Raw genomic sequence first — 144,179 nt, forward strand, 5'->3', positions numbered from 1 at the left:
ATTGGAAAAATAGAGAAGGGACAACAACAGCAATAGCAAAATTACAACACTATTCAGGGACAATTTGATGGATTCAAACTATATTGAACGATGATTTCATATTCAATGATGATGGCATATGTTTTTTCTAGCCATTCCATTTGTAAAACATGTGAATAAGATATATAATAGATAATAGAATTTCTTTGTTTGGTGTAAACTAGACTATCTAGTAATATTTATCAAAAACAAAGATGCTTAATAGGCATATCAATTGCCATATTATCATCGGACTATATTATACTATTTGATATTCCTCACTTTAATATTAAGTATTAAGACTTACACCTATTGAAAACATACACCAAGCTTAAACGACAATTTATCGAAAGCTAAATGACAAAAATAATTCTTCCTTCCACCACTAATAGATGGCGCACAATTAAATCGTAAATTATTCGCTGTGCGCTGCCCCGCGGCTTCTGGACTATTTATGTCGTCGTTAAGCTGCCTTAGATTTACATCTTTCTTGCTTTACTTACCTGCTACAATAACATGAATTATAGGATTATATAGATAAGCTGGTGGGTAGTTTTTTTGCCTTGGGTCAAGATTTTATAATTATAACTAGCTGTCCCCGCGAACTTCGTTTCTCCTTAGTGTGATTCTACTTTGCCGATCTTTCTACATACCAACATGGAACATTTTGCTATGCTACCCTAGAGTCTTTTCGGTTTTCTAGAATGAAAACTTTTTATGTTTTTCTGTGAATTTTTCTCTATATAACCCTCAGAGTTCAATCTTCAAGTCGTAAGATTTTAATTAACATATAAAAAATAGGGGTTGATCATAGAGGGGTGAAAATTAAGGGATGTATGTATTTTTGTATGCTGTATCATAAAAAAAAATATCTAAAAAATTCAAATTTAAACTTAGTGGTGGACTACCCTTAACATTTAGGGGGATGAAATGATGTTGTCCGATTCTCAGACATACCCAATGTGCACACAAAATTTCATGAGAATCTGTCAAGCAGTTTCGGAGGAGTTTAACTACAAACACCGCGACACGAGAATTTTATATATTAGATTATTAATCTTAAAATCTCTATTTAAATTATAATAGTTTAAAATATTCCTGGTGGGTTGTGAAGAATAGTCAATTCTCTCAAATGACATACATATATATATATGGTAAGATTTGTTTTTTAGCGTTCATAAGAGAAGTTTAAGTGGGTTAAAAACATTTAATTAATAAAGTAAAACAAGTTACAGACGTCATATAATTACTATATGTAAATTTTTTAAATTACGTATATATTATCAAAATATCCAGTCAAAACATGTAGTTGTAATTGCTACTTTAGTATAATTCTTCCTCATTTGTAAAAAAACTTCAATTTTTACTCGATAATTTGTTTCACATGCCATACCTACGGCTCGGTTATCTGCTACTTTTAATGGTCCAGTGAATAGGCTATCTTGCTATTACAACATGATTACTAACATTGATGAAAATATTGATATATTTTACTTACCGTAATTTTGGGTATCACGCTCTCAATGAGGTTTAAGTTTTCATTTAGTTTTAGTTATTATTACTTTTTTAGTTATTATTTTATTTCTTTATTTTGTGGTTGCTTGTTTAATTTTTTCCCTTGCTAGCTTGCTTATGTTCTAATATGTATGACGGCGCCTGTACCGCCGTACGCGCCTATAGCAAACAACACCTGCATCGGGCACGTCACAGCCGGTTCTTCAAGTCTCCCCACTCTCCCCACTACTGAGTCTGTCGTTATAAATCGCGGAGCGGGCCTTACGCAGGCAGTCTCGGCTCTGGCGTGGCTTGGTGCACTAGTTGTATCTTGCGAGCTTATCCCTGACTCATATTACTCTAATTACTCTGTGTAAATTAGGAGTGATTAAATAGAATTATTATTTGAAAATTAAGTGGCATTTTATTTATTAAAATGTCCTACCCAAATCCTACATCAGAAGTGGGATATAACCACACGACCCACATGGCGGTGACAGCAACGAAAAATGACAGCGATTGTTAGAAGCTCAGAAACAGAATTTCATGGCGTTATTGGAGACCATGAAAACCCCTCAACTTAACGAAGCGATGCATTTACCCGATTTTAATCCGCACATGGATTACCACAGCGAGCATCTCTTGATATCGCCCTGAGCAAAGCTCTGAAAGGTCAAGCATCGGCGTGCCTTTCACGAGTGGCTTTTCCTGGAATGGTGGACCGAATTTAAGGCGCTTTTTTATCTTAAGGTACGACTGTCAGGATACCGCCGCCCCATTTCTATTAAATTTAAATAACGCCAAACCTAAAGATGGCGAATAATGGCAAGATGAAGAAATGTGACTACCGAGGAAATAGTCGTTTCCAGTGTTCTCGCACATCTTTCACAATGTGAAACGCATGTTTAACATTTGGCGTTTACAACTGAAATTGCGTCACGTGGATCTGTGCAAAGTTGCAGCACCCCTAGGAAGGTTGAGTCACTCGGGTGAGCAGTATTCATTTTGTTACGATTAGGGTTCAGAATGAAAGAAACGATTTCTTGGAAATTTAGAGGCAGGCGGTCACACGAGACCGTGTCTTTGACTGGTATAGGATACCCTAGGGTAAATAGTACTGTGCAGATTCTCGTGTGTTGACTCGACCAAGGTTAGGGTGACATAGTGTTTAAAAAAAAAAACGAAGAGCTTAACCAGACAAAACTTGACTCTAAGTACAAAGGGCCGTTCAAAGTATCTGAAATCTTTGATGGTGATCGCTATCTTATTAAAGCTTTAGACTCTAAACGGACGTTCAAGTACGCCCATGATCGTTTTCGAGAAATGTCTGAAGGTCAAGTTGTGATAGATGATTGTGATGTAACGAAGTAGATGTTGAGGCTGTTGGGCCTAGTGGTAGTCAACACAATGCTTAATAGTGCTCGATGGAGGCACCAGTATAATTCTTGATGGAGGCATTTTTGTGGGGATGCTCGAGGGAGGCGTGCCCCGAAGTGGTGGCTTGTGCTCGATAGAGGTACATTGCCATGGCGTTTGGTGACGCCAGTGTGTGTTGAAATTAAGCAAGGTGTTGATTCTGTTGATTTTGATTGATTCTGTTAAGATCGTGAAAATGACCATAATAGACCTTCAGCATTTTCGCATCGATTATTTTTATTCGCTGTTATGTGTAAAGAACAGATAGTGTAAACGTGGATATAACGTCACGTTTTTAAGGTCAGTGCTCGCGTGCGGTATTGTTCGATCGAGCTAATCTATCGAGTGAAACCATGGCATAGGCTTTCGTCCACACATTGAGCATTGATCTATCGAGTGAGGCGCGCCGTTCTGTATCACCGAACCGTTCGAGCCAAAAGATGTCTGTGCAATAAAGGAGCGTTCGAGCCAAAAGATGTCTGTGCAACAAAGGATACGGTGGCTGTATTTAGCAAGTCTCACAGTGCTTTATAAGAAAATTAAAAGAAAAAAAAAACGTAAAAAGAGGTACTGGGTTAGACATTGGTTAGATCGCCGTTCTGATTACAGCCACGTAAACTTGATTGAAGAGCTACGTGTATGTCCTGGAGATTATAACAATTATTTAAGGATGCCTCCAGAGCTATATTAAGAATTACAATAAACAATACCAGACTGACGCTCGTCTCGCGCCACTCGCAGTCACGTACACACGTTCGAGTCCGGTACCGTGTGTAGGTACTGACCTTTAGTGATTGATGATTTGTGTCATTAACATTTCTAATGATTCGTTTTATTTGGTCAGAATGACCGAGTCTGAGAATTGATGACCTGTGGATTTTCTTTTCGAGAGCACACGAGGACGTGTGATGCGGCAGGGTGACCGTGACGGCGAGGTTACGTTTATGCAATCATAGATGTCGTTATTAGCTGTCTCTTTAAGAGATGGCGTTTGAGTCAGGTCTGCGTACGGTTCGAGAGTGGGTGGAGAGATGGTGGCCGACCACCGCAAACTGTCTCTTTTCTCCACTGGCATGGAAGCCATTTTTAAGAAAATTGCAGATAGTTTAAATTCTCAACTGTGGATTCATCAATACCTATCAAGTTGGTGCCATTTGACCCGGATGAAACCGATTCAGACATAACCAATTGGTGCACTTTAAATGACATAATTATACAAGAAGAATTAAGAAGGCGTTGATTTGATTATTGCTGGTATTCACTGTTTTAAAGGTCGCGCCGCGACATGCCTCACAATTATACAGCCTAATCAAATGACCTGGCAGAGCATTCGGGAAATATTAATTTCGAACTTTGCAAAATCAATGACTGAAGTAGAACGGAAAAAGTTCCGTCCTTTTAGAGGCGCTTGTTATGTTTATGGAAAAAAAAAGTTACCAGTCCAACATTGTTGAAGGGCTTAGGCCAGTCCAATGATGTTGCAGGGCACATGTTAAAAATAGGTTGCTAGTCCAGCATTGTTGAAGGGCTTCTTATTAAGGCCGGTCCAATAATGTTGCAGGGCACAAGTAAAAAAAAAAAAAGAAAAAGAAGAGGTTGCCAGCCCAACATTATTGAAGGGCTTAAGGCCGGTCCAATAGTGTTGCAGGGCACATGATAAAAAAAAAGGGGTTGCCAGTCCAATATTATTGAAGGGCTAATGCCGGTCCAATAGTGTTGCAGGGCACATGATAAAAAAAGGGGTTGCCAGTCCAATATTATTGAAGGGCTAATGCCGGTCAAATAGTGTTGCAGGGCACAAGTAAAAAAAAAAAAAGAAAAAGAAGTGGTTGCCAGCCCAACATTATTGAAGGGCTTAAGGCCGGTCCAATAGTGTTGCAGGGCACATGATAAAAAAAAGGGGTTGCCAGTCCAATATTATTGAAGGGCTAATGCCGGTCCAATGTTGCAGGGCACATGTTAAAAAAAAAATACGGATTGTTTTATTTTTGCAGGGCTTTGAGCCAGACCAAAATTATGCGCCTTAATTTATGTAACTGATGTAACAGAGATATGGGATGAGGCGCGTGCGAGGACGCACGCATGTCAGTATGGCCGTGACGGCGCCTGTACCGCCGTACGCGCCTATAGCAAACAACACCTGCATCGGGCACGTCACAGCCGGTTCTTCAAGTCTCCCCACTCTCCCCACTACTGAGTCTGTCGTTATAAATGGCGGAGCGGGCCTTACGCAGGCAGTCTCGGCTCTGGCGTGGCTTGGTGCACTAGTTGTATCTTGCGAGCTTATCCCTGACTCATATTACTCTAATTACTCTGTGTAAATTAGGAGTGATTAAATAGAATTATTATTTGAAAATTAAGTGGCATTTTATTTATTAAAATGTCCTACCCAAATCCTACATGTACGTGTACGTGTATTATTGTAAATATTGTGATGTCATATTCTCTTGTATAATTTCATGCATACACGTTGTTTTAGAACTTATAAATAAATAAATTAGGTGCATAAAGTCACATATAAATAAAAAAAAAAAAAAAAAAAAGCCTTTTTATTTTTTGCAAAAGAACAGAGTTAACTTAATACTATTTTTACAAATATATTTTAAGAAAGTAAATTAGACAATTATTATTATTATTATTTTTTCCTAATATTTGTATATATTTCTCAATTATTATTTTGCAAGAACCCTTCCGCAGGTGTAGGCCTCCTCCAGGGATCTCCATGTTTCTCGATTTTGGGTGAGCTGCATCCAGCTCGGGCCAGCCGTTTGAGCAATGTCGTCCGCCCATCTCGTGAGCGGTCTTCCTCTGTTTCGTTTCCCAATAGGGCCACCCCACCTGGTCACCCTTATGGTCCATCGATCGTCAGAGAGTCTTGCTACATGACCTGCCCATCTCCATTTAAGCTTTAGAGCATAGTTTAGGGCATCAGTAGCTTTAGTAACGCTTCTTATTTTTGAGTGTCTTATTTTATTAATTTTTCTAATGTTAAGCATGCTCCGTTCTAGGCCCCTTTGACAAGTTCTGATTTTTCTTTTTATCTTCTCTGTATATTTCCAAGTCTGGCAAGCATATGTTAGACATGGCAAGAGACAGCTCGACATGGCTTTGGTTTTAAGTGATACTGGCATATTGCTTTTAAAAATTTCCTTTAGACTCCAGAACTTGTTCCAAGTGTGTTGAATTCGCCTTTCAATTTCTAAATAGTTGTTGTCCTTTTCAAAGCTGATTTGTTTTCCTAGGTAAACATAATTGTTTGTATATTTCAGAATTTCTCTATCGACCGATACTGTCATTTCTATACTGTTTGTCATTAACATTGTCTTTGTGAGGTTCATCTCTAGACCTACCTTCTTGCTAGCCGCATTTAATGATTGAATCATGACTTGTAATTGTGAGCTTGATTCGGATACAAGCACTAAGTCATCAGCAAAGCGCAGGTGACTCAGGTATTTTCCGTTAATATTTAGGCCGCTTGTGCCCCAGTCTAGATTTCTTATTATCGACTCGAGGATGGCAATAAACAGCATAGGTGATGTCGGGTCGCCTTGTCTCACACCTCTTTTTATGGGAAAGCTTGGGCCGACTTTCTCTAGTTTGACTCTGCCCGTGTTGTTACTATATATACTCTTTAATATTTGTATATACTCCGTCGCTACCCCTTGCTCCGTTAGTGCTTTCCAGATGCTTGCATGTGAGACGGTGTCGAATGCTTTTTTGTAGTCAATGTAAGCGATATAAAGTGCTCGGTGTCTCTCTTGGTATTTTTCAATGAGAAGTTCCAGAGTGTGGATGTGGTCAACAGTTGAGAAACTCTTTCTGAATCCCGCTTGCTCCATTGGTTGTTCTGCATCTAGTATGATACTTATTCTTCGGTTTATAAGAGATGAGAATAGTTTGTATAAGCACGGTAGTAAGCTTATTGGTCTATAATTAGCAACATCACATGGGTCGCCCTTTTTATAAATCAGTATTATATCTGACTCTTTTTTGGTGGTGGTGGTGACTGGATTTTGGTGCCCTGCATATTCATGTTTAGTAGTGCTACTCTGTCAGAAATTCCAGTGAAGCTTTCAATGTTTTTTCTCTGGTGTAGGTTTATTAAAAAGCCGACTCCATATTGACCTTGCGTGAATCCTGCACAACAGAGTATACAATTATTATATTCTTCAATTTTTGTTCCTAGACGTCGAGTTTCCGATAAACCAATTATATCGTAATTTATATTTTTGAGTGCCTCTGTTAATTCTAAGAGTCGCCCATAAGATGACAGGGTTCTGACATTGTATGTCAGTATGTAGAGGTTGTTTGTTGCTCTTACAATATAGTTACGTTTTTGAACACTTTTGCTTGCATTGTGCGTACAGATAATTTGAGAGTGGAGTGGAGGGTTGTGGTCTGGCTCTCCCGCGGGGACCAGCCGTGGTGGGAGAGGTGGAGGGGGCGCTGGTAGTTGTTATTTAGCGATGTTTGTAGATGTTGTAGCTTCATCTAAAGCGGGGCGTTTTGAATTTATTGCTTTTGTCAGGTAGTTATCGATATGGTTGTTTTTATTTATTATTTTCGTGACTTTTCGAAGTTTATTGGTGTCGCGGTTGGCTTCTATCGGCTTTGGTGACGACGACTGGTTTCTCTTCTTTTTTTCTGGTCTTGACCTTTCAGTGTCAGTACTTTTATTCTTTAAGAAAATAATTTTATCGTACTTTAGAATCGCTAGTCTTCCTTTTTCTCGTTCAGTATTAACAACTATTTGCAATTCCTTGCGTTTGTTAAGAATTTCTAAAGGAAAATCTTCTTTAACATAGTACGGTGTTGATTCAAATTTTTTCTTTTGTTTAAGGATGTTTATTTTTAACCCCATCGTTGCTAGTGTGATAACTATGGGTCTGGTATTCTCTCCCTTTTTTCCTAGTCTTCTCATGTATTCAATGCTGTTTTTGTCGAATTTTATACCTAAACATTTATCGAAAATGTCCACAACGCTTTTTTCTAAGTCCCAGTAGCTTTGTTCATTTTCCTCTACTCCAAAAATAAGCAGGTTTTTTCGACGCGAGTTTCTCTCTAGTGTGTTTATTTTACTTGTTTGGAATTCGAGTTTTTCTTCTAATATTTTGTTTTGGTTTTCCAGCTCTCTAAACTTTTCATTTATGCTTCTATTAATTGTCTCTTTAATATCTTCCTTCATATCCTGCATGTCGCGTTTTTGTTGGTTTATTGCCTCCTGCATTGATTTTAATATACTTTTAATTTCTTCCATTGTACCCGTTCTTTTACTCAGAATGGAATAGAATATAAAACAAAATAAAAAAATAAAAAATAATATAAAATAAAAGATACACTATAAATTGAACAAGAATAAGTAACTAGATTTGATCTTTGATCCGTTGATAAAGCGTCGTCGTCGTACTGAGGCGGCCAGCTACAGGTTTGACGAAGTGGTTGAATTTCTTCTATATATATTTTGGTTTGGTAGTGACATTTAATGTGATAACTAATAATTATAAATGTTATCAGTCACGTATGCACTTTCACTGTGAAATATATTAATTAACGTTCCACTCCACAATAGATAGTAGCTTTTGACTCCTTTTTTTTTCCACTTCCAACATCACATGTCATTAAAAATGTTAATATTTGCAGGTCGGTCCGTGCTGAGTCACTTTTTCAATGCGTCGCAGATAATTTTGTTATTTCAAGCATTTGTTCGAAGTTTCTGCATTGAACAATTTTTTAAATCTTTAGTTTGTATCGAATTTGTGACTTTTGAAGTATATTTGCACTATATTTTTCACTGGATATATTTTTAATAACAACGGCAAGACGGAGCTTGTGTTTACAGTAGGTGCACGCACTACCCTACCTACTAAAGTCACATATAATGGGTAACAAAACTATGTTATTTATTTTTAAACATTTTACCTAACATTTGGTACACCTCTACGTGCAGAGCTACTTTGATGATGGAGCTCAGTCGACGGAAGTTACTTAAGATATTAAATTTAATATCTATCATATCATAATAAATGTATAATATTATATATTTATTATTATGTATTTGGAAAAGGTATATTTCATATAGGTACTTAATAAAAAAATATAAAAAATCAGTGGCGCTACAACCTCTTTAGTTCTGGGCCTCAGATTTTTGTATCTGTTTCATGATCATTTTTTAATCTAATAGGCAAGTAGATGATCAGCCTCCTGTGCTTGACAGACGCCGTCGAATTTTTGGGTCATGTTATGTCAAGGCATGTCGGTTTCCTCCCGATGTTTTGCTTCCCGTTCGAGCGAAATGTTAAATGCGCACATAGAAAGAAAGTCTATTGGTGCACAGCCGGGGATCGAACCTACGACCTCAGGGATGAGAGTTGCATGCTGAAGCCACTAGGGCAACACTTCATATAATAAATAACTCTTATTTCGCACATTTTAAACAAGAAATCATATCATAATCATGCTTAAGCCTAGGTTTGTTAAGGCTGTGCGTTCGACTCTTGGTAGTAAAACAATCGTTATTTTCATGTGGTGTACAAACGTCGTAAATTAGATCTAAAACTCGACGACGTGGGTCAGGCAGAGAAGACTCACCTACTCGCCTATAATGTAAAACTATCAACAGATAATTATGATTAATTTAAGTGATTGTGAGTTGTGAAGTGAGATTGTCATGGTATAGCGTATAAACAAGGAAACTTATTTAATATTCTGAAACCTCATAAAATCTTCTAAATTAGAAAGTTTACCTATAGTAATTGGTTTGAAATCATAAGTTTACTTACCGATATGATAACATTCACAAATCACCAAAAACAACACAAATACAATTTCTAGAAATTCCGAGTTGCGTCATCAATTTTTTTACCATAGATTGATAACCTGATTAAGGAGCAACACCTTTGTGTAGCGAAAATCAAGAAAAACCGAAGTGACCGAACAAGAAGAAAATCGACGGTAGCATTGAGCCCAAGCCGCTATTTATAATGTTTTAGATCTGGTCTTTTCTAGATTATAAAAAACTAGGCAATAACATCCTCTATAAAAAATAGTATATGGTATCATCCTTACTAATGTAATGAATTAATTATCATAATTATCTTTTCCTTATACAAGGATATCTTATAATTTATAACCTACTTTGTAAGGCGACGTTTTTTATTTAAAGGAATTTCCATAGTGTGATTTATAACACCTTTAAGATATAGTTTCTTGTATATAGACTTCATAATTTATAGTCTCATATATTATAACAAGAACCATTGTAGCTAGAACTGCGTACATCAAACCGCATTAATTTATTATTGAGTTAACTGTTGAGCTCGTCAAACGGTTTACCATTTTCCTTCGGGAATTTGAAATTGTAACCGAAATTCGTTCACCCAACATTTTGTATCGTTTGCATTAATTTGTATAGTGCGAAGAAAGATTACATATAAAGTCGTCGTCGACGTCGTCGTACGGTCGTATAAAGTCACCTAGAAGTACTCCTACTATTGGATAACTTTGTTGTTGTTGTGCTCATTTGAAGTAAACAACATTGGCAATTTCGTAACTCTTACTCAAGAATATAAGGTATGTGTTTAAACACGAATAGAAAAACATTAGTATAGATTCTATTCTCATTTTAATCCTAGTTCAAAGATATTTTTACGCCGCTTGTTCATTTGATGTTAGTTTTCTTACACTACAACATTAAGAGACATCACTGCACCGCAGGGCGATTACCCAATATTTATGCAACGACAGATTTACGAACCAACGCAGCAATTTTTCACGAATTGCTGTGATATGAGGTTTATAGATATACAATACGGGGAAAATGTGAATTTATAACAGAAGGTTAAATACAGCTAAATGAAGGACATTTCACTATGTTTATCAAGCGTAGAAGTTAAGTTAAATAACATCCTAACCCAACAATTTAAAGATTCGTAATTTTACTTATTACTAATTAGAAATATGTAATTTGATTATTTTAAAAAGCTTAACTTGAAGAGTTCTGGTGTACGCATAATAGTAATGAAAAATCATGTCTTAAATATTTCCTAGCTTTACACTGCTGGTTTTTTTTTAACATTTTGGAAATAAATATATCCAGTGTTACTCAGAGATAGGCAGAATGTAACGGTGAAAGAATTTTTGAAGAAATATTTTCTCTATAATATTAGTATAGATTAAGACGTTTAGAATACTAAAATTTGATACTTAGGTGATGAAGAACGCTTTTAAAGATCGTTATAACCTGTGTTATGTCCAGAATGTTAGTGATAATATGAAAAGGTGTGATATGGAGGTCGTGGGGAGGAAGAAAAGCTTATGGAAGGGGACGGGGGTGCAAATGTGCATCTCACGAGATGAGCCGCTCAATGTATTCCCCGTTAAAACCGCGGGTACAGATACTTTGGAGAGGGCATATTAAATAAAATATCTTAATAAGTCCCAATCCGAAAAATGATATCAAAGCTGCACGAATCGTTTTTATTGGAATTTTATATTTAACGATGAACTATATAGGTTTCCTAGCACGTGAGCGATTTCGTGCATGTAAGTTTGTCCACATGTTCATCTTGTCTCGTATATTCCAACTTGGGGAATAGTCCAAGTTAATAATAATAACTTATTTGCAAGAATATTATACAAAAATGTTATGGTGGTACAATTAGAAGTTCACATATTCTGCCACACATAATGGCGTGCAAGTTTGCCTTAAAATGAATTTTACATTCCTATATTATTTGTAGTGATACAATATCACATTATTAAAATAAATTATTATGTTATCAAATTAATATTAATTATAATGTTTCACGCATACAATTAATCATTAATAGAATAATAAGTTGTATCACGTATCTCTGGAGGGAGAATATTATGTTTTTTTATATTAAAATGATTTAATTGTTTTTGTCTGAGACTCAGTCTGTAAAGAATAATCGGCAACATAGACAACAAACTACGCCGATAACTTGATGCTGACGATTTGGAAGCAATTTTGATATAGTATATTTAATTTAATAAGAAACTATATCTTAATGGTGTAATAGATAACAAAAGCACGCCTGTTGTTGTGTATTCCTTTAAATAAAAAACTTTGCCTTACAATGAAGTTATAAATTAACCCGTGTAGGTCAGTATCCGTGCGTGTTGCATAGGAAAATGAACATTATGATAATTCATTAATTAACATAAGATAAAACCATATATAATTTTTTTGTAGAGCAATCGCTTAGTTGCTAGAAAATCCCAGATCCTATTGCATTGTTATTATTAAAATAATTTCATCAACAAGGTGTTTTTGAAAACTGTATTTTTTTTTCTTTACACCGAATGTGTGCTGAACATAAGTTATTTTTTTTATAGAATAGGGGGAAAACGGATAAGAGGCACACCTGATGATACGCTCCTCCAATTGTTTACAAAAAGGTAAAAACTCCTCCCTCAAAGGCCGGCTCAGTCGCTTGGGAACACGCTTAACATTGAAAGTACAAAGGTTCTTAATGTTTATTTATTATTAACGAACTAACCTATCTTAAGTTATTTAATTACATTGTCAGTTACGAGTCTATTAGTGTTGGTTCGTGTGTCTATGGTAATAATTCTCTCCATGGTAAATTCTTTGTGTTCAGTGGAGTTGTTCAGATTAATAAACTCAGCTGCAGGCAGCTGAGTTTCATCATCGGTCGTCGAGGCAGAATACGAAATTCCACCCGTATCACCTCGACGTCCGCCGTTCCACTACTGAGCATTTTTCAAGGCAATTTTTTCCGCGCACCACTACTATGTGGAACCAGCTGCCCACTGAAGTATTTCCGAACCAATTCGACTTAGGGTCCTTCAAGAAAAGAGCGTACCAATTCTTAAAAGGCCGGCAATTCACTCGCGAGCCCTCTAGCATTGAGAGTGTCCATGGGCAACGGTATCACTTAACATAAGCCTCCTGCCCGTTTGCGCCCAGTTCTATAAAAAAAAATTATAATAATATTCATTTTTGTCTTATCGTGAATTTAGTACATCAAGTTAGAGCAAAGATCTCACTTTTTTCAATCTTCGCCGAATAAGCAACCGTTTACTATTAATGAACGACTTTGTAAAGCTACAATGTAAACGTAAAAACATACATACATACCAATAGCACTAAAACCTTTTAGGTCTGGGCCTCAGATTTCTATATTTGTTTCATAATCGTTTCTAATAGGCAAGTAAGTTCAACCTTCTGTGCCTGACACACAATGTCGACTTTTTAGGTCTAAGGCATGCAGGTTTCCTCACGATACCGTACAAGCGAGTGTTACATGCGTACATAAACAGATATTCAATTACACAGTCGGGGATGAAACCTGCGACCCCAGGGATGAGCTAAGCCGCTAGGCCAACACTGCTCCTTCTGAAAGGACAAAACACCTTTAGATCAAATAACTAATTAAGTGGTTAGCAAATACTTGACACTATTTGTAGTGTAAAACTAGTAGAAGTATCCCTCATACAGTTCGTTCATTAGAAGCGTCCACGAGCCGTTAATTTCCCGCGCGGCTAATAAATTACCCCTTGCCAACCCTCCCGCAGAATATTACCAACAGTGACTTACTAAATGAACAGAGCAACAAATGAGTCGGCAGCATGCATACAAAGAGAAAATATGTTTCAAGAATATTTCTATTCTATGCAATAATGGTTTTCTATCTCTATTTCTCCCTAAAATATGGGGAGGGGGCCGATGTCTGTCCATGCGTCATACTCGTGAACGGGTGCTACTTGTGGTGACTGGTCGTACTTGAATTCCTGTATGCGGTGATGTTAGTTGTTTCGACTATGTATTTGCGTGTTGTTCCGACGAGAATGTAAGTGCGTGCTCCTATTTTACCATGCCTCCTGCTGATAGGGAACAAATCTTTGTTTAAAATTATTTATAACTTAAGATGTCATATTGTGGAACATGCTGTAATGGTTGCAGCTCCTTACAAACGTTGTGTAAAACAAAAAAACTTGGCCATTAAAAAGAGTGGCGGAGAGTTTATTAAAATATGTTTATTAGCTATAATAAACAATATGGTTATTGCCAGTTCTTCTCTTCCATTCTACGTCCTTGATTTGAGAACTGGCAGTAAATGTAAAATTAGAAGCATTTACCTACATGAATAAATGATTTTTGTTTGTTTGTTTGTTTGTATCACATTTAAATCTTTTTCAATTACAGTAAGTAAAGTAAGTTCTGTCATCATAAGACTGACTCCATTCTGAATTGATTATCTCTTTATAAGAAGTTTTTGATAATTTGAAGTCAAAAGTTCAACTGCTTTTAATTTGTCTGTACCCAAAAAGCTCTCGTACATAACTCGCGCCGAACTCACCGCGGAACAGCTGTTTACTTTGGGACAATGTGTGATATTATAATTCTAATTTATACAGGGTAAAGATCATGACAATTTAACGACTTATATTTAGCAGCTTTATTTAAAGCACTTATTAACATAATAACATAAAATGTAGGTTGTATGACGGTTGTTATAAAAATAATCTTAATTTCTTAAATTAAACAAACATAGCTATATGGTTATTATTGTGTTAGTTAAATTATTGTTCTAAATATAATATAAGTAGATTAGTTTATAGGTATATACACTCATAAAAATTAAATAACTGCCCCCGCGCACATTATCGCAATAAAACCACACACCGTTTTACCGTGCATCAGCCTAACATGCAATCCATGCAATGACCCATGTAAGGACAATCTGGCCTTCCCGCTCTTACCGCCAGCATGCTGTTAGGGAGAGCCCAAACATCCGCTCATAATATTAGAACTATACCGTCTATATAACAGCCAACATGCTTGCTGAGCTCCTCAATCAGCCCATTTATGTACAGACTACATGTCTCACTACATATTCTAATCAATATGGGTTGGACTGCCCAATTCGCGCAGTCTGTTTGATTTCCATTCCAATACTTAAATAAATTTACGACTCCATCACGTATATGAGATGCTATCATCTTTTTATCAAAGTGAAATAAAAGATACAAGATCAAATACCTTAGAAATGTCAAGAAAGCAGGAGAAAAATATCTGTTTAAGTGTTTTTTTATATAACAGGGACAAACGGGCAGGAGGCTCGTTAGTGCGTTGCGGCCTTTTATGAATTGGTACGATCTTTTCTTGAAGGATCCTAAGTCGAATTGGTTCGTTATTTACTTGTTACTGGATTGTTATATTAAGTTAGTATATTGGAGGTGTAGGCCTGCCATTTCTGTACTGTAAAGCGATTTATTAATAATAACTATGTAAAAATCATAGTTCAGGTTCCATATTACCCTTATAGCTTTTATGAGACATTGAGTTGCTTTTAAATAAACTTGTTGTGACAAAAGTTGCGTATTTTAAGTTACTATAAAATATTATAAATCACTTTATAAAAAAAACATCTGTTGACGTTCAAGTGTACTTGGTTACCTATATGAATAAAGTTATGTTGAGTTTGAACAAGGCCTCAAAGCTTGAACCATGAGTTAAGTTAACAATGACTTAATCTACTTACAAAAGAGCAAATGTATTCGTGAAAAAATTGATACACCTATTGCTTAGTAAAGTAAAATGATTTTATTTCAAGACGTCGTTACTAAGGGTACCTACGTAACCTAGGGTTGTCTATGCGTTAGGAACTATTTTCAAATAAAATAAAAATTATTTGATTACAAACTTGAAAAATATAATCGCAACGATAAAAAACTGTTTATTTAGTTACATTAGGTATGCACTGCATTTCATTATAAATAACAATTAAAGTAAAAAGCGTGCTCAAATAGTTAAATAACAATACGATAACTAGTAAATTATATCAGTTAAAATTCGTAAGAAAAGCCTAGTTCAAATTCATAATACTGTCCGTTGAAAACGTATTTATCACTTGTGACCAGGAAACTTGAAGAATACTTCAAGTCGTGCGAGTCAGATCACAAGCCAAACATTATTGCTTTTGGGCTAACTCTCCGCGGAGACTGGCGGATTCTGCAGCCCTAAGCAAACGGGCAAATGTAATGTCTCGGCACTAAAAGTCAATACTTAGGATATATTTGCCGTTGGCTCCAAGCCTTCGCGACCCGGCCCGCACCTGTCCAGCCTTCAAAGATATTACTTTTCAATATTTAATGCGAACGTGACGGCCCCTACGACCCATTTACCTGACAAAGCAGTCTTGTTTTGGTTTTTCTGTTTATATATAAGAAGTTTTAACTTACTTAAAGAAAATAAAAAAAAATACTAATATAGTTTATCTGACTGTCACTGTCTGATTTACATGAAGCAGCTACCTAAACCAATAAAGATTTCAATTATTTAGTTAATAATATATACATTGATATTTATTTCCAACACACAATTAACCTACATAGTAATAATAATCATTAAAAATTGATAAATAGAAAATAAAACAAATTTAAAGAGTTTGGTCCCAGCGGCACTTTTTCCTCGCTGTATTGCGATCCTTGTTCGTTGAGTGAGGAAAGCACTAAGGTCACCAATCCTATCTACCAGGCGCCTACATAATTTTTTATTAGCGCCTGTGCACTTGAACTCCACGGCTCAAGAGTTTCTACTTCGACTCTTATATTTAAGCCTTTTTTTTATTTTTAGTCAATAATTAGTTATTAATGACAGGAATTTCTTAATGTCTTGAAACGACGCAATCCAATTTAAAGGTAGTTTTGTCTGTATGTATATCGTTGGTGTCGTAAAGTTTAAAATCAAGTGTATCGGAATTGCAACCACTGCTGACTAGACCTGACTGTCTTATTATGCCTGCTAATGAGACGCGAGATACACACTTTATCTCCAGCCTTGCGATTCTGTAACTCACTTTTCGAACTTACACAGCGGTTTTCGCAGCGGCTGTCGCGCTCAAATGAGTCGTCAAGCAGTCATTTTACGATTTAGCATTCTGATAAACTACAAGCTCCCTCCTAATCAGAATGCCAAATCATAAATCAGAACCTTTCACTATATCTCCTGTGAACATGGCTAGTCCTAATAGAGATGACGTGACAAGGGTGAAAATTTGCATTTTTTCGGAATATTAATTACTGGTAAACATAGACTTTTCTTAGTTTATAATAAAGGTAAAATAAAGTAAGAAAATTTCTCCAAAAGCGAAATGGAATGTCATAAAGTATTAATTAAATTTCAATGGACAGAGGAAAAGTAGAGTTCCTTTAAAAATGTAACTCTGAACACTCCGTTAATTAATTCTCATCCTCTTATTAATTATGCTAATTACATTCGAGATCACGGTATAATGCACTTTGTGCTTCCTTTACAGGCTTTCGCATTTTTATTCCCTCTCGTTTGGTTTCTTCAAATGTTAAGGAAATTTTTTGCAGTTTATTGTAAGGCTTTCCTTTACTTTGTCTTTCGTAATGTAGTTAACATTCATTTGTTATTTGATGTCGTTTAAAATGTTATCAAGAAATGGGAACTAAAAATACGATTACCCAATGACATACAATTTTTATACGATTATACACATCTATAACAGATTTTAGATAACAATTAACAAGGAGTCATTTCGGAGACTAATGGCCAGCCTTTTTAATAATATTATTTAGTTAATTCCAACTTTAAATAACGTTTTTGTAATTAAAGTTAGGAAGTTTTAGTGCGATGTACCCTAACACATAAATAGTGAATATATAAATAAGTATGGGATGTCTGCGCCAAAAGTGATTAAGGCCTTGTAGCCTCCGTCACTTTTAGAGGAAGCGTGAAATGATTAAGATCAATATTCAAATCTGATTTATTGTTATAAAACAGCTTCAATCCAACTTACACGTAATATATAATAATTATATACGTGAGCTGTAGGTATATCGCGAAGCTTATTATTTATTAGCAAATTAAAATTTCGAACAACCACATAAGCGGTGTTCAAGTGAATTCTGAACAACTCGCGTTATCAGAGTGCTTGCCTAATGGCTTCATCGTGCGGATCTTAAGCCTCATCTCTCCATCCAATCACAGCTTTGAACCAATGGATATTACCATTTCCCGTGACATGTCTCAAACTCAACAACATTACGATAGGCATAGAACTCCTTTCCTGTCAAACATTATATTCGCGTTAGTATCCTTGCATAGGCCGTCCAGTCAGTCTCCTTTCCTTACTATTCGTAAGTTAAGTGGGCCACTTAAGGATGGTTAGGAAATGTTCCTTTTCATAAAGAAATAAATTTAAATATTTTTTTAATTTGGTTGTGATAGATAAAGATTTGAATAAGGTTTCCATAGATACAATCGTATTAAAGATATTTTATATGCCCTATTATATCAGTAGGTAAGTAATTAGTGGGGCATCAAATTTAAAAGCTGAGGTGCAGAGATTATTAAATATATAATTATCTATGGCAGAATTATAATTATTGAGAGAATTGTTAGCTCCGATTTCAGCTGTAACAGTCACAAATAAAACGATCAAAATAATATAAAAATGTTTTATTCATTAAATAATTGAACTGACGTACAATGGTATTCATATTAACAAAAAATTACAAAAGAAAAACTTAATCTACCCTTACTGCATCACAGTATAGTCGAAATTCCGTTGTAAATAATTTTATACGTTATATACAAATAATAACTAAATAATTCAAATGCTTAATAGAAAATGTTTAGTTAAAATTCATACTTATAAAAATCAACTTACAACTACGTAGTTTGAGAAGGAAATCAATATTGTTAAGGTACAACAGTACCTGAACTTACAGAGCAGTTAAAAAATCTTCGTTGGTCTAGAACTTAAACCGCTGATAAACTAGCAAATAATAAACTTATAAATACAAGTTATATAATTCCCTATCTACTTATAAAGCTGAGTATCACTGCCAACACCATTCAATATACTAACTACAGGACGCGTCGTTGTATATTCATTTATTATTAACGATATTGAATCAAAGTTTATTTTTTAACTCGGTCACATCTGCGCACGATCTGATAATAAATGATTTTTACTGTAATAGCTCGATGCGAAGATATTACCACCGAGTTAGAGTTTTGATATGTGTATAACATGCCTTAGCAACGAGCAAAACATAATTTACTAATTAGCTTATTCAAAACTGAATTATTATAAAAAAAATACCACCGTCTCATCCGGGCTAAGCACTGTTCGAGATAAGTTTTAAGATAACTCAAGAACAATACCTAACATTAAAAGATTCATTTTAACAAATTAAAATACAAATAATTAATAGGAATAAAAACTCGTCTCATGAATCATGCTTTAAGTGCGTCAGAGCAATACTAGGTAATTAATGATAATGGTAATTAATAATAATTGTGTTGAAACAACAAAAAATAATTTAAATAAAGTAATGAAAACGTCAGAAGTACGTCAATGCTCATTATTTTTTTAATTATATTATCAAAAAAGATTGTCTACTATATTATAATTCTTCATTTCGATAATAACTTCGTCATGTTAACAGGTGTAAAATGTATAGGCCGATTTTATTTCGAGAGCTCTGGCAGTTGCCGAGAGTTTTACGCTAATGATGCTAAAATCAGCTTATTGCTTGTTCCCATTTTCACAACAATAGCCACACATTTCCCGTATTTGTCCCATAGCTTTAATCGCAATAAGCTTAATCTTTTCCCGTTTTGGAAACATTCAAAATTTTCATTGCAGATCCGTTCCTATAAGTGATGTTATAGCCTACGTATAAAGACTATATTTAAACTCGACAGGTACGAAATGCAAGGGAGTCCAAAAAAAGTTCATTAAAATCATAATCAATAAAATACAGATAAAATAATTTCGTGACTTCTTATCTAATTTTTTTTAACTCACGCTATTATTACAATTTTCAATCGAAATTATTTTGTGAATATATTAGTTGCAATTCTAAAAGCCGATTCGGAAACCATATGTGATATTTGTATAAAGCACTGTTAAATTGAAAAAAGATAAAATTCGCGTGTCCCACACCTAACAACTATATAACAACCTCTATATTTGGCAAATAATTGTCAAAATTGAGCATTGTAAGACGCGCATATCATTATTTTTTTACTTTAAGGAACATAATGTTAAATATTAAATGCTCACGATACTAAAATTCGCTTATGCATAACTTTTAGACCGAGAAGTTCAATGTTTGTCGTAGGTAAAATAAGCGTACGCCAAATATAATATTTATTACAAATTCATAATTAGTTAGTTATCTAGAAAATCTATAAATAGATACATTAGCTTGCAATTAATTAATCAAAATAAAAGTTGACCAATTAAAATTATTATGGTTTAAGAATATAAATTCTTATCTAGAGCCTCTAAAGATCAGTAGAAAACAAAGAGATATCAAAATCGTAAAACCCATATTAAAACGAATTCGGTCTAATTTGCCCGTCACCAGTAGACGTCAAACACTTTAGTGTTTGTTAAAAGAGACATTGTATGAAGCATCACCCGTCGTTCGCATTCGATATTTTACGAAATCACAATTCAAAGCAAAATTATTAAGTTTTCGGCAACTCCACGATTACAATCTTTCAGTTGAAACGTATTCGTATAAAATTTATCCTTATAGACATTATTGGACGCCATGTTGCTTCGCGAAATAAACAATTTTAGGTCGAAGTGCCCAAATATTAAGTTCAATATTATCGAAATTAAAAAAAAACTTAATAAATATCACAGCATCGAGGTTCTCTTCGAAATAACGATTTAAAATATCTCGAGTGCTATCAGCTTTACAAAATCCTAAGTAATATGTGCCCTAAATTTAACCTTTACCTAAATATCAATAACAATTATCATTTAATAGCACGATCAATGATTGTTCTGCGTATACGCACGTATACGTACCTTCGTCGACTCGTACACTCGTACGCGCGAGTACCCTCGCATTAATACTTACCCTTATAAAGACTGAGCCTCAAAGTTCAACATTACGAGCTAATTCAATGTTAAGTTAAATAATAGTTAGCCGAGAGACGTTTACGAGTGATTACAAGATATTCGTCGCCATCTAGACCGGCTCCATGTAAGATAGCACCACAAATGGCATCAGTTCAGACTGTCACCAACTACAAGCATTTCTTATAACTTAGACATTCCTGGAATGATTGAGGCTGGAAGGATAACGGGAACATTGAAGGTGTGCCGAAGAAGTTTCTGGAGACATCTCTGGAGGCAACGGGCAATTTTAGGAAGCGACCGTCGATCCTTCCGACCCCATTTATTCCGTGCTCATAATAAGTATACCTCGTGGACGTACAATTTGGCACAATTTTAAATGTTAATAAAATTCAAAACATCAACAAAAGTCTTTGAAGTATTTTTACAACCTCAGTTCATTTAGTTACAGTCACAGTTAAATTTACGATTGTGCGTCAATCGATATTATTGAGAGTGCTACAAGTAAACATTAATTTTTCAATTTAATAACAATTTAATCGTACTCACAGACATCGATGCAATTTAATCAGTCATTAAAATATCATAAGCGATAACCGAGTACGACAAAAGAACAAAGCGGGAGGCGTTAGATTCCAATTTGTTTAACATTAATCAAACAGAACAGACCATTTCGTCCCACTCTTAATTCTAACGAGCGGTGATGTTTATAGGTAAACCGCTATATACAGGCGTCAGGACAAAAAACATATCGACGAGATGACCCATTATTGTCTCAACTTCAGCCGAGTCCTCTTCGTGTGGTCGCAGTGTTCCCGAAATGACAAGAGCGGTCGCCGGGCTCCGGAGACGCTCACGGTCAGGGCTGCTTGGGCGCCAGCCTCGCCAGGCAGTAGGTCTCGGGCTGGAAGGTGGGCGGACACTGCAGGTGAGGGTATTGGCCCGCGGCCCGACCCCGCTCGGCGCCCTGGGGCAAGGGACGCACGACATTTAGCCCCGACTCAATCGTAAAGTTAAGCGACGAGTTAAGTACGTACCTGCCGTCCCCCGAACATTAGCCTCAGACGCGACACGCCGGCCCCGCCTCCACCTCCTCCGCTTCCTCCACTTCCACCACCACCACCACCTGCACCACCACTGGAACGGGACCATTTAACTTTTCAATAATGAAGTCTCGACCCTGAATCTTACAACTGACGTGTTTTAAACCTATATTTTAGTTTTAGTTACTTTACCGACATACGAATTGATAAAAAGTATTCCGTTTTGGCCCCAACGCTTTATTAATGAAGATGAAAAACTAACAAAATTTTGCCAAACAATGTATGTATGTATGAAAACTTTTTGGTGAATTAAATATATTATACCTCTCGGCCGCGGGCTGCGCTTGCGGGGAGCTGGAAGCCGACCCTTGGACCTAGAAGTAGACCGTCTTTTACTGCGTGAGACCGAAGATGATATGATAATTATATAGAAATTAATTGCTATTAATTTAATAAAACTCGTGAATGGCTGGACCGATTTGGCTAATTTTGATATTGGAATATTTGTGGAAGTTTAGGGAATGTTTAAACGGAAAACTTCAATAATAAAGTAAAGAAAATTACTTAAAACGACAATTGAATTTTCCAATAAAAATGTCAGTCGGTTGTCATATATTTATAGATTAAAATTTATAACTACATTAAAAAGACACGGAAACTTGTATGTTTCATAGAAATTATAAACTGTGTAGATTTTAAGGTTTAAAACACAGATGACAGAAGTCCAAAATGAATTCGTAAGACACAAAACTTGGCGATTAAAAAAAGCGGCGGAAATTTTCTTGCCAGTTCTTCTTGCCCACTCTACGCCCTTGACTTGCGAAGTAAATATGTATATGTAAATTTTGAATCAATTTAACATCTTTTCTGTTGACGTTCATAAGTGTACTTGGTTATCTATATGAATAAAGTTATTTTGAGTTTGAGTTTGAGATGCGTTTAGAAATTTGCGTTTCATAGCTGCAGGGTGGGATCTCTGTGATCTGTTTTAAAAATTTGCATAAAGTTTTGACACAAATATATATGAGTGATACGAAGTCACCGGCTCACGTAGTTTACTCATAGATCCGACTCCAAATGCCCAACTTAAACTTAAAAAGCAAAGCATTAACTTAAAACTTAATTTAATTAATATTAGCAATACTATTACTATACATAACCGACCTTGTCTTTCTTCCTGAAGGAGTCCTGGCGGTCGTCCGGGCGTTCGTCCGGGAACTCTATCTTCTCGTAGCTGCAATGCGTCAGAACGGGATTATTCACTTCAGCCTGTCTCACCCGGATTCATGCGTGAGACGCAACGACACTTACCCGTGACGCGGCACCCGCCCGTAGACCACGTCGGGCACCACCCGGTCCAGCCTGGTCTGCAGGTCGCGGTCTGCGACGCCCAGCAGCACCCGCTCGGAGTACAGCTGGCGCCGCTCCTCGGCCTGCGCGCGCAGCATGAACTCCTCCAGCGTCACCAGGCCGACCAGCTTGTCCTGCGGCCGGGGCTTGACGGCGAGCGCCGGGCGGGGCGAGAAGGGCTCGCTCCTCTCGAAGTCCAGCAGGTTGGGGTTCGAGGCGTGGATGTAGTTGATCGGGCTCGGCTTGGGGCGCGGGGGCGAGCGGGGCGAGTGCGGGGGCGGCTGGGGCGGCGCCCGGCGGTAGCTGCGGTACTGCTCCGTGGGCACCGGGGCCGGCTGCTGCTTGGTCTGCGGACGAGGCCCCGTTTCTACAACTGGCCGGACGACGACTCTACTTCTACGCGATTTAAGGTTACGATGAAAATAACTTAAGCTCTGGGAATTTCCTTGTCGTAAGGAACGTGTGCCAACTGCTGCTCACATCTCTCTGACGAGATCGGTGACGTAGCGTAAGCGCGACCGGAGCAGTCGGTAGGCATTAGAGTGAGATAGACTATATAGGCGTTTCAGTCTGAGTCTGGTAGATTGAATTAATATCAATGAAAAAATACTGCATAAATAAATAATAATAATTGCATAAGTTGATACAAAATGCTATGCAATAGCTTTACCGCGGCAGTCCCCGAGTGCCACACATTTTTATTTTATTTTGAATTGTTGACTACGCTTACCAACTTTAGGGTGTCTTTTCTGTGACGGTGTGCGGGTGTCGGTTTTTTGTGACGGTTTACGCGTGCATTTTAGATTATTGAAGTTATTCAAAATTATTTAAAAAATTCAAAATAATAATATGTACTCATCAAAGACGACAATATTAGCTCGCCAAAGTTACAGATATGCGTTAGTATGGAATTAAAGTGGCTTTATTATTATTAAAAAGTGTTCGTCGAGTCACGGTGCGCGCCCGGCCTATAGAATTACCTTGCCCTTGGAGTCGTCCTTGCCCTTGGTGCGCGAGAAGAACCTCAGGTACTTGCGGTCGAGGCTGGTGCTGGCGGCCGCCTGGTGCACGTTCTCGTGCGAGTCCCCTCGGCCCCGCTGCGCCAGCTTCTTCAGGGATCCGAACTTGGACTTGTCCTTCTCCTTGTCTCTGTCTCGCTCTCTCTTCTCGGGGCTCTCCGTGTCCGACTCCGTCTCGGAGTAGTCCGTCTCCGAGAACTGTTTGATTTCGACCTGCGACAGAGGACCGGGGGCATCGGGTGAGTTTCTCGCCCGCTCACTCCCGCTCTATAAAAGAGGAGAAGGGCGAGGGGCAGACCTGCGAGTCCAGCCGACGGGGCGGGGCCAGAGTGGCCCGGTGGATGAGCTGGGTCCAGGCGGCCAGGGCGTCGGCGGAGGCGGCCGCGAAGTAGAAGGCGCGGCCCGTGTGGTACACCTTGAAGGCGTGGGCGCGGGACTTCACCTCTCCCGCCGCACTCACCGTGCAGCCCTCCAGGTAGATCATGCAGTCGGCGCGGGTGCTCTGCGCAGACGCAACACATGTACGGGTGCAAGCGATTAATCATTTATCTCGGTCAAAAAGCTACCTCCGGCGACCGATAGGCGTACAGCAAGTTGTGGGCGAGCAGCAGGTAGCGATGCGCCCAGCGCGGCTGCTGCTGGGCGGCTCTCACCCGCTGGCTCACCCAACCCGCCGCCCCCACCGAGGACAGCGCCCGGGCGGGCACCGCGCGACGCTCTGGGGGAGTTCACATTATTTTGAAAATTTATTTATTTATTAGTTAAATAAACTAATCGTCAAAGAATAGAAACCCACTGGCTAATATGGAGTTCTTCTTCTTGAGGCTCCTGGATTTGGCGGAGGGGAATATCCCCCTCACGACGCTCCCGGTCGGGGAGACCGCCCCCTTGGGGGAATGGGGGGAATCCAGAGACTGGTCGCTCGCGGCCCCGATCACGATGTCCCCGTCGCGGCGCTGGGGCTCCCCGTTTATGGGGGGCATCTCCCGACGCTCGTTCGACACCAGCTTTATGTCGTGCTTCGTCAGGTGACGGAGGGGCACCGAGATCTGGAATTATTTATTCTGTATGTCCGGGTGGTAGATACCCGTTTCGTTGCTTCTAACCGACTTCAAAAGAGATCAGTTTGACCCGTATGATCTATTTAGGCTTTCAGACTCAGGTGTGGAACGTCGTGTGTGAATTATTCACAAATTTCAGTTATTAGAGTCAAAATTTTATCAAAACCGGTTCAGTAGTTAAGAAGACGTGTTCTACTCATTAAAGTTCGTTTGAGCACAACGCATACCTGTGCGGTGTCCCCGGGACGCAGCGGCTTCAGCGGCGAGGCGGAGGGTTCGGCGGGTCGCGGGATCATCCTCAGCACGGGGTACTGCGGGGCTGTGCACTCCCGCAGAGGGGAGACGGGCTGCCCCATGGAGATCGGCTCCCAGGTCTCGTCGCTCGGGGATCGGCCGTCTCTCTCGAAGACGTGCTGGATCTCCCGACAGGGGGACAGTATTTTCAAATCGCTGAGGGATCCGATCGGTTCGCGATTCGACTTCTCCCTTCGGAACTCTTCTTTGTTGAATTTCTCCTCTAAGGACTCGTTGCGCGCGAGGGGGGCTCTCTCGTGAGGGGGAATCTCTCGCCTCTCTCTGGAGGGCATAGGGGGGTCTCTGGGGAGCGGGTGAGGGGGCAAGTACTCTCGCGGGGGAGGAGGCAAGCGGGTGGACGGGCGCGGGGGAGGCTCCGGAGGGACGTCGGACACCTTCGAGCGTTCCGTTACACGCGGTTTTGGGTACCTGAAAAGTATTCATTACATATTTGATATTACGTACTATACAGGGTTGTCGATTATTCGACGAATTCCCGTTAGGGGGTGATAGGGGTCTTTTGAGATAATTTAATATCCTTAAATAAATCATCAAAAATTTCTGATTTATAAAAATGATGAAACGCTGGTTATTTCATTTCATCATATAAAAACAAAAAAAATCGGTCCAAATTTCCATAAAAAGCGAGTTTAACCGTTTTTACCTCCAACGATGCATGATAACTGGGAACCTTTGTCAAACTATAAATAAAATGATACAATTACTAGTTGCCCTGTACAAATTACAACAAATTCGTAAACCTTTAAAAAAAAACATTTTCACACTATATGTATTGATTAAAATATATATTAAAACAACCAATTTAAATTATATAAAACACTAGCTGTGCTTATGAATTTTTCAATCGGTCCACTAAATTAGGAGCACCTACGATGCAAACAGACAATCGAACCTTCCTTTTTAACAATACCAGGGCAGACCTAGCAGTTTTTAAAAGATCAGGAAAGTGACAGCCACAAATAAAATATATTTAAGAATATACGCTGACTTCGTCACTCGCTCCGAGGCCTCTCGATGCTCCTCCTCTTTGCTCTCTCGTTCCTCGATCAGCACCGAGTTCAGACTCTCCAGAACCGGCACCGGAGTGTCGTCCGACGACTTCATATCTTCGGATGAGGCGTATTTATCTTCGGAATTATCCAGAGACTTGTCTTCGTCGTCGACTTCGAGCTTCGGGAGCGGGTCGGTTTTGTCCGCGCCGGGCACGGGGGGCGTCGTCGGGGATTCCGGGATGGGGTTGTCGGCGAGGGGGACGAGGGCGGCCGGGGGTTCCAGCTCGTAGGCCGGAGTCGAGTGGCTCTTGTCGAGCTTCCCCCTGGGGGCGGGCGGGGTCTCGGGGCAGACGGGGGCGATCGCGGTTCGCGAGGCCCGGGGCACCCCGAGACAGGTTCTCGGTCGCGGGGAAAGCTGCAAACCCGTGCTGCACGATACGGCCTGAAACATATATATATATATATTTCTTTAATTGCGTTTCTAATACTCCTGGCACTTATCTCCAAAGACGCGAGACGTACCTTGTCCCGCCTGTAGAGAGCGTCTTCGGGTTCAGGTCCCTCGCCGTTGTCCCATCTCTGCTGCTGCAGCTCTTGCCAGAACTGGAACACGATAATATCTTATTAAAATATTATATAACAAAAATGTATATATTGAAACAAAATCCATTTCGGTCTAGACATAAATAATAACAGTAATGGAAAATAATGAAAAAGCTCTGAACTATCTTCATATAAATACCTGTTCGATGCTGAGATGCGGTCTCTTGGAGACGGGACTTCCGCAGCTGATCGTGTGCCGACGCTGCACCACGGTTTGGGGCTTGGGGGGGTACATGCTGGAACATATTTTCATTCACAAATATGACTAAATTAAGTTTATTAATTAAATCATATCCTTCCTGAATCTTGAGTCGAGAAATGGATGGTAAGGGAGCGTTTAGTATTACGTTTACCCCCCAACGAATTGGGGAGGGAGGAGTCCTTTTGTAAAAGTTACGATGCGGGGCGGGGATTGACTTACGCGTAATTGTTAATGTTATTTTCGAATTTCCGGTTTTTACACCACAAAATTATCCGTTAATAACTTAAAAATATTATAAAAATTTAACCGATCCTCATATTTACTTCAAATTGAACATTTATTATTTTTATAGGTTAAATGGTATATAAAACTTTATTTGCACCCTGAATGGGTTAAATAAATTGGAGTCCAGACACAACTATTGAACTACAATATGCTTCTAACGAGGCTGGTAAAGATGTTATTCTGGAGAAAAAACCAGAGAGCCTAAAATCATTCAATTCAGTCCGCACCATATGTAAACTCTGTTTAGTTGCTCCTGCAGAAAATCAATGTTGATATCCTGTTGAATATGTCGGTATAATTGAAATGATCAGCGTACATTTTATAATTGCACTTTATGTATATTATATACTAAGTCATTTACAAAAATGATAAAGAATAAAGGCCCTAATTGCGATCCTTGTGGTACACCCATAGGTATAGGCCGACCGTTAGACACGTGCCCTCGGATCTTTACCAGTTACGTCCTGTTTTTTAAGTACGAGTCACACCACCTAAACAATGACCCATGAATGCCCATGGAAAAGATTTTCTGCAGATGTAAATCGTGGCAGATGAGGTCAAAAGCTTTACTGAGGGTCGGTGTATATTGCAGGGATTTCTTGTCCGTTGTAGATTCCCTTCGCTGTGTCCCCAGTGAAACCAAGCAAATTTGTAGTGGCATGAAAAACCATGTAGCTCTGGGTGTATATTTTATTTTACATGCAAAAAAATTATCTGCTGAATAAGAGACTCAAACACTTTTCCATGTGCTGGTAATTTTGAAACTGGTCCCTATAAACCTATAGTCCTCTCTATTCTCATTTTCTGTCCCTGACGCACCTAGGTCTTCTTTCACGGAGACAGGTGAATATATTATACGCCGCCTTCCACTTGCTCCTCGATCTACTTCTAAATAAATGAACCCAAACAACATACCGGGCCCTGTCGAGGTGCAGGTGCGTGGGCGAGGCGGGGGGAGAGAGGGCCTCGCTCTCGTCCGAGGAGCATTCGGGGGAGCAGGCGGGGGAGTGAGGGGGAGGCTCCTCCTTCTCCTCCACCGGGGAGCGGCGCAGGACCGGCGGATTTGCCACTATCGGGAAATCCAGCTCGTATCTGGAAATGTTTTATAAATCCGAATGAAAAGGAGAAAAAATAAGAGTCAACGAGAATAATAAATGAGTATGGTGAAGAGATAAAAACTAAAATCTTTAATATATATTAGAGACGGAACCGGAAATTTCACAAAATTCTTTTTATCAAGTAACAAAATATTAGTGATATTATTTAAACCAGCGTCAACAACGAATTTTGCAGTTTTTGAAGTGTTTTGACTTCTTTAGGGGCATGAGTGTAAAATTTTTATTCATTAGTTCCTAAGATATATTACCTGTGCAACATTCGATGGTCCGACAGCGGGGGCAGCCTCAGGCGATGGGCCCGGGGCCGAGGGGCCCGCGTGTGGAGGGGGGGCGTCGGGAGGGCGCGGGCCCCTCGCCGGCGCAGGCGCAGCACCAACTCGCCCGAGGCCCGACCGGCGACGGCCGCGCAGGCGCGCTCCACGGCCTCTCCGCTCCAGCCTAGCACGCATACGTCGCCTACCTATACCGATTCCATTAATCAATTTTATTTCATTTTTTTCGAGCTACAAGAGAATGTAGATAAGAAAATTTTAGGAAAGCTTAGAACAAATAAATTACCTTGTTATTAAAGGTCCCGGTTTTATAACAGTGAATATATATTTAATTGAAAAAAAATCGCCATCTCTTGACAAGTTGTAACTAACATAATTAAAACTTTATTTAGTTTTCATAAAGTCCTCGGTAGATGGCGTTTTTTTTTTTACTTTTTTTTAAATATAACCTTAAGTATTTATCTACATAGTCGTTTTCTTCCTGAAGGGATATTCAGAGACCAAGGATCTGCACCTGCTGCGGTCCTGACATACCTCTCTCGCTTCATCTTTTGTATCTTATTTGGTATCGGTATGTCCTTATAAGGTACTGAATATTGTAATGAAACGAGGCTCTTTAGGACACGATGCATTTATATTAATCATGTAGGCACACTATCTATCTATCGAGAATGGTAATTTTGATCTGTTTCTTCTCCAATACGTCCTGAATTAGATACGGGACACCTTCCACGGTTGCCTCGTTAAGCCGCTTCTATTATTGTACAAATTTGTCCCAAAGCTAGAAGAACTTCCCGAATTGTGAAAGAAGTACCTGGACGATCTCGTCTCCCTCGTGCACGTGCCCCGAAGCGTGGGCGGGGGATCCGAAGCGAATGTGGTCTATCTGATGATGGCCACAGAAGGAGGGCAGCACGTGGAAGCCCAGGGGCTTGCCGGCCTGGCGCAGGGTCACGGTGTCCACCCACGAGGGCTGCAGGATCAAGGGGTCCGACACGTCCTGTAATCGAATATTTCTATGAGCAGATGCGCTTCGAGTGAATCTACACTGATATTATAAGGAGAAGAATAATTTACTAATGAAAGCATTGAATATCATAAGAAAGTGAAAAAATAAAAAATCATGTGTCCAATTCACACGTGGTAGAAGTGAAACCTTCAAAAACAAAGGTTTTATAATCAAAATATGTAAATTAGACTTTTTCTCTATCTAAATGTAGGATCTTTTCTTTAAAAAAAACATTGTTAAATGTTAAATTTTAATTAATAACTTTAATATCAATCTTTAATTTGGTAAAAACTAAAATAATAAAAGTTTGAAATAAATTCACAAGTCCAACGTGGGAGAAAATGAGATAGGAAGCATTATACAGTGTATAAACTTTAAATTAAGTAAACTTTAAATTAAGAAAATTTTAAATTAAGAAGTTTTCACTTCAAAAAGTTTCTGTAATTAATGATATTATGTAAATAAAATTGATAAATTTCATCTAATTTTATAATTGAACTACTTACTTGACTTACGTATTTAATTTTTTGCACATCTGTTTTTTTTATTTCAGAAAATGATCAAATACACACTAATTTAAAGTTTATACACTGTATAATGTCTCCTATCTCACTCTCTCCCACGCCAAATCCTATTAATTTATGTGTCTGTCTCTTTTTACTGTCGCTTTTTCCGTTGCATCCGGTTTGAAATCACAACGATTCTAAAGAAGTTTCACTTCAAAAAGCCCTTCAAATGGTTTCCCTTTCGACCTTCTCATTGGGCCACACAGGAAAAAAATACTCTTTAATGGTGGAGCGTATTCAGAATCAACTTACGGGATACATTTACATGGGGTCGTATCGAGTGTACCCAGTTTACCCAGTTACGTATCCCACTTTGTTTGTCTTGGGTATGGAAGGGTACAATAATATGTCTTTTTAAGGTCCTTAGAGGTACAATATATTATAATGCGGAAATATTGGAGATCGCGTGTGCCAAATAACTACCCACACTAGGCGTGGTAATCGGTCGCAATTGCTTGCAGGGAAGCACTATTTACGCGTATCTTGCGCACCCTGAATAATATTGCACGTGAGACGCATATATTTAGTTGCATTCACAAGAAGTGCATTTATAATTAATTCTTGTTTCGTTTATGTCTTTAATTTATTTATATTAATAAGATTTCTATTGTATTAGTATTAAGTTACTGTAAAAATAGGAAATAAATAGACTTAAATAGCCCCAACAATCTCGGGATGGTGGAGTCTCTTTGTAATTGGAGGTGGTCATCACGAATACACCGGGGAGCATTGACCGTTCCCCCGAGTACCTTATTTGTAAATCGTTTGGTTCAGAATTCATTTGAACATTGACCAATTGCTGACACAGCTCATGTAGCTGTTACACATTTTAAGAGCTGTATTTATGTATGTGTGATATATACTGTTTGATACACAATAAATCAAAGAAAATTGCTTTGTCTTATTTATTTTTCACTTACTTCCACATACTCGTTCTTATTAATATATTTATATATTCACAATTTATGTGTTAGGGTATTACTATCTTAGGTCTAGCTTTTAGGCAAGCGTGAGGTTGTTAGGTTCTTACTTCTAAGCCTTTCGTATATTATATAGTTACCGGCATACCGGCCTTTACAGATGGATTATATACAAATCTGTACAAGTATTCGGACAAATTAACTCAAACTTTAACTTCTAAAGATATTCACTAATCATCTAAAACACATACAGGAAATAATAACAGTGTCATAATCTTAAATGGACACAAATAAATAGATAGATTCATCTCCTTGGCAGAAAAGAACTCTCTTTTAAGATTTATACCTGAATAATATAATCAGCGACAGCGGCGGCTGCGGCGGCCGCAGCGGCGACGGCCCGAGCCGGTTGTTCTGCAAACCTGTCCCTCTGCGCACAAGTGGCGGCCTCCAGGGATAACTTCAGTAAGGCCGCTTTCCTCTCCGCTAAAGGAGCCCCCGAGCAGAGGGGCCATCTGGAATATTTGTGTTGAAATATGAAAGACGAGTTCCATCTATATATTATAAAAAACCAACAATTATACTAAAAATAAAAAAAAGTGCTTGCGTACAAAGTACACATGTCAGAATTGAAACTTCTTTGGCAAACTAATTTTTAAGTCATATTTATACAAATCTTAAATTAAAATTGTCATTAAAATATTAAAAGTGTCGAAAATTAATACAAATTATATATTTTTTTTAAATTTATTTCTTCGATAATAAAACACGTGGCATTTTAATTTACAATTCGTCATTTGAGATTTCAATAAATTATTTTGCATAAAATATAAAATACTAATATTTCATAAATTCTTTTTACGAAATTTTAATTTTAAAAATAGAATTTCTATAAGGTAATTCGCCCTTCTCACTCTCTCTCAATCGGTCTCAAAAAACGCTGCACATCTTCGTGACGTTGTCGTCAAAATTTACCGTCGTGCAACTAAAGAAGTTTCACTTCAAAAATGGTTGCATTTGTAAATGTATAAATATATTGATTATTTAGTCCGCAAACAACGTTATATTGTAAGGCTTTAATGTTCCACAGGAAAATCTAGCTTTGTTTAAAAAATGAAATAGTAGAACATATATAAATATCTCTCTTACAAAGCGTCCAACAGAGACATAATAAAGAACTTCTACTCTAAATCACTAACTAGATATAGCATGTTAGCATGCTATGTAAATGATGCATTTATAAAACAAAATAATATGTTCACACCTGTCGAGCCAGCATACCAAAGGCTTAACCGCATGCACAGTCCTGGCAACATCTGCAAGTGAATGTGTCTCCAAACGAGTGTCAGCGTGATGGCGCAACGCTCGTGCCAAAGATGCAGCGGCAGCTGATACACGAAGAGCTAGTTGCTGGACACACTCCCGAGATATCTCATAGTGCTGGAATTTTAGATTATAAATTAATAATTTACAGGTTATAAATCATATTTCTTGTTTTTAATGTACAAAGGGAGCATATAAATCAATTTTTATTGAAAAACCAGTCTTATTAAGGGTGTAGAATAAAAGATTATTTTCATAATGGTAGATCAATGGTAAGATAATATTTTAAAATAAGACACTTTGAATGAAATGTTGAAGTTCCAATTAAATTTCATTTATTGTCACAATCTCCTAGAAATAACAGGATCAAATTTAACTTGTAATGGCATGCAAAAAGGCAAATATTGGTTATATTGCAAATGCTGTTCTCAGTTAAGTCATCCAATATGTAGTGACAACCCTACCAAATATATTAATCATGTCAACTTTAACAATAGAAATGAGCAAATTTTAGTTAGCTTATTTGTTTGCTGATTAATAATTGCTTACTTAAACATTTACATACACCCAATTGTGCTTATAGAGAATTCAAGAGGAAACTATGAACTAACTCAGATTGTATAATGTACCAGAGTTAACCTGAGAAACCACCATAATAAGCGAGTGATAAACCAGCTTGAAAACATACACCAACATATAAGTTGTAGCTAATACTTGTAATAGCAGTCATTATTCATATATACATACTAAGGTAGATGGTTATTTAATAGAAAAAAATACACAGTACATACTGCATTGTAACATCTAATGTTACTTCCATACTTATATAACTTTTTTTACATGTTTGCCTTACATCATGATACTGGTATTTCCTGTATTGAATCTATTTCTTTGGATAGTATTTACAAAGAGAACTCATATAATAGACAATGTAGATACAAAAAAATATATAAAATAAACATTTACAGGCCAAAACAAGTTGCAGTGGCTTCTGCTACTTAGGCCACTTTCAAATCTTGTAGTTTTTTGAGCAACTATTAATATAGTTAGTAGTCACAACAAAGTGCAAATTTGATTAATCAAAATAAAAAACATGGTGTCAACATAATTATGTTGACTCTCCTAATAAACTTTTGTCCCAAAAACATTGTCATAGTTAAAACAAGTGTGAAATCACAAAAAAAATCACACAAAACACGGATATTCAGAAAATTATCTATTTTTACAAATTATAGTAGCCCTTGTTCATTTCATATATGCTATTATTAAAAAGGCGTCATAAAAACTCACAAAGTTTCTCAAATGCTCCACAGCTTCTAACAAAAGCTCCTGGTGACCAATTACTTGAATTCCAAGGTACTCTAAGTCGTCACACCGCAGAGTCAGCAGTTTAGCCCCATTGACACCTTTCTTGATAAACTCCGGAGAATACTGAGAGACCATCGGCCCCAGACCTGAAGCAACAGATCCTACATTTATCACAACTTTGGTGACTCACCAAGCAGACATTAAGTTACACATACCCAACATCCATTCCGACACTTGGTCTGGCGACCATTCAGCTATATTAAGCGGATTCATGGCACTGTCACGTATTTTTTTTGACTGCAAAATATCTGATACACATTTTTTTGAAAAATTATTAACGATATATTATTTTTATTTATCGCTTCAATGTCTCGCGTCTACTTGCGTAGAAAACGTCTGTTTGATTATGTTAATTGTCAAAGGTCATAGATGTGAATTGTCAGCTGATACTGTATTAGATTTTTAATGATATATATTAAATATATTTTATTCAAAATAATTAATAAATTACATTTCAAATCAATTACAAAAAAAATATTAATGGGAAAATAAAATTTACTTACCAGTTACCACCACGATCACAAGGGCAGACAAATGCTGCGTCTACATTGTATGCTAAAGTTCGCTATTCGCTACAAGATGGCAGGCTAAGTTATGAAACAGAATAGATTCAACAAAGAAAATTTAATATATTTTGCATTTTTATCTAGCCTAAAGTCGACTTTTCATTTCTGTACATCGGCTACAGATATACATTTCAATCTAACATACATTTTAGTATTTTTAAGAAATAATAATATATATTTAATAAGCTTTCATTGAAAGGAAGTACATAGTTAAGGAGAACCTTACCCGAATATTTTTATATAATACTTAATTATGCCTTATTGACGATGAGGATAGAGAGAAGAGTAAGAGGTTTTACCACACTTCACTGTTTACTTTTCAAATACCCGCGTGTAATGTCGTTTTAACATTGATATTACAAGCGTAGAGTAACTTGTACTTATGTTACTATGTGGTCAGTATTTCTTCCCAACTTAAGATATGCTGTGGTATTTTATATTTAATATTAATCAATGCTTATCAGAGGTTTAGCCTCACTACAAGCCTACCTAGAGAGTATCACCAATAGTCCAATAAGGAAATAAATCTTAAAGAGTAAGTAGAAAAACGTATGTACTATGTATATTTTATACAGCATATAAAATTACTTATTAGAAAAACGAAGGTTGAACTAACAAGTTCGTTATTTTCAACGTTTATCTACGTCTTACTTTATATATATTTCAATATTACATTGGAAGATACTCTATGATCAGCAGAGTCTGTAAATTATGAAATCGGATACAGGATGGATATTTCGCCTAAACAAACTAAAAGCCTTTTAATCTTTATAAAGGTACCTATATTATTAAAGCAGGCATCTACTTATTTCTTTAATTAGATTGTAGGTATTAGGTACATAAAATATCACTGTATATTTACTTGTCTTAAGCGGGCCATAGACGGACCGCATGTTGCAGTCAAGACCGACTGCATTATGCAGTCGCCGCACGGCGATCTGCAGTTTCCATACTAAATTCATATTCGCAATACACGGACCGCTCGAGCAGTTCCTTAGCAAACCGCATATTGCAGTCGGTCTTGACTGCAATATGCGGTCCGTCTATGGACCGCTTTATAAGACAATTTTAGACACGAATCGTTATTTTTTAGTGTTATTATTTGTGAAAATTCCGTTTGTGCGTGAGCTCATGACAGTTTTCGGTAATCGCCATTGTTAATTCTATTCTATTTTATTGATTTTTTTACCAACACAACTAAAGTCCCAAACGCTCCCAAATATACCCCTATATAATATATAATAGATGTTTGCTTTATGGTAAAACATGTTAAATTACCTTTTTTAAAAATCATTAAAACTCAGATTTAGGTCGTGTAATAATAATAACCAAGTTGTTTAAAGGATGTATGGATATAATTTTTAAATAACTATTTTATAACTGTAAAGATATAATGTGTGGAAAGGAAATAAATTATCTAATTTATTTCTTCCTTTCCGTTCCTTTTTTATTTTAACGATCATACAGATAAAAACCATAGTAGGTAGTTAATCGTGGAAATTGTATCGTTTATCCTGAGTAGTCAACCATTTATGATAGGTCCTACCACGTCCTAGCTGCTGTAACCGAAGCATTTGATTGAAAAAGTCTATAATAAATCTGCGAGGTGACTTTCGTCCCATCAGTACTTGGCTGTTGTGGAGTCATACAGTTGTTTATTAATATGGATAAGCTATGGCCAAATAGGTAAGTAGAGCCTTTGGATACCAAACGGTATATAAATAAAAATAAATTTGTAGAATATAGATTAATTGATTTATTGTTAACTTATTCTGTTTTAATTGTAGTAATGTATTATTTATGTACATAATTACGATTGGAGTTATAAGTTATTAACACTGCTAATAAAATTATCATTCCTATAGTAATGAATAATCTAGTTTTTGTAAGCCTCCTAGATATTAATCTGATAATAATATATATTTAGGCAGAAAAGTAAATATGTTAATTTTTTGTACAGTTAGGTACCTACCTACGAATAAAAAAAAATATTAGTGTAGGTTTATACTTTTGAGCCTCTGAAGTTTAGTTAATTATTTAACGAAAAACCACCAATAAAGATTAAAATCACAATCATCTTCCGTTGACGATACATTTAGTAGAGGCAAATGTCCAATTATTATCTGTCATCAAACTCCGTCCGATAGCGCGGCAAAAAGCTGCGATATTATCGCGAGGGGAGCGGCTTAGGGTCGAGGGGGGTCGGAGGCGTGTTCCAGAGATGGGCGGGGCCGGCCAATGCGCGCGATTGAAAGCCGTCGTCAGTAACGCGCGGCGCGCCGCTTTGAACGCATTCTTTGCGTCGTATGCTCCGTGCTTAGCGATCCGATTCTGCGCGAAGTGACCCCTGACCGGTGACCCAGTGAAGTGATTGTGACAGTGAAGTGACCTATGACTAAGTGATTTACTTGACTTTTAAGGTAACGGATTGTTTATTAAGTGTGGATTTTAATTTTAAGGTACGGCAACCGCCTGTATGATGCTAATTAGCAATGGCATCGGAAATACTCTTCTATGCTAAGTAGTAGGATTTACTTCCGCAATTAACGGATGTTAATAGGAGTTAAACAGAGGTTTATACTTCCTTTTACTTGTTAAATAGGCTGCTTATTTACCTAATTGGTTGTTATTCTTTTTATATATTAGTTATATGAAAAGGAATTAAGTTTGTCGTATGTCAGATTAATTCGATTCATAACGGTTAATTAAAATAATTAGAATTACAGTTTGTTGTCTGGTTCAAATACAGCTCTGTCATATCATTAACTTAACAAATTTTACAACTTATGATTAAAGAACAGTTTTGTTTTTTGTATGCTTTCTTTACTTAGATAATTTTTAAATTAAGTATTCTTACTTCTCTTCTTCAGATTTAGGTCCTAATTGTGTAAGTTATCAAAGTTATTATCTAATTCAAAAAGTTCCTAATATTTAAGTAACTAACACAGAGAAACTTATAAACATTAGCGAAACATCGAAGATTCTATCGCAATGAATGATAACTTGCCGAATACATAAATCAACTCCTATCGGATTCTTATCGGAATTATATGAGCAGGTATCGACTTAACGACTTTGAGCTAAACGAATAAAATAAAAGGGTCATTTAAAGAACTTAAAACGGCCAACTTAAAAAGCTTAGACCGTTAAACTACCTAAATACAAAGTTCTTATCGATTTTGAATTAAAACCGGACTTCTATGACTTCTCGAAATTCTTTTCGTGACTTGAAATCAAAGGTTTTAGCAGGGATACATCAATTGATTACTTTCGTAAATAGTATCTAAAATAAAATGACCGTATTTGTAACGGCAGCATAAAAACGTTTCGTTTCAATAACTTGTAAATAATACAAGTCGCCGGCTCCGGAGAATAAAATGATAAATGCAAAATCACAACTTTACAGGAAAATTAAAAAACCGTTTTAGTAAGATTACTTCTTTTGGGTCCTAGGTAGGAACTTGGGAGTTAGTTTAAATGATAGCTAATTTTTAGTGTTATCTCTATACTCAGTTGAAATTTTAAAATATTCCACTGAACTTGAGATATTTAGGAAATAAAACATTAGACTAAATTTAATAATAACATGTGTTGCTAACATGCACTTATAATTTTTTCTCAATTAAACTTCATTCATACGAATATTGTAATATAGTCCTGTCATGCTATTCTACGATATACGAACTCTCCAGAAATATCGATAATCTAATATTATCTTCTTATTCGCGTTATTATTCACATAATGAATTTACGATATGAGTAAATTAGACGTATTTAAATTAAACTACTTAATTATAATCAACTGTTATTTATTTTGGGACCAACATTTAAAGCCAACAAAGATGATGACAAAAATAATACTTTTCAAGAAAACAAAACATAACCAAACAAACATAACATAAAGTCACTCTCAAATAAATCAGTCTATAATCAATCTATCTATCTCCATACTCAAATCTTCATAATTCAGTGGCATCTTCGAGTAAACATTCAAAATCACAAAACTAATTAATTTCTATCCAAAAGTATATTATAATTTAAAAAAAGTCTTATTATTAGTTGCTCAATATTTTAAAAAAATTAGTCTTCATCAGCACAGTTATCAGTTGGTGCTTCTGCCTCATCATTAAATTTAAGAGATTCATAGGAACCATGATAGTAGCTTGGTATGTCATTTGTTTTACAAAGACTTATGAGATCAGAATGTAGGGCTTTACGTATTGGCAGAGTCTCCGTGTATACAATTTTTAATTCAGGACTGTCATTAAATATTGGGTGTATTGGAAGCATGTCTGTGTCACTCCGTTTGGATCTACGTTGGCGTTCCACGTTGAGCTTAGAATACTCAGCGTCAAAATCATATTTAAACCGCAAGATGAATGGTTCTCAACTGGTTACATTGATTTCCATTATTTTAGACCACTTTATTTTCTTACCTTCATCATCTTTACCCCAGTGTTTGTCCTCGAGTAATTCTTTTAATAATCTAATCTTAAGAAACTATTCTTACTAACTCACTAATCAATCAATGGACTGTATTTGTCTGATGAATAAAATTATTATTATTATGTCGTAGAAATCACTTTGTAACATTTCTTTAATAATGTATTTCTCGCCATTTACTTTGGCACAGGGTAATTATTGCGTACATTTGATCTGGAGTATACACAACTTGGTTTTTCAGCTTACGTTCTACGTATAGTAGAATGCATCGAATCGCCCTCACTCTGGCCATGACCAGTCGGTGCCGTATGAACTGTCTGATTTGATATACACAAAGTGCTTGCAAAAAAGGCCCTACATACTTCAACTTTCTGTTTCTGTAAATCAAAATAGTATTTGACTGTTTGGGTGCGATTATTCTTTCGATCTAACTTGATTCTTTTGACCTTCTCAACTGTTGCCATTGCCGCTCATGATCTCCTAATTTATAATACTGCTGCATAATGTCTTCTCTCTGGCTCAATGTAAATTTTTCTTCACATTTTCTTCACATAAGTGCGTTTGTCATAGACGCGGTAGGTATTATTTACTAGAATAATAAGATAAAAGCCGATATTGTGCGTAATTATGAAAAATATTTTGCTAAGGCAATGTTATCGTATATTGTTACATCCAAAAAAATCGTTGAATAAAATAATATCTTTTTCTAACTTTTTAAATAAACAAAAGAAAAATCTGAAAAAAAATGGTAAGATGTATTAGCACCTCAGGATCTCAATTTTGCAATAATAATAAAACTATGATAATAGCGGCTATCATTTTGTTCTCCGGAGCCGTCGAAGTTGTACGGATAGTTATGGTCGAGCTGTCAAAAATAAAATCACCGTTTTGACATATTTTTTTATGAAAGTTCATAGTTTAAAAGAAATATGACTGACTAGATATACTGTATCTAATCTAATACGTTCTTGACCTACGGTAGTCACACTTAGCGCTAAAGGGAAATAGTCTTAGCACGAACTATGTCTAAATTCATCACATACGATCATATTTGTAAGCATTCAGAAACGCTGGAAGTAAAATTGGGCTTAATTTCGCCTTGTGAAGGAAATTGGCGACTCATACACATTACATTATTTATTATGATTACGTTAAAAATTAGTTTATTGGTTTATAACCAAAAAAACTACTTTTGAAGTTGCAACTATTTTCTCCGTAGTTATACACTTTCAAATTCAGCATGGAGTTTCAGCATATGTTTTTGCAATGCATTATTATTATCTGGATTTCATCATCATCATCAGCCTCTTTATTTGATCCATTTCTGGACATAGGCCTCCTCCATTTTCTTCCAGTACGCCATGCACTGGCTCTGTATCCACTGGGAATCAACCTCCTTGTCGATATCGTCAGTTCACCTGGTCGGCCAGATTAGTAAAAAAGATTAGTCTGTAATCAAGAAACCAAAAACAATAGAAACCAGTTTGCAAAGTTTGACAAGAACAATGTTTAATAATATATATGATTAACGAAACTTGGCTTGGCAACTTGGTCTCTGAATCTCAACCTGATTCTCCGAATATCACCTTACGAAAACAGACAATGAATCTCTTTGTCTATGTGAAAATTAAAGTAGTTTTTGGCTGGTAAAAAGTGTGACGGCACTGTTATTTGCAATTGGTTTAGCCCTAAAAGCAACATTTCTTGTAAAGGATAGCAAACTTTGATTTCAATTTAAAAAAAATATATTTTCTTAAATACATGCTATTATTTATATATGATGTTTTTATTCATAACTTACAGTATAGGTAGGTATTTGTCACAAACATCTAATGATTAAAGCATAAATATAAATAAAGACTAATGACTAAAGTTATGCTTTTTCTGTAAATTGTAAATTAAAAATAAAATAAATCAGTGGCGCTAAAACCTTTTTAGGGCTGGGCCTCAGATTTATGTACCTGTGTCATGATCATCAAACTAATAGGCAAGTAGGTGATCAGCTTGACACGCCGTCGACGTTTGGGTCTAAGACAAGCCGGTTTCCTCACGATGTTTTCCTTCACCGTTCGAGCGAATGTTAAATGCGCACATAGAAATAAAAGTCCATTAGTACACAGCCTGGGATTGAACCTACGACCTCAGGGATGAGAGAGGCACGCTTATGCAACTAGGCCAACGCTGCTAAATTGTAAATTAAACGTGAAAGAACATTATAAAAGTGTTTAAACGTAAAAATACAAACACAATTATCAAAAATAGTTTTAATATCTACACTTACTCAATACTTTCTGATAATTTAGAACAGATAAAGTCGATAGTGAAGTCTAACCATGCCTGGCCTTCCGACGGCAGGTATTGATTAATGTAAAACTATCAGACTTTTATAATAAAGTGATTAGACCTCTAATCTAAAACGTAAATCATACTTAAAATTTGTCTCAAGGACTGTTAAAACTTGTTTTCTTAATGAAACATGCTTATGACTGGATTTTTATTTAAGTCTAAGTGAAAAAGGACCTAATATTAGGTCCTTACATATGAAATTGCCGTTTGTATGGGAGGAACAAAAACTAGATTTTTTAAAATGGAATATATTTAATTAATCAAACTATGTACCGTTGCTATGCACTTTTGCCATCTAATAGATAGTTCATTGAGCCCTTTACTAAAAAAACCATTTGGACGCAAATCAAAAAATCTTTGAAGGCAGTTTCAACTGCCCCATCAGAGTTGAATGTTTTACCTTGCAAGAAGTAATCCAAATTTCGAAAAATTGGTTATCCATTGGGTTCGGGGATGTCTAATACATTCCAATTGAAGCTCCTCTAACTTGGTAGCAGTCGGTTGTGCAGTGTGTCGTCTAACGTTGTCGTGAAGCAGCTTTTCCATGGTTTGCAGCTGCTGACAATAGACATCGGCCGTAATCTCTAAAATCTAATCGTAATCTAAAAAAAAACTCCCTTTGTCGCTACTCCCCTCTTTGAAGACACTCTCCTTAAAGCCTCAGCTAGCATCGGAATACTGGGCGTTGACATATCGAATAACGTTCAGTTTCGCGGTCATCTGGAAGGAAAGGCTAAATTAGCCTCCAAAAAGCTTGGTGTGCTCAGCAAGGCGAGACGGTACTTCACTCCGGGCCACCGCTTGCAACTATATAAAGCTCAAATTCGGCCCCATATGGAGTACTGCTCTCACCTCTGGGCGGGAGCTCCCCAGTACCAGCTCCTTCCACTTGACCGTATTCAACGAAGAGCGGTTCGAATCGTCGACGACCAGTCACTTTCAGTGCGGCTTGATCCCTTGGCGTTGCGTAGAGATGTGGGATCTCTCTGCATCTTCTACCGCATTTACCATGGAGAGTGTTCAGAGGAGTTGTTCGGTCTAATACCTGCAGCTGAGTTTCATCATCGGACGTCAAGGCAAAATACAAAATACCATCCGTATCACCTCGACGTCCATCGTTCCACAACAGAGCGTTTTCTAAGGCAGTTTTTGCCGCGCACCACCACTATGTGGAACCAGCTGCCCACAGAAGTATTTCCGAACCAATTCGACTTAGGGTCCTTCAAGAAAAGAGCGTACCAATTCCTGAAAGGCCGGCAACGCACTTGCGAGCCTTCTGGCATTGTGAGTGTCCATGGGCGGCGGTATCACTTAACATCAGGTGAGCCTCCTGCCCGTTTGCCTCCTATTACATAAAAAAAAAAAAAAAAAAAAATCTTTAGGCCAGATTTAAGAAAGTTATAGAGAACGATCCCGATGAAAATGAAATGAATCATGGTTTCGAAAAACATGTTGTGTACAAACTTACTGTGGTAAACTGTTGTGCTAGCTAACGGATCTCAGATACAGTTACAAAGAAAAAAGTTTAATTTATACAATTAATGAATAATTAGTTAAATGTACGTAGATGTTAAAACACTCAGCGTATCACAGATTAATTAGCAGTTTAATAAACTTAACAATATATTTTCTTATTTTTTGTGGGCAGGAGACTCACCAGGTGTTAAGTGACACTGCCGCCTATACACATACTGTCAGATAGCTGGCTCCATTCCTAGCCTTTTAGGAATCCGTATCTCTTTTCCAGAAGGGTCCTAAATTGTGTAGGGTTCTCAGAACCTCGCAAAGGCCCCACAGAGTAGTTCAGGTGATGAATGATAACATCAAGTTGGTACTGGAATTTTGTATTTCATCAACGTCTGGTGATGGAATTCTTTGCAACAACAACCTCTTGAATTTTGTGAAAAAGTATGAATGTTTATGTTTTAAAAGACAGTGTAGTGTAACGAATTGCTAGATTCCGATGCTAGCCTATTATTGGGCTAGTGGCTTCAGCGGGCGACTCTCATTACTGAGTTCATAGGTTCGATCCCCGTCTGTGCACCAATGGACTTTTGTTCTATGTGCGCATTTGCTCGTTCGGAAAACATCGTGAGGAAACCGGCTTGCCTTAGACCCAAGAAGTCGACGGCGTGTGTCAGGTACAGGAGGCTGATCACCTACTTGCCTATTAGATTGATAAATGATCATGAAACAAATTCAGAAATATGAGGCCCAGACCTAAAAAGGATTGTAGTGCCTCTGATTCTTTTTAATACCTCTGTGTGCTAAATTCAATACGTTTTTTACGCTTAGTTGTAAGCCGCCCTTGACCGCAACGCTCATTACATAAACATCACTACAAATCCCGAAACATCACAATAAAATATATCTTAGACAATGCATTAAACCAAAACAATTGAGAAGTACCAAACAAAAGTTAATTATTTACCCTTTTCTCAGTTTTTTAATTTCTCCCAAGTCGTTTGCCGTACAAGTATAACCATATGTCAACTTGTTCGACCAGTTAAGTAAACTGCTTTAACTGTCCATTAGTTTTTAGGGTTCAGGAACCGAGAATTCTCTTAATCCTTCGTTTAAGACGATTTTAGATTTCATTATTCTATGTTGAGTCTTTTTAAATAAATAGTATTTGAAATGTAATAATTGTAGGTTGTACAATATCGCATATATCAAACTACCTTTTCTGTGTCACCTATACATCACCTTAGGAAGTATCTGAAAAATTGCTTCTAATTATTTAATTGTTTATAAGTTCTAAAACATTGTGTAGGTACCTACGTATAAAATTATACAATAAAATAAATTATGACATTATAAATTTTACACACATACACATCAATTATATTGGAACATAAGCGAGCTAGCAATGGAAAAAATAAAACAAGTAAACGCAAAATAAAAAAAATAACTAAACCAAAATAAATAAAATAATAACAAAAACTAAATGAAAACTTAACCCTCATTCAAAGCTTCTAAAAGCTTTACAACACATACAATTCAATTTTTATTATAGGTTTAATTATTATCACGAACAATAATTAAAGACGTCGATTTAATATATTTATTTTTGACTATAGCTTTATTAATGCTCGTACATACAACCTTGCGGCACTACTTCCATATATTACACAGTTAAAAGTAGCTAATTATATAAATAGTTAAAGGCAGAACCCTCACTGGCTGTGCAATACTGGTTATTCTTATTCGACTTTTTAAGGTCGTCCAGAAACCAGTTATTTTATAGAAAACATCGCAAAACGGAGCGTTTACTTGTAATTAATCTTAATAATTAAATCTAATTCTAAGTCTGCATCGTAAATCTTGGGTAGGACTTTACAAAAGTGCATTCGTTATGTAATTCGTAAATACAAAGTATTGTAGGATAAACTGTTCGCTAAAACTGAGCAAATAAATATGCTGTTTTGTTGGTTAATTGCTTAAACAAAAGACGATAAACAAATGAATGTTTGTGAATGTGACTTGTCAATTCGCTTCTGGTAAGTGCTTCCTAAAATAAATATTAATTTGTGTTATGTACTCTTTGATATATTTAAGTTAGCCGCCATTTTACAAATTCTAAATTGTAGTCATTGATTTGAATACAAGAGCGTATTTATTATGGTATTTACTCCCTTCCACACTTCTACTCTTCAGACTGTCATATCAAGTTTACTAAGTGGTAATTAAAGTATTCCTTAATAGGAAAAATGGTGGACCATTTTTATTTGCGTACGCACACATAACCGGTTATAGTAGATTAAGAAAAACAATAACTATAATATATAATAATAGACTTGTGAGAAGTCATATAGAGCATAATTCAGCGATTTGGGCTATATATGAAATTAAGTATAAGGTGATGTTGGAGCAGGTACAAATCAAATTTTTGAGGCACATCTATCTTAGGATGTACGGCGTGTACCCTTTTTACCCACTCATGTAACCGACCTTAATTATTCTTGGTTCTGTGGACTACAACGAGCTAAGACTACGCCGATAATTCGCGCTTGTGATGTACTTCATAAAATTGTTACATGGCAAGGACAGTAATTCGGCAGTACTTCAGTACCTTAGCTTCAATGTACCTGATGGGTATGTCAGAAAGCGACATCGTCCGCCGTTACTTCATGTGCCCACAGCTAGGACTAACCTTCTGAAAAGGGCACATATGATTCGGTGTATTAATTTAGTTAACGAATTACAAAGGTTAACGGCTCTTTTTCATTTTCCTAATTAATTTCGTATGTTTGCTTTTTTTTTGTTTCGTCTGTAAATTTTATTCACTTATTGTACACTCTTTTCAATTTAGGGTCGTCTGTTAGGGCAGGAGTGTTTTTATAAATAATTTAATATATATTTTGTATTTCTGATATAAGGCTATAAATAATTAAATAAATATTAAAATATTGCCATTTTTGTACATCACATAAAATGTTCTGTGTAATATTTGACAATTCCATCTGAATTATACTTTTTCTCTCTCTTTCTATTTTTATTTCTTTAAGTTATTTATAATGGTTGTGAAAAGTTAAGGTCTAAATACTCTCCCTCATTAAAAAATCTACGTCAAACGTAAACGTAAAATCTACGTCTACGACCGGTAGGTCGGTAAATCGGTAGATTTCTTCACGATTTGTTTTCCACCGTACGAGCGAATATTATAGAGAAAAGTGTTTTGGACGACTTCAAGTATGAGAGACTACACCAACATTGCTCTCACTATTATTTTCCATGGCAGCTTTTTTATGGGTAACATGTTTGTTATGTGATACTATCTCGGTAAACGTTTATATTAAAGAGAAAGTTTTCGATGATCGTTCAATTACATTTCCACAAAATCAGAATGGAGGCGCTGTTGCAACATATGAAAACTTTGTTAAGTGTAAAAAAACATTCACTTACGAAAATAACAAATAGCATGTCACAGGCACATAATATTTATCTACAATCGATGTTCATTCGTAGATAATTTTTTAAATTGCATTTTGCGTTTGAGCACTTTGTTGATTGCTTTAAATTGGCAATCTCAATTCAATTTTTTCGCCCCATTTATGATATAGGACTTACTTGACTTTTCCATTTTGTTTTATTATTTCTGTTTATTTATACTTTTTCCTTAATAGGAAAAATGGTGGACCATTTTTATTTGCGTACGCACACATAACCGGTTATAGTAGATTAAGAAAAACAATAACTATAATATATAATAATAGACTTGTGAGAAGTCATATAGAGCATAATTCAGCGATTTGGGCTATATATGAAATTAAGTATAAGGTGATGTTGGAGCAGGTACAAATCAAATTTTTGAGGCACATCTATCTTAGGATGTACGGCGTGTACCCTTTTTACCCACTCATGTAACCGACCTTAATTATTCTTGGTTCTGTGGACTACAACGAGCTAAGACTACGCCGATAATTCGCGCTTGTGATGTACTTCATAAAATTGTTACATGGCAAGGACAGTAATTCGGCAGTACTTCAGTACCTTAGCTTCAATGTACCTGATGGGTATGTCAGAAAGCGACATCGTCCGCCGTTACTTCATGTGCCCACAGCTAGGACTAACCTTCTGAAAAGGGCACATATGATTCGGTGTATTAATTTAGTTAACGAATTACAAAGGTTAACGGCTCTTTTTCATTTTCCTAATTAATTTCGTATGTTTGCTTTTTTTTTGTTTCGTCTGTAAATTTTATTCACTTATTGTACACTCTTTTCAATTTAGGGTCGTCTGTTAGGGCAGGAGTGTTTTTATAAATAATTTAATATATATTTTGTATTTCTGATATAAGGCTATAAATAATTAAATAAATATTAAAATATTGCCATTTTTGTACATCACATAAAATGTTCTGTGTAATATTTGACAATTCCATCTGAATTATACTTTTTCTCTCTCTTTCTATTTTTATTTCTTTAAGTTATTTATAATGGTTGTGAAAAGTTAAGGTCTAAATACTCTCCCTCATTAAAAAATCTACGTCAAACGTAAACGTAAAATCTACGTCTACGACCGGTAGGTCGGTAAATCGGTAGATTTCTTCACGATTTGTTTTCCACCGTACGAGCGAATATTATAGAGAAAAGTGTTTTGGACGACTTCAAGTATGAGAGACTACACCAACATTGCTCTCACTATTATTTTCCATGGCAGCTTTTTTATGGGTAACATGTTTGTTATGTGATACTATCTCGGTAAACGTTTATATTAAAGAGAAAGTTTTCGATGATCGTTCAATTACATTTCCACAAAATCAGAATGGAGGCGCTGTTGCAACATATGAAAACTTTGTTAAGTGTAAAAAAACATTCACTTACGAAAATAACAAATAGCATGTCACAGGCACATAATATTTATCTACAATCGATGTTCATTCGTAGATAATTTTTTAAATTGCATTTTGCGTTTGAGCACTTTGTTGATTGCTTTAAATTGGCAATCTCAATTCAATTTTTTCGCCCCATTTATGATATAGGACTTACTTGACTTTTCCATTTTGTTTTATTATTTCTGTTTATTTATACTTTTTCCTTAATAGGAAAAATGGTGGACCATTTTTATTTGCGTACGCACACATAACCGGTTATAGTAGATTAAGAAAAACAATAACTATAATATATAATAATAGACTTGTGAGAAGTCATATAGAGCATAATTCAGCGATTTGGGCTATATATGAAATTAAGTATAAGGTGATGTTGGAGCAGGTACAAATCAAATTTTTGAGGCACATCTATCTTAGGATGTACGGCGTGTACCCTTTTTACCCACTCATGTAACCGACCTTAATTATTCTTGGTTCTGTGGACTACAACGAGCTAAGACTACGCCGATAATTCGCGCTTGTGATGTACTTCATAAAATTGTTACATGGCAAGGACAGTAATTCGGCAGTACTTCAGTACCTTAGCTTCAATGTACCTGATGGGTATGTCAGAAAGCGACATCGTCCGCCGTTACTTCATGTGCCCACAGCTAGGACTAACCTTCTGAAAAGGGCACATATGATTCGGTGTATTAATTTAGTTAACGAATTACAAAGGTTAACGGCTCTTTTTCATTTTCCTAATTAATTTCGTATGTTTGCTTTTTTTTTGTTTCGTCTGTAAATTTTATTCACTTATTGTACACTCTTTTCAATTTAGGGTCGTCTGTTAGGGCAGGAGTGTTTTTATAAATAATTTAATATATATTTTGTATTTCTGATATAAGGCTATAAATAATTAAATAAATATTAAAATATTGCCATTTTTGTACATCACATAAAATGTTCTGTGTAATATTTGACAATTCCATCTGAATTATACTTTTTCTCTCTCTTTCTATTTTTATTTCTTTAAGTTATTTATAATGGTTGTGAAAAGTTAAGGTCTAAATACTCTCCCTCATTAAAAAATCTACGTCAAACGTAAACGTAAAATCTACGTCTACGACCGGTAGGTCGGTAAATCGGTAGATTTCTTCACGATTTGTTTTCCACCGTACGAGCGAATATTATAGAGAAAAGTGTTTTGGACGACTTCAAGTATGAGAGACTACACCAACATTGCTCTCACTATTATTTTCCATGGCAGCTTTTTTATGGGTAACATGTTTGTTATGTGATACTATCTCGGTAAACGTTTATATTAAAGAGAAAGTTTTCGATGATCGTTCAATTACATTTCCACAAAATCAGAATGGAGGCGCTGTTGCAACATATGAAAACTTTGTTAAGTGTAAAAAAACATTCACTTACGAAAATAACAAATAGCATGTCACAGGCACATAATATTTATCTACAATCGATGTTCATTCGTAGATAATTTTTTAAATTGCATTTTGCGTTTGAGCACTTTGTTGATTGCTTTAAATTGGCAATCTCAATTCAATTTTTTCGCCCCATTTATGATATAGGACTTACTTGACTTTTCCATTTTGTTTTATTATTTCTGTTTATTTATACTTTTTCCTTAATAGGAAAAATGGTGGACCATTTTTATTTGCGTACGCACACATAACCGGTTATAGTAGATTAAGAAAAACAATAACTATAATATATAATAATAGACTTGTGAGAAGTCATATAGAGCATAATTCAGCGATTTGGGCTATATATGAAATTAAGTATAAGGTGATGTTGGAGCAGGTACAAATCAAATTTTTGAGGCACATCTATCTTAGGATGTACGGCGTGTACCCTTTTTACCCACTCATGTAACCGACCTTAATTATTCTTGGTTCTGTGGACTACAACGAGCTAAGACTACGCCGATAATTCGCGCTTGTGATGTACTTCATAAAATTGTTACATGGCAAGGACAGTAATTCGGCAGTACTTCAGTACCTTAGCTTCAATGTACCTGATGGGTATGTCAGAAAGCGACATCGTCCGCCGTTACTTCATGTGCCCACAGCTAGGACTAACCTTCTGAAAAGGGCACATATGATTCGGTGTATTAATTTAGTTAACGAATTACAAAGGTTAACGGCTCTTTTTCATTTTCCTAATTAATTTCGTATGTTTGCTTTTTTTTTGTTTCGTCTGTAAATTTTATTCACTTATTGTACACTCTTTTCAATTTAGGGTCGTCTGTTAGGGCAGGAGTGTTTTTATAAATAATTTAATATATATTTTGTATTTCTGATATAAGGCTATAAATAATTAAATAAATATTAAAATATTGCCATTTTTGTACATCACATAAAATGTTCTGTGTAATATTTGACAATTCCATCTGAATTATACTTTTTCTCTCTCTTTCTATTTTTATTTCTTTAAGTTATTTATAATGGTTGTGAAAAGTTAAGGTCTAAATACTCTCCCTCATTAAAAAATCTACGTCAAACGTAAACGTAAAATCTACGTCTACGACCGGTAGGTCGGTAAATCGGTAGATTTCTTCACGATTTGTTTTCCACCGTACGAGCGAATATTATAGAGAAAAGTGTTTTGGACGACTTCAAGTATGAGAGACTACACCAACATTGCTCTCACTATTATTTTCCATGGCAGCTTTTTTATGGGTAACATGTTTGTTATGTGATACTATCTCGGTAAACGTTTATATTAAAGAGAAAGTTTTCGATGATCGTTCAATTACATTTCCACAAAATCAGAATGGAGGCGCTGTTGCAACATATGAAAACTTTGTTAAGTGTAAAAAAACATTCACTTACGAAAATAACAAATAGCATGTCACAGGCACATAATATTTATCTACAATCGATGTTCATTCGTAGATAATTTTTTAAATTGCATTTTGCGTTTGAGCACTTTGTTGATTGCTTTAAATTGGCAATCTCAATTCAATTTTTTCGCCCCATTTATGATATAGGACTTACTTGACTTTTCCATTTTGTTTTATTATTTCTGTTTATTTATACTTTTTAAAAAATTTGCTAACGCTCGGCACACTGATACAATGGTATCTAAACGAACCACAATATATAATTTTTAATGTGATAAGCACTTATAGGCAAACATAACATATAGGAAGAGATAATACAAAAATTAAACCAAACAATTAAAATTAGAAAAACTAAACGAAAATCGATTTTTTAATGTGAGGAGAGCAACTATGGATATCCAGACCTAGCTCGTTTATCGGAATGCTCAATCTAGACATCGGTGAGATTTGACCAAAAGGCGTTCTTCGGAAAGGAGGTACAAATGGAATGATGCCTGAGGTATCTAGATGGTACACGAAATCGTAATTTTGATAAAAGGTTGGGGCAATCAAGCTGATTCTTAACTATCTTAAATGCAAACGATACATCAATTTATTTTCTACGATTCACCAATGACAACACCTTAATATGTGCTAGACTGGTTTCGTATGATGGCAACTTTTTTTTCGAGGTGCCACTGGAAAAATGTGATGATGCGAATAATAAATTGTATAGGCATGGAAGAGTATATGCCGAACTATTTAAATAATAAATTATTTAAATTACTACTACACAATACTAAAAAGTAATGATTACTTTTATATATTACTAGCTGGCCTGGCGAACATCGTATCTACCGCCTAACAGTCGATTCTTTATTTTTTTTAAATACTTATTCTGCTATTCGGGATACCGGTCTAGATAGTAAGATAAAAAAAAGAAAGTTGATAATACAACAAATACATTATGTCAAAAAATAAAAATTTACCTTCCCGGAACCCCTCCACTAACACTTGAACTATATGATATGGTATTAAAGTTCAAATTGCCTTTAAATATTATTACGAATATTTTGTATGGGAATATAGAAAAGTGTTGTTTTTATACTTTTTCACTAGATTTTTTAAATTTTTCTCTCCGTAAGAACCATCCTCGTACTTCAAGGAATATTATAAAAAAGAATCAGACAAATCGGTCAAGCCGTTTTCATGTTATGTCGTGACAACGGAAAAGGGGTTTCATTTTTATATATCGACGTAGGAAAGCATATTTGCTGTAAGTAGACATATTGCAATTGTTCACCAGAGCCAAAAAAACTTAATTAATTTCGGAAAAAAATTAATAGTGTCGAACCTATCCATGATATTGCTACCATTTTTGAAACATATATTTATTTAACTGCCAGTCACCATTTGCAATGTAAACTTTTTATCCAAAGTTACTATAACTACGTGTTTGGCTAGTTACAGCAAACCGTTTTTTAAATCACAAACCTTTTAAACGCTGTAACTAAGGAAGAAAAATGTACGCGCGGAAATATTATCAATTTACAGGCGGTAAATATGCTGTATGCAGTACATTTATGTATTTGGGTACTTTCAATTGCAATTCAAGATGTAAGATTAGTTTATAATTATGATTAGATCTAGAAATGCAGTGGGTCATTTGGTAATGTAATGTTTGCTTGAAATAAAGAGTCGTAAATGGTAAAAAAAAAACTGCTGTAAGTAAACGAATGTAAAAATCACACGCCGCAGAAATGCTGTAAGTAGCGTTAAGTTTTTAAATGGGAAGAAGTAAGTATGTGTAAAGAAAAAAATGCAGTTTTTCTTTTGCTGTAAGTACAAATTGTCTAAAATGACTGGATTTTGGTCTACATACAGCATTTAATCTTGCTAAAAAAAATATAAGTACGGGCGTTTTCAACGGCGCATGTAATTTTTTTTTCATCGTAGAGGCACAGGACCCAGGACATTCGATGCGGTTTTTTTTTCTGATTCTAATGGCAGTAAAAAGTCACTTTAGGTATTTTGTCTACTTACAGCAAATATGCTTTCCTACGTCGATATATATATCATTAAATAAAAAGCTATGTCATACTTCTGGGCTTTCAGTGACTAAGTGGGAACACAGACCATTTGACATAAAACTGGTTTCTACGTTCTCACCACCAAATCAACAAATAGAGCTTTTATATTGACTTGCTTCCCTAACCATATGTTTATCTTCCAGATAAGCGTACGCGCCAGAGCGCGTTGCGCCAACACAGGGGCACGGTCATTGTGTGTGGGGCACGAGCTATTAGCGGGCACGGTCAGTTGGGTGCGGGTAGTGGGGGCATGGGGCGCGCGGCGCGGGCGGGATGGCGGTGAGCTGCCCCGAGGTGATGTACGGCGCGTACTACCCCTACTTGTACGGCCGCGGCGCCGCCAGATCATTCCACCACGCGCCGCACTTTCAGTACGATCGGGTCAGTATTCACTTTTACTAATAGATTATAATTAGTTTTATAGTAAAATAAGTTAGAATTTATTATGAAAAAAAACATGTGTGTGTACTACTTATGTACACGCGTTAGAAGTTATAGGTACTTCTTTGGGGTAACAATATAAAAATCTTTTCAACATTTTTACACAACACGACACTGACAATAGAAAAAGGTATTTAATACATTGAAAGTTTTGTTATAACGCATTATCTACTTAAATAAAGTTTATTTAAATCTCACAAAAATTCTACATAATTAAAGAAAGGCCATTTTTTATTTTAAAATGTTGACTATTCTAACTTCAGGGTGTCGGGTTTTTGTGACGTTGTGCGCGCGCATAATTTACTCTCATCAATTTTCCCTAACGCGACAAAAGAAGTATAACTTCAAAAAGCCTCTGGAACTGTTATTACATTCATTATGCAACGATTTCGTGCATTTTTGCAACAGATACACACAGAAAATAATTAAAAACAAACGAAAAGCAGTATTATTCTAAACGTAATTTAAACCATATTATAATCGTTAATATGCAAAACCATTTTTATTTACTAGACAACGTGGTGTAACTAGATAACTTCCGCTAAGTACCGAAGCATTGTTCATGTATCAATAATTTGTAAGTCTTGTAAGACAAAACGCTCATATTAGTCATGTTAGCGCGTAAAGAATTCGCGATTTACATACTCATTTGCATACAAGTATCGAATATAGATATCAAGTATGTAGTACTTACAAATACTTAAATGAGATTTTTAGGTAACGCAACAGTTGTTACTGTCTATTTAACTGATTTCAATTATATATTATACAAATTAAATATTCAGACATAAACTATATTTTGTAGACTTCACGTTGAATAAGACAAATTGGTTGCTATTTTGTTAGAATTAATTTAGACATATTTAATTTCCTGACTGTTATTTAATTTTTTGTCAGAAACTGACGGATGTTCCGGTTGATTTCATAAAAAATACACCTTTTTAATTTTTAATCGGTATGATAACAACGGTATGAAACAAACAGAACCCCTGTTTGTTTCTACAAATGAGTAAAATCTTTCTTCACGGTATATTTGTAACATGTGAAAATTTGATTTTATTTTTTTCCACTTTTATTAAATACTTTATAAAAGGAAATACATTTTCACGTTTTAATTTCATTTCTCTGTCTTTGGTGTTTGCTTGAATGAAATTTATAAAATCATATATTTATTAATAGGAAGTCACTATTCAGTATCATCTGAAAATTCAAAAATCATTTATTCACGTAGGTAACACAATGTACACTTGTGATTCGTCATTAAATAAATAGGTCCTTAAAGGTCCTTAAAGGCACTAAATTCTGGAATTCAATTCAATTTAAAGTCTTTGATACTATGAAAGTGAAAACAGAGTAAAGTGGGTCGCACCTTTATGCCTAGACTATAAAGATAAGCTCATTAGCTGTGATACCTGATACCGAGATTCACAGATAACCGCCACCTGTTACGTTATAGGTTTTACTAAAAACTAATAAAATTATAAAGTCTTTTCCCGGTTTAAAAATTAACATTTAAATAATGTTATATAATATTCTGTATTAGTACTGCCTACGTTTTTATTTGCTACTACTGTATATATTAATAGCTGAAGTATGCAGCTTCCCATTTATATGATAAATTTATGACACTGATGGATCACAAATTCACTTTAAAAGGGACAGAAAATATCCATCCATCTTTGTCTTCTGTGTCGAACCACGATCAGCCCTGCGATTCTGTAACACACTTTTCGAACTCACACAGCGGTTTTCGCATCGGCGGTCGCTCTCAAATCAGTCGTGAAGCAGTCATTTTATGATTTGGCATTCCGAAAAGATGGGAGCTTGTAGTTTATTGTTTATTAGAATGCCAAATCATAAAATGACTGCTTCACGACTGATTTGAGAGCGACCGCCGATGCGAAAAAACCGCTGTGTGAGTTCGAAAAGTGAGTTACAGAATCGCAGGGCAGTTTCTCCAAGTTCTCATCGCCTTTGCGCATTGTATGTCCGAAATAAGAAACAAATAGGTGTCGGCATATAGTAGCCAGGCGAGTCCCGATGTGGAGTAGGGTCTGGATCGATGTATTGGTGCTTTTTGCAGTAATCGGTATTTTTAGTATACGTTTCCAGCCCCACATCTCAAAGGCATCGATCCTTTCCATTTTATTTTGAAATGTTATGTATATAAAATTAATTCTGCATCCGAACATGACGCATTCGTGACAGACATGGTAAGATTGGCTAAAGCCTGCAAGCAGTTGTTATTCTTGAATACCTAAGGTATTAATTAACACAATTTATGTTCCTACTAATTAGTGAATTCATTTACTTTTATTTAACATACAATTATTTTGCCTTGTTTTAAATTTTGTAGTTTATGAAAGGTAACAACAATTTTTTAAACCTCGGATCATCTACAATATTTTGTTCCCCTTGTTTCTAAACTTACCTACTCTATATTGAAGCCTCGACTTGTTAAAGCTAACGGGGAATATCCTTCAAAGGAGTATTAAGAATATCCTAAATTACCTGCATCATGAGCACACCCTCACAGCAGAGTCGAATCTGGTATTAGTTATTACGTATTTAATAATTCTTATTGATATTTTCCTTTCGTAAATATCTGAACCTTTTTGAATATATGTATAATGTATTCCGTCTTTAGCTATACGTTTAGTTTAATTGGTTTTTTGTTGTATATCATTTATGTTAGCTGTAGGATTACGAAATAAATAAATAAAATCTACTAAACTAATTGAATAATGGCTGTAAAATGTATATATGTATGTATATTCAATATAAACACGAATGCTACTGGAATTAACCAGCTTACCAATGTTATTACCACTACAAGTATTCACTAATACCAAACCTGGCAATAAAACAGTAATTATTAATTTATTTCGTAATCCTACAGCTAACATAAATTATATATAACAACAAACAGTTACACTGAAAATATATCCAGAGATGGAATACATAATACATTTAACTACAAAAAGGTTCAAAAATTTACAAAAGCAAACAAACAAATTTAAATTATTCAATACAATTAACTAAATGGTACCTAATTTGGCTGTGTTGTGTGATGGTGTAAAAGTGAGGGTAAGTACGTGAAGGTGTGTATGTGGGGTATGCTCATATTGGAGGTGATTGTACACTATGGATATTCTTAAAACTTATTTTAAGCATATTCCGCGATAGCTTAAACAACTCAAGGCTTAAATATTGGTCGTTATTCTGGGACTTATACCAGCTTTAAAATATAATAAATCAGTGGCTCTACAATATTTGAGGTCTTGGCCTCAGATTTCTGTATATGTTTCAAGATCATTTGTCAATCTCATAGACATACGCAATCGACATTTTGGGTCTAAGGCAAGTCGGTTTCCTTACATGTTTTCGTTCACCGTTTGAGCGAATGTTAAATGCACACATAGAAAGAAAGTCCATTGGATCCAGCCCGGATCGAACCTACGACCTCAAGTATGAGAGTCGCACACCGGAACTCCTAGCCCAACACTGCTCTTATACTAGCTTTACCCCAGATAATTTGCGCTTTTTAATTTGCTATAACATAAATCAACTCTTAAAGCATACGATTTATGTAAGTACTTAATTAACGATATTTTATTCGTTGTGTAATTCCCGCATTAGGGCACTGTCGCATTACATCTGCAATAATTAAAAAGGCCTTGACATTAGAACGGTAAGGTTCGCCTGAGAAAATATTACTCTATATTAATATTGTATGAAGAGCCCTTAGGGCTGCGGTTAGGTTATAAATTGTAAAATGCTCGTTCTGTTTTTATTTTCCCACTTTTCTTTAATAAAAGAGTGTACCAATTCATAATAGGCTGGGAACGCACTTGCGAGCCTTCTGTGAGTGTCCATGGGCATCACAAAACATCAGATAAGCCTGCTGCCCATATGCCTGTTGCCATAACCACACGATGGAGGGATCTATTCAATTGTGATTGGTCATCAGCATCTTTACTCCAATTTTCTCACGCAAGATGATGCGTCACGTGGGTTTGACCAATCACAGTCGTTGTCTGTAGTAATAATAATTTAATAGTCATTATTATCGATCGTGGAATTAATTTTTAGATCTAGCAACATTGATAAATCAAATAACAGTTTAGACTGATTTGACTTTGATGTTATTAAATTATAATGACAATGGCAGCTGACATAAACGCCGTTATTACAGACTATCAAAGAGTCTGTTAATGTGTAATCTAGTAATATTGACAAATCGAATAAACCACAAACAATAACGGATATGAACTGTCAGGACTTTCACGTTTATATCCGTTTAAAAAGAGTGAAGGAGAGTTTATTGCCAGTTCTTCTCTTCAGTTCTACGCCCTTGATTTGAGAACTGGCAGTAGGTAAATGTAATATTACGTATAGAAGCATTTAATATGTATTTTCTTTTTTGACGTTCATAAGTGTACATTGTGTTACCTAAATGAATTAATGATTGATTGATTTGATTTGATAATTTACCAGCTCTGTGACATATTGGCAGCTGACACCAGCGCCATTGCTCTGACATATTATATTTTCAAATCTCGAATAATCCTCTAAATATGTTTTAAATCCAAGTTTATAATTTTCCCATTGAACTACTACTTTCCCACTTATACTACATAAGTAAATCAATGGTCAACCCTATAGACCAGAGCAATACAAGTGATTGAGGAAATAATTGATGTGAACATTAGTATTGATATATCACGATTTCTTGTTATAGTTTTTCCTATGTTATGTAATATAAGTCTTTTCCTTCTTTAATCGAAACATTTATGAACAGGTATGTTATAAATATATGCATACAGTAAACTACAATTTACTGTAATAATTCACCCAGTGGCACTAAAACCGTTTTCTTTTTAGGATTTCTGTATGTTTGTGTATTTGTTTTTTAATAGACAGATATGTGATCAGCCTTCTGTGTCTGACACTCGCCGTCGACTATCTAGGTCTAAGGCCGGTTTCCTCTTAATATTTTCCTTCACCGTACGAGCCACTAATGAGCACATAGACAGCACAGTCTATTGGTGCACAGCCGCGGTTCAAATATACGACCTCAGGGATGAGAGTCGGTGATACCACTAGGCCATCACTGCACTTTAATTAGTGATAATTTTAGCATATTATTTTTTAGATATATACTGAAAAAAAATACTTTTTTGGTTTAAACGCGTCACCACTCTTGTTAAACACGATACGTTCATTAACATGTAAAAAAACATAAACAAATTTAATATGATAAAAAGTATTTTCTCATAAGTGTCTCGTGAGTTGCCGATAATAGTTCATATGTACTGAAAATTCAAGGTATGCTTAGCCGTACCTGTCACTACTAATTCATACAATGCATAACCGGAAATCACATTAGCCAACTACGATATTCCTAAGATGGTAAAGACATCGGTTTTGTTTTGGCTATGTATGGCAAAACATTGTCTGTTAAAATATTTATAATAACCTATTTATTTCAGATTATATTCACATAATTTACTTTTTTTTATTGTATAAATAATAATAATTTTCTTTATTAGTTGAACGTCCAAAGTGCGACCAATGCGGGGGACTACAGCGCGGCCGGTGCGCTTAGTACGGGCTCGGCATCCTCCGGTGCGCACTCGCCCGCCTCGCCGCCACATGCTCATGGGCTCCATACGGCCCACACAGCCCACGCAGCCCATGCGGCCCATACGGCACACGCGACTCACACGGCCCACCCAACGCACTCGGCCCATTTGCACGCGCACCATGCGCATTCGCCAAGGTTGCGTACTAAGGAGGAGGAAGGAAGAGCTAGCGCCGATGGTAAGCTTGTTAACTAAGCTGATGCATAGAATAATAGCGGAACAGCGGACTGAATGTGCCCTTTTTAATTTTGTGATTGAATATACTTTAACTCTAACCTGTTTCGCTAGTAATTTTATTTTCATGTTTGGTAACATTTGTTTTTCATAATTGTTATATATATTTTAGAAAAGATAGCTTGTAAATATACTTCGACTATGTATATGCGCGTTCTTCCCACGAGAATGTAAGTGCGTGTTCCTATTTCACCATGCCTATTGCTGATAGAGGACAATTAATCTTTGTTTTTAATTTATTTTATTATTACTATTAGTAATTACTTAAGATGTCACGTGGAACATGTTGTAGTGGTTGCAGCTCCTTACAAACGTTGTGTAAAACAAAAAACTTGGCTATTAAAAGAGTGGCGGAGTGTTTATTGCCAGTTCTTCTCTTCCGTTCTACGCCCTTGATTTGAGAACTGGCAGTAAATGTAAAATTAGAAGCATTTCATATATATTTAATTTTTGATGTTCATAAGTGTATACTTTGTTACCTATATGAATAAATGACTTTGGATTTTTGAATTTTGAACTGTAGATATAGCCTTAAGGCTTAATGTATGATTTCACCACATCTCAATAATTAAGTAAATAACCTGCTTATATAATATTTAGGACAATATTGTAACTAACACAATAATAACCATATTGACCATTTGTTTAAATAAATAAATAATTATTTATTTTTGCAAATGGTCAATAAGGGATACTGATGTTTCACTGACGCCATTACTGCTTTTTTTTAAAGATTATCTACTGTTTAAAAGGAAGATTAGGAGAAATTGAAAAATATGGTGAAGGGTTTTTACTATACGCCATACAAATACAAATATTGGAGCATTAACTAAACCAGCCTTAATTTTTATACTAAGAAATGTAAACAATTATTGTTTGAATTACTTAATAAAGCTTTAATAATAATGTCAAAGAGTGGGTAACACTAAGGTTTTATTAAAATTATGTTTACAAGTTTCATTTAAATGTAATATCCTTCTACTTAAATCATATTTCCCTTGCGTTTGATAACTATCTACTGGACATATTTATAAAGCACTCTTACACTAAACATTTATTTTATTTATATAAGTATAAAACGTAATTAACTAGATATAATTACTAGATTACTTATTTTAAATATATATTTATTAAAATAAAAATAAACCAAAAGTTGTAATGTCAAAAGAGATATCTATTAAAAAAAATTATAACTGCGTCTTAATATAAAACACATAGATCCCTTTGATTATTTTACTAATATATATTATGTATGCCCAGGCGGCGGCTCATCCGAGTCAGAGGGCGAATGTGCGGCGATTGGGCGTGCACGTGCGCAGTACGTCAGCGCCAACTGCGTGGTCTTCACGCACTACTCAGGCGACGTTGCAGCGGTCGTCGACGAACACTTCGCTAGGGCCCTTTCCATTGACAAGCCAAAAGGTAATTACAAAGGTAGAACAAATAGTATTATTTACATATTTTCCAAAGTTGCTTCCACTCTTCAATATCTTTCGTTTGCTAAAATAAAAAACGAGTGTGTACTTCTGTACACGCGTTAGTTATACTTCTTTGTAAAATTTGCAATTTGCAAAATTTTTATCTTTCGCCTTACGTTTGTAGAAAAAATGAGCAGGTTCTCTTCTGATTTAAGCCTTTCTTATTCTGGCCCGTTCTATCCAGGCTAACAGCTTTTATAGACCAGTCATTATAGACATTCGAAATCGAAAATTTGATAATAATTCCAAAAGTTTTCAAACTTCGGTCAAGTGAATGGTACATTGGGACGACAATAAATCTCATTTTGCAACCTTGTCCGCAGTCCGGAACATTGTTAAAATTGCAATTAAATTAATTTTTTGCTGTATGGTCGTGAAAAAAATTCCAAAAGTTCTGCAAACTTGGGGAAGTTTTTGATATAATATTTCATATCACGTATAAAATTTGCAACCAACCTAAGTGTACGGAACATTTTTTGTTATTTATTTTATTTTCGATATATCTGTCAAATTTGCAGAACTTTTGGAACGTTTTCCTTCAGTTTAATAAAGAAAAACATTAATTTTTAATAACAAAAAATGTTCCGTACACTTAGGTTGGTTGCAAATTTTATACGTGATATGAAATATTATATCGAAAACTTCCCCAAGTTTGCAGAACTTTTGGAATTTTTTTCACGACCAAAACTTATTTTTAACAATGTTCCGGACCGCAGAGCAGGTTGCAAAATTTTATAGTTTGTTTTAATACCACTCCCGACCTTACATCAAAATTTGAAAACTTTTGGAATTATAATGAATTAATTGTCTTGACTGACTGGACTATTAACTTGACGTTCCCTCTTACTCTTTCCTTCCCTTGGATAACAATCTAATACGTATTATGTCCATTTTCCTTTTTTTTACTTCTTTTCCGTCCATTTTATTTCCTTGTTGTTTTGGAACGTACTTTTGTCTATTTCTGTATTCTTGTAGTCGTCCTTATCATGTAATTTTATGTTTAGTATACTCCATGTTTTGCTACAAAATGTTAATTAATAGTACTAATCCATAGTAGAAGCAGAAAGATATCTAAATGAAAAATAAGTACCAGTTTCTTTGAATACAGACTTCAAAGGAACATATATTAATTCCTTATAATATAACCACGCCACTCTAAAGCGTATAGCGTCTTTGTAATGGTTATTAAATGGACGCAATAACCCTTTTTAGGTCGGGACCTCAGATTTGTATACGTTTCATGATCATATGTCAGTCTAATAGCCAAGTATGTGATCACTCCTGTGCCAGAAACACGCCGTCGACTTTTTGGGTCTAAGACAAGCCGGTTTCCTCACGATTTTATCACCGTTCGAGCGAATGTTAAGTGTGCACATAGAAAGAAAGTCCATTGGTGCACAGCTGGGGATCGAACCTACGACCTCAGGGATGAGAGAGGCGCTGAAAGCCATCAATGCAAATATACCTATACTTAGACTCAATTTATTTGTGACCAATATAGGATTAAAATGCACCCCTAGTTATAGATTATCAAAAAAAATAACATTGATTCTGCGCCATTCATACATGAAAAGCTATAGGCGATTGCGCGTGACATTATGGTTCTCACGCGTGACGGCAGAGATAATATTATTCCGCAGGTGTCGCGCAACTTTACGGCTCACAAAAACAATACGTCATGCAATAAACATACAGGATCAATCGCTTCACGCGAATATTACGTATTATTACTAGCTTTTACTCGCACTTTTGTGGTTCACTGAGTGTAAATGAAACGTGTACGTAATGTATAAACTTAGCACGTGCAATGTTCGTTATTTGGTGACACATAATTTCAGTCTTCTTCATGAGTGACACTTCATGACACAAGTGACAAACGAACATAGTGTCAAAACATTATTGAACACTAAGACTGTTAAAGAACATTACCTCAGTTTAAGCTGTTCATTAGTATCGTAGAAACTTAAGTCAACATAATATTAGATACTTATTAATTATTATCCATAATAATTATTATTGTAAAGGCTAGATTGTAATTCATGTAATGTCGCACTATCTTTTGAAAACTTTAATTGTAGAATAAAAATCGTGACTACTAACAATGGTACAAATGTTTCTCCACTTGTTCCACGCCCTTTTGATAAGGTGTCTAACGTAAATCTATCCTTATCAAAATCTTAAAGCAAACAGTACAGTATAAATACACCGTATTCAATATTTACTTACTACTTTAATATTTACGAAATATAAAATAGTTTTAAATTATTGCTTTTGTAATATTTATAATTGTAAATATTGTTATGTATAAAGAGATATCTCCTACTATTAAAGGAATAATCATAAAATAAATTACAATAAACAATTTACTCAATAAACGTGAACTATTGTGCAAAAGGTTTTATAAACAAAGTACATAAAGTTGCAACTGCTCAATCTGCTCAACTGCTGTTGGGGCAGAACTCTGTAACTCAGAAGATTGTAAAATGAAACGATAGCGCAATTCGCTCAATCGTGATTGGTCAACAGTCTTTGGTCCAGACACGCGCCATTGTTTTGTCTTTTGACATTCCAACTCCGAACGGCCAGAATTAAATAATGTGTTAATAGGAGTAATATATACTATATGCAGCCAAGGCGCGTTTCTACTTACTCAATGAATAATGTGATTGTGTATGGCCATTGCCCATATATAGGATGATTATGATTACATCATTAATTGCCCGTAATTATACCCGTGGCGCGACATTCTTCGTATTGATTACATATTTATAAGAGAATTTTGGTATAATATCGCTTATTTTTTATATCACAATTTGATTCAGCAATTGTTGGGCGTTTATGTACGTGAACCATTGGAAGATAGGCAGCTGAGTTTCATCATCAGACGTCGAGGCAGAATACAAAATTCTAACCGTATCACTTTGAGCGTTTTTCAAGACAGTACCTACCACCAGCTGTATAGCCCACTGAAGTATTTCCGAACCAATTCGACTTAGGGTCCTTCAAGAAAAGAGCGTACCAATTTTTATAAGGCCGGAAATGCCTTTGCGAGACCTCTGGCATTGACCGTCCATGGGCGGCGATATCACTTAACATCAGCCTTCTGCCCGTTTGCCCCCTGTTCCAAAATAAAAAAAGGCAATTTCGCTACTGAATACGATAATTAAAAATTACACTAAGACTATGCATAGTATCATTTAACATATATTTCTTTCTAAATACAGAAATACACTAACAATGCTAAATCGCTCACTGTATATATTAGTAAGTACCTGTAGACTTTTGTTACGTAATCCTGATTGGTGTTTGGTATTCGGTCCACGTCTGAAGACGCGGTAACCTCTCCCCCTGGTAATAAATTATCGCCAAATCAAATTACTTTTCAATCGTTTAATTAATTGAAGTTGTGTTGTAGGTACATCAGAGTTATCTATTAAATAAAAACTGTTAATATTAATTTTATATAGGTACCTACTCTTTCCATAACTGCGCAATTAATTGTATTTATTATATTATAACTAAAACTTAAATTACAAATCATAATTGGACAAGTGAGTATATCCTATCTATGAATTCGTGTTACCCTAAGGAATATATTGAATTCATATATCCAAATAAGATCCACCTTCTATTATGTCAGGTTGGTTAATTATATATTATATATTTAATTTTAATAATTATTAAATTAATAAATTAAATTGCAACTTTGCTTTGCTAAGTAAAATAAGGCTTCGTTAAATGTACTAGGAGCACAGAGTGTGTGAAGAGTTCGGACTTTAGAATGTAAAGTATGCGGCGGGTGGTAGCGTCCAGTGATTCCGAGTATCGATCACACCTGGCTCGCCCTGTTCTTTGGGCTAAGCATTGAACCTACGTGTGAGAAAAAGCGCTGTATAACATTGTTTTCAAGCGCTTTATATCATTACGCTTCTAAAAATTAATATTATTGATAGTTATGTACAAGCGTACAATTACTTTATAAATATTCAAAAAATTAAATTTTCGCATAGTCTGTCTATATAGCATTTTAGCTTTGCCATTTAAAAACTTTAAAAGTATATATATATAATCTTGTAAGCTTTAACTTTAAAACAGCACAGAGAGCAAAGCGCTAAGTTGCTACGCTTAGGACTCGTTTTCCCTCCCGTCCATCACAATACCGCGAACCGCTCGCAAAAAGTAGAAGTACTTCGTAGAAGCGCTGTTCCCGGGAATAACCCACTAGATAAATCAGTCTGCCTTAATTAAACTCCGTTTTAATTGCGGGAATAGAGCCTCCCTCGGTACAACCACACCCTCCGAAGTTATAGCTACCTGGTACCTACATAGTTATAACACGGGCGGACACTTCATTTGCCTGCGTATTGTGCTCGTTCAGCTATACCCCGTTGAGTTTATTGAATTAAGTCACAGACTCGCTCGATTCCAGTAGTTCATAGTCTATTTCAATGAGTATAGAAATATATTTCATAGTAAATTTGTAGGTAGGTACATTATAATAATTTTAGTTTTCTCCGATTTTCTGCGAATCAATTTAATTTCTAAGATTTAAATTCCTCATGTTGATTCGCAATGCCACAATGACGCAATGCGACCGGTCCCGATTAAAAAGTAGGTCGTATGTGGAGGACATATCTGCGATTAGATCGGAAAAGGGCCCATTACTTAAACGCTGGCCAAAGGAGCCGCCCGGCAAAAACTTAGCACTCTCGGCTTTGTCAAGTTTTGTGCCGAATGTGCCGGACGGAAAAAAGCCGTACTGCCGGCCGCTAATGACGAGAGTGTTCGTGATACTATTCGGTGCGAATACATTACTAAAACATTATAATTCCTTCTTTTGTCTTAACGATTTAACAGTATTCCGCTTTAGATTCCTTGCTTTGATTCCGTGTACTTGTAATTAGCTTCCGAGAAGGGTTCCGATGTTTTGACATTTGCGATATGGAATGCTGAACGATAAGAATTCGTTAGCAATTGAAACCTTATGTTTACCTGTTATTTCTTTTAGTGTTTTCTACTTCACTCTGTGGCATGAGTGTGTTTGGATAAAAAGATCTCCGTCCTTTGTATAGTAGATATTCAGTCGTGTAAAAACTTAACAGCGTATTATTAATAGGCAATAGTTAATAGTATTAAAAAGCCGCTTTTGGATCAATGTAGATAAGTTTTAATTTGGTATTTCGATAAGTAAAACTGTTTTTTAAAATCTCTTCCTATAGGTACAAAGTATGTTTCAACGCATATCATTTAGAAGAATCAAAAGTCAACAAAACATTCATCATTTGCATATATTTATAAGGGTTTACTTGCTAGACAAAAAGCTAGTTTTTATATACGTAGATAATACCTAAAGCTAAAAGTAAATAGGTAAATTCCTAAATGTGATTTAAGTAGAGGGCGCATTATGTACGTGCGGGCGCTCCCACGGCTCGCATTCCGAGAACGCAGCCTTATTTTATTGTCCCATCGGAACAGAGACTCGCCTTTGATCTCTTATCTCATCTCTGTATAGTGTCAACTCGTTCTATACCTAATAGTGTTTATTTTTACCACAACGAAACAATCCGGCCGCAGCCGCCATTCTTTTGCTTTTTACACGATCGACTCGGCTTCTATGTACGTCCCGCACTGGGTTTACTTTTCTCCGCTGTTAATTAGCACTTAATATTCTAGAAATAGATTTATCTGAATCGATCAGTATATAAATGTAATTCATATGGAATATTATTGTATTTTTGCAGGCTAAGTCTATATAGCAATGCATAAGGGATAGCGCTTTTTTTTGCGTTATAGAAATATTTATTTACAGCATACATGCTATACAATAAAGACTAAATGTTCACATAGTAATAATAATAAAATAAAAATTAATAAACAGAAAATTTAAACAAATTTATAAAGTTTGGTCCCTGCGGCACTGTATCTTTAACACTGGTAGCAGTTCCTCACTGTATTGCGATACTTATTCGTTGAGCGAGGAGAGCACCAGCTCTGGGATCACTGGTGCTGTCTTCCAGAAGCCATCTTAAATCTTAAATTAGCCGTAGCCGCCTGTGCACTTAAAACCCACGCTCCAAAAAAATCCAATTAAAAAAATTAAATATCTTTCATTCTTTCATTCTGGGGCAGAATTGGATACCCATGTTGTTTCTCCCCACCAATGGTTGCTTAAACCGAGCGACACCAAAGACTACACTGTATATTTTATTTTCATTGTAACTACTGCTTTATTTTTATCATTATAAACACTATTAAATACATAAACTATTGACTGTGATACTTAGGAATAACGTAGATTGATTGAAAATATTAATGGCGGTTCACGGATGCAGTTTCATTTAATAGTATCGTCTGCAAAGTAGTATATCACTAAATTGTATCCGGTGCAGTAGCAGTAGGTAGTCTTGGCCTGGTTGGCTTAGCATTCCACCTCATCCCTGAGGTCTTGCGTTCGAATCACGGATTTGCACCAATAGAATTTGTGTTCCAATGCGCAATAAGCACTTGCTCCGACGGCGAAGGCAAACATCGAAGGAAACCAGCGTTGCTCAAACCCAAATATCCATGGCATGTCAGACTCAGAAGGCTGTTGTCTGTACTGTACTTGTCTATAAAATAAAAAAGAAACTAACGCTATCTGAAGCCAAAATCCATTTAGTGTTATAGCGCCACTCTATTATTATTAGTATCGTTTAGCAGTATTGGCCTAGAGGCTTCAGCGTGCGACTCTCATCCCTGAGGTCATAGGTTCGATCCCCGGCTGTGCACCAATGGACTTTCTTTCTATACGCGCATTTAACATTAGCTCGAACGGTGAAGGAAAACATCGTGAGGAAACCGATTTGTCTTAGACCCAAAAAGTCTACGGCGTGTGTCAGGCACTGGAGGCTGATCATATTTGTCTATTAGACTTAAAAATGATCATGAAACAGATTCAGAAATCTGAGGCCAAGACCTAAAGAGGTTGTAGCGCCATTGATTTATTTTTTATTTATCGTTTAGCGAATAACGCAAATTTATTAATTCGCTCCATACAATTTTGCACCTTCATAGGTTTATAAGTAACAGTTACCCCAGTCCACTTAAGCCGTGTCACAATTACCAGAAAACAAGAAAAAGATTCATAGAAACGGAAGCAAGAAGCTCTTAGTTAGATATTTTTTATAGTTTTTCGCACGTAGTTAGGGGAATGTCACGCATTACACGTCATTTACTTCATTAGTTGAGACGGACGCCTCGTTAAATTACTTTTTACACAATAATTACGTTTTCAGAATTAAATTTGTCAGCAATAGACATTGCTTAGGTGAAGGAAATGGAGAAAAAGGGTGTATGATGCGGTAGGATATTTTTTATTAGTTCTTAATGATTGCGATATGGTTTAATTATAAGATTATTGGAAACGTTACGTGTATATTGTATATTACGATATGTCTAGCATCGCATCATCAAATATCTCTTTGCAAACATATTTTATTCATCGTCAGAAGAAATAGAAGATAGTATCTTAACTTATTTTTAATAAAAATATAATTAAGAAAACTATCTAGGTACTTCAGAATTTTTGATATACCTAGTTTTATGAGGGTGGTATTACAAATAAAATGAATAAAGCAGTGGCGCTAAAACCTTTTTAGGTCTGGGCCTCAGATTTCCGTGTTCATCTGTTTCATGATCTAATAGGCAAGTAGGTAGGATCAGCCTCCTGTGCCTGACAAAAAGTCGACTTTTTGGCTCTAAAGCAAGCCAGTTTCCTCACAATGTTTTCCTTCACCGTTCGAACGAATGATCTGATGACTTTATTTCTATTTGCGCATTTAAGCGCAAATAGAAATAAAGTCCATTGGTGCACAGCCGGGGATCGAACCTACGACCTCAGGGATGAGGACGCGCGCTGAAGCCATTAAGCCAACACTACTCTTGAGGCATGAAGGTGGTATTATCCCATAGAATGAAACAATTCGTTTCAATACTAAAATAGGCAAACAGAAATACGCCGTTAGAATTGTGTGTATTATTATTTCAACTGAACAGTGCATAGCGATTTCTTGTTACATTATATTAAATACACAAATAAGTTATAATTTTAATTAATTTGTATAATGTTGTTATAGAGGCTGTCCCGATGGCATCGCGCAACCTTCCCGCGTCGTTCTTCAACGCGGCGGCGTCGGCACCTTCGTGTTCAGGCCTTGATCTCTACGAATATGACCCTTGGCATCAACATTATGCTGGGTAAGATCTGTACCTTAGACGATTGATTTAAAACCGCCTGTGTTTACTTTACACATACTGTTAATGCGCAGACATTTACAACAAATTAAATGAATGTGAAATTGGGTTTACGATGAAGACATATGTTTTAGTTTTTCAAAACAGGTCAATCAAACCTTTATTTTATAGATAAAAATTATCAAATAAAATGGCAACAAAAGCGTTAAGAATAATCAATAGTTAAGTTTGCACCTGGTAGGTAGATAATACCGGTGAACCCAGAGCTGGTGCTGTTCTCAATGTAAAGGTAATAAAGGTATCGCAATACAGCGAGGAAATGCTGCCAGCATTAAAGGTACCTTGCCACAGGGACCAAACTTTATTATTATTACTGATGACTTATGAAGGTTAAGAATATTGCAAATACTGTATAATGGTGTGTTGGAAATAAATTATTATGTCAATTAAAGTTTAATTTCCGTCGCATGATAAATCAAAAGATTAATGTTTTAATGTTGTTTATACTTCAGCTACGGTCACGCGGCTCACAGACACGCGGCAGAATACCACGCGGCCGCAGCACACCACAACATGGCGGCGGCAGGCTACGGCGGGCTGCTACTCGGCCGGGGCTCCCTCCACGCGCAGTACAAGCCCGTGGAGTGGGGACACGCGCATCATGCGCAGCATCTCGACCCGGCTGCTTGCTCACCTTACTCCTACCCTCCACCTGGTATGTGTACTTAACTCGCTTTAGCTATACCAAAAAATCTATTGATGGTTCCAGAAATTACCGTGTTAAATTACAAATTAGAAAAAACTAATTTCCTTATTTATAAAAAAATTAATCAGTATAGTGCACGGTTTTAACAATTTCACCTATCTCTTTTCATCACAGTGTAAACACGGTTTGATAGAAAGAGACAAAAGAGTGCTTTCAACGCGCAATCAGACCAATTTAGTAGATTTGGTTTTAGATAATCAAATTTCGAATTATCTCATATTTATATTACGTTTACACTTCGTTGCAAGTATACAGAAATATAGTACAATTAACATAATCAAACAAAATGGAGGGCAACTGGCAGTCTTATCGTTTTAGAACCAACTCTTTCAGGCAACCACTGTGAGAAAAAATAAATTAAATTAAATAAAGTAAGTGTAAGAAGTGCAAAAATACATAAGACATATAGACAAAACGAATGGAACAAAGCAAAATGTCGGCGTAAAATAGTAGATATACCTACTATATGTTATCTCTCGTTTAGAATCCGACGAATGTGGATTTTGTTATCTTCCGGTGTCATATATAAACAGTGAAAAGGACAATCAAAAAGGGACAGATGAAAAAGAAAAATTGCACATTAAAAATATCATATCTAAAGATAAAAATATAAAACCAAACTTTATATATTTTTCAAGTAATTGTTATGTACAAATAATTTTCAAAATCATAACAAAATAATAGAAGAATGATTATAGCAAACTTATAAACCGTATAATTGAATGCGGTTGTGAAATGACAGGTCGGTTTGTATAATTACGCATTTGAAAGCAAAATGCCCTCAAACGTTACCCGTAAAGGAATCCCGCGTCTTTGCTTCGCCGCTCTTTTTCTCAACATTCCTATCTCATTCACCGCCTTCATAAATACTCTTTCCATTCTATTTTACATCACTATTATATAGCTTGTATATCTCTTTGATTTATATACATTTTCCTTATAAAGGCGGGGTTAACTACGCTTATTATAACAAAGAATTTTATTATCCTAGACACAGATTTATTTATTTATTCACAAATACATACACTACTAAGCACTAAGCTGATACGAAAATGTAGATTTTTTTAAAATAAAATATATAATAGACAAAATATCGCTTCTCTGCGAACATACCTATAAATATGTCGATAGATCGGAGACAGCATTCAGTAGGCGCAACGTCTTTGTTAACGGGGATCTTTGCAAGAGACTATATATATATATATATATATATATATACATTCTGTATGTGTGTATATATAATATATCACTGTCAATCACGTGTGTATGCAAATAATAACATTAATAAAGTTTTTATACAGATAACCTAACCTCGAGACTTTCTCTCTCACTATCTTTGTAATATATCTATTCTATTCCTTCTTCTAGAGCTATTTAAGTTTAAAGGAAAATATAATAATAAAGAAATAGAATCGTCGTGTATTAGATATCCTTGTATATTTAAAATAGCTGCTAAGGTCATATAGGTATATCTTAATTTAGATACTGTTAGTAGATCAAATGCAGTTCTAAAAACATGTCCAATACTTTAAAAGAGACAGAAATTAATACATAACGCGGCCACAAATGAAAAGGAGCATTTGTTATATATTTTATTAACAATCGCTTTTAGCGTGTCTGGAGCGCCATTAATTTCAGCCATTGAATGATTACATTCTTCCTGCGTCGACTAAGTCATGTCGCTATCAAAGACTGTGCGATGAAAGACTGTAATAAATTACTCGGTTAGGCCAATTACTAACACGGCTACCGTTTTAGAGAATCGTTCTGTAGCTGATAGAAGATGTCTCAAAGGCTACATGATATTTTTAGGCTAATTTTGTGGCCAGTTAACAATAGAGGCACGCACTCTTTTCATGGGAAAGTTCGTCTCTAGCACGGATTGTTTTAGGGACTCCAAATTATCATGGCGTTTAGAACAAGCCGTAATCTCTAAGACTGACCATAAATAATAATCCAGCGGAATTAGATCGGGACTCAACGACGGCCAGTCTTCAGCTCTGATGAAGTTCGAAGCGTTCCTTTCAACCAAGACTGCATAGACCGACCATTCTTATATAATTTTATATAGACCGTGAACCGCAGAGGCACGTGACGCTGCTTTACTATTACTAACCGGGTAATATTGTTTTCAATCTAAGTAATTTACGTAAATAAATGACAGTTGGTATTCAGAATATTACTGTAGGTAATATTTTAATTTCTGTATAGCCGGAAATTATGTTAATTCAATTGCGTCACGGCTTCAGCCAGGGTTTTGGGTCAGAATGCTGGATAAGCAAATATCATTAGTCAATAGTCAATATAGTAAATAAGTTGTCAATTGTCAATTCTCAGGGCTTATGTCTTCTGTCACTAGCTATATGTTCGCAAGGATCCATAATTGATCACAATTTAAAATCGATTTTCGTTCAGTTTTCATAATTTAATTGTTTTGTTTAATTCTTTTTATGTCTGTGTATGTTATGTTTGCTTATAAACGTTTGTCACATAAAAAAATGTATTATATTTGCCTTGTACCAATGCATCAGTGTGCCGTTTGCGTTGGCAAGCTTTAAATAATGAATATACATACAAATAAACTTTGAAATTAAATTGGCCTCGGATTTGCTAGAGCCAACATTAAGCCACCGCAACACTCATATGTAAACAGCCTAAAGCTTCGTCAACGAATTTTAATTTTCAAAGACATTCCGTCGGGCGCAGATATTTTAATTGTGATAATTTAACGTTTGCTTCTAACCTTTGTGCACTCATTTGGACAAGCCATATAACATATTTTTAGGCTTTCTAGTTTCGTTTGAACTGCTTTTTTATTCCTGTACTATCTGCCCTTTAAACTTCGTTTCGCCTTAATATAATTTTACTAAGCCAAGCTTTTAGTAGCTACATAGTACATACCAACATATAGAACATTTTGCTATGCTACTACATTAGACTATTTCCAGAATAGAAACGACTTTTTAGATTATTGCATGCAATTTTTTCTAATTTTTCTCTCCGTGAAAATGTCCCTCAGAGTTTAAGGAATACAGCCATCTTGTTTGCGCTTAGCAACATATTTTGGGATTCGTTTTTATTTTAAATTTTTCATTAATTAGGTGTGTAATTTTATGTTGTCTGTTAAAAAATCAGTGGTGCCTTCATGATCATTTATCAATCTAATAGGCAAGTAGGAGATCAGCCTCCTGTGCCTGACACACGCCGTCGACTTTTTGGGTCTGGTAAGCCGGTTTCCTAACGATGTTTTTCTTACCCATTTGAGCGAATGTTAAATGCGCACATAGAAAGAAAGTCCATTGGTACACAGCCGGGGATCGAACCTACGACCTCAGGGACGAGAGTTGCCATGCGCTTTTACTCCGTTTAATGCGTTCGTTTCGCCTCATTCTAAAACACAAAAAATTAATTCAAGTTGTTCCTGAGCTTAGAGCTTTTTACCAACCTTTTCATAATATAATATTAAGTATATTTCTCTACTGAAGTAACATTTCCCGCGAACAATTAATATGTGCAGATAAGTAAAAAGTCGGCGAGTTGAAAGACACGGGCGGCAGCGTCTAATGACGGCGATTAAAATTAATTTGCCGGAGGGACTGCCAAATTAAATTCCACTCCCTCGGGACCCTCGATTGATGTCTGATGAGCGATGGCCGCTATCTTCGTTTTAATGGCCGCTACACCGCTTGTGAAAACTAGGAAAATGCTGATTTAAATAGAATATTTTTATTAACAATTTCTAGTTTGTGACAATTAGATTTGGTCATATCAATTTTCATAGCTATCATATTATATTTATGTTAACAGCTCATAATTCTAACTAGTATTCGATATACATTAATTAATATTTAATTGTTTTTGGGTCAAATCAATTTTTATCGTAGCAATTTATTTGTGATCCGTCAATAATGCAACATTTTTTGAATTATTGACAGATCTTTGAGATTTACTTAAATTAATAAGTTTGGCAATGGCAGTTTTTACCCCACACCACTATGTGGAACCAGCTGCACATGTATTTCTGAACCAATTCGACTTAGGATCCTTCAGGAAAAGAACGTACCAATACCGGTAAATCCCTTGCGAACCTTCTGTCCATTCGGTATCCCTTAAAACATAAAATACCTACTTGATTTTTAAGTATCCACTTTGGATGCAAATTTCAAACCGCACAGCTCACGTAAAGCTCATTTGATTTGATAGTTAAATAGTTAATCCAAGCAATTTTGTTCAATTACAGTAGCCATAATTAAAATGATTGATTAAAGATATCATTAATGGTGTTGCCCGCGAGCTTTAGTATACTGATATACCTTTCGTTCTACGTCTTTTCTTCGTGTAATAATTTGTTTAATTTCGAATACTTCGTAAATGAGCACATCATCGTGAAGTCGTACATAAAATATTTAAACCTATTTGGGAAACGAAACTTATGTATAAAGTATGTTGGTGTTACGCGGTCGCAGACGACATTATCAAACAAAGGGTGGTATGTCACGTGGGGAGTTGGGGGGTGTAACTTATTGACAAATACCACAGGCACACACGCACCATCTTGTCGCGAGGGGAGCTCAATACACGCGAGGGTTTCAACTGGAAAATTCAGTTAAATATCATTTGGGGTTCTGAAAGCGACGCGTTCTTGGGTTTATATACATATATATATGGGTTACAATGCTTTGCAAAGTTTGATTACCTAGATCGCGTATAAAAAATTACTTTGGATTAAACAATTTCAAAAACTTACTTTTAAAACGATTATTTTCGTCTCAAAAATGTACAACTTAATTAACTAAACTAAATAATTTTCCGGTTTAAGGAACATAATTAAAATCTAGCTAAAAGAACTTTCATACAATTTGTAAGTAATAATTATAATAAATAATTATAATAAATAATAATAATAAATAATAATAATAAATAATAATAATTAATTCCCAAGTTAAATCCGTCCATAGTCCGGCTCGACATTGGATTGCGAGTACCAGGCTCTCAGAAACGGTGAGAGGTATCGGGCAGTCGATAGAAGGCTGAAGGGGCGGGGTCAGGCCGACCAATCAGCGTGCACTGACCAGTGACCGCCCTCAGTCGCTGGCGGGCCGGGGAGGGAGGCACTCGCGAGGGAGGGACACTAAATCACGCTTGTCAATTACCGGCCACTGTCCCTTGCCCCTCACACCCCATTGTCACGTACGCGCGATCGATACTGATGTTACTCTAGTTACAGCCACTGTATTGTTTAACCAGAACTTGGTATATAGTTGGTATCATTAGGTATATCTGTTTTTTAATTCTTTACCTCTAAACATTTGGATGTAGATAGGTACTAAATTATATTTTTATGAACAAAACACAAATTTTTATTACGCATAAGGAATGAAATCAAAATAAATTAGATCGACCTCGAACACATCTCTTTATTCTAAATAATAATAATGTATTTGCAAGAATATGGTACAAAAATGTTGTGGTGATACAGTCTAAAGTTCGCATATTCTGCCACACATAAAGGCGTGCACATTTGACTTACAAGGTAGAATTTTACATAGAAGTTACATCTGTCAATTCTTATATTATATTATCACTACATCATCACATTATTAAAATATAATACGTTATCAAATAAAATTATTATACACCTTGATTGCTATACAAAAGGTGTTTTTCCTATAAAATTCCAGATTAACTTTTGGCATAGCTAATTACTCGCAATGTCTACTTCGACAGTGGTCCATAAAATAATAATATAAAAAGCTTTACGTATCCACATGTATATTTATTTTCGAAAGCAAATAACTATGTGGATATCAGTAAAATCTTATCAAATACAAATTATTAATCATTGTATCGCTGGATCAGATAAACGGGTTCATTTATAACAATCAGCCGCCGTCGGAACTCCGCGTGTCTTCATTAATCATAGCGTAGCGTTGTGACCCCGTGAATAAACAGTTTTTATCTTATACTTAACATATTATATTATATGTTTACGATACCTTATTCATAATTAATTAATTAACTTACTCTTAACTTTTTGAAGTGAAACTTCTTAAGGCTAAAAGGTAAAATTTTGACGGAACGTCACGAAGATGTGCAGCGTTTTTCTTGAAGAAAAGTGAAAGAGCGATTGAGACAGATTGAGAGAGAGTGAGTGAGAAGGGTGAATTACCTTATAGAAATTCTATAGGTATTTAAAATTAAAATTTCGTAAAGAGAATTTATGAAATATTAGTATTTTATATTTTATGCAAAATAATTTATTGAAATCTCAAATGACGAATTGTAAATTAAAATGCCACGTGTTTTTTTTATCGAAGAAATAAATTAAAAAAATTAAATTTATAATTTGTATTAATTTTCGACTCTTAATATCTTAATGACTACACTATAAGATGAGAGACTTGAGAATAGGCTTGGATTTCCTCTTTGTAAAATGGAAGACTTGTATGATGTTTCCACTTTTCGCCTTTTATTTTTTTATTTTCCTTATTCTAATAGATATCACTGATTCTTCTATGGCACTTGTTCATTATTACTCTAAACAAATAAATACATAAGTGATCAGCCCTTTTCTTTACTTATTATACCTTCAAAAGGTACAAACAATTTTAAAATATTAATATGTGCTGTTTAAGTTAACATAGGTAGGTACTCGACTTTATTTATTTCGTATTCCTACAACTAACATAAATTATATATATGTCACCGTAAAATTGTAAACACCGTTAGATTGTAATCTATCTCGCGAGATTATAAACTGTCGAAAGATTGTGAACCTCCACGAACAGCTTACAATTTAACGTATTATTATTCGGTAGTTATATGAAATTGTTGAAAAGTAAAATTAATCTGTAATTGACCAAAGAAGTTTGAATGATAAGTAAGTTAGTGAAGTACAATCTAATGAATAATAATACGTTAAATTGTAAGCAGTAAGCTGAGGTTCACAATCTTTCGACAGTTTATAATCTCGCGAGATAGATTACAATCTAACGGTGTTTACAATTTTACGTTAACATATATACTACAAAAACCAATTAAATTAAAGATATAGCCAGAAATGGTTCAAATATTTACGAAAGAAAAAATAAATAAAAATGATTAAATACGTAATACCTATTTCGGCTGTGCTGTGTGATGGTGTGAAAGTGAGGGTGTGTATGTGAGGTGTGCTCACTGCTCATTTTGCAGGTGATTTAGCTCTATGGATATCCTTAATTCCTTTTAAGCATATTCCGCGATAGCTTAAACAAGCCTAGGCTTAAATATTGGTCGTTGTATGTCTGGGCTGCCCGATACAATACTGAGGTTTTGCATAGTTGTATGTGTTGTAATAAAGAATTTCTTTGTCCCCAGGCCTGGAAGCACAAGTGCAGGACACGTCTAAAGACCTCTACTGGTTCTGAGCGACTACGACTGGTCGCAAGTCGCAGCGGCTGATCGCAGATAAGTCGTTAGTGTGGTGAAGTGCGCGACAAAGTGAACTATGAAGGCTGTAAAAGACATTAGTTTTAGCTTTAGTTTTGTGTTGTGTTCTCGCATTTGATTATTGGTTTGCTAATCGAACGTATAGCTTATTAAGTTCTTCATAATATCCATTAAGAAAATTTTGGGTTCTTGAATATACCTACTAACATTTAATTAACATAACCAAAAAAAACAACATTTCTTTATGAAAAAATTCATAGTTGCGGACAGTTCCCTTTAAGGGGCACAAGTAACTCCAGCTACTGTTATTTTTGATACGGATTTTTATTTGCAATAGGTATTATTAATATGTATTAGTGAAAAATTAAATAAACAGTATAATTTAAACTCTAGTCAATCAAATCATTTATTTCAATTAGGCCTATTAATAAGGCACTTTTGAAAGACAAAATAACAAGCTAAAAATATTTTAAAAATATGACTCTAGTTGTTCCTTCCAAAAGGTTGCTTCATATGGAGAAGAATGGGCAAGACTCAACTCCACTGCACTCTTTTCAAATAGTTTTTACAATACCTATTATTGGATATGTGAAGACCTGTATTGTGGTGTTCACAAATTTACACATTTTGCAACAAAACATTATTCTTTATAAAAAAAAAATAATTAACTTACAAACAATGTGAGCTAGTCAAAGTTGAATTCTTTAAAAAAAGCAAATATAACTAGATTAGCAACCAGTTGATTTTGTCTAATTTGATTGTCCTATGGAGCAGGACTAGCATGCTTCCGAGCATTTTTGTTTTGACTATAATCCTCTAATTTGCTTGTAAAGAAATAGTACTTAGTTATTTCGACGCTCAATCACATAACGTATATAGTAGACCGAGGCGAATCGGATCACTTTTTCTTTGAGGTTGAGTAAATCATACTAAAGTGCTATATAATGTTATTTTTATTGATAGAATCGTAAGAAGTAACAATTAGCTATGCAATAAATATTTGAAAAATTAAATCATACATATATTCTCTTAATTAGCTATTAAAAACTTAAAAAAGGAAAATATCCGAATCGCCCCAACTCTTGGGGTGAATCGGATCGTGCACAAAATATAACAAAATTTTAAGGTATAGTGTTAAATAACTTTGGAATCAGTAAAAATATATAATAATAAGATCAATTTTAATTATTGGCACATAATTCACATATATATTATGGTCCTTTTTTTCTGTTAGCTCGTGAACGGTACTGAAAAACTCTAAGCAGCTTTACGCAAGGTCAACTCTTTGTTCTGGACTTAATTTACAGCCTCTTTCATTTTTTCTTGACACCATTCTCCGGTGGTCATGAAATAAATATGAATCAATAACCTCAAACATGTAATAAATCAGTTTAAAAGTATCATCCAATTCGCCCCTAAAGATATGATCCGATTAGCCCCATAATTAAGACTTTTGAAATAAATATTTTAGACGTTAACCTCTAAGATTATAGTTAAAAGCGAATTGGTTCTTCAATATTAACACCTTGCTTAACAATATAAACCAATGTAGTTAAATTTTAAGACAAATCCATCATATGACACAAAGAAAACGTAAGTACGTAACCTTAGATGAGCGCCAAATTGCGACACACACAAAAAACCGAGTGGCTGACGAGCGGTATTGCCACTGATCCACAAGCGCGATCGAAATACTGCTTATGTCGGGAGGTGCTCAGTAAATGGAGAGACACAAAACGCCGGTTGAGTGCGTTCTATGTGAATGTGATATTTGAATTATCAACACATTTCTTATTTTGATCCGATTCGCCCTGTGATCCGATTCGCCTCGGTCTACCCTACGTTCATACAGACGGTTTACAAGACACTGAGGTATGCAGTACTAACAATTATCGTAAAGTATCGGCAGGGAAATATAGTAGGTATATTCAAAACCGGGGCAAGTATCCCACTATGGCATCTATCCGGCGTTTACCCTAAATAAAATATCTGTTAAAACAAATGCGGGCAGTATTTCCTGTATTCCGATACTCACGGGTTGAGTTCTGGAGTCATCGGGTCTAAATAGAAAAATATTGATTTTGCAATTTTTTAGACTACAGTAATTATTCTCACAGTTAATTCTTCAATGATTTCGCCAGTAGAAAACTTAACTACATTTTTCTTTCTTTAGTCGCGTACATTACTGAAGGTTGCGTTGGTGATGATCGTCCTCCATTTCCCCTTTTTTTGTCGATCCATGGAATTGGGAATCGGAATCTCGTGCCTTCCACTAGGTATGCCAGTCACTACAAGCTTCTCTAAATTTTCGGGACCTCTGCCTGTTATATGTCCAGGTCATCATCCTTTGGTTACCAAAGTTGTTACTGATTGTAATGTTAACACATTACCTAACAATAACAACCGTTATAATGACAATAATAATAGTTCTTGTAATTCCCGTTAGAAGTCGCTTGGGCCAAAGATAGGGTATGATTCAGTCTAGACTTTTATTTTATTATTTCAAAATCCAATACATGTTTGACGTGAGTCAAACTTAGGGCTAAGTCTGGTGTCTAAATCTTACGCTTAGAGGGTATTAACTCCTGAATTAAAAACAAACAAACGTTTTGACATTTAAGCTTATTCCAAAAATCTCTCTTTTATTAGGAAATTTTATTTTCATTAGGATATAAGTCTAACAGAATTCTAAATCCCTGTAATAAACCATCCATAAATATTGCTACCAGTATACTTACGGATCGTTATTAGGTACTACTAATATTTGAATATAGAGTTCAAAGAAAATATTTATCCAAACAATATAATCCCGTAAATCTAATATTAAAGTGTAAAATAACAGTCTTTACAACATTCTATTTCCAAGCAAACAAAATCGTCCAATATGATAAAATTATAAACGAAAAATACAGAAACATATTTTAAAATCGTTTTTGGTCGTTACAAACATAAACTGAGGTAATTACAATACAATGGCTCGGCCAGGTGGTGGTCAAGTGGTCAGAGGGTCGCCGGTTCGATTCCCGATTCTTTTTGCGAATTGACAGCTCGATGAATAAAATAGTAGGAGCAGGTGGGCACGCGACTGTCACCTTTCACCATTGGAGCGTGGAACTTATTACTACCGACTACTTTTTAGGATGATTGAACAATCAAATGTTACTAGACAAAAATGAATGATTTGTAGCAAATACGATTGCGTTTTTCTTGTGTTCTGGATTAAAATCACGCATTTTAGGTATTAAGTTGTTTTAAATATATTCCCGACTAAAACAAGATGTATAAAATACATAGCCGTACTCAGAAACGATTACTTAAGCAACAAAATAAAGGTTGATAAATATGTTCATTACAGATACAATTGAAAGTTTTAATAAGCTTAATCGTTAATTAATCTGACATTAATTATTTATACTGTAAAGTAATCAAGCTAAATTAAAGTTACTGGGTATATATATGTACCTTTACACAATAAACATTTCATACCCTTGAAAATCCAGGAAATGATTGAAGAGCTTTAAATTTGATCAAATGCGAGAACAGGTGCAATATAGCTAATGCGGTAGATATAGACATATGTAAATATATATACCTGATATATATCTAAGCTAGTCTAGTGTACATAGATAAGATTAGTTAGATAATGGGGGACCGGCGCATAATACAATTATTTCCGTTTACGTCTTGAGCCAAGATCTGGGGCCCGCCATAATAAATGTTTTAAATTTCTCTCTCGTCATGGGGAAGCACGAAATCATCGTTTTGAATTTTTTTGTAGAGTTTGGTACTCATCCGTTGACCATGAGTCATACGTTGAACTGCTTTTAATTTATTCATAGTATGAATTAGACAGTACTGACTCGTGGTAAACGTTTATGGTAGACCCCAGTTTTTGCCTCTTTTGCGTCTTTAATTGACGCTTGTCAATAAATTTGTCTGGCTATAAATCATTTAGACTTATACCGATCACCTGATGTAATACATATACAGTTAAGTAGTTATACCACGTAATATTATGAATGTGCAATAAATGTATATACCTACCACATAACAGTCGGTTCTCGCTTAGCCCGCAAGTATTAAAAGTTCTGTAGTTTCGTTGTTAATGTGATTCACAAATTCGTTTAATAATAATTGATCAAGACAAAACCTAGTCTTAACTCCATAAAGTGAAATCATAAAGAATCTCTTACCGTCAAATTGTGTTTACGCTGTGATGACCACAGTATTCGCCAGTAGTCAACTGTTTTATTATACCTATCTACTGATTTAGTTTTTATGAGTAAAAGCACTTAAATTGGATTTTGAGTGGAGGAGGACAATGTCGCGTGTACAGTAGCCAAATGCCTAAAATAATTCTCAAAAATAACTCAAACCAACTTACGTGCCACTATCGAGTAAACGAAAACTATCACGTATCTCGAGAATAATGAAACCAAATAATTGTGTACATTTGCATCTTGGTATTATGGTTTAACTTTTTGTATGTCCACGAAGCACAAAATTAATGGAAAAGTTTAAATTATTTCGTAGAGGCGATAGTTTTCGTCCACTCGATATGTCTTCTGTGAATTCCTCTCGAATAAATAACTAAATATAATATATGAGTTCACTATTATCATTTGTATAGGTACAGTATTTATCTCTTGAGATATTCCGCAATTAAACTGATAACGAAAACTATATAGAGCTACATATGTTTAGTTATCTTTATAACATAACTAAAGAAAGGACTTTCAGTATTGTCTATTGTCTGTACTCTAGTTATTTGTAATATATGTATATCAAAGTTTATATCTTATAAAACCTGTAAACAATAGCATTATAAATATTTGTTAAATTTTGCCGACATATATATATATATCTGTATTATAATCGCATTGTATTTGTTAAAGCTTCAACGAGCGGGCTCAATAAATCTAATATGAAAAACTGATAATTTATTTTATTTCATGATTAACATATCTACCATTTAAATCCCTACTTGATCGTAAATCAAGAAAACCACCTTTTTAAATGTAATATGTCAAGCGATACCGCCGCCCATGGACACTCACATTGCCAGAATGCTCGCAAGTGCGTTACCGGCCTTTAAAGAAATGGTAGACTCTATTATTTATAGACCTTAAGTCGAATTGGTTCGAAAATACTTCAATGGGCAGCTGGTTCCACATAGTAGTGGTACGCGGCAAAAACTGCCTTAAGAACCGCTCAGTTGTGGAACGACGGACGTCGAGGTGACACGCATGGCATTTTGTATTTCGCCTTGATAATGAAATTTCTGAACCAAAAAAATACTTTGCTTAGAACAGAGTTCCCCAAACTTTTTTGTGTCGTAGACCCCTTGCCATGTTTTTCCGTGTTGGGTAGACCCCCCTACTTACCTGATATTGATTTCCTGTAAATTTCAAAATGTATTGCGACCACAAATGCTACAACTTACACAATTTTATAAACTTATAACTTTTTTACTTCATAGGTAGGTACTTTTATAAATAATGTGTTTTGATATTATAAGATAGTATGATGTAAGTAAATATGTACTATCAGTGTATATATTATTTATTAATTAATAAAGATGAAATTCGAAGGTATAATTCGCTTGCCCCGGGGAACAAAGTCGTAAAAATAAAATCTATTTTTTTTAAGGAAAAATAAAAGTTGGTAATTCTATGACATATAAAAATATATCGATATATCGACGATTTAATTGTTGTTGTGTATTAAATGTAAATGTACATTACAGTTATTCATCTAATGAGACTGAAGAGCAAAAGCGTTTGCGATTGTTTCTCTGTTTCAATATAAATACGGACAACACAGTAACCGCACATTACGACGGCACATTTGACGAATGTGTAGAATGTAATTTATTACCACTCTTTTCACGGAAATATTAAATCTTGGTGAAACAGGGATACATAAATACTAAGAGTTGTAATAATATTGTTTTTAAACTATGGCATGAACTTTTATGATTATTAGGTAGAATTACTATCTAAACTAAAACTATATTTATTGCGATCTATTTCGAATACACATTACACACACCTATATTAATTGTTTCCTTATCCCTACGACTGACAATTGTATGCCTTTTCGTAATTAAGTTCGAGTCAAGGTTATATCGAGGAATGGACTCAGGGCTCACTTATTGTTAAACAACAATGTATCATCGGCCACCAAACCGTTCTTTATGGTACCTACATAATAATTAATTATTTTTAATTCGAGTGTGAAGATCATATTAGGCTATTTTTGGAAGTAAGAAAAAACTAACTTGACGTATTGAAGAGTTCGTAAATCTAAGTGACACTTATATTATTGGACATTATCGGAAATGGGAATGTTAAATTACAATTTATGAGTTTGGTAAAAACTAAAGGACACATTTTGGCTTCGATGGCGATGTTTTTTGCATTTTGTTTACGCTTATAATGATTAATTAAAATATATGTTATATGTAACTTAACCAATGTTTAGTTACATAGCTTATGCTTCTTAATTTTTTGATGGTGGCTGTACACACTCGGCGAGAGCTTCTCGCCGAGAGTCTCGACCGAGAGGACCGAGAGAAGAGCGCAGCCTGTACACACTCGTTACGTTAATTGTATTTAAAACACCGTTAATAATGGACGTGGCAACCGCTGCTGCTGTTTGTCTTTGTGCAATGAGTTATTATAATTTTCTTCACGTTAACCATTAAAAAAAAATACGAAGCCATGGCGAAGAAGAAGATGGTCACTATACACCGCAACAGAAATTGGTAATTAGGATCATAAAGTTTTAATATTATCCAAAATTTGATGATTGAACGAGTGTGTACAGGTCGCTCTCGTTTTACTCGCGAGACCCTTTGACTCGTGCGCAAAAAACCGACAGGCGACCGAGAGAGGCGAGACCAACTGCGAGGAAGCGAGGCGAGACGAGAGCTCTACTGTACACCCTCGCACTCGGCCTGTCTCGGGGTGTCTCGACGAGTGTGTACAGCCACCATGAAGTGAAACTTCTTTAGGCGCATGAGGGTAAAGTTTTTACGGATCCGTCACGAAGATGTGCAGCGTTTTATCGAAGAAAAGGGAGAGAGCGATTAAGATCGATTGAGAGAGAGGTGTGAATTACCATATAGAAATTCTATTTTTCAAATTAAAATTTCGTAAACAGAATTTATGAAATATAAGTATTTTATATTTCCAAAAATTTAAAATGCCACGTGTTTTTTAAGAAATAAATTAAATTTATAATTTGTATTAATTTTCGACACTTTTAATATTTTTATGACAATTAAGTTCATTATATATACTTATATGCTTAAAAATTTGTTTGCCAAAGAAGTTTTACTTCTGACATGTGTACTTTGTACGCACTCACTTTTTTTTGATAGTCGTTAAATATTTTATATTGTTCGGTGAAATTAACGCGAGTGAAGCCCTGAGGCACAACATATAAAGATTATAATAAGTAGATATACAGTAAATTATTTGGCATACTATCTGTAGGCACGGCAGTGCGCCAAGTCATTAATCCTTTTCTCGGAGCAGTTCAGGCCATTTTTGACCCCCTTTAACTTCGTTGTGGATAAATCTAAAATCCTGAATTCAAGTCAATATATATTCAAAACATAAAAGATTTGTAATATTGATATGGTCAGTATAAGATCTTATTAGGTTTGCTAATTACGTAATAACTTAACTCAGATCGCTTAAACTATCCAAAGAAGTTTAAACTATTTGGAACCTAATAACGTTATTTACTTGTAATTACATTTAATTATTCTCTGAAAACTCTACCTTCTGATATAAATTGTTTTAATTTAATTCAATATAATTAACTTGCAAAGTCACATAATTGAAAATGTACATTATTAACAACCTATCTTTCTTCAATCGGCAGCTCATGTCTGAGCGACGTGGTCAGCAAGAAAGCATGGAGGAGAGGACTATCTGTTTTCACCGGTTTCTTCCCAGCGTCTCTCTTATGAGAGTGTATAGTTATGATGACGATGACTCTTTCACTTGATCGGTCCATCTGGTTGGTGAACGAACACGTGATCTTTTACTGTGATATCAACCACGATCAGTTTCTGCATGTTCTCATCGCCTCTGCGCATTGTATGGCCGAAATTAAATATCATTCGCATTATCGTCGACATATGGTAGTCCCTATGTGGAGTTGGGTCAGTATCGATGTATTGGCGTACTATAAAGTTCATTTGAAGATATTCGTGATAATCTCCATGTCAAGTGCTGCTCTTTTTCCACCTGCCTGGAAGATATGGTTATTAAAACCAAATGAAAGTATATTTTAAGATCATGTATAGCCAGTGAAAATAAAACAGTTTCTTAAATAGGCCTGTTAAATTACGTAATGGCGTCGCCTGCGCACGTCTAATACCGTCGCATCTAATTGTGTAATATTAAGCGCTCATTAACGCTCCATTAGCATAAATAACGTCGACAAATTGTCTGTTTGTTTAACGATACCCCGGGAACGGAGGAATGTGGCCGAAACGCGTCCATTGTGAGTGCTCTTATTTGTGTCGATGTTTTCAAACAACCGCCGCTAATGCCACAAAGACCCCAAGCCCCACCGCATCTATTGTGAAAGGTGTCATTATTGGACTTCGATTCAGCACTTTTAAGGTTTGTTATACTGTGACTCCCATCCCCACCCTTATATTGTGACCTCAGGTCGTAGGTTCGGAGGCTGAGCAGATATCCGGAATCCGGGAACCAATGGAGTTTTAGTCTACGTTTAAAACATTGTGAGGAAACCGGCATGCCTAAGACCCAAAAAGTCGATGGTGTGTGTCAGGCATAGAAGGCCGTACGAGAGAATATTAAATACCCGCTTAGAAAGTCCATTTCTGCACAGCCAGGGATCGAACCTACGACCTCAGGAATGAGAGTCGCACGGAGAAGCCACTAGGCAAAGCCACTGCTCTACGTAAATTATTATACCACAATATATAGTTTCTATATTTGATAATAGGACAGTGAAAACCACATTGAAGTTTTTACTTCTTTATACAATTTATACTTTATTCATCTTCTGTACCCCTGCCCTTGACAATCGGCTGAAAACGCCCTTAATGTGAGGGATTGAGTAGTATATGCATAATAATTATTATTTAATAAAAATATTTTGGTATCTATGCTGTAAATAAATAAATATATAAATCGTTTGTTTTCCTATGAATAAAATTAGACACAGAAGTATCTATTCCATGCGTATACCCTCATTTAGGGACTTCATGAAAAATTTAAGTTCGTTATACATAGTTATTTTCATGTTTTTTTTATGAATGCTGGTTTTCTTATTAATGCCATATTAAATATATAGCTTGTCTTATCTACGGAGAAGCAAGATATAAAGGTAAACCTATAAACAAAAATATTGACGTATTGGTATCACTAATAATAATAATATTTACTGACAAAGATGGGAATATTATTGTAATCTAATCAAAGTTAACGGCAAAATAAGTAGACAATACAAGAGTATTGTGATCACTCCCGAGGGAAGTCTAAATTTAAACCAAAGTTAATTTTAACTGCGTGTTACGTGACAAACATTAGTTTAAACGGTTTTATTGTCTTCATTAAATGGGGCCTTTTTGTAGCCATTGGCTTTATGGCGAATAAATCAGTGATAGCTTCTTAAGTTATAAATAAATTGTTTAAACATGTAGGTACTTATTTCGTACTTTAAAAACAATCTAATATATAAAATTTACCATATATTATATTACCCATACTCCTCCAAAACGGCTCGACCGATTCCTATGAACTTTTATACATATTCAGTAAGCCTGAGAATTGGCTACTATCTATGTTTCAAACCCCTTAGTGATAAGGAGTGTCCACCCTAAAAAAATTTTTTTATTTTTTTGCCAAAATAATTTGTTTATACTTCACACAAAAATACATACAACGCTTAATTTTCACCCCTCTACGATCAACCCCTCTTTTATTATTGATAGTTATTTTTATTGAACTAAAAAAATGTTTCCTAGTAATAGTATTTCTATAAAAATGTCATGATACTTTCTTTTATACATAGGATGAGTTAATTGTCATCGCTTAAGATGCGAAAGTATTAGTTTAAAATGCGTGATAAGCTAAAATAATCATAATTTTGCAATCATTAATTTTAAATTACAAGACTGCCAATGTTTCACTTACTTTACAGCCCGTATGGTTATGGATTGACATTTACGGGTAGGATCTTAATCTGTGACTTGAATTCATGTCCTATGAACCCTGGTTGGGGCATATGGGGTCCACAGTCAGCCTCCATGGCGTTCGATCTTCGCAGTACACCTCGCTCTAGGACGTTTCCGGCATTGGTCTGTACTAAAACATCAAATTTGTTTAACAATCGTACAGCACCCCCAGTACGCGGTAATATATACAAATGCACTTGTTACATTTTTACATTGATGAGGTTTTGTAGTAAATTACAAATATATGTGGAAATTAGTTTTAGTATTTAGTTTTGGAAGAAAATTGTAGTAGGTATCTATCATTTGAAGAAGGCGTAGTCGTTAACATTGATGGAGCAACCAGGGCTAGTGCTTTTCTCGCACAATTTGTGTTTTTAATTTATAATAGTGTCATTATTATAACATCTACTAGCTTTCCCCGCCAACTTCGTTTCTGCTTAATGTGATTTTACTTAGCACAGTACATACCAACATGGAACATATTGCTATGCTACCCCGAAGACTGTTCGATTTTCCGGAATAAACCTCTGAGTTCAAGTTATAAGATTAGTTAACAAATAACAAATAATGGTCGATCGTAGAGGGGTGAAAATCTAGGATTGAATGTATTTTGGTATGTTGTATCATAAAAAATAAAAACGAAAAATGTTGTCAAAAACATTAAAAAGTGGTTTTTGGGGTGGACACCTCTTATCACTTAGGGGTTTGAAATTTAGATAGTAGCCGATTCCCAGACTTACTGAATAATCATAAAAAATTTCATAAGAATCGGTCAAGCCGTTTCGGAGGAGTATGGGAACGAACATTGTGACACGAGAATTTTATATACATAGAGATTATAGACATTATTAATAATTTAGCGTGTTCTTAGTATTAATAAGCAGTTTTCAGTTATGTTAAATTTTGCCACTTGCTCTTACATACCTAGTAAACAATTCTGATGAAGTCCCGTCCTCGGATCCATACGATACCCCCTTAGTACTACTACAAATAAATTTGATGTTCAGCCGCACTAAACACCATACTAAAAATTTATCTTTATCTCACACATGTCAAGAACTATCTAAACAGATGTAATAAAGGGCTCGACAAAAAATCATAAAGCACGCCGGTGTCACCTCAGTAATTTATTATTGGAAAATATCTGTGTTATAACGCGTCTTAATGAGATTTCTGGTAATTAGGTCGTTCAGGAATCCGGAACTCTTAGGGGTTTTAACACGTGTTCAAATCATTACATAGGCTGGATAAGGTTATTTATGTACCAAGCGACATTTTATAGTGTCTAGAACAAATAAGGCAAGGTATGGATCCCTTCATACCAGTCTGGAGGGATCCTAGTAAGCAAGCAAACTCTCCACTGGAATCCACCAGACAAAAGGAAACGTGGCCTCACAAAACCTGGGAACGAAGCATCATTGCAGAGGCGAAGGAAGCTGGCATAACGTGGAGAGAAGAAAGCTGCCCAGGACCGATCACGATTTTTAGGTAAGTCATGGGTTCATATTCCTAAATATATTATTTTGTCAACAGTTACGACCCAGCAACTTAATTATTTGCTCAGTCAAACCTGGATGGGCAAATTTAATTGTACCTACCATAACTGCAGATAAGTTAATAGAATTTAAAAAAAAATTAAAACTCACCATTCATTGAGTTTAGTTCACCGACGGATGCTATCACCCCCATTCTTAAATATTTAGTCCCTATGTGGGGTCCTAGATATGTAAACTGATTCTGGTATAGTTTGTTCACCGCCTGTGTGTAATACCTTCTTCTTCCATCTGTTAGCCCATCTCTATCCTTGAAATTTGCCCATGGCATCATGATAATGCAGAACGTTTCTTAAATATACAACCTTCTGTGTTTAAATCTGCATAAGCCTTCTCGACTGCCCAATTCATTTCAAATAAAGGACCCTTTTATTATCTTCTGGATCCGGCTGAAGCGAAGCGAAGGCAGTATATACATCTCAAAAGCTTCGAGGCGCTTTCTCCTTAATGCCTTAATAATATGAAAAAAGTTCAACAAATTATTATCTACTATTAACTAGGACCACAATCAATTCTACTAATGTATCATTCATAATTTTTCTATATATAGGGGATAAATATGACAGAGCTGTTTGTATACAGTACTGTATTAGTCGATAAGCAGCCTAACCTTTTTACAATACCAACCTCATCAATAGTTACCGCCGTTAAGGGCGTGTCTGTGGGATCCGCTTCAGATGTCACAAAAGCCGCTAATTACTAATGGCTATAATAAAAATTTCTTAATTTAATTAACTGATATAACAGGTACAGACTCCAGCTATATATACGATATAAAATATTAAAAAAAATTACAAAACTGAAATGCATAGATTATTTACAGTGATTGGTTCTTGTGTCATAAACAAATTTGATTCAATTTCTATGTAATTAATGTCAAAAGGAAATATATTTTATTTTTATTATTTTAGGCTGATAAACTTTCGTAGTTTCCGGTTGCATCTGTGAAGAATAATTAAGGATTTATTTAATGAACCCTTAATGAACGACTCTGCACTGTGTAACGAAGTATATATTGTTTTAAATTAAAGTAACTTAACTGCACCTTAACCAGTGTTAGCCTAGTGGCTTCAGAGGACGACTCTCATCGCTGAGTTCGTAGGTTCGAACCCCGGCTATGCAACAAAGAACTTTCTGTCTATGTCTACATTTAACACACTCGTAGGGTTTCAATAGTTAGACCCCAAAAGCGACATGGACACGTCGTCTAAGGACATGCCTATTAGAAAAAACAAATAATCACGAAACTGATACAGAAATTTTATGCCCAGACCTAAACGGTTGTAGCGCCTAATTGTTTTTGAGTGGCGTACGTACAATACAAAAAAATGCAAAATATTTTGGACGTAATTGTAGTTCACTCATTGTAAACATACAAAACGACTTCTCTTAATAATTAATATAGATATATGTACATATATCCTATTGGTAATTGACTAAATTTAGCTTTAAACTGTTCTTGAATATCTATTAGGCTAAACTAGTATTATGAATTAACGCTTCAGTGAAAAGGGCTTGTTCAGATCGCGTTTCACAGTCGCCGCTAACGACTCGTAGGCGGGTAGAATGGCATCTGTAAGCCACCTTATTTATTACTAACAATATTTGACAACAGCTCCACATTATACAAAAAGCTGCTTCTAAGGTAGAAAACAATCTAAGTTCAGAGGTAGCAGTAACCTGTGTCATACATAATTATACATTTTTGACATATATATGGAAATCTCAGCGAATCTCAGGGTTCAAAATACAATGTTGATATGTTTTTATTTATTATTAAGTACGTAAGTCTTTTTTAAGTCTAGTGAATGTGTCTTTACTTAGACATCATGGAACATTACGATCTAGCCTAACTTAAGACTAGTAAGTAATTTAAGTCTAACCTACTTAAAAGAATTTAACATAAGAAAGTGTCCAATAACACTACTTACAGTCTATATTAAAGGGAAGACACTCTGTTATTGTGTTTCACTCACTGGCTAGCATTTAATACTAACGTTCACTAATACTAATTCACTAGTTCAAATGGTTATGTCCTTTTCAGTCTTGGCAGGGAAAGAATGAGAGAATAAATGCCGTGGAAATGAGAGCATTAAGAAGTTTGTGTGGTTAAACATTGCGTGACAGGATACGTAATAGATACGTGAGTACCTCCTGGACCAAATCCAGGAGGTACTAGAGATGGGATAAGGTAAAAGTATTCATAAGTGACGAGCTTGCATTGCACGAAAGTGGATGAAGCAAGAGAGGTATATCAAGACCGTAGCAAGTGGAGATCCGTGATCTCTGCCTACCCCTTCGAGTAAAAGGTACGATGATATTATTTTTATCTAAACTAACTAAACAGTAAGTACTAAATTATTAATTAATTTAAAAGTATTTTTTTAAATAGATTATACAGAGAAAGGTGATTCAATTACAAAAAAGCTTCAGACTGTTATATTTTACTAGGAAAATAAGTCACAACGAGCTACAGTCGTCTAATGGTTAAGTGTTGCCATATATGAAACACATGAACGTTAAAACAGAACAGAAGTGATTTACTGTATTATTGTTAGCATTTTGCTTTATTTTCTCCAGATGATCTCGTATGCAAAGTAAAATGCGCGATAGTATCGAGACAGTGCGATTAACACGTCTGCGACAGAACGCAATCGTACCGCTATCAGTAACCGATCTCTTGATGCGGGTGTCTTTAACAAAAAGATCGCGAATCAAGGTGAGATTTTACATGCAAGTAGTTTTCAGGCTAACTGGGATCGCGTTGGTTCATTTTGGTAGGTTGAGCAAATCATTCAAACAATTTGTATAACTCTAAATTTAGCGATTAAAAAGAGTGGCGGAGAGTTTCTTGCCCGATCTACGCCCTTGACTTGCGAACTGGTAGTAAAAGTAAATTAAGAATCAATTTAACATCTTTTCTGTTGACGTTCATAAGTGCACTCACTTGCTTACAACACTCTTCCCTAATACTATGAAAAGCATATGTATTCATAGCTCTATTCGATTGTCTCATGTCATAGATATATTAAAAAAATATACATAGTAATGCTTAAATCTAGAAACCTGCAATCACATAGATGTATTGCGTATAAAGCCACCTATATCGGAATAGTAACAAGTTTTGTCGCAACTTGAAGGCGTACCTGAAGGCGGGGCAATGCTGTATACAATAAATATATAACCACATACATACTTCTTACTTATTTGGTATATTATTAATACGTTATATACTATACGAGTCTCTCGTATATCTATATGTATTTTTGTATGCTCGTAACGAAAAAGCTCTAAAATTTATCATCATATAATATTTCTGCTGAAGCTAAACATTCTTTACTTTATTTTGACATTTTGTTTTAATATGTCTTAAAAATTCCTTGGACACCAAATCTTGGCAATTCAAAAGCGTGGCAGAGAGTTTCTAGCCTGTTCTTCTCGCCCATGCCACGCCCCTGATTTGGAAATTGTTAAATCGTGAATGTAATTTTTCTGATAGTAAAAAAAAATTAAATAAAAAAAATTAAGGTGAAAATAACAACTATTATTATTATATACTCATTATATATCTGTCAAAGTAGCATTAAGTAGTTTATAATACATTGATTTAAAAAAAATGCTTTGAATTATTTTCTTTGACGCAATTTGCGAATTACGAACGATAAGACACCTTAACAAATTAATTTTAGAGTAATATTTTAAAGAATGATTAAGTAAGTTGTTTGAGCAGTGTTGACCTAGTGGCTTCAGGTTCAATCCTTGGATGTTTACCAATGGACTTTCTTTCTATGTTAGAATTTAAAATTCACTCCAGCGGTGAAGGAAATCGTGAGGAAACTTGCCTTAGACCCAAAAGTCGCCGGTGTGTGTATCACGCACAAGATCACCTAATTGCCTAATGACAAATGATCATGGAACAGATATAGAACTCTGAGGTCCAGACCTAAAAAAGTTGTGGCGCCAATGATTTTTTTAAATAAGTTATTTGATTCTGTGAAAGAAAATTTTATAAATTTGTCTAAATCTTACCAACGACAAATAAGTACGAACATAGTATAAAATACAATAGCAGAGTATCTACTTTACAATTTCTGGTTTTTGGAAAGACATTTTAGTATAGTTTAGATATTTCAAATTATACATAAATTGATACATAAATTTATTTCTTCTATATGTAAGATAAAAAAGTTAACCTAAACACACCCACTTTCAGTAGGCATTTCTAAAAATATTTTCGCTCTAATTAACAATGTTTTATTGCTCCATTACGGTCCATTAAAAATGGGTATTTTTTTCTAAAATTGGCAAAGACCACATAAGCTTTTTATAATTATACATAAAGGTCACATAAACAACAATTACACATTGAATTTCCGCATTTATATAGCATATTATTAGATATATAATAAAAACTGCATTTTTCTCGTGTCTGTATGTTTATGGCTAACGTAGTCCGCCCATGGGCTTTTTATAATGTTTAGATAAAATAACTTTTAAATTTACTTTAAATTTGCGGAAACAGATGTCAATCGAGTTAAACTTATTCAACGGTCTAATCGCTAGTCCCCACACGAGGAAGTCCCTGTGTTGTGGGTAACTAGTTACTAGATTACAATTATTCCGTAGTAGATGGTGCATGTTTTAAAGCAATTGCTTTCAGAAAAAGTAGGTTTAGTGTTACAAATAACAAACAGTCTTGTTAACGTCTGTATAAGACCTTAAGTATGGCGTGAATGTGTGTGCGTATAATACACTCTGTATTTGTGTATCTGTTAGCCAATACGTACAAATGTTAGAAAGTACCTACAGATGTACTTAATCCTGTGTGTCTTGAAGTTGTAAGGTACTGAACTATCTTTACTAAAGTCCGCTATATTCCACCTCAGTAAACAGTCAAGTTTATCAAAATCAAATTTTTTAAAGTGAAATTTCTTTAGGCGCATGAGGGTAAAATTTTTACGGAACGTCACGAAGATGTGCAGCGTTTTTGTCGAAGAAAAGGGAGAGAGCGATTGAGACCGATTGATAGAGAGTGAGAAGGGTAAATTACCTTATAGAAATTCTATTTTTAAAATTAACATTTCGTAAAGAGAATTTATGATATAGTACATATAAGTATTTTATGCAAAATAATTTATTGAAATCTCAGATGACGAATTGTAAATTAACATGCCACGTGTTTTTATTATAGAACAAATAAATTTAAAAAAATTAAATTTATAATTTGTATTAATTTTCGGCACTTTAAATATTTTATGGACAATTAAATTCATTAAATTCCTAACTTATCTTACTTTTTCCCTCCCTCTTAGTCTCGGAAATCTAAAGTTTTCGATTTGTATAAATATGAACAAGAGTAAAAAATTCGTTTGCCAAAGCAGTTTCACTTCTGACATGTGTACCTACTTTATATACACGCACTTTTTTATATATGATACGCATTTCTGCGAGATACAGATACGTAGGTAAACGCGGAAAATGACCTCATCCCTAAGGTCGTAGGTTCGATCCTCGGCTGTGCACCAATGGACTCTTTCTATGTGCGCATTAAACATTCTCTTCGAACGGTGAAGAAAACGTGAGGAAACCGTTTTCCTTGACAAATAAACATGAAACAGATACAGAAATCTGAAGCCAAGACCTAAAAAAGGTTTTAGCGCCGATTTTTCTTTAAATTACTTTAAAGAAAAATAAAGTAATATAAATTCTTTATATTACTTAGAATATAAAGTAATATTAATTACTTATAATAATAAATAAATTATTATTTATTTTTATTCCTTCTTGGGGTTAATAAATTTAACCCCAAGAAGACACAAGTATGCGCGTTTTCCGCTAAAAAAACTCTTCGAAGACACTCTCCTTAAAGCCTCAGCTAGCATCGGAATACTGGGCGTTGAAATATCGAATAACGTTCAGTTTCGCGGTCATCTGGAAGGAAAGGCTAAATTAGCCTCCAAAAAGCTTGGTGTGCTCAGCAAGGCGAGACGGTACTTCACTCCGGGCCACCGCTTGCAACTATATAAAGCGCGGCCCCACATGGAGTACTGCTCTCACCTCTGGGCGGGAGCTCCCCAGTACCAGCTCCTTCCACTTGACCGTATTTAACGAAGAGCGGTTCGAATCGTCGACGACCAGTCACTTTCCGTGCGGCTTGATCCCTTGGCGTTGCGTAGAGATGTGGGATCTCTCTGCATCTTCTACCGCATTTACCATGGAGAGTGTTCAGAGGAGTTGTTCGGTCTAATACCTGCAGGTGAGTTTCATCATCGGACGTCAAGGCAAAATTCAAAATACCATCCGTATCACCTCGACGTCCGTCGTTCCACAACAGAGCGTTTTCTAAGGCAGTTTTTGCCGCGCACCACCACTATGTGGAACCAGCTGCCCACAGAAGTATTTCCGAACCAATTCGACTTAGGGTCCTTCAAGAAAAGAGCGTACCAATTCTTGAAAGGCCGGCAACGCACTTGCAAGCCTTCTGGCATTGTGAGTGTCCATGGGCGGCGGTATCACTTAACATCAGGTGAGCCTCCTGCCCGTTTGCCTCCTATTACATAAAAAAAAAAAAAAAAAATACTGAATGTATACGTGACAATCTAATAATAACAGAAACAAGGTGAAAATAGAAAGCATTAGGTTAAGTCGTGAAGATGTGTTAATCCGATGTTAAGTAGCGTCGAGTGTTGTATAAACAAGAGTATTAGTTCTTCAGTGGTAGCCAGGCGCCGAAATGCTAGTCTTAAAGGTGATATCAGACGGTTCATTTTTTGTTCATTTTCACCTTTCATTCGGTACATTTCACTCGAAATGAAATGTCTGAACAAAAAATGAAACACGAGTGCCGAATGAATTCATTAGTGAACCGATCCAACAGTGTTGGATATTGGCATCCGGTATCTTTCATTCCCACTCCGAATGAACGAGAAATGAACGGTCTGAACACTGAGAGAACGTTCATTCGGAATCGGGCATTTTGTTTCGAGTCCTGTAGCCGACGGACATCACGTTGTCGACGAAATTATAACTTTTTTTTTCTGTGTGTTATTATATTGTTTTCATGCGGCAAAATGGTGTTCAAGTGGAACGATCAAAATACATTAATTTTTTTTTTAATAAATTTCTTCTTTCAATCCATGGTCGCACCCACCACCTTCGACGTTTTCTTTGCTTCTTTTTTGTTAACTCTTTGATTAAATGATCACAAATTAAACTAATTCCCAGACGTACGACTTCATTCGATGACATATTTAAAAGAAAGAACAATGAATGTTCATTTCTGTATCATTTCGTCTAAGCCGTGTGAACATAGAATGAAAAAAAATGAAGCATTCACTCGAGTGAACAATCATTCGAGTGAACCGTCTGATATCACCTTTAGGGACACTTTTTGAACGGTTGACTAATGGTTTAGATGCTATTACACGCTACTACATGTTACGATTGTCGTACCGTCCCTTTACGATATTAAGGTATTATGTACCTGTTTATTTGCCACACAGATATGTCAGAGATTTGAGACAAAGAAGAAGAAAGAAGGGATGATTGTTAATGATACGCAGATAAGTGTAAATATTCTCTTTGTTTTAAATTTCTAAAGCGTTACATATTGTTGTAAGACAAACAACAGCATATGTTGTTAAACAAACAATAGCATATGAACCGCGGGCATACTATATACGCTTGCATATAAGGTACAGCATATGAGGTTTGCAATAACGAAGATTTAAATATTATATACCAGTTATTATAAACTTTAATTCGAATCAAACCGTTTATCTAAAGTGTTGGATGTTTGCTAATAAGTGTTCAATCGTATCGTATTTTATGAATGTGACTGTAAGTTAATCCATACAAGAGATCATGTCGCACGTCTGACTTCCACATGTGCCCATAACCCTCACATATATTGTCTAATATCCGTTAAATCCATCACTTATGATACATCCTTTACAGTACTTTAACGATATAGCGTATTTAAATTAAATACAAGTATATATTTCTATTCGCTTTCAGTTATTAATGATTACTGATAAGTCTGATAAGATTTTTTGTTTCTTTTATAGTTTTGTCTAAATAACTTTGTGTATTATGTATTTTTGCACTTCTTGCTTACCTTATCAATTTTTTTTCTCACAGTGGTTGTCTGGAAGACACCCATAATTAACAATAACATTTAATTATGTTACTTCTATTATGTTTCTGCAACGAAGTGTTAATTAAAATATATAAATATTGAGTTATTAAGTTTTAGTAAATTCCGTTATATTTTATAGACGTTTCGTTCAATTGCTGGATTAAATAAATAATTCTATAACAAATATGATTGCTACTTTTTAGCTCAATCATAAATCGATTCACGTGGTAAGGAGGTTTCTAAAAAACATAAAACAAACATAAACAGCAGCCGACAAATTCTCAGATCCTGAGTCCCTTTTCGCGTAACCTTTTTGTGAATAAAATGAATCAGATATACGGACATATTTGTGTGCTCCCACGGTAATTAGCGATCTCGTTAATAAGGGCAATTTGTGCTTGGCTCAAAGTGTAGTTGATATTTTATTTGTATTATCTAAAGATAATCATCATAAGACACACAAAATTGTTCCATGTGCCTCGTACGAACTCGATTTACCTGCATAATTCACCAATGTTTCGGGTTTTATCTAACTATGACACTAATTATGAGGATATTGATATTTTCCACCTCACCAAAGAAGATGTGATAAAATATTTGAAGAGGCGGGAAGACTCTAATTTTGTTTAGTATTATTCGTTGTTATAATGTTAAATTTCTGTTTTCTTTAAATGGTTTTGTCTATTGATGTGCTTATTTGTTTTATTTTTCGTATATAATATTGTTTATCTATGTAATCTGTTTTGGCTTTCTGTACTGTCTAAGTGTTTGTTTTATAATATTATGTATGTTAGCTGTAAGATTACTTATAATTAAATAAATAAATTTATTCAACATTATTTTTCAATTGCTAGGTACCTACAGCGGCACTTCAACCCTTACACTGAGATTTCTAATTCTGTTTCTTTGTTGTTTTAATATACTGATGCGTTAATTCTTGGTCTCCTTAACCATTATATAACATAATATAATCCTTTGATGAACAGCTAGAAATCGAGTGCACGTCATCAGATTTGAGAAGGGTATATTGAAAAACGGTGGAGAAATCTAACTATTACTTAGGAAAACCAATTTTGACTTGGCACAAAAATAAAAGTCAAAAGTGAATACAATTATAAATACACTTAGAAGACAATAGATCCAAATTGACAACGCCCTGAGCAGCCGATCGTGTCCCGCGGGGCGCGTTAGTTCTAACTAAAAATACACGACATTTTACCTTTGTACAAACTAAATCGGTCCGCACCGGCCGACTATAAATCGTCAACGGAATTTATCTTGCCGCAATTGAACACATTTGGTTATCTCTTGCCAATGAACCGATTCGTTTACAAATGTTTAGGGGTTTCGATTCCGATGCAATATATGTGCCCTAGAGATTACTTCAACCCTGGATTCGACGGGTTATTTACTATGTGTTCCTGTGTCACATTACATAAAAACCGAACTATATTTTTCTTAATACGCGAAAGACTTTGGAAAGGTATTTCCGTCACCTTCCAAAACCATTGTGGTCTAAGCTCGCGTTTTAAAGAGTAATTTTCTTCTATCTATCTATCCGTTAACTACCTTCATTAGTTGTTTTAACATGCAAAAGTGCTCATTTAGTAAATTACCGTCTAAAATTCGAAATATTAGCGTGTTAAAAATAAAATTAATCAATGGCGCAACAACCTTTTTAGGTCTGGGCCTCAGGTTTCTGTATCTGTTTCATGATCATTTGTTAATCTAATAGGCAAGTAGGTGATCAGCCTTCTGTGCCTGACGCACGCCCTCGACTTTTTGGGTCTATGGCAAGCCGGTTTCCTCACGATGTTTTCATTCACCGTTCGAGCGAATGTTAAATGCACACATAGAAAGAAAGTCTATTGGTAGTAGCTGGGGAGCGAACCTACGAGATCAGGGATGAGAGTCGCACGCTGAAGCCACTAGGCCAACACTGCTACCACATTAGCGTGTTTAATCGATTTAAAAGAAATAAAGAATAAACCTAGGAGACAAATTTGGAGATTTATCTGATGGTGACGTGCATATCGTTTGTATAAATTAAGTTACTGAAGTTTTTAATCATTTTTGTAATGAGAACTACAGATCAATAACTTATTTATGACGACTTCGACTATACCAGTAAAATAAATGCTAAATTATTTCCTGAGGATTCTTTGATGACCTCGTTTAACAAGCTAGTCGATGGAGACGTATTATCAGTACGGTATAGTTCCGTACACAAAATACGCGAGTTTCGAATGTTTGAACAGTAAGTTGGCGATTCTGGCGGAGAATGTTGTTAATAGCTCATTGTACGAATACGCTATTGACTGCGTGTGAATACTTTGGATATTTAGTAATTGTCTGCTAAACTCTAACTGGAATATCGCCAAATATCTCACATACGCTACGGCTATAATGGCTACGGATTGGATAGTGAGTTTTAAATATTTAATTAAAATTCATAATCACTAGATATATGTTAAACAGTAGAATAGTAGTAAAATGTTTGCTAAATGTGTTTTTATTATCGAAGAAATAAATTAAAAAACTTAAATTTATAATTTGTATTAATTTTCAAAACACTTTTAATGACAATAAAATTCCTAAGATATCTTCCTTTTTCCCTCTCTCTAAGTCTTGCAAAAGTTTTAGATTTCTCTAAATATGAACAAGAGTTAAAAATTAGTTTGCCAAAGAAGTTTCACTTACATGTGTACTTCGTACGCACGCACTTTTTTTTGTAACATTTATGTTTATCAAAATTGTCATATATCTTAGATCTCGGGATCTAAGATCATCATAAACAATACTATATCTTCGGAGATATAGTATTGTTTATGATGTACTAAACTTCAATAAATATATTAACACCGACAATGTTAACTTGTAAGACGAAATGAACTAAATGCGAGTCGCTCGCAGTAAATCCGACATTAGGTGCCGTTTGAAGTGCCGCTTCGGCTCGGCACCAATGTGTATCAATCTTCAGAATTCATACTTTGCGCTCGCGCACTCTAATTGAACGCGTCGACTGTAGATTTACTGTAATTGGAGACGCGGTAAGGCTTTAATAAATGCGATTTCCTGTACCTAACGGGACTTAAGTGATAAGGAAAATTTTCACAAATTAGGCAGTTGACAGTGATTATTTTAATCTTAGTATATATAATATTAAAACATTTATGGTATTTTACGTATGACAAATCAGCTAATCAAGAGCACTTATTATCCTTTTGGAGTGATATATCATTCTTTTATATATGTATATTCAGCCGAGGCTGGCCATGCGTCATACTACTTGTGGTGCTACTTGTGGTGACGGGTCGTACTTGAATTCGTGTATGCGTTGATGTTTGTTCGTGTTGTTCCTACGAGAATGTAAGTGCGTGCCTCTATTTCACCATGCCTCCTGCTGATAGAGGACAAACCTTTGTATTTTTATTTTATTATTGTTTATCACTTAAGATGTCATGGTGTAATGGCTGCAGCTCCTTACAAAAAATTTGGCGATTAAAAAGAGAGTTTATTGCCAGTTCTTCTCTTTCGTTCTACGCCCTTGATTTGAGAACTAGCAGTAAATGTAGAATTAGAAGCATTTCATATATATATTATTTGATGTTCATATGTGTACATTGTGCTACCTATATGAATAAATGATTTTGACTTTGACTTGTCAAACTCATAGGAGCTAGAACATGGATTTATTTCGTAAGCAGGAGCCACAGCCAGCACTCGGTGTCGGGCGGGCCGCACACCGATGCATCTCCCGTGACATATTTACGATCCCACACCCTCTCAGCCGTCTTGTTGCATTGCGGCTACAAAATAAATTAAACTAAATGAAGGAAACGTCCAGGGCTTTCGCTGAGCTGTTTATTGTGCGGAGTTATCGAGAATAATCGGCGCAAGTGCGCGCCTGATTGATTGATTGGACGCGATTATCGAATAGCGACCGCCTAGATGCACTTTTTATGCAACATCAAAGGGGATCAGAGTATGATTTAATGTCGTTATGTGATAGGCGAAGCAGACACGCTATGAATATTCCCGCGTTGCTTCCGGGTGATTCTGGCGAAAATGGTTTTGTATTTATTGTATGTAAGAATATTACGTGAACATAGCTATTTGTCATTCCATATATGCCATCGGTAGAGCTGTATGCTCAAGATATTCATAAAATATACTCTCTTTACGAGACTCTTATAAAAAAAATAATCAGTGCGCTACAACCTTTTTAGGTTTGGATTTCTGTATCTATTGCATGATCATTTTTTAATCTAATAGGCAAGTAGACACGCCGTCAACGTTTTTGGTCTATGCCGGTTTCCTCACGAGGTTTTCCTTCACCGTTTGAGCGAATGTTAAATGTGCACATAGACAGAATGTCCATCGGAAATCGAATATACGACCCCAGGGATGAGAGTTGCACGCTGAAGCCACTAGGCCACCACTGCTCTGTACGAAACTATTATTATTTTTCGTATTTATAAATCAAAATCGTTAAATCCTTTTACAAAAGTTCCTACGAAAATAAAGGCCGGCAACGCAATTATTAGCCTTCCTGGCGTTAATTTCCTAATATAACTTGTTCATAATACTCTTTTTATAAGACAAATACTAAAGATCCCTGACTGAAATTACAATTCCTTTAAAACAATGGCGATTTAATTCACTCGAGCCGGTAGCGCAAAGCGTTTTGCATACACCCAAAATTACCTCCTGACACCTTAATCTCAGCATCAATGGGCGCGCATACAATTGTTATGCGCACGCGTCGATAAATCTCGGCGCGTCGCGCGCGCATAAATCTCCCCCTCCCCCCTCCGACACTTCCCGTTTCGACAAATATAAACGCGTATTGTCACTGCGTTCGATGTCGGTTAACTAATCTCTTACAAGTGTTTTGTTCACTTGTGTATTATTTCTATGTTTCGTTAGTATATCATTTAGATCAGGTGGTGGATTGGAAAATGGAAGGAAGAGAGACAAGTGGAAGAATTTGGAGGAGGCCTTCACTCCGTCGAAGGTCGAGTACTAGTGTAAAACAAAAAAAAGTTATTGGATTCATGGGGGAAGTTTATTGGATATACACCAGGAATAAATTAAATTTTGTTTCGATGATCAAAACGTCTTTGCTAATGTTTCATGGAGTGTTCGAGACAGTACGTTGCGTATAAACGTAATTATTTTTTTATATAACAGGGGGTAACCGGGCAGGCCGCAGGAGGCTCATCTAACGGTAAGTGATATCGCAGCCCATGCATACTCTCAATGCCAGAGGACTCGAAAATGCGTTGCCGGCCTTTTAAGAATTGATACGCTTTTACTTGGGGACCCTTACTCGAATTGGTTCGGAATAACTTAAGCGGGTAGATTCCGGAAGTGGTAGTGGCGGTGCAAAAACGCTCAATTGTGGAATGACGTATGCTGAAACTCAGCTGCAGGTATTAATCCGAACAACTCCTCTATCCACTCTCCAAGATAAATGCGGTAGAGGATGCAGAGATCCCACATCTTAACGCAACAACAAGGGATCAAGCCGTTTGAAGACGAGTGGCTGTTCGTCGACGATGCAAAGCGCTCTTCGTTGAATACGGTAAAAGGGAAGAAGCACAAACGAATTGACTAAGAAAAATGTGTCTGCCCCAACGTAAAACAGACAATATATCGCTTGTCCGGGTTACAAAGTCGTAAAGCACTATTACGACTGTTTTCTCGTTTTTGACTTCCTTGGATGATGTAGGTACCTACTATAACTGCAGAATTTTCAAAATTATTGCAAAACATTTTTAAATAGTAAACACGTGGAACTCAATGTTAGTAATACTCGTTTACTTATTTTACTTTCCTGAAAAAGATCGCAATAACCATAAAGAAAGTTTTAGTTTAGATTATAATTTTACCAAATAATCATAAAAGTTAATGCGACAATTTTAAAACGAATAAAGAGTTGTAATAATATATCCCTGTTTCACCAACGTTATATTATATCCGCAAAAAAATGGTAATAAATTATTACGTTCTTGACATTCGTCAAAATGTGCAGTCGTAATGTTCGGTTACTGTGTCGTCCGTAATTACGTTTAAACAGTGAAACAATCGTAAAACGCTCTAATTAGAATCAATCTATTTACTTGAAATATTTTTGTTTATGTGATGTACTTAGTATCTTAGTAATAATAGCATTACCTTCTTTTATTTTTCCTGAAAAAATATATGTTGTTCCCCGGGGCAAGCGACATATTCTCTTTGACTCCTTAAAATTCACTATAAATACAGAACTTCACATCACCTGCTTCACCGAGACAGATATAAAAAATGGACGTATTTATTAAACACTGACAGTATTTGTATGCTGCATGATTTATAAGTGGGGTGCGTCTGAGTTGCGAGACAATAAATAATGTGACTTTTACGGAGACGTGAACTCTGTCGCATACGTTATTCGATCATTTTAAATATATTTAGCTTAACAGTAGACTTGCAGTCCCACAGCCAGGTTAACAACTAAATTCTTCAACAAAAATATTACGTATATTTGCTTTAGGCAATATTTATGGATATCTTCGATAGTGGGATGATCAATTTAAAGAAAGTGTTGTAAATGCCTATTTTGTACCTAATCCCTATTAGGTACTAAGTATTTTGAAATAGGTACAAGAAAAAACTAAATTTCGTATTTAATTTTTTTCTTCTCTATATTGGAAGTGTACCTATAATATTTTTATTTTGTGTAAAATTTGTATTCACCGGAAATGTCACGTAGTAACAGATACATTGTAACATTTACTATAGAAAATTTATTATATGATATGGTGTGCTTTAATAAATTAATTAATATATCAGTTATCTTAGATTTTAGATATTTCATTTTAAATATTTAAAATATTTGTTTGAGTAAAAAGCTCTAAAAAACAAGCAGTGTTTTGTCTACAATGCGAGGCCAGCAATTAAGAGTTTGATGAATGGAAATATACCTAGGCATCTATCTGGACTATCCAAGTTCAATATAAAAATGTTTTGGACTAAATGGAAAAACTAAACATATTAGTAAACGTAAAACATAGACTACTCAAATCTCTATTTTATATAAAAGAGGAGAGGAAAGCGCATAAAAAGAAAATTTAATTAATATATCTTTTAATTACTACGGTCTTATCTTTGAGATGTACTTATGTTTTGTTAAGAATAACATAACATTAATTGAAGAAAAATATTATGTTATTCTTAACAAATTTTTTATAAGAATACAAATCTAATAAAAAAATCAACACTAACAAGTAGCTAACTACTTAATTACTTTTAATAACTTTTGTCAGTTCAGTCATCGGATAAAAATGGTCGTATGTAGTTTATTAACTAACGTAATACATATCATATCGTATAATATGTGCTCTTTTTAAAAGGTTAGTTCAAGCCGTGGGCACACTTAGTATTGACAGACGATGTCGCCTCCTGACAGCTTTCTAACGATAACATTATTTATATAGCTAACCAAGTAAACTTATGTACGTCAACAGAAAATATGTTAAATTGATTCTAAATTTACATTTACTATCAATTCGCAAGTCAAGGGCGTAGAGTGGGCAAGAAGAACTGGCTAGAAACTCTCAGCCACTCTTTTCAATCACCAAGTTTTGAGTCATACTTACTGGTTGAACTGAAGCAAATCAATCCTAAGGATTAGAATCATTTAAATAATCGTCAAATTTAAGCTAAGGCACTGTAGTACTGTCGAATTGCTATCTGCAAGTGTATGTTGCCGGCCTTTAAGGAAATGGTATTTTTTTCTACTACTAAAAGCGTTACTGCCTAATAATTGTATCTACCATACCTATAGGTGTCTAATCTTGGTGCATTACTATCAGAATATTATTGCAAAGTAAATTTGCATCCCTTTTCTACCCGCATATGTCTTGAATATAATTTAACGTTTTGTTTGTTCGCGAATATATAACTTATCTTATTGCCAATAAAGTTTTATTTTCCATGGCAAGTATAGGGACCATCATTGTGGAATAATTTTTAGGTCAGTTGTGTATGAAATTAAAATTGCTAATTAAATGCCCCTATTGATCAATGTTATGACGAAACATAAAAACACTTTTGCGGTATTAGTAACATCAAATTACGGCGAATTGGTGATCAACCTCGTATGACACAACTTTTTGGGTCTAAGGCAAGCCAGTTCCTTACGATGTTTTCTTTCGCCGTTCGAACAAATGTTAAATACGTCATATAGACAGAAAGTCCATTGGTGCAGCCGGGGATCGAACCTACGACCTCAGGGATGAGTGAGTGTGTCCCAACATCCTACAACGAGCGAGAAACACCCAAATTGTAAAAGTAACTGTAAGTTAAATTATGCAGTTTTAAACTAACAATTATAGCTTCTTCAAGAAAAGAGCTTCTTAAAAGGTGGGCAACGCACTTGCGAGCTTAGAATTTGAGTGTGCCTGGACAGCCTCCTGCCCGATTGCCCCCTGTTATATAAAAAAAGAGATAAACTTATTCTTACACTAATATATTTTATATTTAAACAATTGACAGCATTTTTCACTACCTTCGCTCTTACTTAGAGGTCTTGGCGTAAAATTCAGAGGTATAAGTACGCCTCCCGTAGGTATGTCAAATGTCTAATCTTTGGTCCAATAATAAAATTAGTAAGGTTCTGTTATGTGGTTTGACTTTTTTGACATAGGTATTAATGCACAGAAATTTTCATTTTAATTGTTTGAAATAATTTCATTTAAATCATTTGTCATGTAAAAACCAGCTATAGACATAACTAGAGCAGTGTTGGCCTAGCGGCTTCAGCGTGCGACTCTCATACTGAGGTCGTAGGTTCGATCCCCGGCCGTGCACCAATGGACTTTCTTTCTATGTGCACATTTAACATTTGCTCAAACGGTGAAGGAAAACATCGTGAGGAAACCGACATTTTTTAGACTCAAAACGTCAACGGCGTGTGTCCAGGCAGGCTGGCCTACTTGCTTGCCTATTAGATTAAAAAAAATATCATGAAACAGATTCAGAAATCTGAGGCCAAGACCTAAAGAGGTTTTAGCGCCACTGATTTTTTATTTTTTTTAGACTTTTAACTACAGTCGACTCTTGATATTTTGAATTTGATTTTATTCAATTTATCGAGTATTTTTCAAGGAACTGTTAGCTTTGCTTTGCTGTGGGAGCTCATATGAGCTGCCAATTTACAGGTCCATAAAATGCCGAAAGTGGAAAGTCAAGGACGGCCGCCGAAAACAGACCTGGCAACGAACCATCATTGCAGAGGCGAAGGTAGCTGGAATGACGTGACCTTATTTCTCTCCTGGGCCTAGGAGCGATCAGGCTGGTTTTCGATAGGACTTTAAGTCTAGTAAGTCATCAAGGGATAGGATTTTTTTGAATTATCGAGAGATTCCAGCTATCGGAAGTCGACTGTATTTTGTATTTTAACGTAAGATTATTATTAAACCTATAATTAAGGAGAATTTAATAATAAATATCAAACAACTTTCTTGTTGAACCTTTTTAATACAATAACAGTCTAATAAAGTATCTGTGTCTCGTTATATCATTTGCGATAGTGTGAGTCTGCGTCTGTTTGCGTGCGTGTGGGCGGGGTTGAGCCACGCCCACCTCACCATCTCTTCTGAACTGTGACGTAACATCCCTTCCCCAGATTCCAAACGATCCGCGAACGACATTGCAAGGTTGACACAATACCTATGCGTTGACACTTTTCATTACAGGCATAGCGTGAAGCCGTGAAAACGATATCGCGTTTGTATCGTCACCTGTCAATGCCTCTGACATTTTCTATAAATTAATTAAAAAAATTATTAATGTAAAAAAAATTGGTCAATATTTTTGCAATCTTTAAAGCTCTTTTCATAACAACGTAAATACAATTTTTAATTTAAGGGCCGGCAACGCACTCACTAACGTGGGTTCATGGGCTGGGCTGACTCTATTGTATTGTCTCTTCTTCTCTGTATCTTATAAAAGTCTACCTGTCAAAAATCTAATCTAATATATTCATAGTCCGAAAATCTATACTATAGTATTTTAATAATATAAAATTTAAAAAAAAAGCACTGTTAAACAAAAAATTTACTATAAACCAGAACTGTAACGTTTTAATTTTTTGTAAATTTTATGTTCACCATATTTGTTTTGTAACATATACATACTATATAAACGCAATAAATAAATGTGCTGTACTTCAATAAATTAATCTAACACAGTTAAATTCTTGTGTGAAAATAAAGTACAGCAAAGCTCGCCATAATAAGCTCTTTGTATGAAGAGTTCAGTCGAATACGGAAGCTAGCAAACGATTTTTGATTGCTTTTATTTATTCAGTATGCAGATAAAAGAATTTTCTATTTTCTCTTCAACGAGCTAATTAAGGTTTTCGCACTCGAATTCTTCTTTAGTTTAGCTTGCTGTAAATTCATTTAATCAAACAATGTTGATTTTTTATCACGATTTGGTGATTAGGTGCAATCAATAAACAATCAAGGCGAACCATGGATAGAATTTACATTTACTACCAGTTCGCAAGTCAAGGGCGTAGAGCGGGCAAGGAGAACTTTAATCGCTAAGTTTTGTAAGATACTTCATGAATGCACCAGAAAGCCAATCCTGCGATATTGCGGGCTACTCGATTGTGAGGAAGATGCATGGATCTGGTTAGCTCTTAAGTTTTCATGTCATTGTCACATGTATATCCATATTAGAAAATAACATATTTTCATAAGTGATCCTTGTAACACGTGGTATGTTTCAGATCAAAAATCAAATAATATAAAAATCAAAGAGTATTTAAATATATTCTAGATTTCTCATTAAAATCGAGACATTTATTTACTAGACGAACTCGTGAACTTCGTATCACCTAGGTACCTACATATATCTGTGTCAAAACGTAATACAACATTTTTAAAACAGACCAAAGACAACCTCAAACTACAGCCATGAAACACATACTTCTGAAGAATTATCCAAATCAGTGAAGCCGTTTTCAGGTTTCAGCGAGACTAACGAACAGCAATTCATTTTTATATAAATTTAAAGTTAGTAAATATTACGAAAATATCTATATTATTACCAAAAACACTATACATAGCAATCAAAGCACGTGCAAAATTAATTATTGATAATGTTCGCGCACAAGACAGTTAATCGATCGTTGACTCGACTCCAATGCGGGCTTCAAATAGAAACTGGGCTAATGTCGCAACTAGTTGGGCAAAATGGGACTAACTTCTGTACCAGTCACTTGGTGATACGCGCCCTTTGAAATTATACTGCTGGTATATCAAACTTTATCGTGACTAGGCTGAAATAAAGGATTTAGGCTTTAGTCTTACCCTAGGGGATGTTCAAGTATTACGTAAGCAGATATACAATTTATCCTCCCCTCCTCTTGTCAACACTAGTAAGCAAAGCTCTCAAAAATAATAGTAGGTACATAAACGTATAATATTAATAGGAATTCTTGAAAATGCATTTCGTTTTCAAGCTGAAAGATTGAATGATAGACAATGTGTGGGTAAATGTGTACAACAGTAAATAATTACTGTTGACGTAAAGTAATAAGAAAATCAAAGACTCCCCCCCCCTTAAGTACTTACGTAATACTTGAACGGCCCCCTATATTAGGTATAGCGTTAAATATCCTTACAGTTTCGTTGCCTTTAGTTAATCTTTGCAGCTGTAAGCTTAGGCGTTATTGGGGGTACGACTCTTATTTCAAAGTAACTTAACATTGTGTTACACGCGATGAACAAAAAGCTTTGACTGTTCTAAAAAAAAATCAGTGGCGTTTTGTAGGTCCTCAGATTTCTGTATCTGTTTCATGATCATTTGTCAATATAGGCAAGTAGGTGATCAGCCTCCTGCCCTGCGATTCTGTAACTCACTCACTCGAACTCACTTAGCGGTTTTCGCATCGGCGATCGCTCTCAAATAAGTCGTGAAGCAGTCATTTTATGATTTGGCATTCTGATAAACAATAAACTATAAGCTCTCACCTTTTCAGAATGCCAAATCATAAAATGACTGCTTCACGACTGATTTGAGAGCTACCGCCGATGCGAAAACCGCTGTGTGAGTTCGAAAAGTGAGTTACAGAATCGCAGGGCTGTACGCTGTCGACTTTTTGAATCTAAGCGCGCTTTACGAAGTTTTCCTTCATCGTTCGAGCGAATGTTAAATAGGCACATAGATAGTCCATTGGTGCACAGCCGGGGCACAGCTTTTAATAAAAGTCTTGGACTTAAGTCCCGATACTAAAGGACATGTTGGCACCTTTAAAGATAAATCAGTGGCACTTCAACCTTTTCAGGTGTGTTTCATGATCAGTCAATCTAATAGTTGACGCACACCGTCGACTTTTTGGATCTAAGGCACGCCGGTATCCTCACGATGTTTTCCTTCATCGTTCGAGCGAATGTTAAATGTGCACATAGAAAGAAAGTCCATTGGTGCACAGCCGGGGCTCGAACCTACGACCTCACGGATGAGAGTCGCACGCTGAAGCCACACTGCCAACACTGCTCACCTATTGGCACCTTTGCTTATTAGAATTATGGTTGAGGATCCAAGTACTCAAGTTGGTAGTATTATTTCGCAATTGAAGGTCGCCAGGAAGCGTATTAGGGAAGTATTACATATTGATGATGTTCATATTTAGACGCCATTGAGGAGCGGCCTCTGATTTAGATGGCGAGTGGACATCGGCGCGTCTGGCATTCATATTGATGCTATATGGATATGCTGCTGTTTGATTGTAGAATAGGTCTGTTTGATGAACGACCAGGTTACATTGATTTTAGGGTTATGCAAGTACACTTTTTGGCGGATATAAATACGAATTTATTACGTAAGTAACTTTATATAACTAGCCTTTCATTTCTTTAGTGTTATTTCATTCCTATCAATGTTAACGTGCCATTTATTAAAGTCATGATTACAATCAAGTATACAGTATTTCCAAATTTACATACCTAGAAAGTATATAATAAGAAAAATAATTTAAAAGAAAATCAAAACAAATTTGAAAGTTTGTGGCGTTTAACGCTGGTAGCTATTATATATTGCTATACTTATTCGTTGAGCGAGGAAAGCACCAGCTCTGAGGTCATGGGTACTATCTACCAGGCGCCCTCTACACTACTTTCAGTCTCTATTGAAGGAAAGACGGAAGTTTTGTCTACTATTAAAACATTTTGAAGTAAGTAATAAGTTATCATCATTTCTCAATTCAACAAAAAAATAAATAAGGAGAAGAACCAAAACGTCACAACAAATACATTGAATGAATTGTAATGGTCTTGATTTTTTTCTGCTGTCTGTTGTTCTCTGATTAATATTGATTCTCTTCAAGGCAAATATTATTTCTAGACATTTTCCAATACACACGATAGCAACGTTTAGCTGTAGCCCTACCGCACAGAGAACGCAACAAAACAAGTGTATTAATATAGCATTACCCTGCATTGCTGAGACGCTTTCAACATATTCTTGGGACTTTATGTTATGTAAACTTCATTTCAGTGTTTTATAACATTCTGTTTAATTACCTCTGCTGTTTAGTGGTTAACGCAAGTATAAACTTTGATTCCATTCCCAACGATTTTGATTTAGCTTCAAATGTTTAATTAAATAATATCTCTTGCACGGTGGAATATAAAGAAAAAGAAAATATTTTTTTATGTAACAGAAGGCAAACAGGCATTAGGCTCATCTGATGTTAAGTGATACCGCCGCGGGCCGCCCATGGACACTCACATTGCCAGATGGCTCGCAAGTGCGTTGCCGGCCTTTTAAGAATTTGTACACTACACTTTTTCTTGAAGGACCTTAATCGCAGCTAGTTCCATAGTGGTGGTTGTTGCCACTTTATTATTAATTATTATCTCTTAAAGTTATTGAAAAGTCTGTATTGTGACGGGACTTCAAACAAATTAAAAATTATATCAGAATATCGTAAATTCCAAATATCTATTTTGAAGTCTGAATTGTCCCTTATGTGATAAAATATTATATATTTTCGTAAAACATATGAACACATATTATTTTAAGGTACAATTAAAAATGATTCGCGTGTAATAACTATTCATAAAGGCAGATTCCCAGGAAGAAAAAGGTTCTATTTAATATTCAACTAAATTAGAGATCAACTCGATTCATTGGTGGTAAGAATGTTAGCGATGTCATATTCGGCCACAAGAAGTAATCTGCGGTGGCGGAACGTTTGTCGACTGTTTGGACAGGGGACAGTCGGCGCGTTTGTTGTTTAACGAGGTGGGATTCCTTGCCCCCTTCCCTGCCTCCCCTGGCTGTAATGTATACCCGTGCTACGGAGAATCAGATGCGGCTACTGGCTGCACTGGGTTGCCAGCTTTTTGTTAAAGGGTTCTGCGAATAAATAACGATCGTAACTGACTTTTAAGAGCTGTGATTCTTATTATGTAATAATTAGTTCAGGGTAGATTTTAGTTATGTTCAAATTCGTATGAATAGGCAGATATTATTCATATATATGACACAATAATCAATACAAAGATAAACTTAACACGTGCTGTTCTGATATATAGTAATAATGAAACATTACCCCAGTTTACAAATGTGATTACACAAAATTACCCATAATCAGTTATAAGTTTAAACGCTGGCAACACTGAACTAATCGCGTAGGGCGTGTCCCCATTAAGGGTCCCTTTCCGGGGGTAATTGGTGCAGTTTTTGTGGACGCAATCCGTAGGCGGTGCGGTTCCGCGAAAACAATTACGCGGCTGCAGCCATCTTGCGCCCGTGACTTATGATCGGCACAATTATATGCTATTAACATAAACACTAGTGATTTAGGAATTGTGGGGGTCTACACGAATGTACACTTAATTCTTAAAAGCCTTTTGAAGGACTAGAAATAGAAAAAAATAAAAGAAATGGCCTTATATAGGACTGACTGGATATTCAATAAATCTTATGAAAAACTAATAATAAAGTAATATAAGTAATAATATTAATCTAAAATATGACTTAAAATAATATAATTAGGAACTTTTAACATATAATTATCTTTATATGTTCTCAGATTGAGTTCACAGTGGCGTTGCTGTGCATCTTATGTACCTATTTAATGTTATATATTTTACTTCGCCATTATCGTATTGCCTTACTGTAAGGATTATGTATTTTTGTAATTAATGAAATAAAAATAAATATCATGGTTGCATACTATATCTACATAAATTATTTGGAACGAAATAAATTCTCGAGGCCGATTTGATTACGGTAGCTAATACCACTTGAGACTGGCATGGTCATGTCAAGTCAGTCACACTAGAGCGTCTATTCCACTTCCATAGTTAGACTCGAGCATCAGAGCAGGACTTAAGTGCTCATCCGGGCAATTAACGCCCAACCTCTTAAACCTTCTATAATTGCCATTTTTGATAGAACTTTTCAATGCAGGGCAGCACGGGCTTGCTGCAAATATAATATTTAAAAAAGGCGCTACAACCTTTTTAGGTCTGGGCCTCAGATATCTGTAGCTGTTTCATGATTATTTGGTAATCTAATAGGCAAGTAGCTGATGACTTTTTGGGTCTGAGGCAAGCCGGGTTCCTCACTATGTTTCCCTTCACCGTTCGAGCAAATGTTAAATGCGCACATAGAAAGAAAGCCCATTGGTGCACAGCCGGGGATGAGAGTCGCGCCGAAGCGACTAGGCCTGCACTGCTCAAATATTATTTAAAGCGTGCTTAAAATCATATCTCATACATATAAATACAAAATTCGGTCAAAGTTCAAAGTAATATTATGTAACAATAAAAATATACAGATACTGCGGTCAGATACACAGCTTGTCAATCATTACTTTTGATATACAGTAGACAGTAGGTATTCACAACAACAAAGTTATGCTCGGAATGCGAAAGTCGCCAAGCAGTCTGCAAGCTCAGCCCACTCGTTTACATATTTAAATAATATGCTAAATATTTCACAAATTCTTAACATCATAAACACAACGCGATTTGTAAACGAATTATCACTATGAATATCTCTGATTAAGTTATTCTTGTAATTATCTCATAATACTTCTCTTTTAAGTAGGTAATGCAATATAAAGATTTAAAAAAAATGTAACCTGATGTTAAGTGATACTCGCAAGTCTTTTAAGGACCCTAATTCGAATTGGTCCGGAAATACTTTAGTGAGCAGCTGGTTCCACATAGTGGTGGTGCGTGGCAGAAACTGTATTAAAAACGCTCAATTGTAGAACGACGGACATCGAGGTGATACAGGTGGAATTTCGTATTCTGCCTCGACGTCTGATGATGAAACTCGACCTGGTATTAATAAAAAAAAACTTCTCTGAACACTTTCCAGCTTTAGCTTCAAATTCATTATTTTTGTGCTTAATAGTCTATTTGCGCAGATACAGAAACGAAAAACTTATTGTGATATCCAAAGGTCGACGTCAAATCTACGACCTCAGGTTGAAGTATCGCTATGCCACTAGGATAACACTCTGACAGCCATATTTCATTCTGATTCTCAATATGGATCAAATTTACACAAAAAATATTTATTTAATGAACAAAGTGAATTTATAATGTCAACCATATGCGTAAAAAAAGACGCACTCACGAGCCCCCTGGCATTAAGAGTTTCCATGGGCGGCGGTATCACTTAACATCAGGTGAGCCTCCTGCCCGTTTGCCCCCTGTTCTATAAAAAAATCTGTCATTACACAGAGTTTAGAGCAGTGTTGGTCTAGTGACTTCAGCATAGGTTCGATCCGCGGCTGTGCATCAATGTACTTTCTTTCTATGTGCGCATTTAACTTTCGCTCGAGCGGTGAAGGAAAACATCGTGGGGAAGCCGGCTTGCCTTAGACCCAAAAAGTCAACGGCGTGGCAATGGAGGCTGATCACATACCTTTTAGATTGACAAATGATCATGAAACACACCTAAAAAGGTTGTAGCGCCACTTATTACTTATATTATTACGTAACACAGAGTTTAAGTTTAATATCATCAAAGACTTATTTCGTCAAATCAAAAACAAATCTTTAAGAACGCCGTTACGTGAACGAGGTCGTTTTTATAACGAAACATTCGGTAGCAATCGGACAAACAGAATCCCATCAAATTTAATTATCTCTTAACGATAAATGAACAAAGTTAAAAGTATCACATAGTGAGCCTTATGTCAAGGGTATAAGGGCCAAATTTATCTTAAACATATGTGCTGTAGTCCGATAAAACGGAGACAAATCGTCGTCAGAATCTAACGTTTGACGCGTTATGGTGAAATCCCGTGATTCTCTTATCAAAAATCACCCAAACACGTTAATAGACTGAGAAAGAATTTTATCAAATAACAACAATGTTTATTTCTCTAATTGTGTAGCGTGAACTGACATATTCGGATGCAATCAAAATACCAAAAAACACTAATTACATGTAAGAACAGTTGCTCATAATAATAAATTAAACTAATTAATCTTGCTGTTGAAATAGTGGTATAAATCACGCGACCGCGACACACCCGCTAGGTTTCCACTTCCGTAGCTTGTTTCAGGAGGGGTACCTACTTAAGCTTATTGTAATTATAATTACATAATAATGTTTTCATTATACAAACAAAAATAATAATAAAATCGTTTTATTTCAGATACTTTTACATTTAAACATTTTTATATTTCAATCTTCTTTAGGTATCTGTGTGCCCTTTTTTGGCGAAGGCCTCCTCCAAATCCCGCCATTTCTGTCTGCACTGTGCCACTATCTGCCATGTACCAGATGCTGTTTCTTTAATCTGGTCTTCCTCTTCCTGTCTTCCTCTTTTGCGTTTACTGTACCTGCCCAAGGTAATACTTAAGGAACATTAAAGGCAGGGTAAAGGTTTACAATACTTTATCTGATATAATAAATAACTCACTCTTATACCCTCACTTTCACACCGACAGCCGAATTAGGTAACGTAGTGAAATGTATTTAATATTTTTTATCGTTCTTTTCCTTTCTAAGTTTCGTAAATGTAAACCATAATTGTTTTTTGTTCTATCTTTATTATCACTTAACGAACAACTTGTCTATTTGTAAGTCAGAACTTAGTATATAGCAATAATTTAAATATCTGCCTTTCTCACTCTCTTTTGTTCAGTAGAATAAATAAAATAATACATATTATAAAGAAAATAAGTATTATCTTAGCCTCTGTTACCAGTCGTACGTAAAGTAAAAAGCATTCGACAGACGTAAGACGAAACCGAAACACATTTCTTCAACCCGTCCATCGACAAAAAACGTCGAAAAACAATCAAATTATAATAAAACACACATTCATCGTTCGGTTAGTGGGACAAAGCCACCGACAGTTAGATGGTCCGATAGGTTTTATAGACAAAAACTCACGGGAGCCATAATTTAACACAAAAATGTGACTTTAAAATTGGATTATATGTATTAATAGTATCGATAAATCGATCGGACATGATGAAAAACTCGAAATTCAATTATTGACTTCCGAAATATAATTAAATTCCTGAATACGAAGGGGCGAATACTTGAATATTGAGAGATTCCGCGCATGCCTCGTTTTTACTACTCCTTTGCAACGGAATAAACGGACCAACTCTTCAATTTCCTTATTACGTAAATTCTAGTTTTAAATATCGTCATATAAGAAACCAAATGGTGGATAAAAGGTATAAACGCCTTAGAAGGAAGCGAATGGAGAAAAAAGCCATGGAAAGTGATATTTGGAAAAAGCTCTTTCAAACTTTTCCCGATCAATGGTACTAAAGGATGTTAGGTTAAAGTGTAACAAGAAAAAAATTATATAACAAATATAAACCGTATATTTTTAACATGAATAAACATAGTATATATTTTTTCTGATTATCTGATGATTCGGAAATTATTAAACGCGGTTTACCTGGAAAGAAAAATACCATTGTCTAAAATAGTAATTTCCAATAGTGAGGAAGAAAAATCTATTTCCGAATCTGAATATAATGATTAATAGTTTCTGGCTATATATTCTTAGTAGTCTTGCGCATAATTAAACACAAGAACATAGTCATAGAAAAACTGTTTCTAGTTGATAAAAATACTGAACTCAAGTTAAATAAGGTTTATTCAGATGTAATACACACGTAAACCGAGGATAATAATTATGATGAAGATTTTTACTTTTTGTCACCTTTTTCAGGTAGCAGTTTTGATTAACATAGAGATACATGTATGTATGTATGTCTGTAGTGTGGAGTGTGGACTCAGTTTCCGCCCATTTGGACCGCTGTGCGTAAAGTCCTGGCTAATTAAGCCAGCCTTCCTCCCTTCCACCCTTCCAAAAACTCAGAAGTTTCCTGGGCACTTCAGTCTTCACGACGTGGGTGACTCTTCTGCGCTGAGACAGCCTCTGTAGAGATACATATGATCTATTTTAAAGCGTTTGTGCGTATAATAAGTTAAGCTAAGTAGGTTAAATTCTAAGTAGACAAAATTTATGAGGCAGAAATGAATGTAATGGCCTGGCCTCGCCGGCGCTAGCTTATCAGCCATCGAAGACTTTAAATCAATAAATGATTCCTCTTTTTTGACCTCGACTTAGAATCATAGGAAACGCTGTCTAGCGTACTGCGATTGATTTAGATTGATGCTTTTTAATATAAATTAATGTCCTTAAATTATATTATTCGGGTTATTATTGAATAATAATTGCAATAATATAATTTTGGGTCTAGGCCTCAGATTGTATACGTTTATCATTTTTATTTCATTGCCAAGTAGCTGATCAGTCTACTGTCTGACACATGTCGTTGATTTTTGAGACTGTTTTCGTTAACCGTATAAGCGAGTGTGAAATGCGCACATAGACAGAAAAGCCGGGGATCGAACCTACGAGCAAGAGCCCAAGGAATAAGAGTTGCACTAGCTACTAGGCCAACACTTAATATTAAGTAAATTAAGTTTTTGTATTCAATTGAATGCATTCTACTAATAAGTATTTTTGAGCAATAAGAATTTATATCTAATTTAAAAACTAGAATGCTTCATAAAAATGTTTATAAGCAAATTTTCTTAATATCAGTATCAACATTTTTCGATCACAGTATAATTGTAAAGATTGATCAATATCACGTTAATCAACGGGTTCTCTATAGTTTTAAATGAATTAGGAGGATAGTTGATGGAAACAAAAAGATTTTATGTCTGTTAGGGAAAAGCGACCGTTTTATTGGAATAATTGTTTTTAACTAGAATTTGGTATAATCACGAAAATATTTTCTCGATTTGGTACATTATTGTGTGTTGTCTAAATCAAAAAAATATTTATATAATATAAAATATAATATAAAATTAAGTAACGGATTAATTCTTTCATTCAATTTCTTAGTGACCATGCAAATTATCGGTACAGTTTGTCAGATACGTCCTGACAAAATGTGAGCGGAGACACAAACCGAAGAGAAAATGGAGCTTGCTTCTTCCCGAGGAGCTAACTCAAACCAAATATGGCATCATTAATATGTTTACTTTTCGAACAACTTAGCAGTGTTCGGCTGTCAACCCTACAACAAATGATTTTTCAATCCACTTTTTCGGCGGAGGAAATCATAGTGAGGAAACCAGAATATCTATGATTCACAGTATGACAGGGTTCACGCAAAGAAGTTTGTCCTAGACAAACTATAAAAACAGCAAAGATACACTACTCTGAGGCCAGGTCATGGTTCAATATGCTGTGGAACAGTCTGCTCCTCAGCAAAATGCTGAGCCAGGACCAAATACAGCCACAGCACACACGCATTACACACTTGAAACGAACTAAAGGGAAAAGGGTAAAAATGTTTTTGTTATCTCCCTTTATCTTTTTTTCTTTAATTATTGTTATGTGTGTGTGTTTTTGTTCGTAATAAATGTTTAGTAATAAAACATTTTTCACGGGTAACTTGATTCCGAGTACAGGAACGTATTGCCTAATTAGGTGAATGCTGGATATGCGATCTCTGATATTAACAATCAAAACTTTAAAAATATGATACTAAATTATATGTATTCATTCGTATTTCCTAGGACTAATCTAAACCTCATATGTCCAGGAGTATCATGACGTAAATATACAAGTATAAATGCAACGAGTACCTTCTAAGTCACGCTCAGCCGCTTCAGCTGTAAAAAGCCTCCCACAAGATCGTGTTGGCTCATTTAAATTAATTAGCGAGTGATCTCGTCCCGCCGCTGGAATGCACTCCCGATACCATCTCACGCGCACCGATTAATCAATTATTAAACGTCATTATTTACTCGCGACGCGGGGCGCCACCTACCGGCCATAAATCGTAGACAAATGTCATCTGATGTTTCGATAAAGACATAATTTAGCTTGCACCTTAGTCACTGGTGGGCACCTGCAATGGGGTCTTGGGTCGCCTCATTTTTGGCAGCCTAAGCAAACTACATTATAGTATCAATGCACAAACTTTATCTTGACTTACTTTCTCTTACTAACAGTCGTATATAGAATCCTTAATCGCTTGCTTCTGAATCAAAACAAAATACGAGTCGTAGTTGTATTTGATGGATAAACGGCTCGTTTACTGGAAAAAGAACGTGGCGTATGTCTATATGTACCTATTTGAATAAGATTCCTAATATCGAACGCTAAAGAAGTCCTTCCCGTACCCTATGTTTTAACTTACTATAGGTATCGGAAATAACATGAAGTAGGCAGCTGTTGTAATTAAACAAGTAATGTTTAGTTATAGAGCAGTGTTGGTCTAGTGGCTAAAGCGTGCCACTCTCATCCCTGAGGTCGTAGGTTTGATCCTCGGCTGTGCACCAATTGACTTTCTTTCTATGCGCGCATTTAACATTCACTCGGGTGAGGGAAAACATCGTGAGGAACCTTACCATATACCCAAGAGTTGACAGTGTGTCACAGAACATCACCTACTTGCCTATTATATTGACCAATTATCATGAAACAGATACAGAATTCACAGAACTGTAGCCACTGATTTAAATATTAGTTATAGGTATAAGACTAGCCAGAATTTATTAGACATCATTTTTAAACCCTATATCTAAACCTATCGAGGTGATTTGAAAGTTGAAGTGGTGACATGTGCTAAACAGGCATTAATTGCTAAAGCCGCATTAATTAACAGTTATCAATCAGTTCCCACGCAGATTAATTACTCATTGGTATTCTAGCCGTGAGACTGATAACTAGATCGCAATAATTGCAAGAAATCGATTTATTCAAAGCAATACTCGTAGTACCGGGTACTTAGCGATGCGCATAAGCAAATTAAGGGATATTACAACCATTTTTTATATTCCTTAATCAAGCTTATATTTGTTTATGAGTATCACACTCACTCTGCTGACTCTTCTTCCAGCGCTTCCTGTCCTGTGCCAACTCATGCCAATTGCTGGCTCTTAACTTCAGGAGGTCATCTTCTACTCTGTCTCTGACCAGGCTGGCTGTCTCCTTTACTTCCCGATTATGGCCTGTGCGCTCAAGGTGCCCTAGTTTATGAATGTTCATATAGGTCTTACTTACTAAGCCAATGAGGTAATGTCAAACAAATACTAAAAAAACCTTTGAATGAATGAATATATATAAGGTATGTCGCCATGAATGTATAATATTGACTGTGACTGAGTGTTTAGTAAGTGCAATGGAGTACTTTACAAACGACTCGTTCTGCCCTTTTGTAACGCGGACAAACTCGGAAACCAAGTTCTTATACTTTGTAGCCAATCATTTCTTCTGGCTGGCCGCTTGAACTATTTATTTACAGCTTAGATAGCAAACAATTATATATATTTACCTTTTACCTTTTTTATATTACCTAAACAATTTTTAATAGTACAATACATTGAATTCTCATTCCCAAACATGTCACAAATGGTTCTGATGCAGAGCTGAAGAACCGGTTGAGCTGCGAAATCGTATGCAGAACTGGTGCTTGCGAAGGCCAGTTCTTGAGCTCTACTCAATAAGCAGGACACGCCTGGGGATTCAAAAAATACTTATATAATATTCTGATTTACACTAAAGAAAACAGTGTGAGCCCAATCATTAAACAATCCCTATTATACTATTGCGTTATCACAATTAAACAGAAAAATCTAACCTAGAATAGATCAGCCCTGCGATTATGTAACTCACCTTTCGAACTCACACAGCGGTTTTCGCATCGACGGTCGCTCTCAAATCAGTCGTGAAGCAGTCATTTTATGATTTGGCATTCTAAAAAGGTGGGAGCATGTAGTTTATTGTTTATTTACTGTTTGTAAATTAATAACTTACTTACTATTGAAACTGAGCACTCACTTTGACCCTATATATCTATTGCCATCATATCATGTCTTGCATAAACCGCCGTAAGTTGGCCTAGAACACTTAATTATGTAATATATTGTTATTAATAAGCTTAGAGAAAAAATATCCACGATATCAATTCCTAGAACTAATTGCCTATTTATGACATTATATTCTCAAATGATTTTCTTATTCGAGTTGCGAGGTGTAAATATTTCACACGCTTTTATTGTATGAGACTGAGAGTTGTGTAACTCTGAACATCTCTTAATGAGTTGTGATAAAACATATCATTATATAATAATTAGCCGAATATAGAAATGTTATCTGGTAACGCGGAACAAGTTTCACAACTTAAGGTCTTATGCGACTTTTGTTTAAACACTAAGACTACTTTTCCTTAAAACCAATGTTTTAAACATGCACCATGTACCACGAAAGAATTGTTACCTAAACACAGGAACTACCTTGTGTGAGGACTAGCGTTAGATCAATTTTGTCACCACCATATTTCTGTCATCTACAAAGTTATTTTATATATACCCATATAAGTAGTTAGTAGCGCTTCTTCGACGGTACCAAAGGTAAGATTCAGCAGATAGTTAGAGCGTAAAATATATGTCAAACATTTATTGGATTTAGACATAGGTTGCGTTAACTAAAAAACCTAGTTCTTACCTTGCTAACGGTAGCGTCGCAATACAGTGAGAAAAATCTTATGTTATGATAAGACGTTTTACTTTAATTATATCAAAATTAAAATATGTAAAGGATTTTGTGTGAGAGTTATGGAAGAGACTAACTGTCCACAACACAGGGAATCCTAGTGTCGGGTTCTTTTTAAAAAGTATAATACAGTTTTTCTTTCTTAATTTTCTGTTTTTATTCTATATTTTTTAAATGTTTTACATAAATGAAATGGGTTTTAGAAAATGGTATTTATACTGATTTTTCTCAATTCTCTAATTTGTTACCATACATTATATGAGTATTACACACGTGATAAAAACAATTTAAACAAGGAGTTAAATTAAATATTTTCCAAGGAAACAGTAGTGTGACAATACAATCTATTAATAGTGGGGTTTAAATGTATTGGAATCGATGTGGAATCTCTAACGACTCGCCGACGGTTTGGGAACACCGATTAGGGCTGTTAATCCACCGGAAATTCGGGATTAAAGGGATTACGCTCCTCGACCCCATTTTGTCAATTTCATTATAGGAGAACTCGCCATTCAGGAAATTAAAATTAATAAGCAAGTTTTAGCTTAATCTGTATTAGGCTTGTCTAGGAACATTTTTTTTTATTGGTAACGTGACTACGGGCCACCCGAAAAGGGCAGCTATCACAGCCAATTTAGTGGGTGCGTTACCGGCCTTTGAAGGGGGAGTTTACTCTTTAAACAATTGGAGGTCGTATCTCCAATGGATGACCCCCACCGAAAGTCAATTCCACAATTCGCTAGTTCATAAAAGAAAGTGTCTTAGGTATGAATCGTGGAAGACATCGAGTCAAGGTGATGATGTTATTTAAAAATAACTTAATAAGCTGTGTGCCAAATATTCTGTTCGTACAACTAATTTCACTTGGACGATGAAAGAGAACTCTTAAGAAAACCGTCTGTTCCCCTTACAAAATGTTCATTATATTATATTGAGATTAGAGTCAAATATGTTCTATATACCTACTATAAATTAAAAACTATAAATTCATAAATAAAATATACCTATAGACAACCACTAAAATATCAGTTATTTACTCGAAACGGAGCACAAAATTTAAAATTAATTTTATTAGTATAATCCAGTTAAAATGCCAACCCTAATAGAAACAACACATTACCAAACATTCCGGGAACCGCAAAAAAATGTCGAGCGGCTTCAATAAAATTAGAAGTATTTAGATAGCCGAGATATGAGTGCGCGGGCGCAGCTGCCCCCGATACTTGTAATAAACATGTCATTTGTGTTTGTCTTTGTTAGGGACGCGATAATTAGGTACCTACCTGACAGTTTCACTTTAGAAAAAAATATCTAAGCTGCCCGTGTTATCTTTTATCCCGTTAACGTCGGGTTTGCGCAGATAATTACAGTAATTGCGGCTTTATTGATATCACAAATAATTATCTATTGGTGCATCAGAGGATCGTAATATTTCATGCATACCATTATTTATTTATTTTTAATAATTGAGAAAGATTTACAGCTTATTCCTGCATACAGCAAGCTTACTTCCTAAATATAAAGTTATTTTTAAGCCATTAAACGAAAATTTGCATATAATTAAGTACTTAATAATTAAATGGACTGGAAACAATAAAATCATGTTAATCCAACTATCAATATCTAACAAAGAAAGCAATAAACTAACTAAAACTAGTTTAACTTTAAATTAGAAACACTTTTGATAGTATAACTTAAACACTTATAAAGACTTATGATACACTTATTATTCCATTGAGGCACTCGGCTGTCAGATATATCTCAAAAACTCACCATTTATTAAAATATCCCTATTTTAATAAGCTTATTTGACTTTCACGTAAACGGTAGACGGGCAGAAGGCTCACCTGATGTTCAGTGATACCGCCGCCCATGGTCACTCACAATGCCAGAGGGTTCGCGAGTGCGTTGCCGGCAAAAAGTGTCTCGTTGATTCCAAATTCCCTGTTTTGGTAGTGATTTTTTGCTTAATTTGAGCATAAAATTACCAATAAGTCTAAAACTGGAAGTGTAATGTTTTTATTGTATTTTTATTACATTTTTGTAACATTATGTATACCATAACTAGCCGCTTCCCGCCCGCTTCGCTAGGCGAATTAAAATAGGAAATAAATAAAATTGAATTGAATTAAATGTTTCATTATTATTATTTTTTTCATATTTTTATTATTCTTCTTTTTAACTTCCCGCTAAGAAAATTGAAATATTTCGAAAATCGAGATTTTAACAGATGTTGACGTTTAGAGGTTCTAGGAAGCCTCCCCGAATGTTTCCGCGGTGAAGTCCGTATGGATAAATTTTCATAAAAGTAAAACAGCAATAAAAAAATGAAGGCACGTTGGAATTTGATAAATAGCCATAAACCATCTTGGAAAAATTTCGCATCGAATGGTGGTAGTTTCATGTCGATACGATCAGTGGTTTAGGCGTGATTGAGCCTCAAACGAAGACCATTTTCATTATATATATATAGATTGTCATATATTTTAGAAAAGATAGCTTGTAACATATCCTGTAGTATATGTGGTGAACTTCTATAAATTAAATAATATAAAAGATAAAGATAGGAATTTTAAATACCCATTATCTTAAATAAAGCGCTCCATTCTTCGCTTCTTCAGCGAGAGGTGAATACAAATACACAATTAGCGGTAACTGCTTCATTTCGTAAACAAAAGAGGTTGGATTCCATTATTTTATTGGCCGATTCCTCTCAGAATCATTATTTAATATCTGCTTAAATGTAAAACATTAGAGCAGTATTGGCCAAGTTACTTCAGCGTGCGACTCTCATCCCTGAAGACGTAGGTTCGATCCCTGGCTGTGCCTGTTGTGTGACTTTTAATCTATGTGTGCATTTAACATTCGCTCGATCGGTGAAGGAAAACATCGGGAGGAAACCTTCTTGCCTTAGACCAACGGTCGACGGCGTGTGCACAGGAGGCTGATCACCTACTTGCCTATAAAATTTACAAATGATCATGAAGCAGATACAGAAATCCAGACCCAGACCTAAAAAGGTTGTAGTGCCACTGAAGGTTTATATTTAAATGTAGAACGCTGTTTTGATAATATTTACCATTTCGATTTCGGCGAACATCGTACCGCCTAACAGTCGATTCTTTATTTTTTTTAAATACTTATTCTGCTATTCGGGACACCGGTCTAGCTAGTAAGATAAAAAAAAGAAAGTTGATAATACAACAAATACATTATGTCAAAAAATAAAAATTTACCTTCCCGGAACCCCTCCACTAATACTTGAACTTTATGATATGGTATTAAAGTTCAAATTGCCTTTAAATATTATTACGAATATTTTGTATGGGAATATAGAAAAGTGTTGTTTTTAGACTTTTTCACTCATTTTTTTTAATTTTTCTCTACGTAAGAACCATCCTCAAGGAATATTATAAAAAAAGAATCAGACAAATCGGTCGAGCCGTTTTCATGTTATATCGTGACAACGGAAAACGGGTTTCATTTTTATACATATAGATATAACTTAGTTAATGAAAGTAAAATTGCGAAATAATGACCCGATTTGACAGTTCCAGATTCAGTTCCATTTCGATATTTTAATAGTTGTTCGTGTGACGTGCTGACGAACCCGACAATATCATTAAAATGTGTCAAGCCGTTTTGAGTGTATCTATATATATTTAGTGTTATCAAACTATGTTTTATTAATATATTGACATAGACAAGTAAAGCTTTATATTACTTAATTTCTGAAAAAAACTCTTTTCTTTTAACTTCAACAAAATACTTTAAGATTTCGCTTCATTCAATTCTGTCCATGTAATATCCCTATTAACAGGCCAAATATGTAATATATGTTTAAAGATATAATTTGTCTTATTTAATACGGTTTAATCAGGCAATTTAATGATTGTTATCCAGCATCGAACCTTAATAGAAACCAATTAGAATCGCTACATTAGGTAAATAAAAATGTATTTTAGTCATTCATAGTTATGAGCTTTTCATTCCATTAAAGAAAATCTAGAATTTTTCAGTTATTTACTGTAGATCTAATAATTTTATTAATAAGGTAACACATAATCAGCCTGTTATATATTCATTTAAAACACTTTTTGCGAATAAATAATGGCGTTAAAATGTTTCTTAAGTTGGTTTTCTTAGTGGCGCCTAGGAAATTAATTATTAGATATTCCGAGTCCACACTTAACGTATGTAGTCTCATATGTCAAAAAGGTATTGGATTTTGACATACGAAGACGATTATGTCTAGGTTTGTGTCATCATCTAATTATTTAAATACAACGTAAAGAGTAAAACAAAAAGAAACAAAAAGACTACACGAAGAATTTTAAACCTCCTCTAACAATTATATAGTATTAGGTACACAACAGCGTAATGAGAGTTATCTTTCTTATGAATAAAGGCCCTTTAAAGAAAAGTTAGATACCATAATAAGATGCACTTTTTTAAATTATTACTTTGATGATTAACAGTGCAGGTCACTTCGTAAAGCACAGACTAAAGAATCATGTATCAACCAATCTTTTAAACCAAAATGAAACATAAAAAAATAATGTATGTGCCTATTTCTATTTTGGCGCCTGGTAGATAGTACCGGTGACCTCAGAGCTGGTGGTAGCTTTAAAGGTACACTGCCACAGGGACCAAACTTTTTAAAGTTTCTATTTATTCATATTTTAATTATTATTATTATGTATGTAAAGAATATTTTAAATCTTATATCATTTTCGAATATATTATATAACATAAAAATAAATACAACATTTATGTGCCGTGCCTAATGTCGCGTCAAACATAGCATATTACATATATGAAATCTAATAAATCTAAAGTAGATCGAAAAGCAAAAAATATACATATCTGATCCTAAAAGAGACAAACTAATAACTCGTTTTTGCCCGTCAACCGGACATTTCTCACAGAATCCGAAATATTCCGAGTTTTTTGCATTTGGTTCCCACAGGTGACCGCAGTGATTAATTTAATTAAATCACGTGTAAGGGTAGCCGCAAATTTGTTGCTTTTCACTGTACGACGTAGCTCCAATAAATTTAGCTTGGATTTTAGAAGATTACACAACTTTTTTTGTGAAAACCCGTCTCATGGAGCCTCGGAGCAGTGCCTCGGCCTGTGGAGCTTGCGAAGTGCCCAGGAAACTACTGAGTTTCTGGAAGGACCTAGGCTGTTAGGCTGGACGCACAACGGACCAACAGAAACCAGCAGAAACATACTACTGTATTTTTAGAAGAGTATGAAAACAGTTTTTAGGTGAAGAGGCGTCTCATGATGAAGGCACTTGTCCTGCATGGAATCGCAGAACAGTGTTATAGTTTTTCATATATATAATATATCCATATTATTTTACATAAAGAACATATTGTTAAACTTTCGTTCATCACACCAATTCTAGATTAAATATAAACTTCATACGAAACCACAAAATATATCCGAATTCAACACATACTTAAATTATTGCTGTTAATTCATTTGGATCACTTCTTTTACATCATTAACTTGCATAAAAATAAGTTCAAAATTTTATTTTTAATTTCCAAAGGAAATTTATGATTCATCTTCTAATTTTTATTTTTGAAGTGAAACTTCTTTATAGAGGTTGGAAAAAATTAAGTGTAACATTTTTCGGTTACGCGTCACATGTTTCGGTTACGCGTCACATGTTTCGGTTACGCGTCACATTTGACCGTTACGCGCGTCTTTTTCTCGTCCCTACCACGGTTGATTCGAGGAGATTCTAAACCATTAATAACAAAAATTTATAATAACTATAACAATGATACTAAAAATTATATTACATTTTATGAAATTCTGTAATAATCTTAGTGGTAATAAGGTAAAATGAAATAATTGTATTATTTGTATTCAAGTCTGTGATATTAAAAGCCTTTTGTTAAACTTTATCTAATTTAACTTTATTTAACCAATTTCTGTAAAGTTAGTTGCATATAGATAATTTTTCGAAAAATAAGGTCATAAAGAAGTTTCACTTCTAACGTGTGTACACTAGTACAAACACATTTTTTTTATTTTCTAATTGTTATTATTCGAACACAGTTTTCTAATATAGTGCAGGTAGGTAATGGGTATTTAATAAAATCTAATCTAGCTCCTATTCCCTATATACAAAAAAAAATGCGCTACATCTACCTACCTTTTTAGGTCTGGGCTTCAAATTTCTTTATCTGTTTCATAACCATTTTTTAATCTGATACGCAAGTAGGCTATCCACCTCCTGTGCCTGACACTCGCCGTCGACTTTTTGGGTCTAATGACAGCCGCTTTCGTCACGATATTTTCCTTCACCGTTCCAGCGAATGTTAAATGCACATAGAAAAGCGTCCATTGGTGCACAGGAATGGAACCTACGACCTCAGGGATAAGAGTCGCACTGTGAAGCCATTAGGCGAACACTTCTCTTTCACTACAACCTACACTAATTTGCCAATGGAAGACAAAAACTTGCTGCACTTAGAATATTTCAAAGCCTTTCTTTAGCAACATGACGGGGCAGTTCATTGGGTCATTACGTGACAAATGAAACGTCACTCGCGGGGTGCGGGGTGTGATTGATGTCTTTACCGTTACCGATACCGATCTTGGGACGATTGCGGACGTCCCGCGACGCAGGCGCCGCCGCGGGGCGTCGCTAGCGACATGCGTCTACCGTGTCACCACCTCGATCGTTCCCATACGATTTAGGGTATTATTAAATAGATATTCAATCTTTTTTTGACATGGATCTTAAGTCTTGAGAATGGAATTAGAAATGTAAACAAGGCATACTACTAGTTTACGTTTTAATATTTTTAGACGACAAAGCACTTCTTAAGGTATAAAGAAATATATCTTTTTTCGGACATACAATGCGCAGAGGCAATGAGAACTTGTAGAAAGTGATCGTGATTGGTAACACAGAAGACAAAACGTGGCCATTCACCAACCAGATGGATCGATCAAGTGAAATACTCATCCTCAAAACTGTACACTGTTATAAGAGAGACGCTGGACAGAAACCGCTGGAAACAGATAGTCAGCTTCAGATGCTTCCTTGCTGAAATGAGCTATCGACTGAAGAGAGAGAATAGAAATCTCAAAGACTTAAGACCGATCAGCATTCTCCCTTACCTTTCAAAGATCCTGGAACAAGTAGTTTATAACCAAGTCATCAAGCATTGCGAAGCCTGTAACATACTCCCTGCATTTCAGTCAGGATTTAGAAAACTCCGCAGTACCACTACTGCATTGCTTGATGTAGTGGATAATTTGATCTCAGCTCAAGACATAGGTAACCCGTCCATCCTCACTCTTCTTGACTTCTCTAGAGCTTTTGAATGTATCAATCTTCCTCTTCTTATTTCTAAGCTTCGTTACTATGGGTTTGACTATATATCTGCTTCGTGGTTTAGTAGTTATCTCAGGCATCGATATCAGAGAGTGTGTTTTTTGGGAAGTGATGGGATCCGTGTTTCATCGTCTCTGGGCCCTGTCGACAGAGGAGTACCTCAGGGGTCTATTTTGGGACCCCTATAATTTATCTTATATTCAGCAGACATAACTTCATGTATCCAAAATTGTCACTACCATCTATACGCTGATGATCTGCAAATATATCTTCCTGTTGATAGGGCTTGTGTCAATGACTGCGTCCGAAAAATAAATGAGGACTTGGAACGAATTTCTGGTTGGTCCCATAAAAGCGCACTCCTCTTAAATCCAACGAAGTCGAAATTTCTTATGGTCGGCACCAGGAAGCAAGTGTCTGATCTCGCAAGACAAAGTGCCACAATTCTAGTTAATTCTTCGCCTATAGCTCAGGTACCAATGGCAAGAAATCTGGGCGTAGAATTCGATAGTCATTTGAGGTTCGAAGATTATGTTACAAATATAGTTCGTAATTGCTTTTTCCGTCTCAAGGTTCTATACAATATACGACCTTTCTTAAGTATCGACCATCGTATTAGACTTTGTGAAAGCATTGTGCTCTCCAAACTTACCTACGCTCTTCCGGTGTATGGGCCTTGTAAAGGGTTTTTCAACAAGAACTTTGTTTTCTAAAACAAAATAAAACAATGAATTTAGAGGAAAATGAATAAAAATTTTATTGTATTACAAAGAGAAAAGTTTGGCAATTATGAATGAAAAATGATATCTGGCAAATGTCCACCACGACCACGCTGACAGATGTTGATTCTTTCATCAAAATTTTTAATCACTTTTTGGCAAAATGGAGGGTCTATTTCGTTAATGACATCACGGATTTTGAGTTTTAAGGCTGCAATCGATTCGATTGGCTCCGTATACACTCTGTCTTTAACATAGCCCCACAAAAAATAATCCAGTGGTGTTAAATCACACGATCTGGCTGGCCACTTAACAGCTGAATTTCGCGAAATTATGCGCTCGGGAAATTTGGTTTGCAATAAATTGATCGTTTCATTGGCTGTGTGACATGTGGCACCGTCCTGTTGAAACCACATTTCAGTGATATCCATGTCATCAATAATAGGCCAAAATTTAGTGGTTAACATCTCGCGATACCGTGATCCATTGACTGTTACCGCATTTCCAGCCTCATCTTCGAAAAAAAACGGCCCAATCACGCCTCCAGACCACATAGTGCACCACACAGTAACACGTTGAGTATGCAAAGCCTTCTCAATAATTGCTTTAGGATTTTCAGAAGCCCAAATGCGACAATTTTGCTTGTTGACGTACCCTGACAAATGAAAATGGGCTTCGTCTGAAAAAATGATTTTTTCAGAAAAACCAGCAGGTTGTTCCTGAATGAACTGAGCGAATCTGCGGCGATTTGAATGGTCGATCAGCTTTAATTCCTGCACCAGTTGAATCTTGTAAGGCTTCAAAGCCAAATCCTTTCGCAAAATTCGCCATGTTGTGCTTTTGGATAACCCCAATTGTTGAGAACGTCGTGAAATTGACAAATTTTGATCTTCTTCAACACTGTGGCTCACGGCGGCGATGTTTTCTGTTGAACGACCCGGTCGAACACGTGTTGGTGTTGGCACATTTTGTACCGAGCCTGTCGACTCAAATTTCGCGACCAAATTCTTAACAGCGGTCTCAGAAGGACGATTATGCTGGCCGAAAATATCACGAATTTTACGAAATGTAACTTTAACAGAACCACCATTTTTATAGTGGATTTGAATTATTTTAATGCGATTTTCGAGCGAAATTGAATTCATTGTAATAATTGCCAAAGCACCTGCTACGAATACCGCCAAAAACTAAATGTCAAAACTATCACGTTCTCGGTGTTGCCACAATTGAAAAACAAACTTCTTGTTGAAATACCCTTTATAACTGCTAAAGCACAACGGTTGATCCAGAGAGTACAAAATGCATGCGCCCGGTTTTGTATCACCATACCACCTCGCTCACATGTCACCCCCTATTTGAACAATTAAGTTATTTACTAACAATGGGGGGGTCGACAAAAATTGTATTTGGCTTGTTCATTATTTGACGTGGTATGTACTAAACAACCGGAATATCTATACAAAAAGCTCCTCTGGCGTAGTAATGCCAACAAGCATAAAGTCAGGAGTTGCACTCAGGAGCTGGCCATTCCTAAGCATCGGACGGCTTCATTTCGTGGGAGTTTTAAATATAACGCGACGAAGTGCTGGAACAATATCCCTCCGCCGTTGAAGTGTCTTCAATTAAAGTCGAATTTTAGTCGCACTTATAAGACACTTCTACTTATGCAACAAAAGTCCCACAAAATTTAGTTTTTACCCATAAAACAAACAAATATCTACTTATTTACGTTTATTCTTATTTTTAACTTTTAATTTAATTCTGTTTATTCTTATTTTTAACTTTTAATTTAATTCTATTTATTATACACCGTTACACACGATTTACCCACACTTCTTTAATATTATTATTATTATTTTTCTACTTGGTATTTATAATTATTTATTTTATTTTATTAGAGGCGCAAACTAGCTACTGTGGTCTCTGGCAGAATGACCAGCGCTGTGGAACTTTTTGCTCCTCAGCATAATGCTGAGCCAGGGCCAATTACAACCACAGTACACACACATTGCACACTAGAAACGAACCGAATGGCAAAAGAACATTTCTTAATTTTTATTTCTAATTTTTATTGTTTGTGATGTCTTATTTTATTTTATGTTTTCTTTAAGTATTGTTATTTTGTGTGTTTATGTGTGTGTGTTTTTGTTTGTAATAAATGTTATGTCTATGTCTATGTCTAAATGTATCTGTTCCATGCCTTTATATGTAATACAAACTTAAAGCTTATATAAAAAGCTCTTCTGCAGAGTGTTTCCAAACTGTAAAGTGATGAACAAAGGGCGGGGATGTTTGCACGTCGATTACGGAAGACCCTTTTACCCTTATTTTTCTGTTGGGCTACAGGACAGGCGTGTATTAAGATTGCTGGAATATGAAAAAGATCTTGTTTTAAAATTCAATAGTTGGTGGTTGAATTGTAACAATACATTTAATGTGTTTGCCTAAAAGTGGCAATTCGATCCGAATGAAAATTTGTGTGTATACAATACCAATAACATTTTATTCATGACAGAAATACGGCTGTGACAAAATTGATCTAACGCTACGCCCCACACTAGGGAGCCCCTGTGTTGTGGGTGAGAAGCTAAATAGTGTTTTATTTGTTTAAATAACCTAATTGTTTAAACAACCTAAATTAAGAACTATCTACCTAATTAAGAAATATATAAGTATTTTGAGATGAGGGCACCGTTGGTAGTGAGGGCATCTTCATCATCATCAGAGATAGTTTTCTCTTTTAAATCAATGGCTATATTGTGCAATACTGCCAAAGCTACATACATCTTAGTCTTTGGTAGAGATGTTCTACATATATAATAATATGTACTTTTAACTTAATAGAATTTATGTTACACTTAATGTAAGAGAATAATGATAAAAATTTATTTATTTAATTTTTCAAATGTAAACTGAACTTTATTGACTATAATAAACTCCTTTTCCAGTCTTTGATTATTTAATTGTAATTAATTATTTGCATGCAATCAAAAACTATTTTTAATAATGCAAAAGAACTATAACTTCTTACGCGCGTACATAAATACACGCACCCTTTTTTTTTAAATTATGTGATATTACGTACGTACCACACGTTGGACATAATATTATAGAAATTTTTCGACTCACTTTGAGCCTTTTGCATATGTCAACGATAATAATTGTAAACAATCGATCGTTATTTTATAAGTGCATAAGCTGTATTAGAATATTACCACGCCCATCTCCTAGCTTCTTAACCCTCTTCATGACATTACGTCATGTAATCAAACCCGAGTCGAGGGCGGAGGGTTAAATTGATAATGAAAATATTTTACCGACTTTTGTTACCCTTCGAAAATACAAGCTGGAAAAGTTTTCAACAAAACATTGAAATGTCATGAGAATGGAACTCTCGTTGATAGAGTCACAATATGTAAATATACAGTTAAACAAAATGCTTTCGAAAGCTTGAGTTAGAAGGGTTTACTGTAGTACAGTGACATGTGGAGGAGGTGTACAGTTTCAACCAAATGCCGGAAAGACTATGGATCCAAGTTTTATATATCTGGAATAACTTCGCCTTTCAGGATATGACGTCATGGCATGTGTAGGTGTCGTAGACAACGTTTTTTTTGTCGTCTAGCTTAGTTAGATTGTAGCTTTAAACTAAATAAAAACTAGATTCGAAATTGAGGTCCAATCAGTACAACCGATACATTAGGAGCGTTTTTATTCTGTCCTTACTTGACTGAATATTTTGTTATTGCAAAACAACAAGGAAACAGCGTACCGAATTAATTCGACTAGAGCGTACCAATTCTTGAAAGGCCGGCAACGCACTTGCGAGCCTCCTGGCAATGTGAAGGTCTATAGGCGACTGCCCTTTTGCCCCTGTTACATAAGAAAAAGAAATTATATAAACACATAAACATTGTATTTCTTCGCCATTTCCTCATCCAAGTACTCAATTACGACAATTCCGTTGCCTTCCCCGCGATATTGACATTAAATAAAGTGTAATGAGACGCTCGGTGACGCGTGAAATGCTCCTATTGATGTAATCAAAAGCGTCTCAAGACGGGAGACGTCGCCCACCCCTTGTTTCACGCCCTTGAAAGCTATAACGCCGTAGGTATATAGCTTATATTGAAGATGATTCTTTGTATTTTTCTAGAAGTAGAGATGTGGGTATTTGCATCTTTCATACAATGTCGAAGCAGAATACGAAATTCCACCCGTATTACCTCGACGTCTGCCATTCAACAACTGAGCGTTTTTTAAGGCAGTTTTTGCCGCGCACCAGATCTATGGGGATCCAGATGCGCATCCTGTGCTACGTCTTGAATTGTTTCAGCTGCAGTAGGTCCTAAATGAAACAGCTAGAGCTGAATCGAAAGAGTGGATCTCTTTGGATGTGTGTGTGCTGTGCAGACTGTTTCACAGCGCTGGTCATTCTGCCAGAGATCACAGCAGCTAGTTAATACGATATTATTATTTAGTTAGACATAGTTCTTTAATAAGTTCATACAGTGGCTTTACTACGATGTGTATGTACAAGTAGTACATACAGAACAGAAGATGACGGGCACGAAAATTGTGTTTCTATATATTTTATAATATGTATACAACTATTAATGAACTACAAATTAATGTCAAGTACGAGCTATTATTACATCCCACGTGTCAACCCCCTCCTCCCCTCCCGCCAAGTGTTCTGGAAGATGAACACATCTTCACAATTTGACAAATAGTCCGCAACGGTTTGTTGCTCTGTTCCACATGGAGCTGAATATTATACATTCACTTGCAGTATAGAAATAACTTGCTTGCAAGCTTGCTGACATCGGCACTTTCTACCAAAGACCCAACTGTTATGACTCCATGTAAATAGGAATAGCCATTGAAGTTACGTAAGCTTGGAAGTCTTTAAATAGTGTAAACTGTACCCAATTCTATTTTTTTTATAGGAGGAAAACGAGCCTAGGGGACGCCCAAAAAGCGCAGTCATCGCAGCCCATGGATACCAATTTTAGTGGTTGCGCTACGGGTCTTTGATGGAGGAGTCTTTCTTTAAATTACTGGTCGTATCTCCCAGGGAAGACCCCCACCTAGAGTTTATTCCACAGTTCGCTACCTCGCAAGAAAATACTGATGGAATGGCTGCAAAAGCATTTTTCAAAGAAAATTTAAATTTTATTTGTTTGATAGATATTTTGTATGGATATAGAGAAGGATCACAATTGAATTGATCAAGTTTCATTTATTTGTACGCATAAATACACAGATGTCGAACGCTGCCGAACGCATAGGCCGATTGTGCCTCTTTGTCGCTCGTTCCGCGCTCTCGCTTGCACTTCAATCCTTAAATGGAATGCCTCAGAGTTAATGCCGCATGAGTCATGTTTTTTTGTGCGTGCAGCCGGCTCCATCGAATTATATGACGTTGTCACGTCAAAAATAGTTTTTGGCTTTTGTGTATAATGTAATCGTTTAGATATTGTATAATAAGTAGGTGTAAAAATGCTGATAAGCAAATAAATAAATATTTTCGTATATGACTACACAAAGACGCAGATAAAAAATGCTTCAAGGCGCTCTAGAGCGTTGTAATATTTTTTTATACACCTTGTATAAATGGTTATGGAGCCAAGTGGAAGAGAACTGAAGATAGTATGAAGGGCGGCACGCGGCGTCTCAGGGCAATATTAATTTGGTTTTATGACATGCGAAATTGCTCTCAATAAATTGTACACGAAGGGGACGACCGGCCTGAACGGACACACGTGCGAGCGTTATTAAACTTTTCATCAGCGGACTCGAACTCTGACCCTCGCCACTTGTTCCGCTATTAGGGAGCATCACAAAGGGCCACCTGCATTGCACCAGCATAATGACATCAAACATATTCTATCCGCTTAAATTGATTATCGTTTCTTATGATTTAATAAAATGAGGCATCAAATTGGACAAGGGCAATGATGTTTCATTGTTTTATGGACTGTGATGTTATTGAATTCATGTTCCCTTTGGAGAATCTTGAGCCGTAGGATTCAAGTGCACAGCTAATTAAAAATTTAAGTTGACACTTGGTACATAGTACCGGTGACCCAGAGCTGGTGCTTTCCTTGCTCAATGAATAAGTATCGCAATACAGCGAGGAAATGCTGCCGAAAGGAACAGCACAACAACAAACAATATACATTTTATTTTATTTTTCTATTTATCAATTTTTACTTATTATTATTACTATGTTGGTAAGAAAAAAAAATCTTGTTTTTCCTTATGCGTGGCCTACATTAACAACACAACCCAAAACTTTAAAGATATCAGGACAATTTTAGGTAATAAATCTTAAACATTTTTACATTTATCCCACCGAATTAATATAACATTAATCCAAACAATAAAAGCAAAATTCAATTACTTCTAATGTTAATCCCTTCGAAACAGACACGTACTTGAACATTAAACGTGCGTTATTAAAGAGGTAATAAATAAAACAAGCACCCCTTCTAATTCGCTCCACACAACATTATTTGATTTTTAATTCCGCTCAATGGAATGCGCTTATTGACTGACTCGTCGCAGCCCCATCTCCCCGCTTCGAGGATTTCCAAGCATTTATCAGATCATTTTTGATATTAAAATGGTTTTGTGAACTAGAATTCTTGGTGAACACAGAGAACGTTAAGGATTACTTCATAGAATAGAAAATATTTTGTTTATATTGACTATTTGGCTTCAATTTACCCCAAAATTATAAAAGCTGTCAGGCATGACGTATATATGTTTACGTCTGATTAATTGTTTTTATATATAGTCAAGTATGTGATGAGTTTGCTGTGCCTGATACAGATGATATCTTCTCGTTTTGCTCGAGACCCTTTTTTGTACAAGCAAGAGATTTGCAAGTCACGATTCGAACTGGTTGCAGGGTTAACTTCTAGGCTCACACCAATCTTCCAAGTCTGCATAAAGCATCTTTCTTCTTTTTAAATGACAGATTTTTTTTAAATCAAAGTTATGGTCATAATGAATTTGCGTAAATTAAAGTTGTATTATTCTTATAGAAGTTTGCCTAGAAATTTTTAATAAAAACAAGGCCGTGACAAATTGGCCATGTTCTTGATTATATATATGATACCTGATTATCAGCAGCACATATATGAGCAGTAGTAGCCTAGTGGCTTCAGTATGCGAGATTTTTGCCGCATTTTTTGCGAATCATAAAAAATTTAAATAAAACACATCCAAGAAATGTAGCCGATTAGCCAGCAGATCAAGCGATGCAAATGGAAATGAATAGGCCATACGCTCTGAAGGTACCTCAATAATATTCCCAGGCGCTTGATTGGAACCCGCAAGGAAAGCGGAAGCGTGGCCGTCCCAGGCAAACCTGACGCCTTACAGTTGCAGATGAGGCAAAGAGAGCCGGAAAGAGTTGGAGGCTCACTTTGGACGCCCTCTGCCCCATCTAGGGATTATAGGACATTAAGATAAGTCAAGAAATATAAATACATCAACCGTGGTTCGATGCCCATCTACACTTGCTCTACACTAAATAAAGAAATGACCCAAAAAGGGCTCTAGTGGCCTATTTACTATTTGGATGTGAAATTAAAACTCAAACAATTCGAGAGCACACGACAATAGGCATATTGTTGGCACCCCCACGTCATCAAAGCAAATATGTGGCAGGAGGGTTGTCGCCGCGAAAAACTAATAAAATGTCGAGTGGGGTCGCATTTGGAAACGGTTCACGCATGTGCTGTGCGATGTGATGGAAATACAATTTGTTCCTGTCAGGATGTGTACGAAGATAATCTATTGTACTAGTAATACGAAGGAGTTCTCGAAAACATATTTCTTCTTAATAAATGCACTATATTTTGCTTACTACATCCGTCATTAAGAGGAAAACTAGTTCATATAAATCTTAAAATATTTACAATAATAAAAATAATGAATAGCAGAAAACTAAAATGAATAAAAACAGTTTGGTTCCTGTGGCAGTGTACCTTTAATAAAATGCCCTTTTATCAACTAGATAATCGTTAACTTTATAGTAAGCCTGATTACACACTACACAGCTTTTCATTAATACTTTTTTTAAATTTATTAAAAGGCAGAGATAAAAGAGCCTCTCGGATTTTATTAAAGAAGAGTATCACTTTTCCCAAAAAGGAATTACTAACTTTAGATAGTCTAGTACGGGGAAATTGCAGCCTGCGTTTGTTCCGAGTATTAACATTGTGCGTATGTTCTATTCTAGTAAACTTATCAATATTTTTGTATATGTTACCGGAAATGTAAGAAATCTAGGAATTGTATACAAATCCTAGGAAATTTATATAATTCCGAAGCCATATTTTAGGAAATGTATAAAATATTGTTTCGAAAAGTATTTAATACATAAATATCCTAGGAATTGTATGTAATTCCAATATTGTATTAGGAAATGTATAAAAATAATGTTTTCTGTAATAAAACACGTTGTTAAAATCAGAATAATAATTTTTATTAGCACTCGTTGAGACAATATCTAACGTTGAGGTAACAGTCATATCGTAAAATATAATAATCTTCATATTATCTTACTAATTAAAGTGTCATATTATCATATTTATACTTATACTAATCTAACCTAACCGAACAATAATAATAAGGTTTCTTGGACAGCTCCGGTGCTACGGGAAATGCAGCCCCTCCACCCTTGCGTACCAAAAAAGCACAGGCATTTTGAGGCAGATCTTCCTCCGCGCCTACGGTTTTAAAATAACACTCTAGGGGTAAAACAGACTATTTTTCATGCTAAAAAACAATCGATTATTAAATACCATATCCATTGATATCGCAAATATTTACATTTCCGATTGCTATTTAGACAATGTATAGATTTCCTAGGAAATGTGTCTAATATAATTTATTTTACACATTTCCGTGCGATTTAAGGAATTACATACAACGCCGAGAAAATGTATATAATGACGGATAACATACATTTCCGGTAACTAAATATATTGTGAGGGAAAGGTAAGTATTATATTGAATTTATCTCTCAGAGATTTCCTACATTTTAAATTATAGATTGCTCGAATAGCCCTCTTCTGCAGGATGAAAATAGTTTCGACATCAGCAGCATCAGTAGATACATTTGGGCACTCCTAAGCGAAGGCTGTGCTTCATCATCTGAAGCGATTCAGAGTCCAAAAAGGTGCCAGTGTTTGTCGAAGGGTAAGCATTAAACGAATGACCAGCTTCCTTCGACCCTAATGCTACCAGCCTTGCGTGGTCTTCAATTGAGATTTACAAAGAGGATCATCTCAGCTCCTTTGAAAAGGGACTTTAGAAGGTGAATTCAAGCCTAGACCGGATCCTATTGAACTTACATTACTGTACTTTTCTATCCTTTTATTCCCTTTATCTATATAAGTCTCTATCTTATATATATAAGTGACCTATTAACTTCTAAAATAGAAATTCTAAATGTGTTCTGATGAATAAGATTAAGTCTAGACTCGATTAGCGCGTATCTTTTAATCACTTCGTGAATATAAAACGCGTGGAATGCGTTGCGGCGCAGAACATATGCCAACAATTACTTCGGAGGATTTAATACGGAATTAGCGAATAATTGGCGCAACGGAATAAATTATGGTGACAGATCACCTACTTCAATAAATAATTAAATCAAATTTAAATGCACTTACAACGAGAGTCTAGAGATCTAATTTCGTTTTTTATATTTGTATTTGTTATTAACTTTTAAGACTGAAATTTACCCCAACTGTTTGACACTGTGTTATCTATATGGCCATTTTATACTTGCTCTTACGTTAAGAAAAAATATATTTTTTTATATTCTGTTCTTGATTGTTTGATATATCCGAGTTTCCTTTAATTAAATTAAAGAGAGGTCATCCATAACTACGACTAATGTTATTTAAGTAGCATGATTTGTTTGTTTTAAGGCTTACAATAAAATATATCTTTTTAATTAATTTATTTTAAAGTTTTCATGACAGATTATCGTATTAAAATTAGGTGGTTGCTTTTACGCCTATCCATTAATAACTATATAAATGGACTAATTGCCTGTCTGGAGTTTAAACAATACATTTTTTTAAATATTTTGGAAATAAACATCTATGTTACTTAGGGTGAGATCTATAGTGCGCACTTAGACTTTGCTCAGACTTAACTACAACCATTCTTTACTTTTTTAAAGGATAATAAAGAAGGTATTGCATGAAATGAAACATCAATTTCTGTCTTAGCTTGAGCTTAGCTTAATCTCACCGTTAAAATGTCTATAAATATACTAAATCATAGTTTAACCTTAGTGTTTTTCGTAAGTAAAGTCTGAGCAAAGTCCAAGTGCGCACTATAGATCTCACCCTTAGAGATAAGTAATAATGGTGACAATATTATTGAACGCGGTCCGATAGTTTTTGAGTTTGTTCGTTACAAATGTACAAAATTATAATATTTGTTTTTTTATATATCAACCCACCGCCGTTCTTTTTGGAGTACTTGCTTTTCTTGACGGATTAGTTTACTTTACATTTATTACTCATTAAAATATATTAAACAAAGGCTTATCACATTCTTGTAACAAATATAACAATTAGTCCTCACAATGTTTCCCCAATTGATCAAAGTCAAAGCGAAATTAAAGAGCAAAGTAATTAATGTAATTTAAATGGCCAGTCTTGTCATGTTTACATATAGTATATGTTGTGGCGTGATGCCAAAACACCATTGTCGGACTGTCACTATTCATCTTATGACGCCGCTACTGTAATTAGACGATTCTTATTAAATGTTTGGATTTTCGACGTATTATATGGACTGACCTAATGGTTAAGTCATAAGTCAAAGTCAAAAATTATTTATTCCCATAGGTAAACAATGTCGTGGTGGTTAACTTATGAAAGTCAAAAGAAGTTAAATTAATTGTAAATTTACTACCAGTTCGCAAGTCAAGGGCGTAGAGCGGGTAAGAAGAACTGGCAACAAACTTTCCGCCACTCTTTTAATCGCCAAGTATTGTCATACAAATTGTTTGAACTGGAGCAAATCAATCCCAAGAATTAGGATCATTTGAGTATTCGTCAAATTTATAAAAAGCTTTATTGATTAATTTATAATAAATATTAGGTACATGTATTATAATTTATAACCGACATAAAAATAGCTTTCAGATTGATTAATTACAAAAAACAATCTGCTATATAAAAATAAATAAGTTATTTATAATTGTTGTCAAACTTATAGTCCAAATACTCGCCCACTATATATTATTATTCCCCTTGAAAGCATTATTCATAAATAACTTCAAAATTCGTGAAACTATTTTTAAGTATGTCCATTACAAGAAGTGTAGATACTGAAGAAATTCATAGACATATCACTCTTTCAATTATAACACTTGAATCAAATACATACTATGTATCTTACCCTATATCTTTAGTATAATTGTTTTTTATTATATATAATTATTTATGTTAACTGTAGGATTATGAAATAAATAAATAAATAAACATTTTTAACTATAGAATAAAATATGTATATTTTAGATTGTAAAATCTGGTGAACTGATAATGTTCTACTAAAACGCTATTAAATCTTGAGGTGATTATATAATAGCGTGATTTTTACGTTAGTATACATATAAATAGCCTTCAATTCTTCCTTATCAACTTTGGTCATCGGCCGTCCACGAAGCTACGAAAACGTTGGAACCAAAAACGAACTGTGTTTTCTTTGGCGACACCGCCGATATACACATCATTAATCCTTCGGGTTGTTTCTTAACTGGTGATACGGTGGTACTCGTAAATAACGCGATATTTCATGTTTTCCATTTTATAAATTGAGTGACGCAAGGAAAAAAAAATAAAACGGGAAAATGAAATGAATCGTGGTTTTCGAAAAACAAATGCACGAGTAAGCTGTATACATTTGAATTTGGAATTCCCAACCAAAGAGGAGATATTTGAGATCAAAGTGGCCAGTACCACAAAACGTCCATTTCAATATGTAAGACCTAATATTAACAGCGAGTCCTTGAAATTATACTTCACAGCCTTTCAGATGCCTATCCAAACATTATAACTTTTAAGAAATTACTGATCATGTCAATACCTATAAAGATCACCAACTTGTTGAATATATTTTCTAAGAAAACGATCGTAATATTTGTCTCGGTGGACAGTCAACAATGTTCATTGCTATGAAACAATGAATTGCGGTAGCTTTTGGCTAGGTGTGTCTACTTCTGATGTTTTTAGTAATACAGAAAATGCGCTGAGGTCAAAAAATTGTTGGAATATTTCCTATACTGACTTATAATGTAATTAATTTCCTTTAAGACAAATTTGCACGACTTATGTGACAGAATATGTGAAGTTTAGCCAACATACAATTTGTGTACCATATTAATTAGTATTATAATAATTATTTTGAAAAACATATTTTACACCTTCCTTAAGGGCCATCCATATGTAATGTATGTGAATAGTACCTATGCATAGCCACCCATGGAGACACGCATTGCCGGAAGGCTCGCAAGCGCGCTGCCGGCCTTTTAAGAATTCGAAGAGTCTTAATATCCTTTCCACGGCAGTAATTCTTTTGTATATAATAGATTACCATTTTCCTATTCATAAGGGTAAATAACCTTGTCGGATCCTCACAAATCTCTCCAAGGAATATATCTTTATATAAGCATTGATATCTACATGAGCAGATGTTGGCCTAGTGGCTCCAACATGCAACTAATCCCTGAGGTCGTAGGTTCGATCCCGGCTATGCACTCGAGGATTCTTTGTGCGCATTTAACATTCGCTCGAACTGTGAAGGAAAACACCGTGAGGAAACCGGCTTGGCTTAGACCTAAAAAAGTCGACGTGTGTCAGGCACAGAAAGCTGATCATCTATTAGATTGACGAATCATAATCAAACAGATACAGAAATCTGAGGCCCAGACCTAAAAAGGTTGTAGCGCCACTATTATTTATATATACATTGATATCTAAATATAAGACAAAGATATATAACAATAAAACAATGTCTGTTAAGAAATGTATAAGCGAGTTATATATACCAGATCAACAGAGAATATGGTGCGCGTGAGTGACAATTTGACGTGAGACATGATCATGCGCAATGCATCAATGTGTCAACGACGCGGTGCATAGCGATGTTATATAATCAGACGATCATACAGATATAGATGTAAGAAATTGTTAATTCGTTGCACTAACTTTGCGATAATTTCTTCTGTGTATTAGAAAAATTTAAGCAAGGCTTGTCCAATTTATTTATATATTTATTACCAACACTCAAATATACAGCATTTATATAATTAGGAAACCACCAGCTCTGGTCACCTGTGCATTTGAAGCCCACGGCCCAAGACCCTTCACTCCAAAGGGAACAAAATTAAAATTATATATTTTATACAAATCGTCTACGTTTGAAAATTGTTTTGAAATTTTAAAGTTGTTTAGGTTTATTTAACATTAATAAAACTCATGAATAAATGAGAATTTACCAAAATGAATTTTATAGAAGGAGCAAACGGGCAGCAGACTCACCTGATGTCAAGTGATACCACCGCCCATGGACACTAACAATGCTAGAGGACTCGCCAGTGCGTGGCCAGCCTCTTAATAATGCGTTAACGAATATATTGTTCTATTTAACATGGTTTCGAATTCACCTTTAAGGTGAATTCAACATTAAATTCTAAGCCATTTTAGGAGAAGAATTAGGTACTAAATCAATTCGTTTGACCAACAAACAAAACATTTTAAAAGTAGGAAAACACTTATTTATTCACAAAGTTACATACACTATCATCCGAAAAAAAATATAATAAAATATATAGTATTAAACACAAAAAATGCGCTCAGTTATTGCAAAACCACGTTTAAAAAAAACTATGAAATGAAAATAAAAAACATGTCAAAACCAATTGTAATTATAGAGAGTAAGCGTATTAAACATGAACAGAAAATGTAAATATTAATTAATTTATTAATAATGAACCTAACTTTCGTAAAATGTCATTTGATTATTACCCTCTTAACTTTAAAAAATGTATGTTATACCCGAAAATAGTAAATATTATTTTTAACATTAAGGTATATTTTTTCATTTCATTTTCCACGAAAATTCTAATCTAAAATGTACCATTACTGCTACAATAAATACTAGTACACAATTTCCCCAATAGATGGCGCTACACGTTCAATAACACACGCTATCGTTGTCTTAGGCATATCGTATATATTGTTTGTGAAACCAAACGTTCCTTGGCAAACGAGCTAGAGGCTCTAATCATCTGATGTTAAGAGATTACTGAAGTTTTTGTACGGGGTTCATCGTAGCAATACGAGTTGACCCTTATAAATAATAAATATTTGATGTTTCTAAGTTATACAGTGGCGACGCCGGTCGCATTATTTATTTAATTGTATTGTGTTGTAGACAGTAGACTGTAGTGTCTAGCTTCTGCTTTGATTCTTTTTCTCATAAATTATTATTATTTCTTAGGGTGGGAAATGGGAATAAAAAACGAGTCTTAGTACTTGAGACCTTTTAATACGAAGTATGCGTCCTATATTATGTCAAAATTCAATACATTTTGTTCTCTTAATTCTACATAGTTACATACTGTTGTTTAATGTTTAGCAAAGTGCAAACATAAAATTTGTCTCTTTGATATGAAATTTATCATTCAGGTATTCTGTCTCCTTCGGACCAAGCGTGTTTATGCTATAATGAAAAGAAACAGTACATTTACTTATCTATGACTCGATGATAAGAGACCAATAAAAAATAGCTTCATATAATATCTAAAACTTGTGTATAATTCGATTCTATATATTTTAAAACTAAAGAAAATCGAACCCTTATCCAAAACTTCGAAAAATGCAATATATTATAATTAAATAAAGAGACAAAACCTGATGAACGGCTTTTTATTTCCAAAATATTAAAAGTATATC

At 35.4% G+C, this 144,179-nt stretch overlaps 2 protein-coding genes across 4 annotated transcripts; one reads left to right on the plus strand and one right to left on the minus strand.

Annotated features, from left to right (window-relative positions):
* Window positions 1-18,388: 18,388 nt before the first annotated feature.
* Window positions 18,389-34,605, minus strand: LOC125060256. Of its 2 annotated transcripts, none has more exons than XM_047665058.1 (20): window positions 34,430-34,605; window positions 34,197-34,360; window positions 32,848-33,023; window positions 31,930-32,098; window positions 29,903-30,088; window positions 29,065-29,276; window positions 28,614-28,790; window positions 27,351-27,447; window positions 27,131-27,211; window positions 26,605-27,050; window positions 25,529-26,024; window positions 25,037-25,289; window positions 24,807-24,958; window positions 24,539-24,742; window positions 24,202-24,453; window positions 23,183-23,568; window positions 23,036-23,105; window positions 22,196-22,245; window positions 21,866-21,965; window positions 18,389-21,732 (listed from the first exon to the last, which is right to left on the minus strand). In XM_047665058.1, the coding sequence occupies exons 1-20, from the start codon at window positions 34,485-34,487 to the stop codon at window positions 21,688-21,690; spliced, it is 3,774 nt and encodes a 1,257-aa protein (XP_047521014.1). In that variant the 5' UTR covers window positions 34,488-34,605; the 3' UTR covers window positions 18,389-21,687. The 2 variants fall into 2 exon arrangements, with proteins under 2 accessions (XP_047521014.1, XP_047521013.1); XM_047665057.1 differs by having other exon boundaries at window positions 18,389-21,795.
* A 2,515-nt stretch (window positions 34,606-37,120) lies between these two features.
* On the plus strand, window positions 37,121-77,237 carry LOC125060353 (protein vestigial). 2 transcript variants are annotated; one of them, XM_047665227.1, is made up of 7 exons: window positions 37,121-37,299; window positions 53,021-53,258; window positions 58,871-59,141; window positions 60,458-60,619; window positions 68,790-68,910; window positions 69,420-69,622; window positions 77,030-77,237. In XM_047665227.1, exons 2-7 carry the CDS (start codon window positions 53,151-53,153, stop codon window positions 77,077-77,079), a joined length of 915 nt encoding a protein of 304 aa, XP_047521183.1. In that variant the 5' UTR covers window positions 37,121-37,299; window positions 53,021-53,150; the 3' UTR covers window positions 77,080-77,237. The 2 variants fall into 2 exon arrangements, with proteins under 2 accessions (XP_047521183.1, XP_047521182.1); XM_047665226.1 differs by having other exon boundaries at window positions 37,121-37,260.
* The last annotated feature ends 66,942 nt before the right edge of the window (window positions 77,238-144,179 follow it).

This window comes from Pieris napi, chromosome 21, assembly GCF_905475465.1.
Source record: "Pieris napi chromosome 21, ilPieNapi1.2, whole genome shotgun sequence".
In the NCBI taxonomy this organism is placed as follows: Eukaryota; Metazoa; Arthropoda; class Insecta; order Lepidoptera; family Pieridae; genus Pieris; species Pieris napi.

Excerpts from the sequence above, each read along its gene's own strand:
- LOC125060353 (XM_047665227.1), top strand. The coding sequence starts at position 53,151 with ATGGCGGTGAGCTGCCCCGAGGTGATGTACGGCGCGTACTACCCCTAC. Across the intron at positions 68,911-69,419 it reads TGGCATCAACATTATGCTGG|CTACGGTCACGCGGCTCACA; the intron begins GTAAGATCTGTA and ends TTTATACTTCAG. Across the intron at positions 69,623-77,029 it reads TTACTCCTACCCTCCACCTG|GCCTGGAAGCACAAGTGCAG; the intron begins GTATGTGTACTT and ends CTTTGTCCCCAG.
- LOC125060256 (XM_047665057.1), bottom strand. The coding sequence starts at position 34,487 with ATGAATCCGCTTAATATAGCTGAATGGTCGCCAGACCAAGTGTCGGAA. Across the intron at positions 33,024-34,196 it reads TGGAGCATTTGAGAAACTTT|CACTATGAGATATCTCGGGA; the intron begins GTGAGTTTTTAT and ends CTAAAATTCCAG. Across the intron at positions 23,106-23,182 it reads GGGCGGGTGCCGCGTCACGG|CTACGAGAAGATAGAGTTCC; the intron begins GTAAGTGTCGTT and ends GACGCATTGCAG.